The following is a 110,015-nucleotide window of genomic DNA, read 5'->3' on the forward strand; positions in this document are numbered from 1 at the left end:
GTTGGTGACCACTGATTTGGCGACTCTTAGCCTGTACAAGCCCTCTCCTAGTTGGCATGTGTCACTGTTTCAAACTACCTCAGCATCACAGTCTGGCCCCAAGAATACAGCCAGTGGGTCGGAATGGGTTCCATAAGTTTCTTTGCTCTTGGACGCCCCCTCTGGTGCAGTACCAAGCAGCTATGGAGATTTCACTACATATTCTGATTTCACCTCAGGAACTACGACCTGAATCAATACATTCATCACCAGAGCGATGGAAATCCTGTTAATAAAGCACTGACAATCTCTTTAAAAGTCACAATGCATACTATGGATACTGTGAACAACAAACATTGTTAGTAACCAAAACTAGTGAGTTATACAGTTACATTTGTTTGCAAATGTTTGGGCACCCCTGGTCCTATAACATTTTGTTGATTTTCTAAGTGAAATAAGTTAACAAAATCCTCTACAGAGAACTTCTGCACATTTTAATGCACAATTACTGTTTGCTGAATTTAACATATTGGAAGAAAATTAAAATGTACAATGTGGACTGTGCAAAAGTTATAGCACATTTTATATTATGTTTTATTTTTTCCACCATGTTAAATTCAACTAACTTATATTTACCAGACTTTCTCATACAACTCCTACTACTGACACCAAACAGATAATACAGTGGGTAACATCACAGCCTGGAATGCTGAAGATCAGGGTTAAAATGCTTGTTTGGGTGGAAGTGCTACCCTTTTCGGCTGTCTTGGGAAACTTCTGAACAGCAGATTTGCTTTCCTTTGAAACAGAGTTACACTCTCTTTGAGTGTGAACACGCTGTAAACTGAATCAGGATTAATTCACATTCAGGTTGTCCTTTTTTCCTCCTTGAGCCCCCAGAAAGTCAGTGCAGGGGCTTGCTGAAGCCCTTACTTCATTCATGCAGGTCAGCTATGAAAAGTATGTTGCACTCAAGGAATAATAATAATACCAGTTTGTAAATGCCATGATATTATAATTCATGTTAAAAAATTGGCGACAGTGTAATTTTAACATAAAAAGATTTTGGGCGTCACGCGCCGAAATAAGAACAAGACTTTTGATTTGATGGTCGATTGTTATTCATGTTTACATCACAGAGACAGCTGGAGTCAATTCATCAAACAGGAATAAACTCAATTTTTGCATCATTGCAGGCATATTACCAACTCTACACTGAACAATAAACCCATTAGTCTCGGTTTCAGTATCTAACCCTGAACCTAACCCACTGCGCCCTCCCCAATCCCAAAAAAACAAAAATAGGAAAATAAAATAAAATGTACACCCAATAAATGAAAGCCATGTTCTTCACTTGGTGAACTGGGTGCACGAGCAGCCGCAGTTAGGTTGAGGTACCACCATGGCTCAGCACAGGTTAGTATATAAATATGTACTCTTCAGCATGACGTTCAACAGACAGTCCAGCCTGAGGTTCCCCACAGCCACAGAACATGAAGGGAATGCTGAATGATAGTTCGACAGACATGAAGGACATACATTTTAATTTACTGGGCGTGGAGTTTACACAATGGGCCGAGTGAAGAGTCAGTACAGAGTAAATCAAATGAATGATGCCCGTCATCGAAACTACTTAAGACAACTTTGCAAAGACTGAAAAAAAAAAATCATCCATAATTCCTCAAAAGCAAGAAGAAATAATAACAGTAACAATAATAATATAGTCATGTTTGTTTTGGTGGGGAAGGGTAGATATAATAAAAGAATGTCATGATCTATGGGGGACTACATCAAGGGGACAGGTGAGACGTGGTCAATCCTCCGAGCTCGAGGAAGAATCAGAATTTTTAGGTGCCATGATGACGTCATCCAAAATCGCTTCCCTATCGGAGCTGTCGTAGCCACCCTGCGACAAACCGTCTCCTCCGTCCATGTCGAGAGATCCAGCCTCCATCTTTACGTCATAGGCAGGCGTCAGGAAGTGGTGAGTGGAAGTGAGGTCACCGCCGTCCAGGTCTTCATCGTCCATCATGTAAGCTCCATCAGAAACCAGCGTCTCGCTCTCGACTCCCCCGAGGAGAGGGTCGGGCTGGGCCGAAGGGGTGGAGAGGTAATGGTGGCTCTTTTTGGGGAACGAAGCATGCAGGCTCAGCAGTCTGTGGAAGAAACTTTCCGGAAGGAAGCCCTGAGGAAGCAGGATATACGTGGTTAGCAGCGGTATGCTAAAATGTTTCGGTGTATTATAAAATATACTGTGTAATGTGTATAACAAGCTAAAAGGCATTTGTGGTTTATCCTTCAGTCTCATCTATTTGACAGGTTTTACAATTTCATATCCTTTTTGTGTTTTTGTCTGTCAATGTTTCCTTACTACAAATCCCAGCATGCACTGCACAAATGTCATACATACATCCATCAGGAATCCCCTCTACCCATGGCAATGAAAGATGTAGACTGTGGTACATGTACCCCCAAAAATTCCAGCATTAATCTTCATTTAATTAAGCAATAGAACACGAGAGGGAGGGAGTTATCGCCAAATAACATCACGGCATTCGCGATAACACACAACCTCGATCTGCTTTTATACAACAGTTAAATAAATAAAGTAAGAAATTAATAAACTGGGCAGTGAACGTGGCATTTAATTTGATTTAATGTTTGCAGTTCCTTGCGCCAAATTATAGTTCCTTAACTAGCAGCTTGTTGCTACGTCAGAGCAACGAATTCCGCTCACTCGCTGCACAGCCGGCAGTTCGCTCCCCAGCTCCTTACACTGAATTCCGAAACTGTCGTTACCACTGAGCAGCTTTTCAGTCGGCAGCTGTGACAGAAGAACAGCTAAACAACCTGGAATCAGCCAGAAATGAACCGAATACCATTCGCCAAACGTGTAGTCTCATCTTCAGAGTCTGGCCAAATCGGACTGAGCCATAAAACTGCTGCAATATCAAGTTTAGCTCAGTTTTGTCAGTTTTTGCCAGATCAATATTAATGTCATTTTATTTCAGCCAGTCTGTAAAGCATTTTACAGTCCATTTAGTTTGGCGAATGGTGTTGGGTTCATTTCTGGCTGATTCCAGGTTATTTAGCTGTTCTTCTGTCACAGCTGCCGACTGAAAACTTGCTCAGTTGTAATGACAGTTTCAGAATTTAGTGTAGTCTCATCGTCAGAGTCTGACCAAATCCACTGTAGGTCAGATGTGATCTTAAAAGTATCCATTTTCTGTTTGTGCGCAAAGTAAGAAGTAAAAACGTTTAAATGGCTTTAGCGTCTCCTACAGCTGTCAAAGTCGTTGCTTAGCAACGGCGTCTCAGAGGAGTGATAGTGTTTGTGAAAAAAACGTGATGTTATGGCGAAATAACAGCGCGGTTAGAACACTTCTCGACCAATCAGCTTGCATGACCAGAACTAATTGTTGTATAATATAACAAGCTAGCTCATGATACACTTCCCTGATATGAACGACACAAAATTTTGACTCTGGTTTGAACTGAATTACCGTCAAGTTTCCAGGTAAAAGTGAATGTGTAAGTGGGGCTTAAACACTGCCATTGCTTATGAACAGAACTACTGGGACATGTTATTATATTATAAGCATGAACTCAACTATATGTAGTGCTGAACAAGTCTTTTAGTTAGACTGTCAATGGCCTAGTTGTCTTTCGTCAGTCACTCGGCTACAGTTTTTTTTTTTGTTTTGTTTTTTTTGTGTGAGGTGTGGAGCCAGCCCTGCATGCTACAATAAATGTGATGGGACTGACCGAGTTGCGAACAGCATCTGCCCATTCTGGTGCTACAGCATGGTCAGGATTCTCTTCCAGATACTCCTTCAGGTTTTGAAGTGGAGGTCCATATATTCCACCGTACTGAACAAAGGATCCACAAAACACAAAACTAAGCAAGCCAAGAGCCACAGTGCATCTTTATGACATGTGTTCAAGCATTCTTCGCCAACATTCAACAACATTATTCATATTACTTGGTATAAAAATATACCAGGAAATAATATAGATATAGTTCCTTGGTGGCCCATTTTATTGTATTATATTGGTGTATTATCTTGGAAAATGAACTAGCAAAACTTTTCAGACAAATATAACGAACAGCATAGAGTTTGACATCTCAAGGGTAAAAAGTATGGTAAGGAAGATAACCTTCTTTCCAGTTCTCATGTCTATGACTTTAATCCTCTCACTGCCGGTTAGGACTGCTTCCTTCTCTATCTTCTTCTTTCTCCTCTTCCTTTTGGTCCTGTTCACAAGCAGCTGCAATATAAAAAGTGGCCATAAATATGGATCACATGATGGGGCTTGCCAGGTACAGGTTGCCATGTTAGCATAAGCAAGAACAAATCTGAACAATTTAACTGACTGGTTCATGTACCAAACAGTTACTATGACTTGGACAACTGTGTTGCCTATGCCAGAAGACCAGGGCAGCCAAACATAATAGGGCTGCAACAACAAACTGATTAAATCTCAAACAGTTGAGAATAAGTAGTTGGTTGACTTGGCAACAGTAAAAGGAGAATGTTCTGTCAGTGGGTTAAACTAAATGGAACTGAAGTGTGCTTGAAAAATAAGTGCTACTCACCTCTAGCATGTCACCCTCCACCTCATAGTCTGGGTTTTCTTTCAGCCAGTTGGGCAGGTCCCGCTTACGAGGAGCATGAAGTACTCCGCCTGACTCCGTCAACTAAAAAACAGAACGCATGGAGTCTCCACCAGTACAAATGTGTATGTGACACTGAAATGTGAACACTTATGAGTACTGCTGGACTGTTGGTACCTCTTGGTCTTTGCGCCTTCGACGACCACTTGCTTCGCCTGCTGACCCATTAGGCAGTAAAGCCTGCTTGGAGAACGTCAGCTTCAGCCCTTCCTCCTAAAAAAGTGCAATTAGACGGAGAATTTTTGAGTAAGACTAGTGTTGTGGTACTCTTGAGACCATAAATTAATGGTCTCTGTCTCAACATCATTTGGAGTCTTGTCTCATATATCATTATTGCAAATCTAGTATAAATAATGATCATCAATGGACAATGTAACACAAAATCATTTCAGTTTTTTCCCCTTTCTTTTTTTACTTCTACGACCTGAAGGACTTCTCGGACTTGTCTCGATCTCAGCCACTCCAGGTCTTGGTCTTGACTATAACACTAGTACCTCCTTTCCAATCCTAGAAGTACCAGGTCTCATGTCCTGCAGCAGCTCCAGCTCTCTTTGAGCTTTTTTCTTACTTTCTGTACTTTTCTCCTTTTCTTTTTTAAGTATTTATCTTTTTTATTGTTTGCCAAGGGTTTCTGCACTATGGACACCAAACCTGGAGAGTTTGCCCTGGTCCTCACTCTACTTTTTTCTCTGTTTACGACTGTGTCTGGAGATCCCATACAGAGCCCTATCAATGCCTTATGTGCAATATTCCATGTGCTTATTATCTTATACTCACTTTCAAGAGTTTGACAGTGAACTCTGTATCCTGGCCATCTGTGGCCTCTCCAGTGAGGGCGCTGTTGCCTCTGCGTGATACACGAGAGTAGCCCAGGTCATCTCCAAGCCCATGTTCATCAGAGGCCAGGGTAAGCTGAGGATCTGAGGTGTACCGCCGCCCTGACTGCCAGTGTCCCGTCAGAACCAGAGTAGAGAGGTTATCTATTCGGTTGATCAACACACGATCCTGAGAAGGGAAAGTATGTTTGTAAGTAACATGATCTTCAGCAAGCCTGCTCAGCAACTCCAAAACCTTACGTTTTTCAATCATCAGTCTATTCATCTATAAGAAGGATAATTAGACTCAAGTACCTTAGGCCAATCCACTCGGTGGGAGTCACTGAGGGATTCTGGTGGAGCTCCATCTTGAGATGGTGTAAATGAGAGGGTGCTGTTCTCTTCATCCACATCACACATTTTTAAAGCTGCTGCAGAATGAACAGAGAAATCAAGCCAATATTAATAAGGCAATATTATGTTGCTCACAGGGGAACCCTTAAGGATCTTCTCAGCCTTCAAAGAGAGTACCAGAGAGAGGCTGTGAGTACTAGTAGTGGCCTGAGCAATGTGTTTCTGTGAGCTCTTTTCTGAGTAACTGTAAAATTTCTACATAGGAAAATGTATGTTAACATGTCCACTACAAAAGAACAACAAAAATCCGTATTAAAGGGCCTTCAAAAGTCCGTATTTAAGCTAGAACAGCCAAAAAAGGTTCATACACACCAGTGTTAACTTAATGCTAGCTTAACGCTGACGGACAGAGACCTCGTATCTCCAAAATGACAACTTTACAGGAGAAGGAAAAAAGATACTTTACTTTTAATGCAAGTCAATGGAACCAGAATTTTTTCCAAGTCATTTTGAGTCGTATCTTTTGATCCATTCATTATGAAATTTACACAGAATGTAAAGGGCAACAGGCATTTTTAAATTATGTCAAAAACAGAAAAACGACAAAAATGGAGATACGAGGTTTTCTTCCGACAGCAGCGAAAAGCAATTTGTACATTTAAGGCCCAAACTGAAGGCCTAGTTTAACAGTCATGGTTCACCACTGATACATACTTCTATTTTACTCCTTGTTTTTTTTCGTTCAAGCATTAGCTTCCCTATTCCTCAAGTCACTTCATCACCAATTGCAGCTAATTCAGCTACTATTCTGATGTAGACACAAATTCTTCTGTCTACACTGTGTCTTCAGTAGAAATACTACAACCTTAACTGAAGGACAAATTTGGCAGTTGATCTTTCTGAACATGTTTAACCATGTAGTCTAAAATTACGTTACCACATATGACTACTACATGCTAAGGAATGTGTTAGGGCAGTGATATAGCCTCAATAAAAAGAGACACCTGTTGTTCCTTTAAGCAGACCACAACCAAACCTGAGTCTCACATTCGGATTTAAATTCAATTTAAAGTTTAATACTTAAGATGTAAAAGTCATTCAGAGTGGTTTGATGTGAAATACTTAATTTGACATGAACTTAATGGGAAGCAGGGGTTATGATGATAAAACACAAATGTAGACATTTTATTTACTATTTTAAACAACCACATCTGAGTTTTCGTATGTAACGTTGATGATGGTAGGAAGTTTTCTTCAGGGACTATTTAGTCTTACAACTACCTGCACGTACTGCTGTACCATGAATGCGTGCATAAAAAAAAATAATGCCCCATTAAAAATATTGTTACTAATGTCTCACTCATCAGGCAGCGTGTTCATAATCATTTCATGTAATAACTTCTGTGATGTAGCTGTTTGAGGCAATAAATTCTTCAGACGTCTGGTTCCTATCACCACCACTTTGAACGATTCTGACTTGGTAAGTTTCCTCTAGAACAGAGCATTTCACACCAAACCACTCTGAATGACTCTGAATGACCATTTTAACGAAAGAAATAAAAAAAATAAATAAAAAAGCGTAATTCCTCTTAAAATTGGTTTCAACATTTAGCACATACACTACTGTTGTGCACAAAGCAAAACACTAAACTAGTTCAAATTGCAGCTGAAAACCGACATGTATCCGATATGCGGCACATGCAACTCTGAACAGCCCAATCAAAATTCACGCGACTTATATGTCAATCTAGCTCAACCTTAATCATAGTTTCGCGCTGCCGAGACCTCAAACATTTAGGCTGATATTTCTGTACAAAAACAAATTAGACGGCTCTTATCGCAGCCGCTTTTCGTTCTAAGAGATTTTGAAAGAAATGTCCGATCATGGTCGTAGGAGAACGAGGCTGCAGCATCAAAGAACAGTTAAAAGTCTGAAAGTGAAGTTTAAAGAATCAGAGGACACAAACCAAAAAAACGACTGTGGTCGAATAACGTGGCCTTTTTATGGCAAGCTCGAACACATTCTGGGTGATGAGCCCAGCTGTCAGTCAATGAAGCCTCATGATGGCTCCTGTGATGCTGGTGAAGATGAAACTGAAAGCTCCAGGAACAACTGGTGTTCGTTGGCAGTCGTGATTGTTTACCTCTGGATGAGCCACATGAAGCAACGTGGAGCAATGTTCTTTTGCGCACGCGGGTCAGTTTGGGAGGTGATCTGTTCAGACTAATGTTGCGTACAGGTCACATTTAGAAGCCAAACAAAAATTAGGCTTTAGGGTCATTCGGATTAGGGTCACTTTTACCTGCTGTGTGAACGCAGCTTTACACACCGGTTAGAAGTCAGGTACCTTACTGAATTACCTACTTAATTCTAAGTAGTTGTTAGTGTAAATGTGAGCAATGTACCTTAACAGTTAATTCATTAAAATCTAGCTGATTTTAAATGAAGTGCCTTAGTCAAGTAGCACTGCAGCGAGTTTTGTTCATCGAGTTTGTGCTGTCAGAAAAGCAATCTGTACAGCTGTAAGTAAAGACAGTAATAAGCCAACTACATACAAAAAACATCAATGGCTGTTCCAAACCTTAACCTAATTTAAATGAACTCTAACGCCTTTTATTTTTTAGATCTTTTGAATTTCCTTTAATGCAAAACTCAAAGATTTAAATTGATCATGCATTTCATTTTTGTTTTTTTAAATAAAAAACTGCAAACAATCCTGTCCCAAGTTTTCACATCACTACTGAAACACAAAGAGTTTTAGTTTGTAGCCTTATTTTAGCCACAACCCTGCATTTTAGAGCAGGATGTGAGACTGCAGCCTGTCCCTCATGGCCACATAGTGAGCAGTTAGATCTCATTGTTTTAGAGTAAATGTGTCCCAAAGTCTGAAAATCAGTGTGGAACATTAACAACTGTGACTGCTGAAACATTTTCTGCAATTAAGCAAACTTTTTTTGTGTTTTAACAAAAATATTACGATTTGATGTGAGTACAACTGGTCAAAGCTGTGTTTGGGAACCTATCACCATATTTTACGTGAAAGGTAACGGCACGTGGGCGCTTTAGACAGCCAACTGTGCAAATTAACATTTTGTTAAATGAGTTTGTGATTTGAGTTCTGGAAAACCAGGTCAGTTTTTCAGTTCTGTTTTTAATGATGTAAGTGTTAATCTGTAAAGTCAATGGCATAATAGCTCACCTTGCTCTCTCTCCGCGTCACTGTCCCCACTTTCATCTGAGCTGGCGGAACAATGAGAAGATGTCGACGAACCAGAATCAGAATCTGAATCAGAGTCTGATGGTTCTCCACCAGCTCCATCTCCTTCTTTCCTTTCTCTCCCTTTAGATCCCCTCTCTCTGCTCTTCTTCCAGTCCCAAGTAGACTGCCCTCTCCCCTTCCCATCGGAGAAGGAGATCGGAGCGGCTGGAGAGTCTGACTGACAAATGGACTCCATCCCCAGCAGCCGGGCCTCGTCTTCTAACCTCTCTTCTTTGATGCTGGTCTTCTCTGGTGGTTGGTTGTGCATCTGGATTTGGACAGCAGGTTCCTGACGGTTCTGCTGGTTCAGGAGATAGTCCTGACGGGCTTGGCTAAAGGAGAACTGTGGGTCAGAGAAGATCGACTGCTCCGTGCGGCTCACGCCGTGGTGGGCAGCGCCTAGGAGTAGCTCGTGGTCATGCTGGGGGATAGTCCACCAGGTGGGCAGGTCAGAGCTCGGCGGCGCAAGTTGAAGGCGCTCCTCCAGGGAGGGGTGGGGAAGGATGCGCTCCCGCAGCCGGCACAACAGGCTGATTCTGTAAAGTGTGCGTGAGGCTCGCTCCTCCGTAATGGGAGCTAAAGACTGGGACAAGTCTTGAGATTCTGCGAGGACAAAGAAGTAAAACAGAGGCAAGTTCCACAATTTTACATTAAGACACATTAACACAAAAGCCAAGACTGCAATTCCATTCAACCTGTTCGAACACATCATTAAAAAAAGGCTAAACAAGGAAAATTAAACAACATAACTACAAGACAATTATGTATAACCCATGTAAAGGCTTTCAAGGTTATAAAATACTTCCTTTTAAAGATGTAATTGAAACCATATTAAAAGTAGGGCTGTCAAAATAAATGCTATAAAGGGGGACTCAATCCATTTTTCATCACTTCTGCTTTATTAAATTGTCAAGATGTAAACAGTCATTCAGAGTGGTTTGCTGTGAAATGTTCTGTTCCATGGAAACCTATTGAGTCAGAATTGTTCAGTGTGGGTAACAGGAACCAGACGTTGGATTAGTTAATGCTTCTAGAAAACTACATTACAGAAAGATATTAAATGAAATCATTCTGAATACTTTTTATGATGCCTTGGGGTTTGTTTTACAGTCAGTTTGAGATTCTTTTCTTTAATCTGTTCATGGCAGAGAGGTACATGCAGGGTGTTGTGAGGCAAAACGGCACCAAAGATTTTTTTTTTTCCTTTGCTTTTCATATGTAAATCTGTAATGTTTTATTTCACAATCTCAGATTCCTATCGTCACCACTATTAAGAAATCGTCAATAAGAGTCAATAAGTTTCTCTACAATTTATCATTTCACATCAGCGCTCTGAATAACTTGGCTTAGATCTCAACCAATGAATTACACAAAAATACAGAACAACTGGTGAAATTCTGCTTTAATAACACATTAAACTATTAGTACAAGTATATTGTTTTCCGAAGTTTGACCCTTCCAACCATCAGCAGTACAGATGTAATCTAAGAACACAGCTCTCTCTTTCAAATACAGCTTTTAAATAACTTTTAAAGCATATGGTCAGAATATGCAACCACTGTTGCTCTCGCTTCATGTCAGTGATGAAAACTGGAAAATACTTAAATACAATCAGTATCTTATTTTGTCCACTCGGGTTGCTGTAACAATGCGCTGCTTTTTAAATGAAGGGAAAAAAAGAACCTTTGTTCGGGATTGAAATTTGATTAATTACATTAAATAAGATGATTAAGACTGTTTAATAGCCCTACAAAAAACACTGGAGACAAAAAAATAAAACGCATATAAATGTGTCTATCAGGCTCTATTTTTCCACACGACTTTGCACTCTAATCACTTCCAATTCATCAAGAACATAAAAGTAATCTAAAATGTAGTCATTTTACCAGATCTAAACTCTAAAAATAAATGAGTAAATAAATAAAAATCAATAACCGAAGTCACAGTACCTTCTCCACGGGCAGGTCGCAAGTGACACACCCTTCGGCACATGGCCACAAAGCAGCGGAAGTATCGGCTCAGACTCTCGTCAGTTTTCTTATCCAGCCGTGCAAATGTGCGGAAGCGGGTCCAGTCCAGTTTGGTCTCTTCCCCCTCTTGTGCTTCCCCCTCATTTTTTATTCGCTCAACACCAAAAGTGGACACCACTCGATAGAAGTCACACTCCTCTCTACGAGTCCACCTGAAACACAACAGACGGACACTATAAATATGAAGGAAACTAAAACTGTCTTATAAAGTAAGAATATGTAATAGTTTTTTTTTCCAGTCGGCATAAAATGCAATTGCCATCTGTTTTCTAATTTTTTCCTGTATGTAGTTTTCTTTAATAGTGGTGGAATACCTTTGATGGACGTGAATTTACATCAAGAAATTTCACTCGCTGATTGGATCATATTTAAAGAAAAAGATTTCTGTTTTTATTTAAATCATTCAAAGCATTCAAAAATATGTTTAAATGATTTCTACATCTAGTTTTTATATTCTGCAGACTCCACAACAACACGTACGTACTGCAGCTGAAATATTAAGCTAGCAAGGTACACCCAGGAATCGTTAGGGCTCTATTGGTTAAACTGGATTTTTTTTTACTGTAGCAATTTTTTGATATGAAGAAAGCTACAGCTGCGCTATTTTTTTCCTGTACAGCTGTCTTTGTGGAGAGGTGTGAATTGTTTTCATGGTATGGGGGTCCTCACCCCTCTCGTTTCATTCCTCATTGCTTGCTTGCAGCTTATTATATTTATATAATGATTATTTTATTTGATTATATTAATTAAAAGTCCAAGTCGCCTACTATGAGGCCTGTAGAAAGAAACTAACAGCACAGGAGAACATACCTCTGCTGTCGTTCCTGCCGTGCGATCTCCTTGAGCTTGGTGGCCTGCTCACAGCGCCGGCGTCGTCGATCCCCCTTTTCTGCAGCCTCGATCTTGAGCTGCTCTCGTCTATAGCTGCGCTGGTATGCTGTGATTAGCCGCCGTAGTCGTGCTGTGAGTGATGAGCTCGTCGGCCAGGTCGTTGAAGAGGACTGCACTTCAGCTGGGACTGGATTCATATGATCGTCCACGCAGATTTCATCCGCATTCCTCGAGTCAGCCTTGGGGGTGAGGTGAGTACATATAAGTGATGTGTGTTCGGAATACAAAGTCTTATTTTAAAATGTTAGCATTTTACAGGCTTTGAAAACTTGTTGGGTAATTGAAGCCTCATTCTCAAAATCATAATTAAGCTTACTTCAAGTATGGTCGTTTGTTCTTCTATACTGTTTATTACCCAAAATACTCCAGTTTTCAATTTGTAAAAAATCATTTTAATACATTTCTACATCTCTGTTTACGATGGATGCCCCAAAGAGGCAGAGAGACAGATGTGCTGTAATGTTATGTCAGATAAGGAAGTAAGTCTTTCCACGGCGTTTCTAGTGTAATTTGTAGACAGTCACAAAGCTCTCAGCGGTCCAGCCAGCCATTTAACGTCTTCTAGCAGCGGGCACTCGGAGGCTCGAGTGTATGGGACGCACATGAGACAAATGATTCAAGAAATTAAAAAAAGTTGGCTTCTTATTCCAATTTCCCACCTTAAATGGTGCAGCAGTAACTTTCAAGCGCCTGTACAAGTGCCAGAATTCAACTGCTGCTCCATTTAAGTTGGAACGGAAAATTCCAACCAAAAACCTGCCAAATAAAAAGCCAATTTCAGCTTTGCAGAAACTCAAGATTCAGAACTCAACATTTAGCTTAACTTTGTAGGAAAGCAATACTGACAGACTAAATATTGTTCAGGTTTTGTTTTTTGTTATACTGCACAATAAAAATATTTCAGATTTACTTGTTTTTACTGATTATTAAAAATATTTCTTATTAAAACTAAAAAGGGTCATCCCAGAATAATTAGGCATGGTTAATCCACAAAAAATAGGTTTCTTTAATCATCAAGGGTTTTAGTTAAAAATATATAGACTGTTATATACTTAAAATTGATGGAAATTTTAATACCATGACAAACATTTGGCTATTACAGATAAAACAAAGTGGTAAGTGGAAAAAAGAAATCCAAATACCTGAAAAAGAAACCAACGTCACCACTCACAGAGTTAGGAGTCGTGCTGCCAAAACATGGACTGGCTATCTATGTAAATGTAACCATGGACCTCACCTCTCCAAAAATGTCTTTACTGTGCCTCATCACAGGCTTGAACTCTGGATCCTCTGAATATTTGTCAAAGTCAGCTCTGAAAAATAAAACTCATGGTTAGTTCAGAGATCAGAGTCCACTTAGAGAAGGGGTAAACAGACAAACAATCAAAAGAAAATCAGCAGATAAAGCCGAAGTGCAGCTTACCCATCTCCCAGATCTGGATCTGCTGAGTGCTGTTCAGCCTTGATGTCCTGATCATCAGGGCGACCACATCGCTCCACGAAACACAAACAGGGATCAGCACGCATGGTAGTGTACATCTCATACCCTATGGGAGATGCAGGACAGATTACAGGTGAACTTTTAATAGATTTGTTTGTAACATCAGCTATGCTGGGCATTCCACCTCTGGGGTTGCTGTTTCAAAGTATTCCACAAGATACTAAGGCTTACACGCAAGACTGCAACAACTCATCGTCAGTATCAATAATATCAATAATTATTGGCAAGGAATCAAGTTATTGATTAGCTTGATATAGGATTTCAGCTGCTCAACAGTTCACGGGTCTCCTTTGCCGTATTTTTCCATTTCATAAAGAATGCAATGGGTGACAGGTCTGGACTGCGGGCTGGTCAGTTTAGCACTCAAACTCTTTCACTACAGAGCCATGCTGTTGTAATATGTACAGAATGTGGTTTGACACTGTCTTGCTGGAATAAGCAGGGCCTTCTCTGAAAAAGACGTTGTCTGGATGGCAGCATGTGTTGATCTAAAACCTGTATATATTGTTCAGCATTAACAATGCCTTCACAGATGTGCAAATCAGCCACACCATGTGCACTAATGCACCCCTATACCGTCATGGATGCTGGCTTTTGAACTGTGCACTGATAACAAGCTGAGTGGTCTTTAGCCCAGAGGACGCAGCATCCATGATTTTCAAAAATAATTTCAAATTTTGATTCGTCGGACCACAGCACAGCTTAAATGGGGCGGCGTTTCTGGATTCTGTTTATATATGGTTTCTTTTTTGCATGGTACAGTTTTAACTTGCATTTGTGGATGCAGCGACGAACTGTGTTCACAGACAGTAGTTTTCAGAAGTGTTTGAGCCCATGCAGTGATTTTCTCTACAGAATCTTGTCCGTTTTTAAATGCAGTGCCGCCTGAATGCCACCCGAAGATCAAGGCCAGCCAATATTGGTTTTCAGCCTTGTCCTTTGCATACAGAGATTTCTCTCGATTCTCTGAGTCTAAAAATGTAACGTTATTCTTGAATTGTTGCACTATTTGGCCGCACAGTCTTTCACAGAGTGGTGAACCCCTCCTCATCTTTACTTCTGAAAGACTCAGTTTCTCTGGGATCCTCTTTTTATACCCAATCATGTTACTGACCTGTTGCCAATTAACCACCAGGTTAACTTTCCCAGTCTTTTGTTGCCCGTCCCAACTTTTTTGAAACATCAAATTCAAAATGGGTATATATGTTTCAAAAAACAATAAAACTGCTTAAGTTCAACATCTGATATGTTGTCTTTTTTACTATTTTCAATTAAACACTGGGTTTAAATTATTGGCACCTCATTGTATTTTATTTGCATTTACATTTTGCACAGTGTCCCAACTTTTTTGGAAACAGGGTTATATAAAATAAAGTAAGTAAAGTAAAAAACAAAACACACTCACCATGTTTGAAGACCCCAATAAGCAAGCAACGGTCAGCCTCTGCATCCCACCATGCTGATGGAACGTCCTGTTGTTCCATTTCAGGTAACCAAATATCAATATCCCTGCATAACACGACAAGTTTTATAGATGTACATCTGCATGTAAAATCTGTGATGAAATGTAAACATCTTCAATAAATGTACTGCTGAGTCAGACCTGCTATCAGCTCCTCTCAGTACAGAATCCGCATGATCACCAATAACCTCCTGCTTCAGGTAATACAGCATACGTACTCGTAGCAATACTCTGAGAAAAGAGAAAGACAGAAGGGTGTTTACAAACAAAAAAACCTGAAAATGAACCAAATGTCTTGCAGAAGTATTCACTTTAATTTCTGGCTTTTAGAGTGTGGAAATACTTGCATACCTGTTACTTACAATATGTGAACAATACACATTAAGTCATCATTATTTTGTAAAAGTAAATGTGGCAGATTTGGCCAGATGTCCAATATTGATTTTAGTCCCTGGGCAACTAAACATTGCTTTTCACATATGCAACAACACAAATCACATTATAATTATAATTATACTATAATAACATAATTATAACATTAAATAACGCTTAGTTACAAAAGGCATTTAACTAGACCTATAAAACACAAAACAAACAACCAGTTTACAAAGACACAAAACATATGATATAATCAATCACTCGGTTGGCAGATTTGAGCACCTAATGGCCATTTTGTAAACTGTTAAACAGCCCAATAGTTCTCAGGCTTCTTAAGTCAGAGAGAAGAACATTACAGTAATGTGATGCACAAAACGGAAAATGCAGCTTGACCAAAAACACTTGTTGTTTTGATGATGTTGAATCAAGGACATTTTCACACACCTGAAAGTCCGGACCAACGTCCAGACCAAGGTTCATGTTTTGGTTAAATTGTATACATTTGATCCGGTTAGTTTTCTCTCCATACTGCAATTTAGTGAGCGCACTAAAGAACTTTGCATGGCACACCTACGTCCTGTAATCACCACCTACGTGGGCTACGACTCCCTAGACCGGACATTGCTTGATTGGTAGAGCAGCGTGTCTTACGTTGACTAGGCAGGTAGCATTTTCCGTTTGAATGGAGAAAAATGAATATCCTCTGTCTGTCATCCTCTCAGAAAATACGGCATAAGTTTCTGCATTTTTATGCTTATTTTCAAGTTGACTTGTGACTTTTTCAATAGACCAATTCACAATTAAATATATCGCTGCTGTCAGAAGAAAACCTTGTATCTCCATTTTTGTCGTTTTTTTCAGTTTTTGACATAATTTGAAAATGCCTGTGGCTCTGTACACTGTATTTCACATTTCATGATGAATGGACCAATTGAAACAGCCCAAAATGACTTGGAAAAAAGTCTGGTTCCACTGACTTACATTAAAGGTAAAGTAGGTTTTTTCCTTTTCCTGTAAAGGTACCATTTTGGAGATACAAGGTTTTCTTCTGACAGCAGCGATATTTTATCTCCTCCTCTCTCTGTGTGCTACTCTGGCTCGTTTTTTACTTCCTTCTAGTTCTTTTTCCTCTTCTGTTACTTAATGGATGATGATAGCCTGACTCAACTTCCTGTTATTGGACTGAAAGTCTGAACCATCAAAAAAAAGTTTTCACACTGCAAACAAACCAAACCATGGTTCAGTTTGATCTTGACCGAGACCACCTCTTTGGGTGTGACCAAATTTTGGTCTTTTAGTCCGGACCGTGAGGCACCTTACACACCTCTTATCTTGGTTCGGACCAAACTGAAAAGTAAGAAAATCCAGAATAAACACGGTAGGTGTGAAATCACTTTCTAGCCTTGTTTACAGAATGTCTAAATCAGGTAAGTAGTGTTACATGTTTGTGTCCAGCTTGTCTGACAGTGAGTAATGTAAGCAAAAACCATAGTTTTCATTAACAATTTTGCTGCCTGTGTTGTCTACCAAATCTAAAATCATAAGCAAATATAAACAAATTACTAGGAGTATTAGAAGCTTATTTCCATTCTTTACTTGATATGTTAACAATGTAACTGACTGATTTTTTCTGCATAATTAAATGGTCGAGATGTAAAACAAAGTCATTTTGATAGAGATTTCAATGCTGAACGAAATGCTTCACTATTAAATTTCATTTTAAAGTTCACTGGTCTCTTTGGACAATAAACAAAATGCCAATAGCCATCAATGTAGACATCAAAACTCCTGGTTCCTAACACCGGTAAGTGTCACTATAACGCACAATTTCACATTAAACCACGCTGACCGCCTCTACTCAACAACAGAAGCTAATGTTAGTAAACAGTGACAGATATTAATCAAGGTAGACATACTTGTTACACTGGTGTTTGAGGTGTTTTCGGTAACTGTCGTCCAGCAGAAGCGTGTCGGGGTTGTACTTGCGGATCCACTCGACCTTCTGTATGTCGAAAGAGCTCTGAGCCTTCACTCTTTTTCCTTTCCTCCCACGAGGCACAGGAATGGACAGACCTATAAAAAGAATGCAATAGTCATTTAAAAATGTTCATATTAAGGCAACTCCATACACAACCCACACACAGCTTTACTGGCAGCACCGTTCAGACTTCAAAGTTCAGTTGAGCTGCTGACAACCTGTTTATGCTGAATTCCTAAAATTGTTTATTTTTCTTCACGGGAACAGGAGGCAAGACCTTAAGCATGTACAAATCACATGTGCTTGGTCACAACACTCACTAGTGCTCCAGACTATCCATAGACGCAGTGTCAGCGTCTCCCACTGTTTGCTGGGAGTTTAACGGACTGAGTTTGTCAACAACAGCAGCTAAGCAGCTGTAGATAAGCCCAAGATCACCATGTGTATGGCCAAGCACCAGCTGGAGTGGTGTAAAGCATGCTGCCTCTGGTCTCTGGAGCAGTGGGAACGGGGATGAGTCACCCATCACTATCTGGCAATCTGATGAGCAAATTTGCACTATGTAGGTGTGGTCACGAACCGACAGCAGTAAAAAGGATGTTGTGCTATTTGAACAGTTTCAGTGATGAGTGATTCAGGAGAGCAGAGAAGATAGCATCTTTAGAACCATCTTAAAAACAGGTCAGCTATTCTTGAATGTAGAAGTCACCATATTTCCACATAATCAACCACTCAAATACTGCTTTATACTGCAACATGTGCTAAACGTAAGCACAGACTTAAAGCAAGTGCAGTTTGAGTAAGTTTCCTCATACTCTGGACAACTAGCTAACTAGAATGTTCTTTTTTATTCCATGAAAATAAATGCAAATGAAAGCATGCCAGCTAGCCATCTAGATCAGCAGAAATCGCATTTGGACTGCACCTGGTGTTATAAAAAGATATGATCTGAAATTAGAACTCAAAAACAGATAGTAACTGAGTCTCACAAGCACTTCTGTGTGTCCAGAGTCCTGTAGTTTTGTCTCACAAAATGTAGTGCCAACAGAAAAATTTGGTAGAGGAGGGATAATGGGATGGTGCTGTTTATCAGCATTTGGTCTAGATCCCTTAGTTCCAGTGAAGGGTAATATTAATGCTACAGCATACATAGCTGAAAAAAACAACCCGCTTTGAATTTGTTTAATGTCATGAAAAGTTTTAACTTAAAAGGAGTGTTTTACTCCTTTTTGAATAAGGTACAATACAGGGTAGCCAGTCAGGAGGGATGTCATTTACACATATACAGTCTAAAAGGCAAGGAAGAGGTTGGAAAATTATAATGTTAAAAATCAGGGGGGAAAAAATGCAATTTTTTAAAAAATCATGGTTCATGCTGTAACAACACAGTGTGAAAAAGTGCAAGAAGACAGGCGTGAATACATTTTATATGTACTGTTATAAACTACCTGCATTTTAAAGCCATCACAGAGTTCAGAATGAGACTGACAGCACAGTCTGGAACTTGCAGTAAAGGGTTGGATCTAGGAGTGAGGGAAAGCGTACCAGAGTGGTTTAGGAGAGTGTTTGGTTCTTGGCCATTCTCTGGTGGAGTGATGAGCTCCCAGATGAAGCTTTTGATGTTCTCATCTCCACGGTAATGCAGCAGACAGAAGACCAAGATGACCCTGCAGATGGTCTCCACATCTTTCTCCCCTAGACGGCGCTTACACCGAGCATGACAGAGGATGTCCCGCCAGCGGCCCCAACTGGAGAAACATGGCAAAAACATTAAATACTACAGGTAACAGCCTCTGAACAGAAATGCTGACTAAACTGAAAAACATCTGCCACAGACAACAGATGTGTTCCAGTTTTCATTTTAGCATTAAAAATATGAAATACCCATAAATCAGCAGGTGTTTCTCCACTCTGAAACAGTCCGTGCGACCATAGCCTCCCCCGGCCTGACGCTCGGAGCGGCGGGAAGCTCGGGCTTGTCGAGAATTATGGGGTGGATACTCTTCATCGCTGTCCAGGTCCGAAATATCACCACCTTCCCCACGCAGAGAGGAAAACTGCCGTGTCTGCTTCCGCACTCGGGGCGTGTCTATCACAAGAGTATTCTAACAGAGCAAGCAGAAGAAAAAGCAGACGAACAAAACACAAATAAGAGAAAGAGACATCTGATAAGTCAGAATAGACAAAGTAGTGCCACATAAAAAATACTCTCAGACATGATAATGATTTGTATTCAACATTTTACATATAACGCCACACTAAATCAAATTAAACAGAAATAATTATGCTCTCTTTTTATTCAAACATGAAGTTGGGAAAAGTTAGTGTTTTTTTAAGTATGGACAATATCCACAATATTAAAGATCTTGTTGGTGTCTTTTACATAGATTTTTTTAATTTAATTTTTATTATTAAAAAAAATAATAATAAAAAAAAATTAAAAACTGTCCTACAAAAAATGCTCAGACGTTTTTATTTCACCATCCTAACATCCAAAGTTTTATTCCATAGGCGGAGCCTTAATTTAGTCACACCCCTGCATTTTAGAGCAGGAAGTGAGGCTGCATGCCTGTACTCCATGGTCACATGGTGAGCAGTTAGATCCTATCATTCTAAACTAACTGTCACAACTGAAACACATTTTCTGCTTTCATGAACTTTGCTTGTTATAATAAAAACTACTGTGATTTTTTGTGTGTACAGCTGGTCAAAGCTGTGTTTGGTATTTATGTACTGGCTAGTGTTTTTGAGTTATGTTACAAATTAGCTAAGAAACTGTAAACAAAAAGTTTAAGTCTTTAAAATTTCAGTAGTGTTATGATTGTTTTGGCAGTGACAAAATGTCATGTTCAACTGTTTACACTAAAATCTTTTTGCTTTGAGTGACCCTATACCTCAATTCTGTTTACTTTATTAAATCACCTGAACAAGATATAGGGTCACTCAAAGCAATAAGATGTAGTCTAAAGTCATAACTGTCTGAAATGTCTTTTCAAATCAGAAGCAGTTTGGTAGAATAATACAACAAATCTCGTACTTTCACTGTACCATGCTGCATGTTATTTCATGTTGTTTAAACAGGAAAATTATTTTTTTTGGCTTGAATTTAAAATGCCAGTTTGAGTAATTTAAATGAATGAAATTGAACTTGAATTAATTAAAAAATGTATATCAATTTTAATAAATTTAAATCACCTCCCTCTTCATTAGACTTCTGATCACTTTTAACTGTCAGCACTGCCACTGAAAGTAAAGTAATAACTCAGCTGCTTATTATTGTAGTAGGTTAGAAGAGATGCCTGGAGCAAGTTGTCACTTGCCATCATGTTAACTACCGTTAAATTGTCCCCATTTTAACACCAGACCACATATTCCTTTCACTTGGGGGGTGGAGCAGCCCCAGAGCCCCAAAAATATCAAAGGCAAGGGGCCACTCGGTCCACAAGCTCTGCAGTTTTAATGGCCAAAATGTTGTTGCCGTGGGCACCAGGCCATAGACCACACCCCTGCCGTTACAAACCAAACTGTAAGCAAAAGCAAGTGCCTACCTTCCTGTTGATGCTGTCCAAGTCTATGTCTGCTTTCTTGGCCCACTTTTTGCCAAAACTCTGGGTCGTCTAGTGCAATATCAGTCCTGTTTTCAGAGGCCACAAAACTGGCCTTGGAGAAAGTGGATCCCTTTCCCTCACTTTCAATGGTGATGGTGGTGGCTCTCCTCTGGAGGATCTGGTCAATGTCCTCCTCACAGAACCGACTGCCTTCGTCATTCTCGTCCATGATAGCAGCATAAGCTCCTTTCCGCAGCAAATCTTCAATTTCCTTCTTGGAGAATTGCTGAATCTGGACAAAAGTTTCATTTTTTAAAGCTATTATTATCCACATGCTTTCATTAAAAAAAAATAACATGAAATATTCATTATATATAGAACATCTGCCACATCGCCTGCAGTCTTACCCCGTTGACATTACTGTCCTTACTGCCACTCATGCTCTGAAGCACAGCTCTATCCAGTCCCAGTTTCAGACTGGCTTTGTCCAACATCTCCCGTTCATAGGAGTTTCTGGTGATTAGACGATACACCTTCACTGCCTTGGACTGGCCAATACGATGACAACGTGCTTGAGCCTGGAAGTGGAACAACCATCAGAGGTGAATAAAAGGCAATGCTCAGAGGGTCAGCCAAGTGCTTTATTTATCAAATAAGAGAAGAAACCCACTTGAAGGTCGTTCTGCGGGTTCCAATCGGAGTCAAATATGACACAGGTGTCAGCAGCGGTCAGATTTATGCCCAGCCCTCCGGCACGAGTACACAGCAAGAAGACGAAGCGGTCAGAGTCTGACTTACTGAAGCGATCAATGGCTGCCTGTCGAAGGTTTCCCCTTACACGACCATCAATGCGCTCATAGAGATATCTAGGGAACAAAAAAAAAAATCAATTGAAATTAATTTCTTTGAATGACATCCTCCAATATTATCAAACCTAACTTCTGCTATTTAATCACATTTAAGATTAAAGGCAGTCTAATGTAAAGTTTTTCAGTCAGTCAGGCTTTAGTATTTCATAATTACGTTGCGTCATTTCTATGCTGGGTCTGAACAGCCAAATAAACATAGTCCACCCTCTTATATTTTAAAGGGGCTCACGGATTGGTGGTGTGGGATCTCACCGACAGGAAAGAGGGGAAAAATGGCTCTGTAGGCTGATCACTAAGCTAACGTTAAGTTAGCCGATCAGGCTACAGATCCAAACACCACAAAACAGGTTTAATTTCACCTTTCTGTCCCCTCAGCAGCAGCTGCTCAACTTCACCCCCTCAGATTTGAATCATTATCATCTAAACTTGTGTTTATGCTCAAGTTAGCCAGAATCAAACCTGTTCTTAGTTGTTAAACAGTTTAACGTTCATTGAATGATTTGAAAATCATGCACTGCATTCACATACTTGGTAAGTTTTTGATTATTTTCGATTTTAAAATAAAGCAGGATGAGCAAAACCTGAGGTAAACGTATCTAGCCAGAAAACTAATTACCTTTTTTTTGGATTTTTACCAAAATTATCTCCCCGCCCGCTAGTTAGGACTCCCCCAATCACACAATACTACCTACGCTAGGAGGGTGAAGGCTAACACAGGCTTCCTCCGAGACCTGTGAAACCAGCCACCGCTTCTTTTTGCTCACGCAATGTGATTGGACAGCTGAACGCGCTCGGAGGAAAGCGCCAACCGCCAGATCTGTTACGTCAGCTGACAGACGGCTGCGCTGACTAGCATCGCGTTGAGTGATGGGGGGAGAAGGAGGGGCCATCCTACCCACCCAGAGAGAGCGAGGCCAACTGTGCTCTCTTGGACTCCCGGCTACAGACGCCTGTAGCATCACCAAGGATCGACCTCCTGATCGTAGGGCCAACACTTAGACGGCTGCGCCACTCGGGAGCCTGCTTATTAGCTTTTGACAGATAGCTGATAGTCTGGTAGCTAAGTTAGCTAACATTAGCAACACCAAGAAGAAAGGACTATGTAGCTAGCTTCTGCTACACATTTCTAGCTTGAGTGCATGAGGTTGTGAACTGAGCACGCTAAAAAAAATAAAGGCTAGCTAGAAAACGTCAGTGAAGGACCTTTTTAAAAGTGTTAGTTATGTAGCCAAGTTCTTTAAGTCATGAAGCACAGGTAATGCCATTTTGTTGCAAGTCCTCATGTAACCGTAAGACTAAACATTAACAAATCAGTGAAAAAAACTTCACAAGAGACTGTTTCAGTTACGATCTTGGTCTGAGTGTGCCTGTTCACTGTATATTTAAAATCTACCTCTTGTGGATGAGGTAGTCCTCCAGGATGTCGAGGCAGCGCACCATCTGAGAGAAGATAAGTACTTTGTGTCCACCAGCCTTGAGACGAGGCAGCAATTTGTCAAGCAAAACCAGTTTCCCGGCTGAGCGCACCAAGGCCTGAAGGTGGAAGTCTGGAGCCATGGGGTCATACCTCTCCCTCAGCTCAGCTACTATCTTCTCTTCTGCACCTATACAAAGGATTTAAACATATGATAGGGAGGGCATAATAATAAATGGCCGCGCTGGTGACAAATGTCGCATTTTAAAATAAGCAAAAAGCTAATTTCTTAAAGGGGTGATTAGACATATGTTTCATATCTTCACAACTTCAGCTATTTTTCAGGTCAAGAGTTTGATCGGAAGCAACTGATGGTGCAAAATGATCTGGCAGTGTAAGAGGAGAAGCGAGTCACTCTTCAGCCTTTGACTTTTACGAGTCAAATGCTCATGAGTCCAGTTGTGTGAGACGGTCAGTAATGTACTCAATGAGTGATCTAGGCAACAGCCAATGAGAGAGCGCTGAGGGGGGGGGTGGTTAAGAGATGTGTATGCATGCCTCGCGTGGACAGTGGAGACAGAGGCTGCTTGATGAACAGAGGCAAATAAGAGCCTTTATTAGATTTACAGTGTATGGCAATTTCAAGTCAGCTGCCTGATTGCAGTGAAATATTCTCCATCTCTCACTGTGGTATCAGCATGTCTCACCCCCATATTCATCCCCAGTTTATGTTTTTGTTATGTATAAAAGCACGGACATGACCGGCCCGGGTTACCTTTGTTTGTGTCACATGATAACAGTGGAGCTCTGGGAGTTACTAACATGACATGAAATACACTTCCTGATGCCAGAGACACTGTTTAACGATAGTTTTGAGAAGTTTTTGCCCTAAAATGTATAATTTTTTAAAAACCATTCATAGTGGAGAGGTGTATGCAGGGTGTAGCCCCCAAAAGAAAACTCTCTCTGCTTCACCAGTATTTTACCACGTCACGTCAACTTTACAACAATAGCACTACATATGCAATCAACGTTACATTTCCAATGGCTATATTTGCCTTGAAGATGCCACAAACTTTGGTTACTATCACCACCACTGTAAGGAAATCAGAGCTGGTAAGATTCTCTACAATGCACCATTTCACTTCAAACCACTCTGAATGACTTTGTTTACATCTAAACGATTAAATTATGCAGTAATTTTGAAAAATTGGTGGTATCTCCCTTTTAAGTAAAGGCTTGTTTAGGTCAGCCCCTTATAAACTGTTTTGCCTAGGAATTACTGGAATAGTGGGTGTGTGTTACAGACCTGTTATCAGATAAGGGTGGTTACAGCATTTGCGGAGCTCCATCATGGTGTTTAGGAGATTGGGGACGTTGCTGTTTGAATTAGCTCCCAGGCTCAAAAAGCTGAAGTTGCGCTCCAAAATGGCACGGTAGTACTTCTTCTGCACATCAGTTAACTCCACCTTCAGGAAACATGAAATCAGCATTTGTATGCTCTTTTTGATTCAACGTATTCAAGTTACCGGAAACAGTAATGTATTCAGAATACTAAATTAATTCAATTTGAACTCAATTTGTCCACCACTGTAGTTATAGTTCACCATGTTACAGCAGCGCTTGTTCATTAAAGTCGCATAAAAACAAGATCTGACTGCCCTGAGAGACGTCTGAACCTCTTGCATACCTCAATGATGGTCTCCTGCTTTGGTGCCAGGTTCTTCTCCACATCCTCCTTCAACCTCCGCAGCATCATGGGTTTCAGAATAGCCTGCAGTTTCTGGACCTGAAAAATCAACAGGAAGCGTGCGGATTAGAATCTGCTAAGGCTCCATCGGATGTACACTTATGGTCAAAAGTATGTGGACACCTGGCCCTCACAACTATAAGCTTGCTGGAAAACCCTCTGCAAAAACATATGTATTAATATAGAGTTTATTCCCTCTTTGAGGCTTTAAAACCATCCACTCTTCTGGGGAAGGTTGTCCACAAGAGCACGTCTATCAGGATTTGTGGAGCATGTCTACCATTCAGTCAAAAGAGCATTTGTGAGGTCAGGCACTGATGTTGGACAAAAAGGCCCAGTCGACATTCCAATCCATCCGTCTTTATGGACCTCGCTTTGTGTACTGGGATTCAGTCATGCTTTAGTCAGTCTGGAACTCTGTATTAAGTGATACAAGTCGGGGTCAACTGCTTTGTGGCTTAGCTGTTGTTCCTAGACGACTGCATTCCATAACGATAGTACTTACAGTTGACCAGGGCAGATCTATCAGGGCAGCAGTTTCACAGATGACAGTGCCATGTTGAAGTCAATGTACTCTTCAGTACGACCCATTCTACTGCCAGTGTTTGTCTATGGAAACTGCATGTCTATGTGAGTAAGGCTAAAACACCTGAACTCAAAAATTAGGAGGGGTGCATCTATACTTTTGCCCATATAGTGTGTGTACCTGTCCATGAACACAAGGGAACGTACCTGCTCCTCTGTTTTGAGATCTCCAAATTCACGCAGAAACTCAGTTTCTGAGGGAAACTGTGCAGGTTCCAGGAAGTGCAGCAAACTGAACAACTCCTCCACTGTGTTCTGAAGAGGAGTACCTGTCAAAAGCACTTTATGCTCCTGGAGAGGGGTTGTTGAGAAAGGAAGGAAGAGGAAGATGCAAAAGATTAAAATAAGACAATTTTTTGCTGTTTGCATGAGCAGGATACAGACACAGTTCATTCTGATCTGTTTGCACAAGTGCCTTTTTATGATTTAAGCATTTATTTTGGACTTCATTTGCGATATGAAGACAACTGATTTATTTATTTATTTATTTATTTTGAGAGTTTTGTGTTGCCCTTTTTAATAACAGCAGAAATCCTGTGTGAGGTGTGAAGACTCCTACAACTGAAACAAGACTTACAAGTCTTCCCAGAAGCACTTATCAGTGCATGGTTTCTGAAACCTGTCTAATTTTGTAAATGTGACTACATGCTCACCAAGTTCAGCATCTTCAGGCTGTCAAGAAGTTTGCAGTTTCTGTTCTTCAAGCGGTGAGCCTCATCGATGATCACACAGCGCCAATAGATCTCTCTCAGCTCTGGGCAGTCAGACAGAACCATTTCAAAGGTGGTGATCAGAGCGTCAAACTTGTACGCTCCTGGAATCAGGTGCCCCTGGAGAGTGGGAAAATATCTCAAGTTAATGTGAAGCCATAATTAAGCAGCACTTCATGAATGCATTTCTGCATTGTTACTGACTGGAACGTACGGCCTTGGTCAAAGTGTGTATTTCAGTGGTACAAGAAACCTTACAAATGTTACATTATTATTATCATTATTTTAATGATTACAGTAAAAGAAATCTGCATTTTTGACAAACAAAAAAAAACTCTAAACACTGAGAAGAAAAGGGCAGGCTTGAAAACCTGAGAGACACAGACAACGGCCAAATCATTATGGCCAGAAAACTGGGTCAAACAGCAAGGCTTGTGGGGTGCTCCCGGTCAACAGTGGTGAGTAACAACCGACAGCGGACCAAGGAGGGTCAAACCACAAACCAGAGACAGGGAGATAGGCGTCCAAGGCTCGGTGATGCGTGAACGCAATGAAAGCTAAGGTCTGAACCAACAGAGGGGCTACTGTGGCACCACCGAAAGCGCCTACAACGGGTATGCGAACATTAGACCCCTTCATGGCAATAGGATTCCCAACGGCAGTGGCCTCTTTCAGCAGGAAAATGTGCCCTATTACACTGCACACATTGTTCAGGAATGGTTTGAGGAGCATGATGGAAAGTTCAAAGTGTTGCCCTGGCCATGGGACATGCTGGAATAACAAGTCTGATATGCAGCAGCTCTACCTTGAAGGCCCTACAGGAGCTAAAGGATCTGCTGCTAACATCTTGGCACCAGATACCATAGACCACCTTGCAGATCTTGTAGAGTCCGTGCCTTGGCAGGTCGGAGCTGTTTTGGCGGCACACGGAAGAACGGCAGCATACTAGGTATACTGGGCAAGTTCTAAATTCTGAATACGACAATAATACGTTTAGAGGTCAGTGCTGGGAACTGTTTATTTGAGCTTGAGCAGTTTTTGTCAGCTGCGAAGTACTAAGTGTTGACAGCTAGGAAGCAAGATAATCAGCCAAATTCCCCACCTTAGTCTTGCACTATAATACTTGCATAAAGACAATTAAATTGTTATTTATATGGCAATTAATTGTCAGCTAAACTTTCACGATTGTGACAGGTCTAGCAATAAACCTGAATAGAATTTACATTTAAATGTAGCAAGACCCAACTTGAACAACAGCACATATGCATGAGGACACACACACACACACACACACACACACACACCTTATCATCTTTGCAATACATCTCATACTGCTGGATCATTTGTCTGCTGGCCAGACTGCCATGATAGACGATAGCATTCATTTCGGTCCACGTGGAGAATTCTCGCTCCCAGTTAGTGATGGTCGAGAGAGGGGCGATTATCAGAAAGGGTCCCTGAACCCCAGCAGCGAACACTTCAGACAGCAAAGCAATTGACTGGATAGTTTTACCCAGACCCATCTCATCTGCCAGAATACAGTTCTGCCTAAAAAGGAAAGAGAACAAGACGTAAAAACAGGGAAAAGACTGGTATAACCAATCTTTGCATTTGTCCTTAATAATAACACACTTGTACAACATTCCCACACACTGCCAGAAAAAAAGATACTGTGCAGGTTCATTTTTGCGAACGATGTAATGTACCCTCAATGACACAACAATGGTTTTGAGGTCCAATTGTGTATGTTTTTACCAGGGGAAAGGTTTGTATGTGCACCTTTCCATAATTTAATGTTTTAAGACTGAACAATAAATTGAACAGCATGGTGTGCGGACAGGCTGTACGCAGTCACTGCAATTTAAAAACTGCTATGGAATATGACGAAATTATGTTCCCTGACTGAAGATAATGAAGCAGTACCCTTGAGAGCAGCACCCCAGTGACTGTTCTGTCACTTTTTTGAGAGTATAGGCATTTATAACATTATGAAACAATCCTGCTGTATGAAAGCTGCCCAAACATACATTACATTTATTTAGGACTTCAACAAGCATTATGGCTGATATCACAGTTGGCGTTTGGAAAAGCCAGACTGATCTGAATTGCCGAGTGTATTTTGTGAAGACTTCCATACCAAAATGCTGTACATTCATTTGTAACAATTTTGGATGTGCGTTTTGGGGGGAGGGGCTTAAAAAGATATGACAGATGATGTTAATGGAAAGTGTATTTTCATTTCTCTAATTATAATTAATCATAACTGAGCACCAATATATCTTGTATGTGTAAAGCCCACTCCCAACGCCACATGTAATGAATAAAAGAAAATTCAGTAAAACTTTGATAGGATACTGTTCATAAGGCTGCATGACACCTACATAAGCCTGTCATGACAACTGACATAATTCTACATAAATGTTTTTAAATGCTTATTCCAATAGGTGTTGTCTGTCATGAAGGCTACTTTAGCTAACTAAGCTTATGTAGGTGTCGTGTAGCCTTATAAACACTACCCAACATTGAAGCGTCACCAAAAATTCTTTAAAATTGGTTTTGGAATTTTTGGAACGAAACCTTTTACGTACACTCATACACTTAAACTGCCATTGCTTTTAAACCTAATTTCCACCCAATTTTGTCATGTCCAGCCCCATCGGTTAGTTAGGTCCAACCTCATCACGTAACGTTACCAAGCTGAGAGGCTGAAGGCTAGTGTGGGCTCCTTCAAAGTCACCTGAAGCACCACTGCCACTAACGCATCGTCATTGGACAGTTCAGAGCACTTGGGCAACACACAAACAACAGAAGCAAAATTTGGACTCCAAATATGTCTTGGTGGATCAACTACATCTGGGGTCAGTTAAAAAATTCTGATTTATATTTGATTGTTTGACGCAACTGTTCCTTCAAGTCAAAGGCTTTTGGAAGACAGGGGCTCAAGCATGGCTCAGGAGAGCTTACCCGCTGCTCTAAATATTAGCCATGGCTCCTAATGCTAGATTCCTACCAATCCAATTACATCACTCTTGCGCATCATTAGCAGCCCTTATGGATGTGTTCATTGTAGAAACTTACATCACGGTGACAAAAACATGATTCATCGTATGATTCGTCCTATTCTGTACATGTAATGGCGCTCCTTGATATTTTGGGTGTTATCCATATTGATGCAGGTACCTGTTATACCAGTTGAAGAGCAGCCAGTTGACTCCCTCTAGTTGGTACTCTCTGAGCGTGTTCCCGTTACGGTACTCCCGAGACTGATCCAGCTTCTTCCAGGAGCCTGCAGGTGGCCGGGGCTAATAGCAAAGAGATTTTGGTCAGAATATAAAGCTCAACTCTGATCACTGATATGATGACATGTTTTTAGTTAGAAGCCTCCTTCATCTGGCAAACTGCATTTATTTTTGGTCTTGCACTGTTGTGCCAGATAAAGAGCACAAAACATGAAAACTGCTTCGATTAACAAGGTCCAGTGATTGTCATGAACTCACAGTTCTCTTGATTCTCGGTTGTCGACTCTGGATCTTTCCTGAACTCCTCTACTTTTCCCTCATCTACATCTTCTTTCAGCTCCCAGGTGGCGTCTTCGTAGGGCAGAGAGCACCACTTCACTAGGTAGTACACCACGGCTACGGAGAGAACAGTGGAATAAAAGCTTAACTCCCTGCAATGATGCACGTTTACAAGCCTTCATAACATCTCAGGCAGCCCAGTAAATCACTCTTTTCAGCAAAAATAACTAACCTCCCCATTGTCTTTGTCTACACTGACGGATTCATCCAGGATTCGGTCCACCTCCACATAATCTGGATTGAAAGGCTCCTCATCCTTAGATAAAGACAAAATTGAAATCTGTGAAATTAGGTTTTGGATGGAAAATAAAGGAACTCGCTGCACAACAAACCACTTATATGGATTACACATGGATTCTTGCATAATATATAAAGGCGCCACCTCATGGAAGATATGTCTCATTTGAGCCTGTTTCGTCTTGAATCTCTTCAGCTTCTGATGGATCCTCTTGTCCCTTTCAAGCTGCTCCATACTGGCCCATTCACAATGCAAGTAAGAGCTGAAAAGAGCACACAAATAAAGGTTTAACAAAAAAGCACTACTTTTTATTAGAGATGCCCTGAGTGACCAGATGCATTAAATAAAATCCAACTCCACCAAAACCCATATATTAACCATTCCACTCTTTCTTTTGGATTATGGGCCATTTTGTTTTCTTGTTCTATTTTGCACAACATTTTACATTAAAAAGCCAAACTACGCTTTATTTACGTTTAGTGACCCCTTTATTTTAAATACAGGGTATCAAACAATGCCATACCATGCTTCTATGAATTTTATACACAAAAAAACTCAATAAATTACAAATACTTCAGTAACAAAATAAAGGCAATCAAGAGACTGACAGTCTTTTTGCATTGTTTGATGCACACCTATAAAACATTTCCAGTCCGTTCTGACGTGTGTGAACACTGCAACCCCACTGAAACTCACACTAAAGAAAAGAACTGTGGTCCAGCAAAAATTGGGTGTTTCAGTCCACTTCCAGATTAAACCTTCAGTTCGCTGTTAGTAGGAACACGTTTTCCCCCCAATGGACCGCAGCAAGAGAGAGTATTCCACATTACAGCATGCTTTCCTGTTCCTCCAGCAGCATGTCAGTGCTGTACTGTCCACATCATGTGTGTGTTTTATTGTCTGACTCTTGAAAGTCTCTCATGTTGCAGCATGAGCTGCTGCTATTACCAGATTAGCCATAAAATAATAGTGAAGCTGTGCGTTTGATTTTGGCAGATGGATCGCGGAATGCATTTTAGGCCAATCATCAGTAACCTGACTGGTCAAATTCAAATTGACAAACCAATCATAAAGAAGCAGATATCAGATTTTTTTTGTTGTGTTTTTGTTTTTTGTCTTTCTACTTTCATGAGGGCAAATGTGAGAGTTGCAAGTTTATATATTTGTTGTTAGTCCAGTTGTTTAGCTAGTCAGTGGGTTTTAATCAAATCCTGGAAAACTTCCTTCACTATGTTAAGAGAGTTTTTCCCCATTTTATTATTAGCTTTTCATATTGCAATTAAACAAATCAGAAGCAACCAAATACCCACATGCTGTGTACATGACAACACAACCACGACTGCATTTATCCGTGTAGTTCAGTCTCCTTGGTCCAGACAAAGCGCAAAATGATACATTGCTACATTTTCGTTATGGTTTGCTTAACATTCACACCAATGTATTTATTATTTATGTATTATTGATGTGCATATCCAGTAATTTATAATGACTTCAAATGTGCCTCAACCTCCGTTGCAAATTACTGATTCAGAGCTTATGAAGAGATTGAAAAACACGTTTGTAACGAAACAGCATCTTTTTCCATGAACCAAAGAAGTTCTGCAGAGAGGTCGGATGGCAGTGTTTTCACTTGCTCTAACAAACTGCATTAAATGAGCAATTGCAGCAGGGTTTATTTAAATCGAAGCAAACCTGAATGTCTGAACACACCCTACGTGGCACTTTAGAGCATGGTATAGATACAGTGTTCCAAGCCAAAAAAAAAAATGGATATGCTTGGCCAAAACACTTCTAAATCACAGTTGAAATATCGGTCAGAAAAATCGCAATTAATTATTTTCTCCAAATTGGTAAATTGTCTAGTTATTAGTCATAACTAATAGCTACAAAATGCACAAAAATCCACAGAAAATTTACATGAAATCACTGACTGAAACATCCCTAGTTATCATATGCCTGTTCAGAAAAAACCGTAAAACAATAAAGAAAATAAATAAAAACAGTACTTACTAGTTTTTGTATTTGACAAAAAATTCCTCAACGGTGATATACTGTCCTGGGCACACCTGTGACAGGCAGAAAACATCATTTATCAAACAATTATATTGTTTAATAATAATAATAATAATAATAATAATAAATTATTTTGGAAATATTTCTAGGTGCTAACTTGCCTCCTTTTTGGTCAGACGCATAGACAAAACTTTATCCACAATCGCAGCATCTTCCTCACTCGGATTTTCCTGAATTCCACAAAGATAAAATCTATTTATTTTCTTTAATTCAAAGCCAGCATTTACATCAAAAAGCTCCCACAAACAGCCTTATAACGGGTAGCCTTTTACAGCCTTTAACAGTGTTTTATAGAGAATACATAATTTTACACAATATTCTTATGGATACAACAGTAAAGAGAAATGTAGGTAAGCATAGTGGAAGATATTTGGCTGTTTGCACTCGTCATTTTCTGCTCTTACCACAAAAAACTGCATGCTGGGAAGGCCGTCCGCATCTTGCTCTTGAAGCTCAAGCCCGGTAGACTGAGAGTGCCCTGCAGGCAAGACTGCTGGGGTGGTCACATCCACATCCTCGTCTTGCTCATCTTCATCATCCGTGATTTTAATGTCCAAGTCCTCCGTGTACTTCTTTCTTTTCACTTGACGATTAGAACGTCTCATCTGTTAGGAGACAGATAGGTAGGAAACACAACAAAGCCACATTATAAAAAAGCCAGTTTAACAGCAACATTCACTGATTCTATTCAATTTCATCCCAAACAAGAATAAAAAACCATAATCTGTTTAAAAGGGGGAGCTTATTACATAAGAGAAGAACAGCAAACAAAAGAAACACAAACAATAAAAATGTGGGAAAACATCAAGAGACTTAGGGAAGAGTGGGGCACAACCTAACATGGGGTAAAATGTAACATGGATATTTTAAGCAGTTGAACAGGTTTTCAAGGGGAAGTCCACCGATCCTTCAAAAATTGCACATAATTAAATGTGTAAGATGTAAACAACGTCATTCAAAGTAATTTCATGTGAAAGGCTCCCTCCTAGAGTCAGAATCTTTCACAGTGGTGGTGACAGGAACCAGACGTCTGAAGAGTTTAATGCCTCAAAGCTCCCTCACAGAAAGTTATTACATGAAATGGTTAGGTATACGTTGCCTGATGTCTGACACACTGTTGTACAAATAGTGTTGTGGTAAAGTTTTGGCTTAAAACGTATTTGAATCCATGTACTTTAATCCATTCATGGTGGAGGGTGCATGCGGGGTGCTGTCGGGCAAAACAGTCCCCAAAAAGAAAACTCTTCAGATCTATTTTAGCATTATCAACATTACCAATAAAAACTCAAAAGATGTGTGTAGGTTCACTGGTGGTTTTGGATAGTAAGTAAATTTGCTTTAATGTGTGTCGTAGGCATGGTGACCCCTGGTTCCTATCAGCACCACTGTCTGTAGTTTCCCCGGGTTTCTCTACAATGAACCATTTAACATCAAACCACTCTGAATGACTGTTTACATCTCAAGGACCGAATTATTCAGAAATTTTGAACAACTGGTGGAATTGCCCTTTAAGGGCCTACATGTTTCTTTATTACACGTTTGTGTGGTTTGATGTACCAAAAATTCATTTTCAAACATCCTTTTCAGACTGCTTTTGTTTCTGTGCCTTTAACTGATGTAACTAAATGACCTCTGCTCTGATTTCGTACTGGGCCTCATTCAAAAGTCAAGGCTGAAACTCTCCTTGTAACTTCAGCGTGAATGTGGCCAAACTGCTGAACTGGTCTTCCTGACATGACAAACAATGAATTAAAAATGGGCTGTTTTTACAGTTTAATTTCCAAATACTCCCATACAACATCATACTTCAATTTGCCTTGATATGGGCTCATGCTTTTAGTCATCTTCTCACATTCCCACACTGTCATCTGCGAATTTGGACAGAAACCAAACAGATATTTTTCAAGATTCACACTGAAGACTGTTTTTGTACCATAAGTGTCACTTTTTCAGTGTTTTTCCATTGCTGAGTTGTGTATGTAACTCACAGAATTCAGTCCTATATTATTTTAATCACTCTCTGTGTCTATAATTCAGTGCTGTTTCAAAGCATGCAAACAATTCAGCATCAACCAACCTACAAGAGTGACTGGTTTCCCCTGCTCACACCATCAATCATCCACTGACCTGGACATTTGCTTTGAGTTGCGAAAATTTGTTGGAAGGGGCTTATCAACGTTAAAATCAGGCTACAAATCATGTAGTGCAGGCCAAGCTTTATACAGACGTGCCACTCAGACACCTCTAAGATTTATTTCATGCTAATTGTTGTTTTGTATAGGACTGTAAGCTGCACTGTTGCAAGTGATAGAACGGAAATGAGCAACACTGACCTAAAAGAGAAGCATCATCATGATAGCAAGCATTTTTGTGTGATTAGAACGAGTTTAAATTTGTACTCAGACAATTCACACGTGGTTTAGGTGCACAAAGTTTAATAAAAGGTATTTTTATACCTTTATTTTAGTTTTACCATGTAGAAATGACAGCACTGTTTATGCAAAGCCCCTCTCCACATTTTAAGGCACACTGTGCTCCACAGATGTGATTACTCAGGTGAGATTACTTGCTTCATTAGTGCAAGTATAAGACAGTTTTCAGCATCCAGTCTTGATTCTAGGATTTCGATCACCTTTATAACAGTATAAGACATCAACCACACCTAAGACCAAAATCAACTGTTTGGAACATAATTAAGAAGAAAGAGAAAACTGGAGAGCTTAATAACCATAAAGGGACTGGTAGGCCAAGGCGGACCTCCACATATGACAGAAGAATTCTCACCACAATGAAAAAATATGCCCATACAGCTGTCCGACAGGTCAGAAACACTCTTCAGGAGGTCGATTTGTGGTCCGCAGAGGACCTCATGAACGGAAATATTGAAGCTACGCTGCAAGACGCAAATCACTAGTTAGCCACAAAAACAGGATGGCCATGTTAAGAGTTTGCTAAAAGGTACTTAAAAGAACCTGCAGAGGTCTGGAAAAAGATCTTGTGGACAGATGAGACCAAGTATTAGTCAAGAAGTTGAGTGTTATGGCTTGAGCCTGTACGGTTACCACAAGAACTGCCTCACTCAGCCACTGATGATGTAACTGCTGCAGCAGTCTGGCAGTAGCGAAACAAGTTCTGAGGTGTACAGAAACATCTTATGAGAAAGTTCAGGAAACACATCCAAACTCATTGGTGCTTCATCCCACAGCAAGACAATGATCCCAAACACACTGGTAAAGCAACAAGAGAGGTAAAAATGTCAAATTCTGAACAATTCAGTCACCTGATCTGAATCTCACCGAGTTTGTCTTCATATGCAGAAGAAAAACTTAAGGGGACTGGCCCTAGAAACAATTAGGAGCTGATGGCTGTAGCACAATCCTGGCAGAGCATTAGCAGACCAGAGAAGATGCTCAGCATCTGCATATGCAGAGGATATGCAGCAAAGTACTAAACACGACTGCCTGAAGAGCGAAGTGTTGCTGATTGTGATCTACAGTGTGATTCACCAAAGAACAAGATTTCTAAAATCGCTCAGTTCATGTCTGGCTTAAAAAGGACAATCAACTACAGCTCAACCAGCCAACAAAAGACTCCAACAAGTGGCAAATAGACTATAGATAGATCAAAACTATGAAATGTACTTTACTTACAGCTACACAGAAGTGCTTTTCTGACATAGAACAAAACCCACTCTTCTCCACTGCAATGCTACTTGATTGAGGGTAACTAATGTAGCAGAGCTAGCTAATTCACAAAATTTTATATCAGATAGATTTTAATGATTTAACTGTTAAGGTACATTGCACTCATTTATACTAACAAATGCTTAATTGTAAATAGGTTATACAGCACAGTATCACTTAAAAACCATGGATTTGTAATTGGTCTGTAAAGACTGGTCTTGATGCATCACTAACATGAATTGTTTGAGTGCAAATTTAAGTGGAGTGCAGAAGCAAAAAATTAAATAAACAGAAATAAGCCTTTGTCTCAAACATTATACAGGGCACTATACAATCTGACGGCTGTGATGACAGGCAAGGGGTGTCAAATTTTGAAACGAAATCAAAAATTGATCCAAACAAACATTCGATTTTGATTCTCAAACAAAGAAATCGGAGGTTTTTACTCCATGTTTTTTCCTTTATCATACACAGGGCACTTCATAGGGTTTAAACACAAAGGTTGCATGTGTGCGCCTGCGTACCGCACATAGTTTGCCCACCTTATTTCTTTTTAAAAGACAGTGGCAGAGTGTAGTGTCTTGCTTTCATTTTTGCAAATTATCAATCGCATCATCTGGAGCTATACAGAACAACAAAGACTTCTGCATTGCCACAACAGCAAGATGCAATCAGTGCTGTGCCTTTGTGTTCCTCATTGTTGTGTATAAAAGACAGAAAACTGAAGGAGCTCTGTATGTTTGTTCCTCACCTCCTTTTCCAGTCATTTTCAGACATATTCACCTAATGCAGCCACTTAATGAGCATCGTTACAATTTTGATCTAATTCCAAGAAAAAAAAAATACAGTGCAAAATAAATACTATGCATTACCTGGGAGAGATCCTCCTCTTGTGTGCGAGGTGAGGCAGGTGGGCTGAGTTCCCCATCTGAATGGTCAGAAGACGCATTCCTCTTCCTTTTCTTTAAACCCACCAGAGTAATGGTGCTAGAGAAAGGGAAGAACAGTGAAGCGAAAGAAAGTGAAAGAGACCATAATTACAAACAATTGTCACAATTCCTCATGAAATCTGATGACAAGCTGTAGGGTTGGAAGGTATAACGGTTATTATAAATACCACGGTATTTGAAAATCATGATGGTATTTCAAAATAATAACGTCAATTTATTTTTTCACGTCTAAATGGCCAAATAAACACACTGCACTCATTTATATTTCAGAAGGACTCACTGACTGGTGGTGTCAAAATTCACTGATAGAAAAAACATAAAAATAAGTGGGGGGAAAAAAAAAAACACTCCCAAAATCTACGCTTGGTAGCGGTTCAGGGACAGCTAATAGCTAAATGACAAAAGCGAAAAATAAGAGCCAAATTGAAAGAAAAAAAAAAAACCCTCACAAAAACCAACAACAGAAAATCTAATAGAGGTTCAGTGACAACCAAAAGCTCTACACACTCCAGAACATGTTTAATTAATTTCAGCTTTCACTCTAACAAGTGACTTGACTTTTGATGGCTTGAACATCGTTCACTTCTTTGGCAACTATGCAGGCGAAATCGACTTCTTGATTTTTTTTCTGATTTTGAAAGAAAACAGGGCAAAATGGTACAAAAGCACACCAATACCTTTATGTCACTTAGGGCGCATTTACGCCCACCTCCCTGTGATGCCATATAAGGCAGTAATATTTGGAGGCAGTTTGAAGGTATGAAACAAGCGGCTACTGCCATACCCTAACAAACAGTGCCTAAAGACCCGTTCAAAACCCATGGAAACACTTCAGGCAAACAGCTTTGCTTACAATCAGATCACTCAAGATGGATGTTAAAGTCAGGGCCTACGCTAGGGTGGGGTCAATAGACGATGCCATCGATGGCCGATGGACATCACGAAGTGAAGCCAGCATTGTTATGCCACCTGCTACCTGTCCAGCCCACCACTGAGGGCAAAATATGTCCAGTTATAAGGAAAATAAAATGCGTAAAAAAGTTAACATGAGTCTGTTAGACACAAACTGTGATGGAGTTTATCATCTAGGTGCATTTAATAGACACAGATTTCAACGCTAACAACTAGGCTTTTTTAAGGGTATGAATCCACATGCACAAGTCTGCTGCAGCTCTGTGCTGTTCATGCTTGTAACGCTGCTGTTCTTGCCATAATTTCATCTTTACTCGGCTGTACTGACAGTACAATAACACCCTGCTAATAGCATTCCCAACTAATAATGTCCTGGAACAGGTCGGAGACATTTAATTAGACAAAAACAATAACAACAAGCTCACTTTTTTGACTTAGCCAAAAATGGTAACAAACAACACTTCTGTTCCAACCAAATATTTCAGTCACGATCACTAAATGCAGAGGTCACATAAAAAATAAGGAGTTTACAGAAGAAAGATGGAAGAAAAGTAAGGAAACAGCGGGTGAGTGGGGAGGATGGGCTCTAATTTTAATGGACCACCCACCCCCGATATCATCCATCCATCGCGATATTTCCCAGTAAATGTCACCCAAACCTAGCCTATGCCATATTAAATATACAGGGTGATTCAAGAAGATTCATCCGATTGCAAAGCGCCATATTTTTACAACCGTGAGGCGCCTAGGAACCAATCACAAACCAATTGAAAAAGGGGATTCATAGAGTTTCTGTTCTCTCCCTTCAGTCTGTGAGGAGATGGCGACCCCTGAGCAGAAAGCGTTTCGTGTTCTCCACTTCAATAAGAGTGAATCCATCATAACTGCCCTGCCGGCAGTGAACCTACAACAGCTCAGAGCGTTTGTCGTTGGTTCCACAAATCTCCGAAATTGCTTTGAAAGAGTCGTGAGTGCAGTGACACCCGACATGCTCAATGCAGTATGGGATTAATCTGACTACGGCATTGATGTTGTCCTTACAGCTGGAGGAGCTGGTCATACTGAGCACTTGTAAAATTACATAATAAACTTTATGGTCAGTTAAACCATTTACAATTTACTGCATTGTTCTGTAATGATGTACAGTGAAATAAATAATTTTGAAATCAGATGAATCTTTTCAATCACCCTGTATGATATTGCAGCTCCTACATCAGTCCAAATGTAGGTTGTTGGCGTTTCAAAGGTAGATTTATGCATTCCAAACTTTATGCGTAATTTGATCCTTAAGAAGTAAAAGTCAGAGAGTCACTAAGTTTCTCTACAATTTACAAACCACCCTGAATGACTTTGTTTAGATATCAGCAACTGAATTATGCAGAAGGTCCACTGAATTCCCTTAAATGTCCATCCTAAAGCTAACTCTAAAAGGAAATCTGATACTTTATGCAGCCACTGACGTCTAATATTGTATGTGTACACATGCAGACACTTACTTCGGCTTCGCTTTGCTTTTACTCTTACTGCCACTGCCTCCGCCTCCTGCTCCTCCAGCCACCACAGCCCCAGCCGGTTTCACCTTAACCTTCTTTTCTCCACTGGCCGCGACTTTCCCAGTGGCACTTGAGGTAGGGCTTTTCTTCTTGCTCCCTCCTCCGCTTTTCTTCTTGGCCCCAACGGGAGTCGCAGCACCCTCTAGGTCAGCGGAGGTCTGCCCAGTAGGCAGTTCGTCCTGGTTGAGCACGCGCGGGATGTTCCTCTCACCTCTGGCCTTGGCCCTAGCAATGGCCTCAGCCACAATGCGATTGGCTTTCTCTTGCTTGCACAGGGTCTCCACTTTCCGTAGGGGCTCCTGGGCCTTTACCACACGTACACCGGTCGAGGCAGCTGTGGTGCCAGAGCTAGCAGCAGAGCCAGCTGAGGTATTGATGACTTTGACCACAGAAACAGCACCCCCAGCACCGGAAGCTGAGCTTGTCTTTAGGAGAAACAAAGTAGAAAGAAGGAAAATGTCAGTGTAATTCAAACAGGGCTGTCCCAATCCGATCCAGGCATATTTTAATGGATAAGGTATCGGCTATATTAAGTCTTACCCAGTTCCAACTTTGTGTTGTACTTACACCACCACTGTAGACGTGACGTAAATGAACATCATCCACAACCAGCAGAATTAAAGCATGTGCTCAGAAGGTAACCAAGAGATGCAAATGTCTGCAGTGTGGAACTATTTTACAGAGGAATATATGAACTTAATATCTGCTGGGCAAGTGTTTTGACTGTCTTTGAGCAAGCTACGTTTTGTCCAAACCAGGGGTGCCCAAACTGTTTTATCTTGGGGGGGAAAGGTGCAATGTTTGCAGTGGGCTTGTATTTCATGGTTGTACTGTCTATAAATTAAATAAATGAAAAAATGGTCCCTGGTAGGCAGGTTTTCATGTATTTTAGAATGTTCAATTGTATTTTAACACTCATTAAATGGCGTATTTATAAAGCTATAAAATGGTTATTACATATAATAACTTAAAAACTCACAATCACACAAATGTGATTCAAAAGTGGTTTCACTGCAGAATATTAAAGTACCTGACAGTCAAATCATCAGGTAGGATCAAATTAAATTGACCTAAGTCATAAAATGGTAGTTTTAAAAATAGTAGTGCATAAAAACACAACATATCTGTCCAGCATGTCACATTGCGCACATAAATAAAAATGAAAGAATGAAGGAAACTACGGCATCAATTTGCCCTCTGGCTGCCAATTTATATGGCTGTATCATCTGAGAACATTTAGGTACTTGGATCAGATCGGGGGAGAGGAATAAATAAAATCAATGCTTTAATATTTTATGTGTCTTTTCAGAGTTTAAACAAGGACAGAGACATGTTACCTTTTAATAAAGACAGTTCAATAATATCCCTTTTTTTTTTAATAAGGACAAGTCCACCCATAATGATTCCCAACATAAACTTTACTCCTGACCTGTGGCTGCAGCAGTAGTTTAAGAGGCACCGCCACTCTCTGTCCTCCTTGGCCTTGAGAGATCTGAACCACCTGGGGGCTACCACTCGCATTAGGTGTTCCAGAAACCAGTTGAAACTGCACAAAAAAGAAAAACAATTAGTGGAGGGAGAAACAAATCAATACAGCATACTATTGCAATATGTCAGGGTTTAAAAACAGTACAGGCACACAGTGGTCCATGTCTCCATATTTTGTTTAATTAGGAATATATCAACATATTTGAATCCCACTGTTTGACTAAGATTACCAAACTCTTTTCTGTCTTATTCCAAGAGATGGCACAGTTTCTTTCTGCTGAGACTAAGGCTACATTTACACAGTAGGTAAAAGTGGCCCAAATCCGATCTTTTTCCTCAAATGTGACACAGAAGTGTGTCTGTGTGGCAGTGTGAACAGCAAAAAACGCACTGAATCTGAGTTTGAATTTGAGACGCTTTCATATGTGGTACTGAAATCCGACACGTATCCGATTTGCGGCAATGCGACTCTGTCTGAACAGCCAGATCGGAATTCACGCCACTTTCACGTCAATCCAACACGACATTCGTCATAATTTCGCGCTGCTGAGACTCAAACATTTAGGCTGATGTTTCTGTACCGAAAAACTAGGAGACGTATCGCAACCACCCCCCCCGCTCGAAGAGGTTTCGAACGGAACGGCCGAAAGGCGGCCGTGGCCGGATAACGTGCCCTTTTTGCAGTGAACTCAAACACATTGTGGGTGATGAGTCCAGCTGTCAACCACTGGAACTTTATACTCGCTCCTGTGATGCTGGCGAAGACGAAACTGAAAGCTGCGGGAGTGACTGGCGTTTGCTGGTCGTCATGACTGTTTACCTCTGGATGAGCCGCCATGTGAAGCACTGTTCTTTTGCGCATGCGGGTCGGTTTAGGAGCTGATCTGTTCAGACTGATGTGGCATACAGATCACATTTAAAAGATAAATTAAAAAAAAAAAATCTGATTTGGTAAGAAAATCTGATTTGGGCCACTTTTACCTGCTGTGTAAACGTAGCCTAAGATGTCTAGTGTTGGGTTTTCTGATCTGGTCTGTTAGTGTAGCAATACAATATAGCAATAAGAGTTTACTGATCAGAATAACCTGTCTTGTAAATTGCTGTGGATCGAAATATTTATGAAATATTTAAGGATAAAGGCTGTTCTGTAAGTTGTTACTTCACAATGGGGTTTTGCTTCGATAAAAAGACAAGTGGGATAAACAAAGGTTATTTTCTTGAACAAAATATAAATTTTCTGACAAAACGAATCCGTTCTTACAAGGTGAGCGTCTTCTTTTCCACATATTCAATGAGTTTGATTCATATTTAAATGTTATCCCCCTGGATAAAATGTAAACTCGCCCCAATTCATCATTTTACTGTACAGTTTAGTGCACTGACTGCGTCATTCTGGCTTAAATCTGAAGAAGTTCAAGCGCATCTCAAACTACTCAGAAACAAAAAGGTTGGCTTTTAGACCTGCTTCATGTGATTTTTTGCCAGGCTCTAAAGAGAACCGCACAGCATTGCACAGCAGACGTACAGCAGTACAAAGCACAATGAATGCATTGCAGAGAGAGCCAATAAACACCAAGTTCAAGTTCATGTTTACACTATTTTGGTATTTAGCAGAATACATAAAATAATGTAGCACTTCTATTACACTTAGTATCAGTGTTAGTATTAGTACTTCACAAACGAGTTGAAAAATGTGAGGTGAACAGAAAATGTTTAGATGTAAAGGTTTGATTACAAAGAGAAATAATGAACACTTAAATTGGATTTAGCAAAACAGAGTGACTGTGTGTGATGTGACTTTTTTTTTTTTTTTGGTAATATGACAGTACCTTGTTTCCTCTACCTTATCAAATGTCCAAAAATAAATAGCGAGACATATCGTGTCTTCTTTAAAAACTTCTTTAAATATCATGACACTACTTTTGTGCCATACAGCCCAGCTCTACAGCTACGTTTGTTTCTTTATTGGGTTTTACGAGTAGCTAGTAAATAATAGTAAATAACAGCTAATTATTTCTCTGCATTTAATATTTATTTTTTAATAATTTAAATTTGTCTTATCAAGTTCTCCTTTCCATTCTTACATTTACTCAAAAGCACATTAAAAACAACAAAATATAATTAATTGTATGCAAATGTTTGGGTGCCCCTGGTTAAATTACATGTGATGTTGATTTTTCTCTACAAAGAACATGCTTCTGCACATTTTTATGTACAGTTACTGTTTGTTTGCTGTGTTTAACATATTGGGGAAAAATATAAATCAAAGTACATGGCTTGTGCACAAGTTATGGCACATTTTATATTTTATGCTTTATTTTTTCCCTAAAATGTTCAATCTGGCAAATAAATAAAAATTTGCAGAAAAAAAAATGCCACATTCAAGTCCCTGTACAGGAAGTATTAACTTATTTTCAGTTAGAAAATCATCAAAACATGTTCAACTTTTGCAGATGATTATCTATAAAAACTCATTTCTTTCAGGCTTCAGTTTCAGTTTTCAACCAAGTGAATTCTGAATTTCAGTTTCAGGTACACGTTTAATTCAGTAACTTCGTTACAGAAAACCAAGTTTTGGTTTGGAGCAGTAATATGCAGACAGTAATCAATCACAATATACGCCAGCTGGCCACTTTATTGAGTTTACCTTTTTGTATCTACATTAATTGTCCATTTTATCAGCTCCACTTTTCATACAGGTGCACTTCGTAGTTCTACAATTATAGACTGCAGTTCACCTGCTTCTCTGTACACCTTGTTAGGCCCATTTTACTCTCTTGTCCAGTGGTCAGCACCTTCACAGCACCACCGCAGAGCAGGTATTATTTGGGTGGTGGATCAGTGTGTCTCTCAACATATCGCAAATCTTTAAATATCACTGTAGATATGGCTCAACTGACATACAGTGAGGCCTGCACTGATTCCCTTTCAACAGTGCAGGAATCTTTACAAACCACAGCAGAAGCATCAGGTCTTTTCACTCACCTTGGCTCCCTGTTGGTTGGGCTGTTGCTGCACTTGCAGCTGGATGGTGAGCACTTTTGGCTGTGCCCCTGTTTGACCTGCTCTAGCCTGGGTGAGAGCTGCCAGCTGGCCCCCCTGAAGGACCAGCTTCCCCGGCAGAGAGCCCAACACCAGCCTGGGCTGCTGGCCCTGCTGCCCAGGCCCTGAAGCTGGAGTGGTGCCAAGAGTCACTGCTCCTGCTTGAGCAGTCCCACCTTGAGATGGCTGCTGCAGCACCAGCGTGATTCTCTTCGCTTCGCCCTGAGAGTTGGGAAAGAAATAAAACACAATGACTTTACATGTAAAGATCTGTTCATTGAACTGAATCTTTCTAAACAGAAGGTTTGTTTCATTTATTGAAGAGGAATTCCACTTTTTAATTAATAATGTAAACAAAGGCAGTCAGAATGGTTTGATGTGAAAAGTTTTATTCAAGAGAAACTAACAGTCAGAATTGTTAACAGTGGTGGTGATAGGAACCAGACAACGGCTATATTTGTGTTGTAGACATCACAACGGCTGGTTCCTACCACACCACTGTAAGAAATCTGATTCTGTAAGTTTCTCTAAAGTTAACCATTTCACACCAAACCGCTCTGAATGACTTTTACGTTTTAACGACTTATATATACACATTTTGAAAAATTGGTGGAACTCCTCTTTAATAAACCTGCTCAACTGAACCACTACACCATGAGAATTATAGACCATATATTACTTAAGCTTGTGCAATCAGTCTTGCAAAAATATTCTTTAAAAATAATGAACAATTTCATTATTAAAACAATACACAATATACAACTACATAATATAATTCTGCAACTGCAGACCTGACAGTAGATGCTCATAGAAACTTAGAAATTGTTTTATTAGTGTCATGACACATTTTCACATACATAATCGTTGCTTAGTGTTAGAAGAAAATGTCATTTTTAAAGCATATTTAGGGTCAAAATGCCAGTTTTATTCACGTCCCACAACTGTGAATTTCAGTCTTCAAAGGCATAAAAATAAGTCATTAAATCACGATTGCAAATTACCTCTTCAATTGAAACTACATTGTATAAACATAAAATCAAAATGTTTCAATATATCTCACTGCTGTTGGAACAAAACCTCTCCAAAATGGTAATTTTACAGGAGAAGGAAAAAACATAATTTACTTTTAATGTAAGTCAATAGAACCAGAATGTTTTCCATGTCATTTTGGGACGTTTCTTTTGGTCCATTCTTCATGAAATTATAAACAATGTAAAAGGACAACAGGCTTTTTCAAATTATGTCAAAAATTGAAAAATGACAAAAATGGAGATACGAGGTTTTGTTCCAAACAGCAGCGATATACTCGCTGACCAGTCGTTTCTTATCTACAAATATATGTTCCTACCACAACACTGACCAAAATAAGTCAAAAAAAGTTTGCAAACCCAAACAAACCAAATCTCATGTTGATTTTATCACCCAACATGAGCTGCAGATGAATCATACCAGCATTTACAACAGCCGATAATTGACAATAAAAAAAAACAAAATCATGTTATGAATGCTGTGGTTTTGTAGTTTGTCCATCAAACGGTGCTCTGCAACTTCCCTGTCGGCAACACACGTGTTAGGAATGCCACAAATCACAACAATCAGCTGACCCAAGCAGAGTCGAACACAGTACCCGACGATGGACGACAACTGCCCAAGTGCTCTGTAATCAAAGCTTAGAGAGCTTAAAGTTATGAATTAAAAAACCGCCACTTAAAACTAAAGACCTTCGTTAATCGTTGTTAACAGCTCACTGAAGACCTTTTATTAGGCTCAGACCTAATTAAAAGAGGAAGCCCATTCTGTGTTCCTTAGCAACAACTAGGCCCTGCCACAGTTTTGTTTCTGTTTTAAATACAAAACGTCTTTCAGGTTCACACTATAAACACTGGAAAGTTCATGCTTTAGCACACATTCTAAAACCCTTAGAAAACAATTTCAGATATGGATCAAATCATTCAAAAATGTCCAGCTGCACTTTAAAATCTGTGCCAATGCAGGAATGTCAGACTGCAATTAGCCATTAGCACAATTAATGTTTACAAAGCTCCCTCATCTGCATTCTTGACTTGATGCATTTAAGCTGGCAAGTGAAGCTAAGATGTGAATAAGGTTGAGATGCTCAAAAATAAAAAGGCAGATTTATTTTCTGCATTTTTGGAAAAAAAAAAGATTCATAACCAATCACACACTTCTGACAGAGTCCACTGGCACTTTTTGGTAACACTATTTGGGGTGGTCCTTTGTAGGTAATCAAACTCTTAACAGATTATCAGTAACACATTTATAACATATCAGTGAAGTAGCAGTAGTGAAGCATCTGAATACACTGAAGTAAATATCTTGATGTACTGTTGATACATTAATTACATTTAGTAGATGTGTTGTTAATATGTTTCTTATGCAAAACCTAACCTTACTTGACCTCAAACAAGGACCTAATACTAACCCTGACCCTAATCCTAACCCTAACCTTAATCTAACCCCAGTGGTGGACAGTAACTAAGTAAATGTAGTTTGTTACTGTACTTAAGTAGTTTTTTTGTGTATCTGTACTTTAAAAAGTCACCAAAAATGGAAATACTTCAGTACTTTCACTCCACCACATTTCAAAGTCAAATATCTTACATTCACTCCGCTACATTTAGCGAAATCTGTCGTTCCTTTTGGTTTATGTGTGTATAAAAACATAACATGTCAAAATGAATGAAGCGCGAAGCAGCACACCAATCAGGAAACAGCGCGCACTTTGTTTTGAGCTTGTTTTGACCTGTTGGACATACCGACCCAGTGCAGCACACGGTTCAACGTCAGTGCAGCAGCGTAAAATTTTGGGAGAGTCTATTCAACAGAAATTGTGGAACTATGCTAATTTTGTGTAAATAGACCACAATATAGAAATATGTACACATATGCAGTTGTGACTGACATGTCTTTTTTCTGAATTTATATAAACATTCAATTTAAAATTAATTTCTTTTAGCTAGTTTATGTTTCTGAACAGAGACCTACAGATGTAATATAGTAAAGGAAAACTCATTTGTGAACCTGTGATTAAAGCAAGTTTTTATTAAACTTAAACTTGTAACTAATCTGCAAATAAATCTTAAACTGAAACTTTGCTTTACAAAAATGTTAATAGGACACAGTCATAATCTTTTAGTACCTTTACTTTCGATACTTAAGTACATTTGAAGGTAAATACTTCTGTACTTTTACTCAAGTGGAGGTCTAAAGGGAGGAACTTCTACTTTTACTGAAGTAATATTTTACCTTGTGTGTCTCTACTTTAACTCAAGTACATGATTTTTGTACTTTGTCCACCACTGTCTAACCCTAACCTTAACCTCAACCCAAAACCTAACCCTTACCCTGGGCCTAATCCTAACCCTAACCTTACCCAAAACCTAATCCTAACCCTCACATGTTTGACATGTTACTTAGAATCTGTTGTGTACTTGTTTCATCTAAAAGGACCACTCAAAATAAAGTGTCACCCACTTTTTGCCACCGCATTTCAGGTTCTTAATGAACCATTCACTCTTGTCTGATTGGCTAAAGGTAAAGCAGCTGCTGGACTCCTTTGCATAAAGTAGAAATCTGCTACACCTTTTTGCTGCATGTCGAGAACGATTTCACCACACCGTAAGCGGCATACACAACCCGGCAGAGCGCTCCGTAGAAATGAACAGAATGCAGCGCAGCGAAGTGGACATGTACCTACATTAGACGGACAACTAGATCCAGTATGCATTAGTTGCTTTTGAGATAGAAGACTAGCTAGTTATGACTCCGTGGCAACACCTACAGCTTGTGATACAGGATGGAAGCTCTTTACAAAATGATTATGACAGTGTCATAATAAAGAAATCTGAACAAATTAGACGCAACTTTTTGGGCATGAGCCATGTGTAAGACTATGGGGTATCAACTAGTTAATCAACATGTTTCCATCTACTTTTTACAGAAATTGCAAGTGATAAAATGAAAAATGCGTAAAATAAATACATAAATAAAACATTTTTAAAACTTGCAATCAGCTGGCTTCCATCAGTCGAGTTTTTGTGTTTTCAGCAAAATGCTACAGCTGTACGCTTTTTCTGGACATTCTGGGTTCTGCTAAAGTTGGTGGCATTAAAAATGCAGGATTAGCAGTATTAGAAGCACTAGAACCAGAGTCCATGATAAGCTTCCGAGATCCCTCATTTCACCAGTGCACTGAAAAAGGACAATCTTACATTTATTTCAGTAACACCCATGTTATTAACCCGTATTACTAACCCTACTACTAACTCTTATTAACTCAATTACTAACCCTATTATTATCCCTGCTATTAACCCTATTATTAACCCTGACGATTCATCAAGAAATCTAAATTTTACCACGATTCAAGTTGATCAGGATTGTTAGTATCTTTTACTGAGTAGTGTTGGTCTCAGTAGTAGTACTGTTTAATTTTTGCCTTTTAGAATAGCCCACGGGGGGTGGGGGGGCGGGATGTATTAGGGCTGGTCTGAACAAGCAATTTACAGGCTTTGAATACTAGAATACCCGTTCTTAAAATCACCATTATAAACAATAATATATTGGTTTAAGAATTTACCTATATATTAATATATATATGGATAATTTATATTTAATATAAGCTTTATATATTTAATTTAAGCTATACCCAGTAGGCATAAATAATTCTATCTAAAGGCATTTGCTAATGAAAGTTATTGCAGTTTAGCCTACAATTTCTGTGATTGATGAATACAAAGTGCTGAATAAGAAAAGAACTTCTAAATATTACATAGAGAAATGAATATCAATATAATGAACAAATAACCAAATAAAACAGTACAGCCCTAACGTGTACTTCATTGAATACTATTAGAGCTGAAGTGGTGCCGTTCAGTCATCACTAGTTCATTTTTTACATGCTTACTTACCACCCAATGAGGGCATAGCCAGTTCTCTTAGGCCAAGGATGGCTATGACATCCCTGAGAATATACCCTTTGGCAGCCCTAACAATGAAGAATCACTGGTTCAGAGAAGGAATCATGCAGACTGCAGCCATAAACGACTGATTTATATTTAACACTGACAGGCTTGTCACACCAGTATCTACTCAGAAAAGTTGTGTCTGATGATTAAGACCGCTGGTTCTTGGGATTCAGAACCTCTGACCAAGATATTCAAGCTCTACCTATAAAACCATATAAACTATATGGACAAAAGTATTGGGACACCAACACATTACTCCTACAGGAGCTTTTATGACATCCCATTCTAAATCCATAGGCATTAATATGGAGCTGGTCCCCCCTTTGCAGCTAAAACAGCTTCCACTCTTCTGGGAAGCTTTTACGAGATTTTGGAGAGTGACTGTGGGAATCTTTGAATCCATTCATCCAGTAGAGAGTTTCTGAGGTCAGACACTGATGCTAGATGAGAGGGTCTGGCTCGCAATCACTATTCTAGTTCATCCCAAAGATGTCAGATGAGGTTGAGGTCAGGGCTCTGTATGGGTCAGTCAAGTCCTTCCACAGCAAACTTGCTTTGTGCACTGGGTCTCAGTCATGCTGGAACAGAAGAGGGTCCTCCCCAAACTGTTCCCACAAAGTTGGCAGCAAACAAACTAAGGGGCCTAGGCCAACCCCTGAAAAACAACCCCATAGCATTATCCCTCCTGCACCAAACTGTACAGTTGGCACAATGCAGTCAGGCAGGAAATGTTTTCCTGGCATTCGCCAAACCCAGACTCGTCTATCAGACCGCCAGATAGAGAAGCGTGATCCGTCACTTCACAGAATACATTTCCACTGCTCCAGAGACAGTGGTGGTGCTTTACACCACTCCATCTGACGCTTGGCATTGTGTGCTCGGTGATGTAAGGCTTGCATACAGCTGTTCAGCTACGGAAACTCATGCCATGAAGGTCCCAATGCACAGTTTTTGTGCTGATGTTAAAGCCAGAGGAGGTTTAGAGCCCTGCAGTTACTGAGTCAGCAGAGCGCTGGTAACTTCTACGCACTAAGCACCTCAGCACTCGGCGTCCCGCTCTGTAACTTTACGTGGTCTGACACTTCAGGGCTGAGTGGCTGTGGTTCGTAAATGCTTCCACTTTTCAATACCACTCACAGCTGATAGTAGAATATCTAGGCGGGAAGAAATTTCACGAACTGACTTGTTGCAAGGGTGGCATCCCGTTCACAAATGTTTGTAAAGGCAGACTGCATGGCTAGGTGCTTGATTTTATACACCTGTGGCAATGAGACTGAATGAAACACCTGAATTCAAAGAATAGGAGGTTTGTCCCAATGCTGTGTCCATATAGTGTAACTGCCTAAACCTGTTCCAAATCTCACACACCAGTGGTCTTGCAGTTGTATTCTTCCTCCACCTTCACATAACTGTCATGTCCATTTCAATTTAAAGTTCTGCTGAACATTTGCTGAAAATAAAAGCTTCCCTAATGATGCAACACCCACGCTTAAACATGATTTTACCAGCTTTGCACAACCTGCTTATAAACATCCCGGTGTGGGCTGTGGATTAATGCTGTTATTAATAAAATGCCCATTCTCCACGATGCACACCATCACGTTTTTGCATTGCAATATTACACCATAATGATGCATTGTTACTCCTGTAGCAGTGACATTTGATAATATGGAAAATAGGGGTGGGTAATATGACGATACTGAACACCATAACATTAGGTCACATTCCAAGCATATCACGGATGTCATCAGTACTTAAATGGGAATTTCACCAATTTTTCCAAACTTTTGACATAGTTACCTACCAGCTCAGATTTCTTGGAAATCCTTTAATGGTGATGTTGGGAACCAGGGGTCCCAGTGTCTAATACAGTCTTTTTTAGGGCTGGCCCAAACAGCATTTGACTTTGAACACTCATTGGTATGTCCGAACGAGTTTTTGAATATTTGTTCTCAAAATAAACCTTAAAAACATAATTATCCGTTATTTCAAAAATGTTTGTTATTGCAGTCCAAAATATATCCAGTATAGTGTATTCACTGTTAGGCTGAAGCCGAGCAGCTGGCATGCCTTGCGTGTCTGTTGCTATAATAGAATCTGCAATTTATTAAAATACAGCTTTAACGAGCCAAATCTTTTGGAGTTTATGAGTGGTTGATTAATTTTTCATCATCAAAAAACATACTGAGGGCGACACGCAGACCAGGTTGAGCTCAGTCAAGCAGCTCTCAGGTCGGGACCTAAAGAGTCGCTGGATAGAGTCGCTAAACTCCACACCTGCGACAGACTCCTCTGCCTGAGAGAGTCCATAACAACACACTTTTAGAAATAAAGGTTCTGTGCAGGTACATTTTTCATTCATCAAGGTACAAACAATGTGAATGTTCCCTCAAAGGTACAACAGTGGTTTTAAGGTCCAATTGTGAACCTTAAATAAGTTTTTCCAGGTGAAAAGTAGATATTTGTACCTCTTCATAACTGAATGTTTTAAAACAGAACAGTAAAATAAAAAGTCTGGAGACGAGACGGGGGGTGTGGAGACAATACAACTTAGAAAATATTATTTCAATGGATTATGGTACAATTATGTTCCCTGACTAAAGGTACTGAGATGTACCCTTTTGGGTCCCACCCCAGTGACAGTTTACTACCTTTATTTCTGAGAGTGCAGCATTGCCTGTGTTGCCTTCCCCAGAGCCTTAATACTTGTAACACTCATGGCATCAAACTTGTCATGCCTCCATGGTATACATCTTATTGTACACTCACACTGAGCAACTTTCCTATTGTCCGATAATTTAAAGTGATCTTGGGCATCTGCGCTCCTTCAGCTTAAAAAGCCAGTGGAAAGTATGACTAAAGACAAACCTTCTGAATACTAAATTGAGAATCAAGTATTAACGTGATGTATGAATGAATGAATGAATACTCAAGTACTGAAATTACTCAGGCCAGCCTTAAGCCATTATATTTGCTATCCGAAATGACAAGAACCTACATGACAAAAAAGATTTTAGGCCAAAAACTTCTCAGAACTAAACACTTCACATAATAACTCGCTGTGAGGGAGCTTTTAGAGTCATTCAACTCATTCATTCATTTAGACGTCTGGTTCCTATCACTACCACTGTGAACTATTCTGACATTCAGTTTCTCTTGAACAGCGCATTTAGCATCAAACCACTCTGAATAGGCCATTCACGTTTACATATTAACCATTTAAATAAAAAAAAAGAAAAATCCGTAGAATTACTCTTTAAAGAGCGCTGAACAACTGTACACCTCAAAACAAAGAGAACCCTGTTTAACTAGATGTAGTGAATCTACTATGCGAAATACTGAATAAAGCCAATGTATTCATAGTTTTCATTGCACTTTTGAAATATGCCACTACTGATGTCTTATTGCTCCAACTTACCAAAGCTCAGATAAACTAAATATTGTGAAAAGGTCTTCAAGCATCACGACATTCTATTTTTGCCATATTATACCTGAAAAGTCCTTTTGTACAAAAGACAATGTTTGCAATTTTGGGTTCCATCACACCTCAATGAAAGAGCACAGACACTAAAAATCCCTGCCCATGTGAGTGACTACAGTAAAGGAGAAATAAAAGTCAAACTGACCTGTTGAGGGACCGTGGACAGGGTGACTCCTTGTGGTCGAACTGCTGCTGTACTTCCAGCTGTAGAGAGCGACCTGTGCTTGGGCTTGTGCCTGCACTGAGGCCTGCGTCTGGGGTTGCACATGGACCTGTGTCTGCACCTGTGCTGGCTGTGCTTGGGTCTGAAGCTGTAGCTGTGGCACCTGCGTCACCTGCGTCTGAGCAAGCCGCGCCTGTGTAGGTATCTGTACCTGTGACTGCGTCTGGGGCAAGGAGGCCATCAGCACCTGCTTGACGGGTCCGTTTGGAGACTGCACCAGCTCCTGGACACCCGTCCCAACCTTCACCTGTCCCTGTGCAGACTGGGCAGTATTTAATACCGTCCCCCCCGAGACGATGGACATTCCAGGCCTGAGAGGGGTCCCTGTCAGAACTCGAGCAATGGTGAGCTTCCCTGGTGAGCCCGCATTTCCCGTAACGCTCTGTAGCACCTGGGCCTGACCCTGAGGGCCCTTCAGAATCACTATTTTAGGAGCTGCCTGCCCTGCAGTCTGTTGCGTTACTGCAGTAAGCTGCTGGGGCTGTAACTGCTGTGTGGTCACTTGAGCCCCCGACACAGGCACAGCCAAGGGGGAGCTCAGCAGAACCGCAGTCGAAGCACCACTGCTACTGGCCATGGGGAGAGACGTCTGAGGCACTGCCTGAACGGAAACCGGAGCGGAAGCAACAGACACCGCCTGGGTGAGGGAGACCTGGGTTGTCTGCTGTGTCTGGATCAGTACAGAAGGAACAGCAGGTGCTGGAGCTGGGGTAGGGTCAGGGGTAGGGTCACTAAGGACAGAGACATTGGTGTCCGGGGCTGGATCTACAGGGGGATCCACCTGACCCAGCGCCAATTTTAGAGCTTCCTCAACTGGGTCTGAAGAACCCTGAGAGAAGGCATCCTCCGGCAGGGAGTCCAGGTTAAACAGTGGCGTGTCATCGAACAGGTCCATAATTGGATCCGCCATCTTGTCAAAGAGTTTATGAAAAACAGGAATGCAAATAAAAGGCCCAGCCTGCGATGCTACGGAAGCTGTCCACCAGATACAGAGAGCGAAAGGTTGTTTTAGAAACTGTGTGGCAAAATCATTTGAAAGTATTTCGGTACAGCCTAAAAGGACAAAACCTTGTATATCAAACCATAGAATGGGACAAATATATTCCCACTTCGAATGGAAGTTAAACACAATTAAATTCATTCAGAGTGATTTGATGTGCAATAGTTAACTGTAGAGAAACCTCAGAGACCCCGTTACATTGGTGATGACAGGAACCAAGGTGTCAATAGAACCATAGACATTTTATGTATATCAAAAAGGCCAGTGAACCGAAAAGTGTCTTTTGAGATTTAATATGTGATGGTAAAATAGTGATAGTTCGGGGAAAAAAAGGTTTTCTATGGGAACTATTTTGCCTTATAACACCCTGCAGATATCTCTCCACCATTAATGAATTTAAAACACATTTTAGGCCAAAATCTTATCAAAACTAATGTTAAACAATGTCTCAGGCATTAGGCAGCACATTCATAACTATTCTGTGTAATACCTATCTGTGAAGGAGCTTTCGGTGGCATTACACGTTCCAGCAGTCTGGTTCCTATCAGCACCCTTATAATAACAATTCTGTTATTGTCTTCATCCTAACCATTTAATATTGGAAATGAGTGGAGCTGTTCCTTTTGGTCCATTCACTGTGAAATTTGAATACATTCTAAAGGGCAACTACCATGTCTGTAAAAAAAAATCTGCAAAAAATAAAGAAATTGAAAAAATGAGATACAAGGTTTTGTCCCGGCGGTGGTGATTCGTAAGTACAGACTGTAAGGCACTTACATTCAAGTTGGCAAATCAAGCTCTCCAGTCATTTACCCTCCAGTTTTCCAAGCAGAAGTGGATGGCAGGTGGACAACGTGGTGGGGAGGGAGGCAAAGGAAAAGAGGGTCCTCCTGTTCACCCCACCCTCCTTCCTCTCCTTTACTCTCGGAAACTGCCCTTCACCAAGAAAGTCCTTCGATGCCCTGATAGAGGCAAGTGAGATCCTAGTGTGAAGTGGGGAAACAAAGGCAAGCGGACGTTTCAACTGCACATTTCAAATGGTCCACTCATGCTAAACGGATGACCGATCGCAGGATGCGCTCAAGCGGATCACTTACAGGAATAACACCGCACATTTCAAATGATCCACTTGTGCTAAAACGTTGGCCAATCTCGGGATGAGCCAAAGCGGATCACTTACGTGAACAATACTGTACATTTCAAATGAGCCACATGAGCTAAATGGCCGGCAAATCGCAGGTTGAGCACACCAACATGTCAACCATGAGGTGCATCAATACGAAATCAATAACAGTCCAATGAGCTGCAGGTAGAAACTCTTAAAAGTAAGCGAAATTGCGATGTTTGTGGTTCAGAATAGGAAAACTATTGAGATAACTGGCTGAAAGTTCTGAGACGGGGCTGCTGCTGAACGGACTCTGCACCAACCTATTAATGTTAGCAACAGCTAACGTTACATTCAACAGCCATTCATACTGCTGTGTGTACAAGAAAAGTGTGACTGGGAAGACTGCAGGCTTTTTTTACTGCTCGCCGGAGTAAAACTGAACCCTCCGTCGTTTACTTTCATCACTCTCGCTCGGACTCCCTTTCAATCCCCCTCTCATCAACAAACCGGACCAAACCAAAGGCAACGTGCTACAAAACCCATAGCCTGAGTAAGGTACGCTACGTATAGACACGGACAAGGCCGCAAAGCTGTTTCGACTCGGCAAGGTCGGTTTTTCGGGTACAATAACCACTAAAACGCTACCGTTCACTCGTCTAACTTTCTCCGTTATAATTTCGGGGTACTAAATTTACCTTAGCGTCGACACACATGGCTTTCTCCGTCTCACAACACTGTACGATTACAGGAAACGGCCAGCGTAGAGCAGGAACTATCTTTCTTGCCAGCAGCAACGTCGAAGGCGCGTCCCCGATTCCCATCCGCCTCGCTGTGATTGGACAGCACTGCAAGGGGCCGGCGGTGTTCAGCGTTTCCATTGGTCCGTGTATACGCCCGTCAAATTGGCGTGCGGAATTACTGGGCGGGCTCCATTAATCGAGATCGGTCAGAGAGCGAGTTCGGTTGGCGAGGTAGTCAATGCGGCCTACTTGTTATCAGTGGGGCTTTCCCGAGACGGCTCGTTTCAATTTACGGCGATAGATGTCAAATACTATGAGTGACCGGCGAGACCCCTATTTTATCCGAGTTTATATGAAGAAAAACGCGGGTGCATCCTAACTTACAGCAGCTTTTGGCTCAGCGTCTGATAAAGCCTATTCTGTTAAATGATATCAGCAATATTAAGATGAACCCTGTGTTGAGGCAATTAAATAAAATAATATTTCTACATTATTCCATCAATAAGATAAACAAAGTCAAACTGGGGGGTTTGATGCGAAATGCTCCATTCAAGAGAAACTGACCATGTCAGAATTGTTCGTAGTGATGGTGATGGGAACCAGACGTCTGAAGAGCGTGATGCCTCGGAAGGCTAGCTCTCTGGAAGTTAAAATGGTTATGAAAACGCGGCCTGGTGCCTGAAACGTTGTTTAAAGATAGAAGTTTTGGTCTAAAATGTCGTGTTAATGCATTTATTTTAATCTTTTCACGGTGGAGGGGTACATGCAGGGTGTTGTGAGGCAAAATAGTCCCTAAAGAAAACTTATTTTTACTGATTTTCTGCTATTTTACCATCATTAACGTCACATATAAAAACAGAGAAGACGTGTAGGTTCACTGGTGGTTGTGGAGAGTAAATAAAATGACTATATTAGTGTTGTAGATATTAGGACCCCTGGTTCCTATCACCACCACTGTAAAGAAATCAGAGTCGGTAAGTTTCTCTACAAATGAACCATTTCACACCAGACCGCTCTGAATGACTGTTTACATCTCAACAATGAAATTATGCAAACATTTTAAAAAGTCAGTGGAGTTCCCCTTTAAGGGGAATATTAGAAGGGGCTTATTAAAAGGAAATTCCACCATTTTTTATTTCCACATTACTCCGTTGTTAAGATGTAAACAAAGTCATTCAGAGTGGTTTGGTGTAAAATGCTCTGTTCTTATCAAGTAAGCGTTGTTCACAGCGATGATTATGGGATCCAGACGTCTGAAGAGCATAATGCCTCTAAAGGCTAGCTCTCACAAAGTTGTTACACAAAATAGTTATGAATACGCAACCTGATGCCTGAAACATTGTTTTTATAATAGTTTTGAGTTTAGCTTTTGGCTAATAATGTTTTTTAAAAGGCAAAATAGACCCCAGGAGAATTTTTATTTTTATTTTTCATATATATCACTATTTTACCATCATCGACAACTAAGAAGCAAGATGTAGGTTCACTGGTCATTATACATAAAAATGGCAATATTTACATGGTAGATATTGCTGTAATCATTTGTCATTAATACACATAAAACACCATGAAAACTTTAGATGTGGGCTTGAAAAGAAAAATTTTTCAGAATTCTTTTGGACATTTAAGTTAAATAATAAGAACATATACAACTTTTATGTTCACATAATAACTCTATAATATAATAATAAGCATAATATATTATTTATAAATTTTGTATTTGCATTTCATTTTTGTACAATGTGTTAAAAAAGACATAAAAATATGCACTAAAGTTTGCAGAAAATAAATGATTTTATAAAATAAATATATTATCATGCAGTTCTCACTGCCCACAATGCAGATGTAACAAAACATCTAGTAGCTAGCAGTTCCAAGATACTACAGCATAACAGGTGGTGAAACATGGACAAGAGGAGATTTACAGACCATCGATGTAAAAAAACGTCTATTCACTGAATTGAAAGCCAGTCCTTCTTATATAAGGAAATCATTAATTTAACCTCTTACATGGCCCGAAGTTTATTTACACACTTCTATAACCTAAGAATAGCTCAACCAGTTTGCATTGAAATCCATGTAGTTACTGAATAATAAGCCTTAGTATGAAATAAGCCTGGGATTGTAAGGGGTTAAAGGGTCCATATCATTGCTAAAAGCTGTGCAGTCTCCATAGACAAACACTGGCAGTAGAATGGGTCGTACTGAAGAGCTCATTGACTTCAAATCAAATCACGTTTATTTTCACATCACATTTACACAGGTGCGAAGGTGAGTGATAAAAATAAATAAAATAAATAAAAATATAAGAAAAGAAACAAAAAATAACTTTATATGTGTGTATACATTTATATACATATATATATATATACACCAGTGTTGCACCTTTCCAATATACAATTTTGTACAGTAATATAAGTTATGAAATAAAAGCTATGATATGTACAGTTGTACACTTTCGATATGTGCAATATGTGAGTCTGAGGTAGATAAATAAATAAGATGCAGGTACACAGGGGATAGAATATTGATATATAGATATTACAGATTACAAGATATGTATAGAAGATGTACAAGATGTCAATCTATATGTGCAGGTTGGTAGGTTGGCTAGATACAGTAGTTACAGTAATATCAGAGTGAGTCTGTTTGTGGTGTGGTTGCAGTGTAGATTATTCATGTAGATCATCATGATGATGACTCAGAGGTGTAGTGATGGGCTCCTAGACCGATACACTAGCACTGCTGGCTGTTCAGCAGCCTAATGGCCCAGGGGAAGAAACTGTCTCGGAACCGGCTGATTCTGGACTTTATGCTTCTGTACCTCCTCCCGCTCGGCAGCTGTGAGAACAAACAGTGGCTTGGGTGGGCGGAGTCCTTTAGAATCCTCCTGGTCTTCTTCAGGCAGCGGCTCGTGTATAAATCCAGGAGGTTTGGGAGCTGGACCCTGGTGATGTGCTGGAGCTGGACCCCGGTGATGTTACACATGACATTGTTATAAAATACCATCTTTGCCACAAGTCAGTTCATAAAATTTCTGCTCAGCTAGATCTGCCCCGGACAACTGTAAGTACAACAGCCCAGCTATGAAGAGTAGACCATGCAAACTCACAGAGTGGAGCTGCCAAATGCTGCAGTGTATAAGGCCCAAAAATCACCTCTCCTTTGTGGCACCACTCACTACAGAGTTCCAGACTGTCTCTGGAAGCAACATCAGCACAAGAACCGTGTGTTGGGAGCTTAAGTGGGTGGCCAAGCAGATGCACACAAGCCTAAGATCACCATGCACAATGCCAAGTAAAGCATGCCACCACTGGACTCTGGAGACTTGCTTTCGGAACTGAAGAATCATGGTTCTCTATCTGGCAATCTGATGGATTAATCTGGGTTTGGCAGATGTCAGGAGAACGCTAGCTACCAGAATACATAGAGCCTACTGTAAAGTTTGGTGGAGGAGGGATAATCATCTGGGCCTGTTTTTCAGGGTTGGACCAGGCCAGATATATCATGAATGAGGAGACCAGTCACTGGTTGAAATATGAATAAGGAAGCTCATAACTTTCAACATGGTTTCTGTTTACAGAGAAAATTCCTCCCTTCAGTAGAAAGAGTCAATCAACTTGCTGTTTAAGCCGCAAGTGGGAAAACCTCTCCCTCGTTGTGGAGATCTGCAGAAAATCTGAGAAAACTGAGAAATCTCTTTTTTTGTGCATTATTTGAGTCAAACAGAACAAACTATTTATGCTGGTTTTGTCAAATTTGATCAGTGATTTCAAATAATTGTTTGAAATGTTAATATATATATATATATATATATATGTATATATATATATATAAATTTTTTTTTAAATTTTGTCCAGACCTCTTAGTTCCAGTGAAGGGTAATGTTAATGCTACAGCATACAAAGACATTTTAGATGAATACATGCTCCCAACTTTGTGGTAACAGTTTTACAAAGGCCCTTTCCTGTTCAAGCATGACTGAGCCCCTGTGCACAAAGTGAGCACCATAAAGACATGGTTTGATGAGTTTGATGTGGTGGACCACGAGTGGCCTGCCCAGAGCCCTGACCTCAACCCCACTGAACACCTTTGGAATTAACTGGAGCATCCAATTCAAGCCAGGCCTTTTCGTCCAACATCAGTGCCTGACCTCACAAATGCTCTTTTGACTGAATGGGCGCAAATTCCCACAGACGCGCTCCAAAATCTTGTGTAAAGCTTTTCCAGAAGAGTGGGGGCTGTAATAGCCGCAAAGAGGAGCACATGGTTTTGGAGTGGGATGTCTAAGAAGATGTCCAGTTTGTACAGGGTAGCCAATCAGAACAGAGATTATTTGCATATATTATTCTAAAAAAGACTGAGGCTGATATAAGTAAAAAAAACACCTCTTGTTTTATGCTAAGTGATAAACAGTGGTTGGAAAGTGGTTGTGCAAAAATGAATTATGATATGGGCCCTTTAAATAAAGGCAACGTGTGAAGTGTTAATAAATAAGGCTAATAAATTGCCTGGTAGCCGTTTTGTCGTTTTGGCCTTTGGCCCACAATAAATACTATGCTTTGGCCCCTAAGAACAAGTTTGGCCACCCGTGCTCTAGGACCAGGAATGACAAAGAGTGATCTAATGTATTGTATACCTGAGAGAGCAAGAGAGAGAGAGAGAGAGACAGAGAGAGAGAGAGAGGGAGAGAGAGAGAGAGGGAGAGAGAGGGAGAGGGAGAGAGAGACAGAGAGAGAGAGAAAGATAGAGAGAGAGAGGGAGAGAGAGAGGGAGAGAGAGAGAGAGAGAGGAGAGAGAGAGAGAGAGAGAGAGAGAGAGAGAGAGAGAGAGAGAGAGAGAGAGAGGAGAGAGGGGAGAGAGAGAGAGAGGGAGAGAGAGAGAGAGAGAGAGAGAGAGAGAGGGAGAGAGAGGGAGAGAGAGAGAGTGCACATGCACATGGTTTATTTATAAGTGTGTCTTTGAACTCATTTCAGCGTAAAAGACTGATTGTGACAGGATACCCTGGTACATCCATAGGAGTCCAGCATAGGCGTGAGTGCCTGCTTGCCAAAAGCTCCATCTGTCTTCTTATGACCGGTGCCTCTGTAAGTTGTATGTGTTTTCTACTGTGCTTCTACGGCTCCCGTTACCAATTTCTGTCTGACCAGAAATCTGGTTTGCAAACAGTCTGTTTACAAATAGTTACTCTGCTATTTATAATATGTCTCTTTTTGAAAGTCAACAAATTTTCATGTAATGGAAGGAAGAAAAGCAGAAAATGTCAAATGGAATTTTACACCACTGTGCAAACGTCAGAGACCACCTTTCATTTGTTTAACTTACAGTCGCTGACTCACAGTCAAAACGGCTTTTGAGCACAAATAATTCATTTTTCAGTGTCAGGAAAAAGTCAGAAATCATATAATTAACAGAAAATAACTATCAATTAAATATAATATTCAAATTCTCACTATTGGTGTGTCCTCTCTTCTTTTCTGGAGACTTGCCTCCACACCTTCAAAGTTCAGTCTTAGAAGTTGGTTGCATTTTCTGCTTTTCACAACCCAAATAATCCCAAACACATTCAGTGATGTTGAGGTCTGGACTCTGGGGTGGTCAGTCCATTGTTCTGAGATCACCAGCAGCTTCTTTTTCATTTGCAAATCACTGTTGTCGGAAAAAAAACCTCATCTCTCCAAAATGGCAACTTTACAGGAGAAGGAAAAAGCCTACTTTACTTTTAATGTAAGTCAATGGAACCAGAATTTTTCCAAGTAATTTTGTGCCGTTTCTTTTGGTCCATTCATCATGAAATTTACACACAATTTAAAGGGCAACAGGCATTTTTTAAAATTATATCAAAAACTGAAAAAAGTCAAAAATGCAAATACGAGGTTTTCTTCCGACAACAGCGAAATTTTCATCTATTTTATTTTCTCAGTAAAGGCTTCTTGACAGCTACACATCCTTTCAGACCCATAGCGCTGAGTTGTCTTCTCACAGTGGAAGGATGGACAGAAACACCTGTTTTTTTTTCAGATCTGATGCAGCTTGATTTTCTCCTCTCTCTCAAAGATGAAAGCTTTAAGTGCTGTTTATCTGATGGGGACAGTTTTGGTTGTCCAGGTCTTGCGGGTGGTTGTTAGGAGTCCCATGTCCTCTGTAACTCAAGTTTGGGAAACTCTTTTTTTTCAGTTATTTTCTTTCACTTCCTTATACAAGTGGATTATCTTATATCTTTGCGTGGTATAACTTCTCATCAGAACAAATGGGCGAGCAAAATAATGTTTAAATAAGCAGTTAAATTTATTATTTTGCTTTACAAACTTCATATATATGTCTCAAAAACAGGTGATGGTAGAATGAAATAAGAAGAAGAGAAGTGCAACCCTGTAAGTGGAAAGAAAGCTTTAACCGAACACCAGGTTTTGTAGGTAACTGTGAAAGGGAAAAGAATATGCATTATAGATGTTTTATAACAGTGCTATCAGAAAAAAAGTCACATTCAAATGAATTATCTGTTTAATTTTAGCCAATTTTTCTATTCAACTACAAAAGTTTCTGTAGTTTTTATTCATCTCTCAAGAACTCTTACTCGAAAAAGATAGAATTCAAATAAAAATTAAAACTATAATTAGAATTAGGACAAAATCTATATTTTGCATCACAAATGTCCTCTTCTCTGATACAGACTCACTGGCCACTTTATTAGGAACACCTACCTTGCATCTACAGTCATGGGCCAATGCAGGTCCATGTTCCATATATAGGCCTTGCTCTGTTGAAGCCTGTCCAGACCACTTGCCTCAACCGAGTCAGGCTTACTGCAAACTCCTAGGATCACTTACAGCTCAGTTGGTTGAAGATCACTCTCAAACATACAGTAGATCCTAATCTCTGGAATAGCATTCTCAGAGGATTTTAGGAACGCAAACGTGATAGATGCTTCAAATCTAGATTAAAAAGATATTTGTTTAACCAGGCATATGCCAAGAATGCCTAGAAACAGTGCTGAGAATGATCCACTGCCCAAATATTACCTGCTCAGTGGTGGGCCAGACCACTGATAAGCAGGGTAAGGCTAAGAAATTAGAGAAACAGATGGACTACAAGTAACCTTAGAACTACACAGTGTACCTATATGGTACATGGAAAAAAGTATAGTAGATTCAAAGTTGGTGTATGTAATAAAGGGGCCAGTGAGTGCATTCATTGGGCTGGTTTTCCAGACAAATACATAGATTAAGCTTGAAAAAATGACATGTCAGTAGGCATGTCGCATTGAAAATACTGTTGGTCCAGGCCTAAAACTCTGGGCCTGGAAAACCAGCCACTGCTTCCACCTTCCCTCGCCTCAACGCAGCTTCTCTGCCCAGCCCTTTTGTATTTACAAGGGGAAGACCAGGAAGCCAGAGAAGGTGGAGTACTTCCAGCCTCCCCATCAGGTTGCCCCGCTCCAGTTTCAGGTAGGCCTTGTCGCCCCTCTCCATGATCACTAAACCAGCATTGGTGGCTGCCTCTCGGGTTACATCCTGGTCCCCAGCGAAGGCAGAAATCATTGGCCATCCATTGAGCATCAAGCTCACCTACAAGAGACGGAGAGAAAACAGTCATAATCCATATTTTTATTCACCAACATAAAATGTATTCATCTAGAATGGAACACTACAGTCTTAAAAACAGATGATGCTTCAAGGGTTCTTTAGGAAAGAAAATGGTACTATATAGAACCATGAACACTCAAAGAACAATCTCCATGATTGAAGGGTTCTTTGCATCATGAAAGCGTTCTTCAGACTGATGGAAAATGTGCATGAATTTGCTATAAACAGTTCTATATAGAACCTTTTTGAAAATGGTTCCATACAGCACCCAAAAGGGTTCTTCTATTTTTACAAGCTTGACACAGTGACAATAGAAGAACTCTTTTGGGTTCTATACAGAACCATCTATAGCACATTCTACATCAATCCAAAAAACCCTTCCATGAACCCTTTAATCATGCAGAAGGCTCTTTGAGTGTTCATGGGTCTATACAGAACCATTTTCTTTACTAAAGAACCATTGAAGCACCATCTTTTTTAAGAGTGTGGGATTCAAGGTGAGTTTTTAAAAATGTAAATTATAACATTACACTATATTTTCTTTGCTTAAATACTTTAAAATACACTGAATTATAAGGAAAAAAAGAATTTAAGAAGCTATATATACACACTTAAAAATGGTTCTTTAGTAAAGGCAATAGTTCTATTTAGAGCCATGATTGCTATATAGAACTATTTCATGCCTAAGTGATTATTTGCATGGTGAAATGTATCAACATCATAACAATAGCAGATAGAACCATATTGGTGCCATATAGAACCATATACAACACATTCTCCATCAATCTAAGGAACCATTTTACCATGCAAAGAACCACTTATGCATGAAATAGTTCTATATAGAACTCATGGCCTTAAATAGAACCTTTACTAAAGAACCCTTGAAGAACCATTTTTTAAGTATGTAGTACAAAAATATGTTTGTTCTGTTTTTGGGTGAGAGGGTGGGTTTAGGGTAACTTTTGGGACAAATCTGTTGTTCTAATGAGCCAGCTGTGGTACACAGGCCCACTTTGGGCAGGGCTGTTCTAAACCAATTAAAGGTTTTTCCTAGAACCATAAATCCAAGCCAAGACACATTTAGGAATTGAAGTGTGAATTACATTAGTTTGCCATTAAAATGTACCTGTATGGTTTGTCTGTTGTAAGCTTTTACTACGTGGAAGTTGAAACTGTACACCCCTCTTCTCGGAGCTAAGAAGATGCTGCTCTCCTGGTCAAAATGACCACCAACATTCACCAAAATCTGTGGACAAGATTAGGCAACAGTACACATACTGTCCACATAAAAGGACTGTCCAATAAGCTTTGCAGTCAGGCTGATCTAGTGACTTTCTTGCTTACCTGGTCAAAGTAGATGATCATGGTGCGATTGCTCATGTCTGTGGGTTCGTGGTTGGTTTGGCGTGTTGCAGAGAAAGCCACCCGGCCGGTTCCTGAGCGCACCGACATGCCCAGTGCATTATTTGCTGGTTCTGAAGATGGTGTGGAATCACAGACCACGAGACATTTCCCCTCCAGCACAATGGGCTCAGTGTCATTCTGACCCCTGGCCACCAGGGGGTCCCACAGCAGCAATAAGCCAAGGAGCAGAGTGGGCACTCCAACAGGTAATTCTGGCGGCATGCTCTTAATTGGTGAAGATATCTTGCTCTGAGATGACTATGCCAAATTATTTCTTATAACCTTATTATAGATCTTAATAATTAAGTGGGATGGATTAAGAATAAAGATGAAAGTCACGACTAATTGCTTTCGTGTCTTTTCTTCTCTGTGTCCGTTTCAATGGCTTTTGAAAAATGTCACCACTGTGACTTTCTTTGTGGGTTGTCACATTAACTGTGGGAGGCCAAGGACGTTCACAGGTTCCCTGAAACCGGAATAAAATCCATCATCAGATGATCTGTGAGGAGAGAAAAGCACAAGGAGAGAGATGTGACAAAAGTGGTGCCCGCTTACAATAATAAAGGTGGCAAAAAAGGGTCCTTTGAAGTAATTCCTCAGAAGAACCACTTTTGGTTCTCTAAAGAACATTTCAAAGGACAGTTCTCTAGAAAGCTGAACTGAAACCAGTCAGTTGGAGAGCTGGTAAAGGAACGGCTTGTTGAGACACAATTTTCCACTTGCTTCTTTAGCACTGGAGCTACGAGGCTAACGTTGCTAACACTAGAAGTCAATAGTCACCCACATCTTTTCAGTATACACATCCACAAATCCTCTCTGAAACCTCATCCAGGTCTTCATTAAGACCACACAGACTTGTCATTGTGGTTGAGGACACAGTATGAGTCACTGTGAGCTATGAAAATGAACTTCAACGAGTGGCTGAGCACTGTGGGCCTGCTATTCTAGACGCAGGTGTTGTGAAACATCTTTATAAATGGAAACTACAGAAACTGCGAATGTAATCTTTGTTTCATGTGCCTTTAACTCTGTGCATGCGACTGTTGTCTGAAGTGGCTGCGTGCTTTCAGCTACACGGTGATTTTTTTTCCCCTTTTTTATAGTTCACAGTAAAGAAACGAAATTCTCAAGGGTTGCGCGAGGCCGAAAATGCCTTCGCAAGCTTACAAACTCGCATACTTTCTGTGGTTTCGCGTTGCCTGTCGCAGATGCTCCACTAATGCAGTAGTTTCATGATTACTGGAAAACGATCCTATCACAGTTCTCACAATGGCGACGTGTGAGTCCAGAATACTGGCACCATTTAAAGTGGAATGAGAAAATTCGAACAAGAAGCCGGCAAATACAAAGCCAACGTCAGCCTCGTGCTCGTGTGACCCCAAAAATAAGATAACCTATTTGATGCTTATTACTAGTTAGTACTATGGAAAAATAGACTTAACATCTCACATTTACACTGTAAGCCCAGATAAGTTGAATTTAGTTAAAAAAATTTGAGGAAACCGGTTGCCTTAAAAAAAATTAAGTAATGTGTAATGAAAACGAGTTAGAATAACTATAATTTTTGAGTTAGGCTAACATAAACATACGTTTGCACAATTCATAAATTCTAATTATTTTAATGTCTTGAAATTGTGATTTGACTATATGTTTCATTACACAGACAAAAACTCTATTTGGGTGCCAGCTTGCTCACCACCGACAGATTACACTTTACTGTGAACCTGGTCACTGACCATAACAAACGTCCACTTATTAGCAAAGAAAACGATAATTTTCACTCTTAGGCAACAACACATGTCAGACAGCTGAGTAAAGCATATATAAAAAACATTTGTCTGAAGAAAGACAGCCTGGGTGGAATGAAAGCACACTGACGCTGAGTCAAACAAAGGGAAAGAAACACTCAATATGCAAATAGATGGAGCCAAGAGCCAATGGGAAGAAATATACGTTTTATCTAATAAAATCGTGTTTTAACAAAACAAACATGTAACTGTATTTCACAGCTTACATAGTTTCACCCAGTTTCACACATTTGTTCAGCAACTTTATTGAAGAAAGAAACAATTAAAACCAACAGAAATGTCATCATGTTTTGAATGTGGGGTTTCTGTTGCCATAGCAACAGACTAAACTAAATAGCAATAAGTTAATTCAACTCAAAAATGCCAATTGGGTGTACAAAGTCATCAAAAACGTTGCCTTAACTTAAAATTTTTGAGCGATGTGTGGGATACACTGAGTTTTATGTACAACAGACTTAATTTATTTGAGTTAAAACAAAATGCGGGATTACAGTGTAGGAGGTATTTAATAGATGCACATTTCACAGTGAAACATTGGTGTGTCTGCCAAAGTGTTCAGCACACTTCTTGCAAAACGAAGCTCCTCAAAGTCGTCCATCTTTGTTTCATGGTACGCCTCTTTTTTACCAACCAATCACAGCCTTTGTCGCGTAGCGTATTTGTCCACGGAGTCCACCCAGCTGCCATGTGTGCGACATGGCGAACGAAGCCTCCACATGACGTCTGCGGTTGTTTATTTTCTCCTCAATTACATCATATGGTTCGCTGAGGCCAGGTGAACGTCGCCTCCGCACAAAGTATGCTGAGGCCTTTAGTCACACTGTGTCTTAAACCACATTATCAAGTCTAAGGAACCTTATTGAAGACCTGGATGTGGTTTGAGAGAAGTTTTAGGGATGTATTTACAGAAAAAGATTTGGGTGACTATAGACTCTAGTGTTTACTTGCATCTTAGTGTTTGAACCAAAGATTTGAACACAAGCATGTCTTGGCTGATCAACTTCATCTGGGTTAAGTGGAAAACTGCATACATTCGATTTTTCACTGAATTATTCCTTTAAAGCAAAGTGCTGGACTGCAACAATGCCACAGTGAGCAAATAGTATATGGTATCTTACTGCTTTATTATTGTTATTATTAATGCAACAAATATCATAGTAATAGTATTTAAGACTCAAATCTTGCCACTGAAATTTTCATAAATGAACGTAATTATGAACGTAATGGCGTAAGTGAAGAAGTCAAGAAACAAACTTTTTATTGGGGCTGCAAAAATTAGATAAAAATAAAAATGATGCCAAGAAGAAAAAGCATAATGCAATCAAAACTAGGATGGCAGCTACATAATATATCATATAAGTATCAACTGTACTATCTTTTAAACAAAACTATTAGCATCAGACAAGGGTTTAGATTTGATAGTTCAAACCAATATTTAACATATTTATTGTATTCCAGATGAACAGAACCTTTAGCAGCCCTATAGAAATATATGTAAAATTCTTCTGTAATGCTAACCTAACACATGTAGTTGCAATTTATACGTTTTATAAATATGTATGTAGCAGCATTGGCAGATATGTACATGAAAAATATTGTATATCAGTATCTATCCACCATTTAGGCCCAGTGCCAGAGGAAAAACAAAACTGGGGGAGTACAGCGGGAAAGAAAAAAGGTAATGAAAACACAGGCTGAGAAACACGCCATAGATCTGTTCAAAGGAGCTACACATTCTGGTAAGAATCAATAGGAGAGCTACATTTACAGCAAATCACCAAAAGTCCACCCATTTAACATACAGTGCATCCCTAAAGTGCAGCTAACAGCCTGCAAGGTGCTCCTATTTTAATTAGTGTAGCCTTTTATAAGCTTTCATAAAGCTTAGTTGCTTGATTTTTGCTGCTTTCCATTATAGAACCATATACAAAATATTGGTGGGGCATTGCCCCACAAAATAGCTGGACCTGTCACAGTTCCTATATCAGTGCATTCCTAAGTGTTAATGCTCCAAAGTCATTGTATGCAGGGAGACGCTAGCGAATGAGGCTATAAAGCCGTCCAATTACCATTTGGAGATAAAACATTCCTCCAAAATAGAAAAACATTGACTAAAAACAGACCTAAGGCAGGAAACCCCTTCCATAACCCCTTAACAGCCCATGGGCCTGTCAACACGCCCAGAGTTTTACTATACACTTCAATAACCTAAGAACAGCTCTCCCAGTTAGCACTGAAGTCACTGTAGCTACTGAATAATAAGCCTCTGTAAGTATTAAGCCTGAGATGTTAAGGAACCAAGAGTAGGTCTTCTACAGCATCGCTCCAGAGAAGCCTTTTGGCACCTTCTCAGGCAGCAGGTTATGAGAGGGAGGAGGAAGAGGAGAAAAGGAGGGGGGAACGAGGCCGTGTTGGATCATTGTCAGCAGAGGGAAGCGGCATGCAAGGACCGGGGAGAGAAAAAGGAACAACTCCACTGAGAGACCATCTGTCTTTCACACGCGCCCTTTCCCTCCTGACGTTCCACAACATGCAGCCCACTCTGTCCTACCACCCACCCACATACAGCTTCCACTCTCTTCGCCGTTCCTCCAGCATGCTGCTTCAACTGTGTCTCTCCAGTTTCTTGGCATGCTGCTTACAGGCAACTCTAATATGCAAAAGCTTCAACTATGACATATGTCTCCAAAAGGTGTCTTACATCAACAATCGCACTTTCAGCAGACCGCTAACGCTGTCCGAATACAAACGACAAATACGACGTCATACTTTAATATAGTTCTTTCTTTTCTGTGATGCTCGAATATCTAGTGTTAGAGAAGCCTTTCACAATCCTACATTAATAGAATTAGCACTCATATTACCTTTAAAATAGACTTAATTCCAGCGTTTATCTAAATTTCAGGAGAACAGTGTAACTTAATATGCTGCAAATTGAATATTGCAATAGTTGTGCACTTAAAATTATTTCAATGTATCAAACTCTCATTGAATCAAACTAAATAACTCAGAATCTCAATAAAATAGAATATTTCCTGAGGCATTTCTAAGTGAGAAAGAGAATAGATCACCTGTTTGATGTAGCGGTATGTCCTCTGGACTGGAGATAAGGCAAGAGACTGGAGAAGCAGTGCAGCTCAGCGGTACTTATCCTGTCTGCCAAAGACCCTCCCCACAGCACCAACTACATCTCTCTCTCTCTCTCTCTCTCTCTCTCTCTCTCTCTCCCCACCTTCCGCTCTATGTCCCTCTATTTCTGCCTCAAACCTAAATGTACGCCTGGAAAATAAGGTGAAAATATCTTTAAAACTACAGGCAACCAGACCTGGTCAAACAGTCCTGTCAAGTGAGCCTGTTAACTAAACCACATTAAATGCTAGTTTAGCTGATGGAACGCTCCCTGACTTGGTGGTGGCGTGTTAGTGTGTGTTGCACTGGTATGAGTGGATCAGACACAGCAGTGCTGTTGGAGTTTTTAAACATTGTGTCCACTCACTGTCCACTCTATTAGACACTCCTACCTTGTTGGTCCACCTTGTAGATGTAAAGTCAGAGATGATAGCTCATCTGCTGCTGCACAGTTTGTGTTGGCCATCCTCTAGTCCTTCATCAGTGGTCACGGGAAGCTGCCCCTGAAAGCTGGATGTTTTTGGTTGGTGGACTATTCTCAGTCCAGCAGTGACACTGAGGTGTTTAAAAACTCCAGCAGCACTGCTGTGTCTGATCCACTCAGACCAGCACAACACAGACTAACACACCACCACCACGTCAGTGTTACTGCAGTGCTGAGAATGATCCATCACCCAAATAGTACCTGCTCTGTGAGGGTCCATGGGGGTCCTGACCACTGAAGAACAGGGTAAAAGGGGGCTAGCACAGTATGCAGAGAAACAGATGGACTACAGTCTGTAACTGTAGAACTACAAAGTGCACCTATACAGTAAGTGGAGCCGATAAAATGGACAATGAGTGCAGAAACAAGGAGGTGTAATTAATCTGTCTGCTTGGTGCATTTTGGCAAACAGAATTTGGTGAGCAAAAAAAATGTTTATAAAAGTATATTTAAAGTGTTTAAATGTTATTTTTTTGCAATAAGCCCTAGTTAATCTGATCAGGGATTTGCAGGAAAAAATATTTATTTGATTATATAAATTCAAAATATCTGAATCGATCTCCATCCCACCAGCAGAAAGGCCAGTATGGGGCCTAAAGAAAGAGGTTAACCACTGTTCCACCTACATTATTTCAAGAAACTCTGATTACTTTTCTCACAATAATTTATTTGTGATGGTCACTGTAAAAAGATAAATTGATTTGTGTTGTATTGAAAAGTTAATTGAAAAGTGTATCTTAGCTTATATTAAATATTGCAAAAGACAAATTGCAATTAAGTTATGGTTATGTCGGCCAGCATTTCATGTTCGCTGCATACTCCAAGCCTTTTACATTTTGTGAAATCTGCTTGCTATCTCATGTCAGAGTGGGTAATCAGGAGAGTCGGGAGAATTCTTAGTGGGCCAATAGCGTTTGGCCTAGTTATTTTGACAAGCACAAGAATAACAACTTCAGTTGTTCATTGACAACACTGATTATTTTAATTGTTTACATCTAATGTTGACATCTAAATAGCTGTTAAATGAATAGCAAACAAGTCATGCAAACTAGCACCAAAGCAGTAATGCAGCAGTTAACACTGCACTGATTTTGAAGGAACAGTTGCTGTAATGTAACATAATATCTAGAAATTCAACATCAGTCGGTCTACTCTTCGCCCACATGCTCATGTAAATCATATGAAGAGGGATTCTACTAATTTTTCAAAACTTCTCAATAATTAAATCATTAAGAAGTAAATAAAGTCAACCAGATTAGGTTGTGAAATTTGTTGTTTCTAAAACTTACCCAGTCAGAATTGTTCATAATGATGATGATGGGAACCAGAGGTCTGCAATGTTAAGTGCTTCTAAAAGCTACATCATAGAAAACTTTTAAAGAAATAATAATAAGTACACTGCATGGTGGGGTGGCACGGTGGCGCAGTGGGTAGCGCTGTCGCCTCACAGCAAGAATGGCCTGGGTTCGATTCCCGGCCGGGCGACCAGGGTCATTTCTGTGTGGAGTTTGCCTTTTCTCCCCGTGTCTGCGTGGGTTTCCTCCCCCAGTCCAAAAACATGCAGTCAGGCTGATTGGACATGCTGAATTGCCCCTAGGTGTGAGTGAGTGTGTGACTGACTGACTGTGTATGTCTGTCTGTCTGTCTGCCCTGCGATAGACTGGCGACCCGTCCAGGGTGTATCCTGACTTCCGCCCAATGACAGCTGGGATAGGCTCCAGCACCCCACCGTGACCCAGGAGGATAAGTGGTTTAGATGATGTATGTATGTATATACATTGCATGGTGCCAGAAAAAATGTTTCATTATAGTTCTAAAGAAAGGTTTTGGCCTAAAATGTATTGTGACAAATACATTAATGTACACACGAGGAAACTCTTTTTGATTCACCCCTACTTTACAATTATCAACCTTTCATGTAAAGCTCATAAGTCACATAGGTTCACTGGTCATGTTGGATAGTAAATGAAATGGCTATTTTCCTTTGCAGACATTGTGATGCCTGGTTCCTATCACCACCACTGTAAAGAAGTCTGAGTTTGAACGTTTCTCCACAATGAATCACTTCACACCAAACCACTCTGAATGACTTTGTTTACATTTCAATAATTAAATTATGCAAAACTTTTGAAAAACCAGGTGGAATTCCCCTTCAATTATATCACATTTCAAGTCAGCATAGGGTGGAATAGCAGTTATAGATTATAATAATTAATTGCAATAGCAATGAATGCCAGGAGTGAAAAAAAAAAACGTTATAGTTTATGACTGAAAGGCCAGGTCATGTTTTTCTGAGGATGGAAATCCTGCTGTTGAGCTCTGGTTTATAGAGGCCGAAGCCCAGGCACACAGGCTGGGAGAAGCTGGTGCTGAAGTTGTACAGAGGACGCAGGGCGGATGACGGCCCCACCTCAGAGAAGGTGATAGAACCAGAGGTATAGTCCAGAGAGACTGCCAAACGGTTTCCAGACATTTTAGCCGAGAGCCGAGTTTTCTTTCGGTTGTGCCAGGCTGCAAGCTTTCTGTCATGCTGCTGAGTCAGGCTCCATGATACCTGCATCAGTCAGGAAAATAATCAAGTAAAAAATCAAACAATCATCCAAACAATCAGTATTCCTTCTGCTGAGAAAGCTACAGTACGGCAGTCATAACTGTCCGATTATACTCGATTACTTAAAGTAGACATATTTTACATCTATTCTTTTCTCTGTTTAATGTACTTCCTCATGCTCTTTGTGATGAGTGCGGGCAAAATGCTTTAATTTGGCTTAGAATGTGCTTGAAGCTGGAATTTTCCTGATTTGTGAAGAAAGGGTTGTTTTCTGGGCGTTGATTCGATATTCAAACAAGAAGACTCTCAGTGGGCAAGTCCATGTGGAGGTGGGGGGGGGGTGTATGACTGGGCAGAATATATGCGGGGGCTGTAGGCGACCACAGCACTGTGAGACTGTATAGTGCAGGGGTGTCCAAATTTTTTCAAAGAGGGCCAGATTGGACCATGTCAAAATAACCATGGACCGAAATATCACTGACAAATGATTAAAAATCTTAAGTTTTTCCAAAATCTGAAAATTGTAGACTAATGAATCAAACTTAGCATCTTGCTGGCAATCCATTTCGAGAATTTGGTGATGACCCCTCAAACACAGATAAATCTGCCGCCAGAGGAGTTATAGCGAGTGCGTGTTCACGCTAGTCCGAGTGGTCTGTGAGCTACTGTATAAAAGATGCACAAGGATCCATTTATTGCTGGATTGCTCAATCGGAGTAATTTGGATTGGTAAGTTTGTGGGAGAAGAAAGACTCCCAAACTATAGCCAACCAGTGTTGTGCATTACAATGTAATTCAATGGTAATGTTATAGTATTGGTTGGTGGGCCCCTTATAACACACTCTAAAACATATGTCTGCAGGCTGTTTTTGGCCCTGGGGCAGGACTTTGGACACCCCTGGTAATCTGGTATAGCGTCACATAGCAGAGGGGTGCTATAGAACTCATTTAAAGAGGTTCAAGCTCATTTTTACACTCTGTTCATGTTAATTAAATAAAACTTTCAACAGAATTTATAACACTTGGAATCAGTTAACTGCCTCTTCAGAAAGTCACTGTTTTCAAGCTGAAAAATATAAGCTAATGATGTTAGCTGACAGACAGTAACATAACAGACAGTTAGCATTTGCCTGTTTATATTAAAGACTGACTGCCTTCCTCTGTGTGAATTTCAAGCCACATGTGATCTTCTGTGGTCTCGAAATGACTTTAATTTAATATAGTAATGGCAAAATGCTGAGTAGGGCACTGAGAAAGTGAACAGTGCTCAGAGTCAGTCACACAGTGTGGAGTCAGAGAGACCGAGGGGGCCAACCACCGACCAGGCAGCAGCAGGATGTTTACAAAGGGTAAAGGTGTGTGTTCACATTCATAGCCTGGTTTCGCTTTGTGAGTGTATGGTGGTTTATTGACAGTGCTATCTTGCTGACTAAGCAAATTCTCATTCTCTTACAGTAAGAAAAAGTCTGGTGGACACACCCATGCAGTTTTTATGTTGTTATGCTTTAAAAAGCTAGGCATGATTTGTATTTTATTTATGCCCTTCTTTTGAACCCTGATTACTTCATTAATCAAGTAATTAGTGGGTTACTTAAATAATATAAAGAGTAGTGAAAGCCCCACATAACAGTATGAATTACATAATATCTTTCCGGCTACATGCTGGATTGTCGTGAAAATGTTCAAAAACTACTATATAATTTATGCAACCGTGCAATATTTCAAAGCTGTGCTCTGAATAGTTTCTTAGTTTGAATTTTTAAACAGTTCCCCATTTGGTTCTCAAATACAAGATATCTAAGAGATTCTGTGTGTGACAGAATTCCTCAATAACAAAAAGTACAAGAAAATATTAGCTCTTAAAATGAGAGAATAGACTTCATAATAAAGGTTTTTGTGGAAATACAATATCTTTCTATTTATATTTTTAGTATTTCTTTATATTGTGGCTTTATATCAAGCACATAATGTTCATGTTTAATCATGAAAGAGTCCTAGCACATTTGTATTTTTTATACATGAATCAGACATAACTATTCTCATAAAAAAAGGTTTTGAAGAAATAGAAATAGCACCAGCTTTAGACACTGTATGCATAAATTAATATTTCATAAAGTAATACATAAAAACTATGATTTGCAAAAATAATTTTCAAGCTGACTGAAATATTATGTTTTGAAAATAAAATATTGAGCAATTTGACAAAAAATTACATCCTCCATTAAATTCACCTGTTATGGGAATTTATTTACATGAAACCTGTTTGAAGTGAAATGTTGTTGTTTGTGTTGTATTGATTTCCCAGGTAATATTTTAACTTAATTCAGTCATTTTGCATGTTAAGGGCAATATTTAACATGCATTTTTACAACCAGATGGGACAAATTTGAGAAAATCATAACTAAAAATCTATTTGGAGCACAGCTTTGAAATTCTGCAGAGTTTTATGAATTAAATTGTATTTTTTCTTGATTTTTTCATGGAAATCCCTAACAAGCACTAGGTGAATTTGCATGGAATGACCCTAATAGAGCTTAATCTGAAACCGTTCGACTTTTCAAAGACAAGACTGGAAGATGAAAGGAATGCTGTACCTTATTGCACCCAAAGGCCGTCCCCTCCTTGCCTTTTCTCTCAATGCTGTGGTAGGTTATAGCTATATCCCAGAAACCTTCTGCTTCTAGTTCCCAGTAGTGAGTTCCAGAGGAGAAGGTTTGGTTGGTGACAACCTGAGACCAGTGGTCAAAGCGGTCAGGATGATCAGAGTTTGGTAATCGATGTTTGACCCTCATTACTGATCGTAGGTCATCAGAAACATTCAGCAGTGGATGGGCAGAGTTGGTGTCCAAGGTTAAAGGACTACTCACTGCAAAAGAGATAAACATGAATAGGATGAATGTAACCACTAGGGGGCGAATCAAAGCTGACTTTCTGCTCTTTATAGTCATAATTTTATTTCATATCCAAGAGAGGAGAGCCAAAATAACAGAACTTGTCTAACTATCACATTATGATAACATGCAGTAAACCCTCTCTATACAGGATGCTAAGAAGCTGGTCTATGCCTTTGTCTATCTTTGACTATCTATGGAAATAATTTTGTGCCAAAAGTTTCAAATAAAATAATTAAATTCCACAAACAAACTGTAAAGTATAAAAATGCTCAAAATATGTTGCAAATATAAATAATGGGAGCTCAATCCAACTTAATTTTTCAAAAATAGTAAGATTTTCACTCATTTTGATATAAATTTCTAATTAATTTTGCTAGTCTTCGCTCCAGTTTTTTTTATTTGCTGATTTTACTGATACATTTCTTCTTTTTCTTTTTTTTTTGCTTTTAGCACCTTTTCACAGGGGACGGGTCTTAGAAGAGGGTGTTTATCTGTTGGTCATGGGGATAGCCCTAGCCGTTTGGGACTCCTACCAGCATGGTAGCTGATTTAGAGTAAAATTAGAGGCTAACTAATAACAGTAACTACCATAAGCTGTCTAAACTGTATACACTTGTAACGGGCTACATTGTGTATTGCTGATGCTCATTTTGGGTTCTAATAAGTTATAGTTTTAACTACAAGAGTAAAGTTCACAAACTTTTAAACTCCTTGAGACCACCGGTGGTTCCAAAACGCACTTCGTCATATTCTTAATCACTTTCATATTGCATAAGCTACATTCAAAAGGTGGGTGTCGTATGAGAGCTGTAACTGTCTTCTGTCCAGTCAAATAGATGGGTGATGTAATTTGAAACTTTATAATAAAAGAAGCTGAGCTCACAATTTTTTGTCTACTGAAAGTCGACCCATTTTTCCACAAATCTGGGTTATAAACTATAAACAGATGGCGTCTCTTCAGTGATCTGCTCTGTAAAAATTATTTTTATAAAATAATACAAAGAGCGTCTAAGATTTTTGGCTTTCAGCAGTAGCTGTAAGCATATAGCAATATGTATATGATCATAAAACACATGTTCTGTTAATTTGAGGGGAACTTTTACAATAAATAAATAAATAAATAACATAAAAATTTACATTTATTTCATGCAGTTACTGAATAATTTGCCTCACGATTTGGTCCTGTAAATTCAGATGGAAAAACTAAAATATACCCTCGAGCATAAGAGGATAAACAAGCTTCAAGTTAAACTTTAATGTAAAAACGTTAAAGCCGTTGTAGACTGTTTTTAACTTACATAAGTTTATTTAGCACATCAACACATTTAAGTTAACATAATTTGAAATATTATCTGCTTAAACACAGCATAAACAACTCACTATCTTCAACCATTCAATACTATGCAAACCTCATTAAGTTAATAACAGTTAAATGTGCTTTTTCACTGTTTGGTTGTTCAAACATGGTGTTCCAGGTTGTTGGGTAGGGTATTGTTAGGTGGTTATTAGGGTGTTGCTAGGCCATTGCTATGGTATCTTAAGTGGTTGCTAAGGTGATGAGCCATTACAGTGTTATCCTAGGCAGTTGCTAAGGTGTAGCTAGGCCATTGCTCTGGTGTCCCAGGTAGTTGCTAAGGTTTTGCTAGGTCATTGCTATGTTATCCCAGGTAGTAGCTAAGGTTGCAAGGCTTTTGCTATGGTATCCCAGGTGGTTGTTAAGGTATTGCTAGGTCATTATTATATCTTAGGTAGTCGTTAAGGTATTGCTAGGCCATTGCTTACCCCAGGTCGTACCTAAGTTTGCTAGGCTGTTGCTATAGTATCCCACATTGTTGTTAAGGTGTTGCTAGGCCATTGCTATGTTATCCCAGGAGGTTGCTAAGGTGTTTCTAGGCCATTGCTATATTATCCTTAGTGGTTGCTAAGGTGTAGCTAGCCCATTGCTATGTTATCTTAAGTAGTTGCTATGGTATTGTTAGGACATTGTTATCTGTTAACAATGTTATGTGAAGTGGTTGCTAAGCCTTTTCCCTCTGCTTCCCTTTTTCTTTTCCATTTTTCAGCTCCAGATGCGTCTGTTCTTTTATCTGAAATGTGATCAACTAGGTTCTCTTTTGCTCTCACTCGAGCATCTTAGACAACAGAGTAGCACACTGTTAATCTAGAAGTTGTTAAGGGGCTTATTATTATTATTGTTATTACTATTATTTATATGTTGTGAGGTAAGTTTGGGCACTCACAGAGATCTCTCTTGAGCTCAATAAGGCATCGCAGTGTTTCAGATATGAATTCCCTGTATTTCTGCTCCACGTGCTCTAGAGTGCGTTTCTTATCGAAGCTTGGCAGTACTGGTGTAAACAGAGGCGAGTTGAGGTCATCCACAAGCCTGCAATATATAACACATTTTACACATTTACATCATGAATCCCTCTTTCTGAAAAAGCAGTCAGGCCTGAAATTAGACACACATATACATGCGTGTGTGGTATAAAGGCTTATTACAGAACAAAGCTGTCATTATTATTCACAATGAATAGAGATAAGTAAAAACTTACTTTGAATTCTCTGTTTGAAATGCCTGCAAAGAAAAAAAAGGATCATTGAAACGTCTAATATTCTTTTGAAAAGCCCTGTTTTCTGAGTGTGGGTGCACACACAGCATAAGCCTTGCCCCCCTCCCCACACACATTGCTCTGACAGGATGCATCCAGATGCCTAGTTGACAGAAGAGACAAATTTTGATACAATTAAATTCACACAATAATGATGTCAGTACATGTCCAGAAACTGGGCGTCTTAAACTGTGTTCTCTGTGAAGCAGGCAGATCAGTCACAATGCTTGTAATTGCTAAATTAGATCAGTGCAGATCAGATCCAGATTAGATCATGTTTAGTGTAATTTCAGCACCACAAAATCCACTTCTGGGAAATTAAGTAAAAGCAATTTTGTCATAAAAGGTGATCAACTAGTGTACAGTGCTTTCTAGAAGTACTGGATCATTGCAGTAAATTTATTGTGATTATTATGATTATTATGATATATTATTAGCATTTATTCATGGACCTCTCTTTGTGCACAGTGGTGCTGGCTGAAACAGAAAAGGTCTTTCCCTAACCTAATCTACAAACTTTGAAGCATGCAATTCTCTACAATGTTATTAGGTGCCATAGCATTGAGATTTCCCTTCACTGAACCTATGTTCCAATGTAAAATAGCCAAAGACAATTATTCCTCCTCCACCAGACTTTACAACTGGCATTATGCATTTGGGCATTTTCCTGGCATCCACCCAACCAGATTCAGCTGACAAAATTCTAGATGGTGAAGCCTGATTCATCACTACTAAGAGTCTAATGGTGATTTTAGGCTGATATGTGGCAGCTCAGCCATGGAAACTCAATTCATGAAGTTCTCAACAAACAGTACTTGTGCTGATGTTGCTTCTAGAGGCAGTTTGGAACTCAGTAAGTGTTGCAACCAAGGACAGACAATTTTTATGTACTACTTCAGTATTCATGGTCCCACATTTGTGGCCTTTCACTCTGCAGCTGAGCTGTTGTTACCATTTCACAATTTTGCTCAAATGTATCAAATGATTCTGTGTCAGCATAATACATGAAAAAATATATATACTTTGACCTGTATTAAAAACAAAAACAGTACAAAGACAAGATATGTAATGTTTTACTCCATCAACTTCGTTGTTTTTTGTAAATATGTACGTTCATTTTGAAATTCATGCCTGCAACACATTCCAAAAAAATTGGGACAGGGACAATTTAAGACTAGAAACATCGTGAAATGTTCCAAAAACATCCTAAACAGGTGATGCAATCGTTTTTGGACATAAAAAGAGCATCCAGGAAAGGCCTACTCCTTAATGAGCAAGGATGGGTCGAAGCTCGCCAAGCTTTGCCAAAAATGCATCGGCAAAAATCCAACAGTTTAAAACTAATATACCTCTGCCAGGAATTGAAAGAACGTTTGGTTTTTCACTGTCTTCAATACATAATATCATCAAAAGTTTCAGGGAATCTGGAGAAATCTCTCCAGATGCGTAAAAAGCAAAGCCTGTTACCTTTGACCACTCAAACAACATTGAAAACCAGCATTCTGATTCTGATGGGATCAGGAATACATTGACATATCATGGTCAATAAACCCCATCAGTCAGTGAATCGACCAATGTAAGTTAATACTGTACTATGCGCAGAAGCCATTTGTCAACATTGCCCAGAAATGCTGCCGACTTCTCTGGGCTCAAGCTCATCTGAAATGGACTGATACACAGTGAAAACATGTATTGTGGCCTGACGAGCCCATCTTTCAGACAGTTTATGGAAATAATGGACATTGTGTAAAGAACCATCAGATTGTTATCAGCGTGAAGTTCAAAAGCCAGCATCATATGCTGCCTTTTAGATGCCGTCTTTTTCAGGGATATCCATGCTTATTTCAAAAAGACAACACCAAACCACATTCTATACATGTTACAACAGCATAGCTGCATATCAGAGAATGTAGGTGCTAGACTGGCCTGCCTGCAGTCCAGAACTGTCAGTTTAAGACAGTTCAAACAGGATGTACTAGTCACTGTTTTGCATACTTCCCAGACTATCTTGGAATTCGTTTGATAACACAATTAAATGCTTCATCTTAACAAGGCTAGATGTGTTAAAAAGCAAACTATTTATGTTATAATTTACGGCCTGGAACTTCACAAGGGACATCATAAACTGACAGAAGAGTGGTGACCCTAGTGGTATGTTGACCCGGTTAATTGCCCTGCCCATGTGCCAGCCCTGTAAAACAACATGTAATTTTATAACAAGATATCTCACCCAGATGAGCAGGAAGGGGTCGGTCTCCCGGAGCAAGCTACCCAGATAGTGGTAGATGCTTTCTGTCTTCTCCAGGCCTCCTTTCACTCTGCTGAAGTCCTCCTGCAGTTGGTCAATAGCCTGCTGCCTTTCCTGCTCATTTGCATTCCTCAGGGCCGCAACCAGTCTGTCAACCTGGTTCTGTAGAGCTGAGCCCAGCCAAACTACCTGAGAGTCATCTGCCATAGAGGAGCTCTGAGATGGAAGCCACATTCACACATTCCAGAAAGTACAATGAAGCCAGTTAAATTATGGGAAAAGCCCCTTAGTAAGCCCAAACTAATCCAAGACAACATATTTCTATTATGACGTTTTCAGTTTTTAGTGATATATCTTAGAATGAAATGATAAATCTGTCTTTTAAGATGGTAAAAAATCTAAATGAAAAGTCTGGACTGTGCTTAAAGGGTCCCTGTTATGTGTTCCCAATAAGCCCAGCCAAGCTTCAATTTAAAAGAATATATAAAATTTGATAGTTATCAGGCTTATGTTGACACATAAACAACAACTCTCTTTTATGAGATGACTAAGTGTGGGCAATATGGCAACTATATGATATCACAATACTTTGACATTTTCACGATACACAATGTGTATCACGATATTTCATTTTTCTGAGGTTTGATAATTTGATATACTGATATTTGTTCAATGTTTGCCAGTTAATCAGGACTAATTATGCTCTCTTTGTAATAATACAATGTTCTTTAAACGCTAATGATATCTATGATATGTGTAGAAAAACACATTGTGACATAATTTAGCAATAAAATATCACCACATTGCACACTTCTAATTTAACCCTCTGTTGCACAATGTTGCCTCAGGGCAACAAACTCATTTTCCTCTCTTTGCAATAGCATTAAACATAATTAAAGATAATGACCAGGTTAACAATAAAGAAAAAAGATTGAGGAAGTCAATAAAAAGCATGTAATTGGTCATACTATCTTTACTATCTCAGCACCTTTAAACCTCTTTTTTAACATTCAGTATCACTTTTTATTTGTTATGAGAATTTGCAGAAATATGTTTGTTGCCCACAAGCAGCACTGCGCAACAGTGGAATGGATTTAGCCAGTCACTTCAGGGAACATGAGTCTGTATCATTTCTTCTCATTGTCTCACAATGTTGCCTCAAGGCAACACACTTCAAAAGGACCCCCTGCACACTTTTTTGTTTGTTTGTTTTTATATTTAACAATCAAGCCCATTTTATGCAAGAAAAGTGAATGGAATATATTTTTTTAAAAATTGCTCTCATAATGTGTGCAGCAGAGGGTTAAACTGGAAACCATCGTTAATAAAAAAAAATCCAGCATTTTATGCATGCAAGCTCGAGCTGTTCCCAGATTATTTGACTAGTTGTCTAATTAGTCCTGGTGAACTAAAAGTCAGCTTCTCTCAGTCTGCTTATTAAATTTACTGACTTATTCATGTATTTATTTATTAATTTTATTTTACAAAATTGCAGAGATTTCTGCAAATGGAAGTTTGTACCATGTAGCTCTGTTTAAGTGCAAAAGAAAGTGCAATAAAAATGTTCTCAATAACATACATAGCAAAATAAAGGGTTCCATTTAGGTTGCAAACCAGTTTTACCAATACAATGTTATTTATTTATTAGTGTTTTACCAGAAATTGGAGAGATTAAGGCACTTGAAGCTGAAAATCAGGCGCAGCAGCATGTATAGCTAGCCAACACTGCTCACTGATGCTTTCTATTTCACACCATGTCACGTTTATTTAACTTATTTCTAGACATTTTTTGCTTGTTTCAAGTGATTTTAGTAAGGCAAATGATGTCACTATATTGGCAGATAATATAGTGGCAATATGGTGAGATCATTTTATAGAAATAAGTTAAATGATCTCATAATAAGATGACAACAATCTCAAAATGAGAAGTGTTAACCGGATTTAAGTACATCACTTAACAAGATGCCATTTTTTGCAGTGCATTATTTTTTAACTATTTCAATTTTTTTAAATATTTTACATTATGTCTGAATGTGGGCTTACAGGGTATGTGGTAGAGCTGGGCAATATGACAATATTTATCGCTATCGTGATGAATTACATCACAATATGTCAGAATATGCTTTTCTGAACACATTGTGGATATTGTCAGTACTTAGAAACACTTACCAACTTAATGTTTGATTACCAAGACAGTGTAATTAGTCCTGTTTAATTGGATTTAGTGCAGCACAGTGTGTAAAATGTTGAATACAAATAATTGAATTGTTGAATTGAATACTTTTTGATAGTATTTTTAAAATGTGGGCTTATTTTGTCTGTTCTAACTTATCAGACATCAGGAAAAGTAAAGTACTTGTTGTATCGTGTATCATGAAATGATATTTTGCCATATCGCCCACCTCTAGTACGTAGGCTTTCCCTACTTGTTTACTCAGAGTGTGAAACTAAAGATTCTTTGTAGGATGAGAAACAGAGGATGGATTTACTCACTATTATGGTGCTGCTCGATTTCTCATGTTCCTGAAGGATCTTCTCACCACACTTTATCTTTTCCTCTGCTTGCTGAAGAAGAGCCTGTAATGTGTCCTGTGAAAAGACCGTATTTAAAGATTATGTCTAAAACTTATAAGAACAGCGATTTGGTGTGATGCTGTCAAAGGGGAATTTGTTTTAAAAAGTCTGCATAATTCAATCATTGAGACTTAATCAAAGTAATTCAGAGTGGTTTTATGTGAATTTGTGCATGGCAGAGAAACTTACAGACTGGAAATCTGGAAAAAAATATGTTTTCTTCAGGTACTATTTCTCAAAACTATCCTAAAACAATGTCTCAGGCAGCATCTTTGTACCCACTTCACATAACTTTCTGTGAAGTAGGTTTTAGAGACTTTGGATGTCTGGTTCCTATCACCACCACTGTGAACAGTTGTTACTTGGTAAGTTTTTCTAGAACACAGCATTTCACATCAACCCACTCTGAATGACTTTGTTTGCATCTTAACCATTTAATCATACAGAAATGTAGTAAAATTTCAAGAATTCCTCTTTAATACAAAATACACTTGAAATACTGTGTTTTCTGATGAACTGACCATTCTAAATACCCAGATATCAAGAAGAGAGAGGGCCACTGTTGGCACACTGATGGCAAAGCTGGCGGCCCACTGGCTTTTTGCTCAGCATTTTTTGGGTGGCCCACCAGTGGTCATGGAGAGTATTACACAAAATGTCACATTTCATCATTCATTTTCCACTCACAGTCCAATTAACCTACTTTTATTTAATTTGTTATCCTTTGTGAATTAGTTTAGTAAATAATTTTAACAGTAATATCATGAGTAAAGCCAGTTATAAAGCTGAAACCAATCCAGCACAGTATCAGCAATATTATCCACAAAATTATTTTATATTAGACCTAGTCTTTAATTTTTTTCTCTCAATTGTTTTTGATATTTGTCTTGGTTTATTTTCCGAAATAAAAGATGGTGCGCATTTAAAATCTGTTTGAGGAGATTAAAAAATAGTTAGATCTAGTTAGATATGCGGGACACTAATCTGGGTGGTCCCCCTTCTGACCAGCAGTGGAGCACAGCCAGTGGGGCGCCGGCGTTTACAAGCCATCGGACTGATATAGAGGTTTGCTATCTGGGCAGATGCATTAAAGTTACAAACTTTTTCCCTCTTTTGTAAATTTTTGGGAGTGCTATTTTATTATAACAGTGACAATGGCCCTTATATATCAAACTTGGGTACAGTCAAATCTGATTGTGAAATGAGTGCACACAAATTTTGACTGTTTTATTATTTATCAATTTCACATTGGTTATATCTGTATGATCAAACTAAGTTAAATATGTAATTTCCGGAAAAAATAACACTACACATCAGTGCCGGCTCTACATAATCTGCGATACAAGCAGCTGCTTTAGGGCCCAGAGGCTGCCAATAGTAGCACCACCTTAACAGCCACCTGGCATACCATAGGAACAGCCTTAGCAACTACCTGGGACACCATAGCAATGGCCTAGCAAACACCTAGGATAACATAGCAACTGCCTAGCAGCACCTTAGCAACCATCAAGGATAACATAGCAGATTAACCACTTACAAATGTATATAATTTACATAGCATGTAGACAGCAATGAGACGTAGAGTATTTCATTTGTCATTAAAGGCACTCAAATCTCTATTTTATTACACAATGTTATTATATATTACTATATTATATATATTATTATTATATTACTATATTATAAATATTATTATATTTGACATTTGTGGTTCCCACCTTGTAATCCTCCTCCAGTTTTCTCAGGCCCTTGACCTGGTGCTGAGCATGGCTGCCCTCCAAGATGCAGTCTGCGCAGATATACTCCCTATCGTCCAAGCAGTAATAGCGAAACACCTCCTGATGGGCAGGACACCTGCGGCGGGACATGTCAATCAACGGCTCCACCAGCAGGTGGGTGCTGTACGCAGGGAACTGCAGGTGTGGCTGCAGGTGCTGCTCACACAGCGAAACCTCACAGCGCATACAGCTCTTCACAGCAGGACACGCGAGTCCTCCCTCCCCCTCCTCCGGACAGCAGTCGCACACCACCACACCATGATCCTCCTGACACTGCGGGCAAGCAAAGCGCCCCCTGCTGGAGCTGGAGCCCTGAGTCTGCCCCCACATCTCCCACACGCAATTGGGACAGAAGCTGTGGCCGCAGGGTAAGGGGTAAGCTGGACCAAACAGGTCACGACACATGGGGCACGTCAGCTCCTCATCCATGGAACCCATAGCAGTAGATGTTCTATCTGAGAATTATTTTAAAAATGGAAAATTAACAGGGCAGTTGGGAATGTTTTCATAACTATAAAATGAATTAATTTTGTTATTCAGTTGTTCTGAGTAAGTTTTAGAGAAGAAGGGACAGAGATTATCCTTGTCATTATTTGCTTCCAAAGGTTACAATGTGTTGTTGGACTAAGATTATAATGTAATATAATAATAATTAGTAATGTTTTAGGCTATATATTATTGAGTGCTATATATGATAAACTATATTAAGGTATATAACATTATTGATAAATACATATAACGTATTAGGAATGATAATAAATTTACAATGAACCGCAAACTAATGTCATTTTCCCCCCCTTTCCTTCTTTTTATTTAATATCTGGTTTTGGTGTTGTCTCGGTCTCTGCCTTGACTTGGGTTCAACTACTACAAAATCTCAGTCTTGACTTGTACTTGATGACTACAAAGTCTTGGTCTTGACTCTGGCTTGACTACTACATAATCTCAGTCTTAACTCGGCCTTGGCCACTATAAAGTCTTGGCCTTGAGTCTGACTTGACTACGATAAAGTCTGGGTCTTAACTCAGAATCGACCACTATTACGTCTTGGTCTTAACTTAGACTCAACGACCACAAAGTCTCAGTCTTGACTCGGACTTAACAACTACAAAGTCTCGGCCTTGAATCTGACTTGACTACTATAAATTCTTGGCTTTTAACTCAGACTCGATCTTGACTCAAACTCAACAAGTAAAAAGTCTCGGGTTTGACTCAAACTCGATGATTACAAAGTCTCTGTCTTAACTCTGACTCAAATACTAAGGAGCCTTAGCCTTGACTTGGACTCGACTGCTATAAAATCTCAGTCTTGACTCAAACTTGACGACTACAAAGTCTTGGTCTTCACTCTGACTCAAATACTATAAAGTAGGTCTTCATTTGAACTTAACTCGTACTGTAAAGTAGGTCTTGACTCGGACTCAAATACTACAAAGTCTTAGTCTTAACTCTGACTCGATTACTACAAAGTCTCGGTCTTGACTCGGGCTCAATATGTCCAGGTCTTGGTCTTTACTCAGACTCACTTCTAGGGGTCTTGACACAACCCTACCCTGGAGATCATGATATCTACACAAGCACATATGTAGCCCTTTACTTTGCAATAAATAATAAACCTATATGTGTCTTCTGAGTTTGTATATATAATATTGATGAAAAAATTAGACGTCTGGTTCCTATCACCACCACTGTGAACAACTCTGACTTGGTAAGGTTCTCCAGAATGCAGAATTTCACATCAAATCACTCTGAACAACTTTACTAACATATTAATTATTTAATTATGAAGAATTTGAGAAGAAAAAGCTGTAAAGTAAGTTGCCTTATACTTTTAAGTTGACTTATCTTGTCATTTTTTATAGTGCCATTGTGTTAAATCTTTTTGTGCTAACCTAATATTTAGAACAAAATAAATGTTTTTCAGCACCACATGTTCTAAAGTAGAAATAATGGAATAATAGCAAAACTAAGGACACGCCTGCTTAGAATAAGTACAACTGATGAGATAACCCCAGATCCAACTACTAGTTTAATCTGTTTCCTAAATAAACTACTTATAGGATTTTCCGTTTGATTGCTCCGTGATTAAGAGAATCTTTGAGTTCTTGTATCATCTGCTAGGAGTAGGAGCACTTCCAATGGTATTACATCAGTACCAAAACATTTCATATTTGACTACCCAAATACCATATTTGAATACCTACATCTCACATCTTCCTCTGTTACAAAAAGAAGGCCATACAATCCGCTTTGAAGCATCCTATCCTCCTCTTTCGGGCCTACTCTGGACCTCTCTAGACTATTCAAAGGATACTAAGAAAGAAAGAAAGCTACTAACCTGTTCATGTCGTGATGCAGTGCATTAAAATGCGATCATTGTGAAAGCAGAACTGTTTCAGACTGGAGCTCCACTGTGTGAGCACAGCCGCCGGCTTATCCCACTATAGTACCTTCTTAATCTGAAAGACTGACCTCTTGGCATGGAGTGCTGTTAAGCTTTGAGTCAGTCACATGACCCACTTAGTAAAGGGTGTGGGGCTTATGTGTTATTTGTTGGTGTTTGTTTTGGTTCACTATGTACAATGTTGTGATTAACTATGTAAATTACACTCTTAGAAATAAAAGGTACTAAACTGTCACCCTCTTGTCACTAGGGTGGCACCCTAAAGGGTACATCTCAGTACCTTTAGTCAGGGAACATAATTGTATCATAATCCATTGAAATTATATTTTCTAAGTTGTATTGACTCCACACCCCCCGTCTCGTCTCCAGGCTTTTTATTTTACTGTTCTGTTTAAAAAACATTACGTTATGAAAAGGTACAAATATCTACTTTTCACCTGGAAAAACCTCTTTAAGGTTCACAATTGGACCTCAAAACCACTGCTGTTCCTTTGATGGTACATTTACATTGTTTGTACCTTAATGAATGAAAAATGTACCTGAATCTTTATTTCTAACAGTGTAGGATAGAGCATGGTTTCTCTACCATTGGGCCGCAGACCACAAGTGGGCTACGAAGCACCCTCTGGTGGTCTTTGGACCAATACTGAGAAAGAGCCAGTGGTCTATAGTGGGCTCAAAATGTTTTCAAATGGGAAACAATATTAATACAAGCCATGTAACAACGATGCACAAAGGCAGCTTTGTCTATTTCTAGAAACTAAATACACTGCCCCGAAGTTTCAATCATCCAGTCGCATTCAGTCTGATTTCAGGTATAAAACAAGCCTACGTCAATATTTTACATGCAGTGATACACGTTGCATTTTGTGGCAACCAAACAGCTGATTTTGAATGTTGAACATTTCCCCAAAATTTTTTTTGGTGGGCCTTCATCCTTTTTAGCAATTACTATGTGGACCTTGGTGGTTTTGAGTTAATAAAATAATACTAATAATAATAATAAATAATATCTCTATTTATAGAGCATTTTAATACCACTGGCAGCTAAAAGTGCTTTACGGACAGGTGATAAAGGTTAACAGTAATAGACTAAACTATGAGTATCAACTATGAACATTGGCGGCCCGGTCTTTAAAAGGCACGTTGAGCAAGTGTGGATGGTTGGAGGCTGCCATGAACATCCAGCACAACAGTGCATGATGTCCTGTTCTTTTGAACAGTTAAGTGTTCGCAGATTTGATCAATTGAGTAAGAACAAGGGGCAAGCCATGAGAGGGCAGCAGGTGTCCACGCACTGCACTGTCACACTGGATTATTAAGGTCATCTGGCAGCCAGATACTCTGAATGCACAGCCACTGTGTGTCGAGCATCAGTTTGGGGCCTTTTCACATTGCCTGCATCTTACTGTTAATTGGAAGGGTTCTATACTGTAAATAATGGAACAGGGCAGAAGCTGATTTAACCTATTTCTGCAGCCCCCCTAGTGGCAGAATGGAAGTCAATGCAAATGTTTTAATTAACCCTCTATTTTATAATGTTGCCTCAGGGCAACAAACTCATTTTCCTCACTTTACAATAACATTATACATACTGGACTTGGCCGTACTATATTTTAGTGGACACTTTTAAACCTCTTTTTATTCAGAATCATTTGTTTTTTGTTATGAGACTTTACAGAAATATGGTTGTTGCCTAGAAGCAACATTGTGTGACAGTGGAATGGATTTAGCTAGTCACAAGCCAGGTCTCACCACTTCAGAGAACATGGCACTATGTCATTTCTTCCCATTGTCACGCAATGTTGCCTCAAGGCAACATACAACAAAAGGGCCACAGCACACGTTTGAATTTAATAATCAGGTGCTTACGGTTTTGTAAATTATACTCATCCCCATCATACAAAAACACTACACAGCCAAAAGTATGTGGGAGTTCAGGTGTTTCAGACACACCCATTGCTAACAGATGTATAAAATCAAGCACATAGCCATGCAGTCTCCATAGACAAACACTGGCATTAGAATGAAGAGCTCAGTGACTTTAAATGTGGCACTGGCATAGGTTACCACCTTAACCACAAAGTCAGTTTGTGAAATTTCTGCCCGGCTAGATCTGCAGTAAGTGCTTGTAGATGACTTTGCTAGTTTGTAGCATACTTCTTAAAACAAGCAAAATTATCTGCCTATACAGTGAGATAATTTTACTTAATAATATGACTTAAAACAAGTACAAATGTCTAGAAATAAGAGAAATTTTAGATATATGGACAAGATAAAAGACCATTTCAATTGCCAGGATAACATTTTTTTGCAGTGCAGCTGCATTTTAGACACGCTGCAGTCCAAAAAGTGGTTTGGCAGTACCAATAAACAAGATGTGACAAAGGCATGAATGAACACTGTCAATGTCAATTTTGAAACTAAACAGACAAGATATGACAGATCTGCAACCAATTAACATGACCTAGGTCTTCTCAGAGTCAAAATTAGGAAAATTGTCATTAAATCATCATTTTATATCATGCAAGCTGTCAATGAAGGTGGAGGTATGGCTGATTTAGAGTGGGCACTAACATAGAACGTGACAGTAAAAACAATTGCGGCAATGAAAACAGATTATATGACCAATTGGATACATGTAAATAATAAAAAGAACGGGTCCAAGAACCGAGCCCTGCAGGACACCTTGAGTAACAGGAACAGAGGAGGATTTGTGGTTCTGGAAAGAGATGAACTACTGTCTGTTAGAAAGATATGAAATGAACCAGGATAAAGCTGAACCAGTAACACCAGTATTGGAAAGACTGGTGAGAAAAATAATCATGGGAGATTGTGTCAAAAGGAGTTTAAATCCAGGAGTAGCAAAATACTTAGCACCCCAGCGCATTGTCCTTATAGTTTCCAGTGTTTGACAGGAGTATGTGCCTCAGAAGTCATTTCTGATGGCTTGATACCAAGCTGAATGACTTTGTTTTGAATGGTAAAGAACAATCTTGGCAACCCACCTATATAAACAATGCAGGTGATAAAAGAAAGACTTTTATAAATGAGTGCAGCAACATGAGTGCAGATGCTTCCAGACTGATTTAGTGTATGATATAATTAAGCAATTAACATCCTACCATGCTGTGCAGCTGAGCAGGCCCAGTTGGCCTCGATTTTGGATCAAGATGGCAATAGGTAAAGGTCTAAGTCAGGGGTGCCTAATTCTGGTCTAAGGTACAAATATCTACTTTTCCACTGGGAAAAACTTATTTTAGGTACGCATTTGGGCTTAAAACCACTGTTGTGCCTTTGAGGTACATTTACATTGTTTGTACCTTGATGAACAAAAATGTACCTGCACAGAACCTTTATTTCTAACAGTGTAGGTCCAGGACCAGGATTGAGCACCCCTGATTTAAGTGACTCTGAAAGCAGATGGCAGGAGCTTCAGTCAGAAAAACTGTTCAACTAGCAAGCATTTCAATAGGCACAGTGGCTAAAGTGACATCTGCATTTAGATCTATGGGACAGACTTCAGTAAAAAGGGTTGGATGTAAGAAAAAGCAGAAGAGTGGGTGAGTGCATGTGCAGCGAACACCAAGAGAACATTACGGTGACTGTCTTATGCTGGGGGAGGCATTTTGCTGGCTCGCTTTAGGGCCACTTACCCCTTAGAAGGAAGGGTCACTATGATGATAATATGAATATGAAGCTGGTCATGATGTCACTAACAATGGTGCACATGCAGACACAGGCTCTCCTTGTCAGTCAAGAGTCACTTCCACACAAAAATCACTTTGGACAGAATGATCCTTGGCCTAGTGTTAAAATCTCACTAGCAGCAGTTGCTTATGATCAAGTACCACCAAAGTTTAGACTGTTTTATCATTTCCTCTTAAAACAAGCACTAAAAAGTTCCTTCCTGACGTCGCATCCACAGTGTTTGATTGACAGGAAGCCTCGTTGACCGTGCAAATAGGGTTGCAAATACATTTTAATTTTGGCACGACAATGAGGAAATGCATGCGCAAATGGGTGACTGTTTTTCTGTTTTTGATATGACAGAGTCACAACATTAAGACAATAAAAATAAAATGTTGAAAACACTTTGCTTTTCCATATTAACTTTTTTCCAGCCATTATACACAGAAATGCAAATGCACATTTTGTATTTGATTTATGTCTCAAATAATGCACACTTACATGGGAAATGCACGATTTAATTAGCATCTTCACATTTGCATTTGAATTTGAAAACAGTTTGGAATATGCTGCCATTTGTATCAGGTAATGTGTTGCACAGAGGCAAACCATTTCTTTTCATTTAAGTTTTCTGGATAAAAAAGGAGGCAGCTGCTCCAAGTATACAGGCCAGGAAGTGCTCTTGATGTCAGATGGATAGCATCATCGTTTTTCTTTTCTTTTTCCCCTTTTTTATTTTTATCCAATTTTCTCCACAGTTATGGCCAGTTCCACCCACCACCCACTGGGTAGGTGTCCTCCATCACACAGTGTTATCAAGCTGGGAGGGTGAATGCATACGCTTCCTTTGGGTCACATCAAGCACCACCACCCCATGTTGGCTATCATCACACTGATTGATGGGGAGAGGGAGCCTCCCAGAAAGAGCGAGGCCAATTATGCTGTGATGGACTCCCCAGGGTTGAACTCACTATCACCCAAGCCCAGACTGTTTTTCAAATGAGGCACAATACAGGGCAGCCAATACAAACAGAGGTCTTAAATGTACAGTAAGAAACACACAAACATCGTATGTAGACGTCAGGGAAAAAAATAAAATAGTAGAAAAATGTAGGATTTGGCCCTTTAATGTACCCATTTGTTGTGGTTTTCCTCCTTTAAAGGGATACTCCACCAATTTCTCAGAATTTCTACACAATTAAATGCATAACATGTGAACAAAGCCATTCAGAGTGGTTTGGTGTGAAATGACACATTTAGAGAGGTTTACTGAGTCAGAATCGTTCACAGTGGTGGTGATGGGAACCAGATGTCGGAAGAGTTTAATGCCTCTAAAATTTCCCTCACAAAGAGATTATGAATACGGCGTCTGATGCCTGATACATTGTTTTTCGATAGCTTTGTGATAAAGTTTGGGCACAAAACTATGAAGCCCTGCTGGCGACATCCCGTAAATATAAATAATAAAAATAATGTGTGGCCATGACTTAGTAAGGCATGGGAACGAGACAATTAAGCCTTGATCGCAGCTTAATAAGGTATGATCTCATTCTCACACCTTACTAAGTTGTGGCCAAGGCTTAATTATCTCGTTCCCAGGCCTTACTAAGTTGTGGCTACAACTTAATTATCTCATTCCCACACCTTACTAAGTTGTGGCCATGCATTAGGATCTCTTTCCCACATGTTAATATGGCCTGGCCATGCATTATTTTTATTTATACAGGATGCCACCAGCACAAACCGTACAAAACGCCTTGTTAATCCATGTATTTTAATCCATTCATGGTGGTGCAAGGGGTACATGCAGGGTGTTGTTAGGCAAAATAGTCCCGTCAAAAAACTGTTTCACTCTTTTACCATCATAACCATTGCACATAACAACTCGTAAAACACGTGTAGCTTCACTGGCAGTTTTGGATAGTAAATAAAATGACTATATTTGTGTTGTAGACATCACAGCCCCGGGTTCCCATCACCACCACTGTAAAGAAACCAGTCTGTAACTTTCTCTACGACCATTTTACTTCAAACCACCCTGAATGACTGTTTATATCTCAAACACTGCATTATCCAAAAAAAAAAAAAGTGAAATTTTGAAAAATCGGTGGAATTCCCCTTTAAGCGAACAGACAGGATAAACACATCAAAATCAGTTGCCAAACAGTGTGTGACACAGTTGAATGTGAGCAGTTCTTTTTGTCTACGTGTGGTCAAATCCAGGCGCCAGTCTCTGTTACTTGTCATGAGAGGACAGAGGGACCCGTGGACAGACCCCCACCGATGCTGCAGAGTAGAATAGTCAACAAAGGCTCCCACCACGGAAAGGGCCTTTTTTTTCCAAGTACAAAGGGAGCTGGTCGCCGACGGGAGTGAAAGACCGAAGGAAAGACAGGAAGACGGAGATTTTCTTCTTTTTTCGCCATCGCTATACGTTGTTCAGCTAAACAAAGACGAAATCGGAGGAAGACGACGTTGTAATAACGACGACGCTGAAAACAGTTCACATGTCTGGCAGGCAGCTTCGGGCTAGACACGACTGCGCATCCGAGCGCCTCAGTGGCGGATGTTGATGTGCTGCTGCGCGGCCGCTCGTCTCTCCTATGATTTCATATTCAGCTATGAAATAACTGTCATCCGGTAAGTAGTTCACTAGTCCGATTCCGAACCACAGCACGAGCACTGAACCAATGGATGGACCGGCTTAGCGCGTTTTGCGCGGTCATACGAAAATATGAATCATAACTGTTTATGATCATAAAGTATAGTGGGCGGGGACGCAACAGGTCGTCTGTACAGTAAGCCGAAGACGAGGCTGAAATTGGCTTCTTATTCGCCAGCTTCTTATTCGAACTCCCCGTTCCACCTTAAGAGCTGCAGCGGTTATATAGTAGCGCCTCAGGCGTTAGAATGGAACTGCTGCACCATTTAAGGTGGAACGTGGAATTCGAATGAGAAGCTCGATGCTAAAGTTCTAGCAAGACAAAATTCTGCAATGTGTAAAACACTGGGTAGCTAGCGAATGCATCATGAAATAAAGGGTTTAGATTGACTGATAGGACTGTTTACATTATGTTTTCCTCTTATAACCGGTGTTTCAGTATGGAATTTGTGCTTTTTGAGCCTTTTTTTGCTGCTAAATGAGGCAATGTCGTCAGCTCTGAGATGATAAACGACGAAGCTAACTAAACTAGCTGTTGTCTTCACTCAGTCAGGTTTCACCGTTTATTTAGGTGTGTGTGAACAGAGGGCCAGGCTGGAACAGGAACTGGGGGCTATTGGTGATGTTAGATATTTTTCATGTACATATCTGCTGATACTGATACATAAAACATTTTTTAAAAATGTAGAAATTGGAAATATAGAGCTATTTAGATTGGCATAACAGAGATATCTAACATTAATCTCTTATGGAGCCCTGCTGGTAACATCCCTTGTTAAAGGCGAATTCCATCTATTTCTCAAAATTTCTGTTAGATTTAGTCATTAAGATGTAAACAAAGTCGTTCAGAGTGTTTTGATGTGAAATTATTAATTGTGGAGAAACTTACCAACTTAAATTTCTTTACAGTGGTGATGGGAACCAGGGGTCTCGATGTGTACAACACAAAAATTGCTGTTCCGTTTACTATCCAAAACCACAGTTGAACCTATACTTGTGTTCTTATATTTTAATATGTTGTTGATAATGATAAAATAGTGGTAAATCTGGAAAATATATTTAGCTTTGGGGACTGTTTTGCCTCACAATGGCGTACGTGTACCCCTCCACCATGAACGGCTTTTAAAAATATATGTTTTAGGCCAAAACCTTACAGCAGAACTTTCATAGAACAGCGTCTCAGGCATCAAAAAGCATCTTTTTAACCATATAATATGATAACGTTCTGTAATGCAGCTTTTCAGAGGCATTAAACTCTTCAGATGTCTGGTTCCCATCACCACCACTGTGAAAGATTTGAGTAAGACTTGGTACGTTTCTCTAGAATGGAGCATTTCACACCAAACCACTCTGAATGACTTTGTTTATTTCTTAACCGTATAATAATTATACAGACATTTTGAGAAATTGTTGACAGGAGCTTTAATAAATATAATGCGTGGCCTTTTCTAATTGACTTCTTTGAAGGAATGGACAAACTTTAGTCAACACAGAATTAACCTTTATCCCATTTTACACTGCTGTTCGTTAGGGTTATAACTGTACACATGTTTTCAGGTTAAATACAATTTGAGATTCAGTTTATAATTACAAATAACAGAAATAGTGTGTCATCCATGTTGTACTGTTGTTCAATTGCTCAACGATAAACCTTTCAGCCATTCTGTGGCCCCTCTTCAGCCAGTTTACTACATATGTAGTGAATAGTGGATGAGTTCATGAGTAAATCATTCTAGATACAGTGCAAATTGTTTTTTGATAACAAAATAAGACCCAAAAATTGCAACCCGTTACAATTATTCAGCAACCTTACTTTGATAGGATGTACTTGGATATCTGGTTTTGATCAGTGGTGGTTTCCACAGTGAACACACAGTGGTTTCCACAAAAAATGGCAAATGAAAGACTCAGACTCGGAAAGACTGGCCTCTGGCTGAATTTTCGGCCATTTTTAACAGCCTTTTTTTTGATTAACGCTTACTAAATGTTGGTTAAATGAACACATAAAATTACATTTTTAGTACTTTTTATTAGCCAAACTTGCAATATAAGCAACATTATTTGCTCTTTAACAGACCAAACATTTTGGTAATGGTGTAGCAACAGCATTTAATACAATGCACTTAACTGCCTGAAGTTATTTGCATCATTTAATTGCAGTACAGATCCATCAGAATAAAAATAATACATTAACCATAATGTGTTTGGACAATAATGTAATATAATGTAATTTAGAGTTATTTTCTGTGGAATTAGTGCGGTAAATTATATTATCATGATCCAAATTCAGTCACAAGGAACCAGACGTGTGCATTACACAGCCTATGGCTTGCATTTTTCCTAATGATAATATAATTACCACATAATTTTCACCTTTGCTGATTTCTAATATTACTTAATAATTTATAATGATGCCTATTTTCTTACACAGATGGCATGTAACACCGTTAACATCTCTGTGTTTAGTCCGCATGGACAAATGATCATTTTGAATGACTATTTAAGTGTATTAAATGTGAATTAACCCTGTAAATGGCCAAGAGACTTCTATAACCTAAGAATAGCTCAACCAGTTTGCTTTGAGGTCCCTGTAGTTACTGAATAATAAGCCTTAGTATGTAAGAAGCCCAAGATTTTAAGGGGTTAAAAAGTCACCTCTACAAATCCCACCAAAATGTACAGACAGAGCTACAAAGCAGACTTTCGCATTTTGAGCTGATATTATTTTTTGTGGACCTTTAACTTTGTCTTTAGTTTGGTTCCTTTAGACAGGTGTGAACACTCCACCTGTACTCAGGTGCACACCAAAACAACTTAACCGTGGACCACAGGTCTTGGTTCGCTTCCAAGTAAACTGGTTCAGTTTGCTGCTGGTGAGAACACATTTTTACAATACACATTAAACATTTGAAGATTTTAAAAGACATTCCAGGAGTCTTAAATCAAGCTTGTAACAGATATTGACATATATTTTACATCATAATTTGCAGTTTTACAGTGACATTTTAGGTGAACATTCCAGCGGACTCAAACCTATTTAGGCTCCTGCTTGTATTCACAGTCAGTGACTTATCTAGAACTTCCTGAAACCCTAGAGTGCGTGTCGGATTCCAGTCTTTATGTGCCAAAGCTCTGCAGACTTCAGCGGCCCTCTTCATTTAACTCACGTGAGTCCACTCATCACATAGCAAGGCCTTCATGAGTTTACCCATTGTTTTCCCGTTGAAAATCAAAATGTAATTGGTTAATTTTATTGGTAACATGTAAGACCTTCAGCTTATCTCCTGAAGGCCTAACTAACAGGAGAACTTACTTGGCTTGAACCTAGATTCCACAGGAAAAAAAATTATGATTGCATAATTTTTTCATTGGGCGTTTCAATCAAAATTCAACAATGTAATAAGAGTATTATACTGATGTTCACAGACACCTAATTGACAAATAAAATGGAAGCAGGCAGACGCCAGGTTATTATAGTTCACCATAACTATTATTAGAAAAGAAAGTTTGTAGTGAAACGGTGTGCTTGTTAACTGCACTATGAATAAAAATGGCAGTTTCAAAAACATGGAAACTAAATCAAAACTATAATCTACACTTTAAAGCTGACTAAAATAAAATGGAATTATTATTCAGTCATGCTTGGGTATAAAAGGAGTATCCAGCTGTTTAAGAGCAATGCTCCTCAGTGAGCGTTTACAGGTATTTCTCCTCAACAGTGCATAATATTATCAAAAGATTAAGGGAATCCAGAAAAATCTCTGTGTAAAAAGCAAGGCCAAAAACCAACACTGAATGCCTGTAATGTTCGATCGCTCAGATGACAGAGCATTAAAAAACAGCATGCTTCTGTGATATATATCACCTTATAGGCTCAGGAATACTTTGACAAAGCGTTGTCAATAAACACTGTTCATTGCTGCATCCAGAAATGTAAGTTCAGACTGTGCCATGCGCAGTGGAAGCCATATGTCAACAATATCCAGAAACACTGCTGACTTCTCTGGGCACTAGCTCATCTGAAATGGACTGATGTGCAGTAGAATTGTGTATTGTAGTCTGATGAGCCACCTTTTCAAATTATTTATGTTGTGTTCTCTTGGTCAAAGAAGTAAAGGACCATCCAGATTGTTACCAGCGTAAAGTTTAAAAGCCAGTGTCTGGGGAGGTATGGGGTCATAGTATGGGGAGGGTTTAAAAGCACAACTGATGCTAAAAGATATGTACACATTTTGGAGCAACATATGCTGTCTTTTAGACACCATCTTCTTCAGGGACATCACTGTTTACTGCATAGCACTGTTTCTAGCCTGTCTCCTATAAAAAATTTGTGGTGCATTATGAAGTGCAAAATACAGCAACAAGACCCTGTACATTTGCGCAGCTAAGACTTGTGTAACTGGAGAGCGGCAAAAAATCTGCTTCCAAAACTGGATCAGTTGGTTTAGTCCCCAAACGATTATTGAGTGATTATTAAGAAGAGGGAACGCTGTGGTAGACATGCTCCTGTCATCTGGGATGTTTACTATGATAAATTCGAACTATCTAGTGTTTTTTTAATCGTGACTGCCTACAGCACTGCACAGTTTCAAGTTTTCCTTGACTTAACACACCTAATGCAGCTCATCAACAGATTATCAAGCCTGTCTTATCATGAGCTGGATAAGGTCTGTTGAGTCAGGGAAAACTTAAACTGGCTTGTGGGTGGCCTGCAACAGGATTATGAAACACTGAGTTACAGGCTGTACATGGATTTATTATCATTCAAAAATCTGCTCAGAAAACTGCATTAATCAGGACGTGACAAGCATTTTTAAGGACTTGACCTATAAATAAATGAATCTACATTTTACTTGTCCAAAGGCCAAAATACACTATATGGCCAAAAGTATGTTGACACCCCTCTTAATTATTGAGTTCAGGTGTCACAGACACACTCATTGCTAACAGGTGTATAAAATCAAGCACATAGCCGTGCAGTCTTCATACTGGGTCATACTGAAGATCTCAGTGACTTTTTAATGTGGAACTGTCATAAGATGCCACCTTTGCCACAAGTAGGTTTGTGAAATTTTTGTCCCTCCAGATCAGCCCACGTCAACTGTAAGTGCTATTATTGTGAAATGGACATGTCTAGGAGAAACAGCAGCTCAGCCACAAAGTGGTAGACCCTGCGAACTCACAGAGTGGCTTTGATAGTGGCTCATGCTTCACTATCTGGCAGTCTAGTAGAATGCATAGTGCCAACAGTAAAGTTTGGTGGAGGAGGGATAATGGTCTGGGGCTGTTTTTCAGTGTTTGGGCCCCTTAGTTCCGGAGAAGAGTAATGTTAATGCTAGAGCATACAAAGACATTTTAAACAATTATATGCTTCCAACTTTGCGGTAACAATTTGAGGATCATGACGGTGGCCCTGTGAAAGTGAGGTCTATAAAGACATGGCCTGTCCTTACCTCAACTAAAACAAGTCATTCAGAGTGGTTTCATGTGCAAATGTTCATTGTAGAGCAACTGACTTGCTGAGATTTCTGGTGGTGACACTGGTGGTGAAAGAAACCAGGGGTCGCAGACTGAAATCTATTTAGTATGTAATCCCACCACTGAACCTAACCATGTCTGAGTTTTTATGTGTAAAGTTGTTGGTAAAATAGTAGTAAATCTGATTTTTTTTTTCCTTTGGTACCATTTCGTACCATTTTTCCTTACAAAGCCCTGAATGTACCTCTCCACCAACATATTCTATTTATGAAAATTCAATTTATGATAAATCTATCATAAACCAATGTCTGAGGAATCAGGTTACCATGTCATGTAATAACTTTATGTGAGGGAGCTTTTAGAGGCACGAACAGCATTAAACGTCTGGTTCCTATCACCACCACTGTGAACAATTCACACTTTCTCTAGAACAGAGCATTTCAAACCACTCTGAATGAGTTTGTTTAAAGCGTAACGATTGACTTGTGCATAAATTTAGAAAAATCGGTTTAACCTAACCAAGCTGCAAGCTAGCTGACTCTGCTGTGAATAAACTAGCCAATAAACTCAAGAAAATGTTTTCAATGAATCAAGAATCTTCATTATGTTTCTGCATTTTGGCCAGGTCTGTGTTCCTCTCTATCTCTTTTGTCGTTCAGTCTCTTTATCCCCTCCTTCCTTCTGATCTGAAATCCCATCCCTCCTCTGGCTTACAATGCTCCCTGCACAGTTAAGAGCCAACCCTGTTGCCACAGCAACACATGACCAGGGACAATGAACCCTGCCACTGAATCCTTAAACCCTTTCACCCATCTTTCCAGCTTCCCGGTACACGCTTAGACAAATAGTCATACATATGCACACCCAACACAACACAATCAGGGAATGTAGTTTTGTAGAGACTATTATGTCTCTCAACACACCGACCATCCTTACCTAGTTGTTATTCTTTGTGCGTAAACTTGCTCTGACTGCCTAAAAGATTTGAGCTCATTAGCATTGGGGCCACATTCCTCAGTATGGCATGACAAGGTGGTGTTTGGATGATTTAGAGGAAGGAATAGAGAGCAAACAAAATAATCCAATTCTCACTATTCTTAACACAAACTCAGTGGGCATGGCAAGAGCTTCCTCTAACTCCAGAGCCTCTAAACTTTAAGGGAAAGTGTATGCACATTCCTACATTCCCCCATTTATGCCTCACTGCACGACCACAAAGCCCCATGGAGACAATGAATTTGCACTTCAGTTACCTTCTTCTCTTTTAAACCAGCCCCTTTACAACCTGTACGGTGAATTCACTCTGTTTCTGAAGCGTTTTTTTAGCCCCCCATCTGACGGCTTCCTTAGTAATCATTGCTTTGATGCACAGGGACTGCAGTGGACACGTGTCTTATGTTCGTCAACACACTCGCCCTTCCAAAATGTAGTGTTTTTTAATTTGAATTTTGTTTTGAGCGAAGAGTTGTCTCTATAAACAAAAATCAGAATTGTCCAGGCTGTGGTCTTGACTTTGTTTCGTTATGGGTATGAAAGCTGGACAGTAAAAAAGCAGGACAGGAAAAATATCGATACTTGTGAATTTGGGTGTTGGCAAAGACTTTTGAGAGTACCTTGGATGGCAAAGAAAACAAACAAATGAATACTCAACCAAGTCAAGCCTCACATCTCACTCAAAGCCCAGATGACCAAAGTGATGAGAAGAATCAATTAATTGGAAAAGACAATTATGCTTGGAACAGTGGAATCTAAAAGAGGAAAAAGACAAGCAGCAACAAAGATGGATGAACACCATCAGAGATATGAATAAGGCATTAAGAAGCCCAAACACTATGGCGTCAAATCCATTTCAAAATTCGCAAGCGAGGAAAACCGCTCTTGCGCGTGCGAAGAGAACTACTTGCTCAAGGAAAACCACCCATGAGGAAAATTAGCCCAACACTTGAATATTTTTTCTGCTCACTATTAAGCTTCTGCTCATGCAAGACTTTCATTCATTTTTGACAGCTTTGGCGGGTCCCAACATATGATTGGTTACTACTGATTTCTGGAACTGAATTGTGATTGGCTGGCTGTCAGTGGTTGTCAGAGCTTTTGCTCCATGTAAAAACCTAGACACAAGACTTTGTGTCAACAAGACTTTCAGTCAAGAAGACGACCTTCATAGTCCGCCAGTACAGTGACGTTAGCCGAAACGCTGCCTGCAATTACTGAATTCTATCTTTGTGAATGTTCAGTAATCATGACGCAACATTAGTTTTCTTTGCGTTTTGCTTACTTGCAAATTTTGAATTGGATTTGATGCCATAAAGACCCAACAGAAGACAGGACAGTCTGGAAAAACACTATCCATGTGGTCATCATATGAATTTGAACCAACTTGATGGCACTTAACAATAATAAAATCAAGATCTTGTTGGCCTAGTAGTTGCAGAGCAGGTCTTGCGCTGTACTAATGGTTTGTGGAGGCTACTGCTATAATGAGGCTTTTATTTGACAAGATCAGTGGTAAACATGGTAAAAACGATTGTGATTTTCTTGTAAAAAACATATGGTGTTTGTCGAGGTACACAACTGCTATAAAACTGTTCGAAAAAGAAAAGGAGAAAAAAAAGCTGATATTAAATCATTCACTTCACTGTTTTTAGTATTCCTTGTTTATCAGTTTTGGCATCAAAACTACATCAAAGTATCTTTTCTGACAAAGATGAAAGTCACATTCCTCCTGAGTGGCGCAACCATCTAAGCCAAGGATATCAGCCTGATGTCAAGGACCAAAAAAAAATCAGCTAGGTAGGGCAGTAACATGTCAATTCCTCCTCATCATTGTGTTTATTTCATGGTCATTCATCCAAAAGTTACATTGGAAATGAGCAAACTGATCACCTACAAAACAGATTAGACGGTCAGACCAAAGTTAGTCACCGTTAGATGCTGAGGATAGGTTGTCTTTTACATAAGGACTTTTCGTGTTGACTATTGCATTCTACAGTCTAGCCCCAGTACCCTGTTTCTTGAAAAACAAAATATGGTTGTCATGCTAAATTAAAATGGGTCTTAGCAAATACAGTAATCTGGACTGAGTTTAGCTAACCTGGTGGTTAATAGTTTTGAAATCCAAGATTTTTTCAGCTTCGGGAATGAAATGAAAACATCACTACCGTCTGGACAATTAGAATGGCATGTATCTGAATTACACATTTTTACATTGCTCAGCCTAATAATTTGGACTAGTTTTCTGCAAGCACTAAATTCATCTGGCAGGCTGGACGCATAATAATTTTCATAATAAGTTTCAGGCTATACGACGCTAGATATGATAGAACTTTAGATAGAACTACTGAAACAGCAACAGGAAACATTCAATACATATATGATTGTGAAAATACAAGGCAAGAATGCACAACTGTTTAACCCCTGACCACAGGACAGTGTCTGGTCACAGACAGGAATTCCAAGTGTTCTACAGCTTCCAAAATGCTTCAGATATGCTTGCCATTCTGTTATTGTTCTTCAGAGTGAAGAGAACCCCAAAGAACCATTGGGAAGCGAAAAGGTTTTTCATGATGCATTCAGAACCCTGACAAACAATTTTATTAAAAGTGAAAACTATCAGTAACTGATCTTGCAAATTTGCCACCTGTTTACACAACTAATGAGTCTCTGCATAAAGGACAGATATTAATGATCTATTTGTTATTGCTATTCATTGGATGCTATCTGTAAAACTTTTTTGATGTAGTTATTTGTTGGTACTGTAACAGCCTAATGAGTGTAAGTGATGCCATACATTGTATAAAAAGATCTCTTTTTGATTTCATAGAAGTTGGCAGTGAGGTTCTTCACGTCTACTCTTACAAAGAACTTTTCTTCTTCTGCCTAATCCTCAACAATCCAAAGTTTTCAACCTCCCTTCACTCCAAGCCCACCTATAGGAGGTCTCCTCTACCTTTACATGCCCACTGCAAGCTCCCCACTTACCACATTCCCTGCCAGCCCATGACTTTGTATCACTCACAGAATCTCAGTACTCAGTCACCAGTTATTCCACAACCCTGCCTTTCAGTCCATTCTGCGTGTTAGTGGTACAGTACTCCACAGTCTCTCATGGCTTCTCCAAAGTTAGCTGTGCCTGCCACAAGTACAACCTTGTCTTCATCCTCCCGCTCTGCTGCTTCCTTCTGTGCTTCACAACACATTAGTAGCCTTAACTCACTGCCTGAGGCCCCCACCAGCCCAATGACAACTTCCCTGTGCCCAAGTACAATTCCTGCAGCTCTGGTCAGTGCCCCTGTCAACATTGCTGTAATTCTGGAGGAGCTTCGTATTTTGCAGCAAAGGCAGATCCACCAGATGCAGATGACTGAAGAGATCTGCCGGCAGGTATTAAGGCTGGGAGAAGCATCTTGCAACCTTGATTCAGCTCCACTCATTCTGTCTCCACTGCCATTCTGTTTGGAAGGTTCGGATCGCACATCAAGAACTTCTCGACTTGATCAAACACCTCCCCCCACCTCTGTGACCCCTCTGTTGGCGTGCTTCTCCACCCTGCTTCCTTCACAGTCTTCAACTAAACCCTCCAAACCTTCCCAATCCCTGTCAAATGACCTGCATCCCCATAAGCCCCTGCACGATGAAACAGCAACCCCAGAGAAGCAGGCTAATGCTACAAGTACTCACTCTTTTGTCTCATCTTCATCATCTGCTGCTATAAGCTATCCACTTAGCCTCTCCTTTGGCTTACCTACCCACTACTCATATGATAAGTCTTCTAATACCATAACATCCGATGCTCCTTCTGCTACTGCTGACTCAGAGGAGCCACAGCACTCAGCTCAAGGAAGTAGTGCAGCTTTGTCCTCAGGGCGTTTGCAGCATGCTTGTCGGTTTTGCGGAAAACTGTTTAGTAGTGACTCCTCCCTGCAGATACACCTTCGCTCTCACACAGGTGAAAGGCCCTACCAGTGCCCTGTGTGTCTTAGCCGCTTCACTACACGAGGAAACCTCAAGGTGCACTTCCTGAGACACCGTGAGCAAAACCCAGAGCTGTCATTCTCCCTGTTGTCTCCCTCACTGTTTGTGTCTGGATCAGGGGGAACGACTGGAGGATCAGCACAAACTCAACTAGTTAGTTCTGCTAACACCAGTATTCAGGACAGGCAGCAGAAACGCAGAGCAGAAGATGATCTGTGTAGTGTAAGTCTAGATGTTTCTACTGCAAGGGGTGCACTGTCCACAGCCTTGCAACGCTCACCACCCTCATCTCTGCCCCTGCCTCCCAGTATAGATTTGGCTCTGTTGACCACCGCTCGCTCCCTCTTGCAGCTCAATTGTGTTGCTGCTGCTGCTGCTGCTGCTGCAGCAGCTGGTACCTCGATATCTTCTACTTCCTCAAACACCCCTTCCTTGTCTTCTTCCTCCCTCCTCTCCTCTCCCTCTTCAGCCTCTACACTTACTGGACTGTTTAAAGGAGCAAAGCAACAGCGCTTTGATGAGAATACTCCTCCAGTCCCTGACTTGCTCCCTCGTCACTTACCCAAAATCCTCTTCCCAGCTGCATCCTCCCACCACCATCCTGCTTTTGGGCTCCTAAGATCTTCAGCTTCAACAGTATCCAACCCATCATCCGGCCAGCAACAAATTACTTTCTCTTGTGCACCTTACCCCAAAGATTCAGCCTCTTCTGCCTCTTCTCTGCCTACATCCACCCCAACCTCAGACACCTCTAAGCTGCAGAAACTGGTGGAAAAGTTAGAAAAAGAGCCTCAAACATATTGCCAGTGGCTTCCCTCTTGCAGCGGGAGCTCTTCCAGCAGTTACAGTACAGTTGGAGCACTGAAAACTGCCAGTACATCCACTACTTATGTGGTAACTTCACCTCCATTCTCCACAACAAACACTCCACCATCCTCATTCAGCAGGGAGATGATGGCAGCCCTTGGGATGAATGCTAAAGGAGAAAATGATTTTGTGGGGACTGTGATGCCTAATCTACACTTCATGACTTCTGCTGGGTCACTCACCCCAAATCAGTGCAGTGTATGCCTCCGAGTGCTTAGTTGTCCCAGAGCACTTCGCCTTCATCAGGCCACTCACCTAGGTGAACGTCCTTTCTCCTGCAAGTTGTGTGGTCGCTCCTTCTCAACCAAGGGCAGCTTGCGGGCACATCTGGCTACACACCGAGCACGCCCACCAAACAATCGCACACAGAATTCCTGCCCTCTGTGTCAGAGAAAGTTCACCAATGCTGTGGTGCTGCAGCACCACATTCGGATGCACCTGGGAGGACATCTGCCTGCAGAGGGTATTGGAGATCATCAGGCCTCATCAGAGCTATCTAAAACTCAGGTGCCTGACAACCCCAGTACTATTTCAGCTAGGACACCCGGGACGGATAATTCCCAGGAGTGTAGTTCTTCTGTGAGTGCCCCAGAACCCCTTACTCTCATTAATTCATCCTCAGGAAGTACCAAAAACAAATTCAGTTCGGAAATGAATCTACCCTCTGACCTAAGCTCTGACCAGTCTCCAAACCACACTCTTCAATCAACCTCAGCAGACACTGCTGATCCTCCTGTCCTCTGTGCTAGTGTGTCCCCTCTAGCAGTCTCTGGTACCCCTAGCTCTCCACTAGCTCTTCAGTCAGTAGGATCTTCAGTCAAAGTGGGATCTCCTGCTAATAATGAATATTTGTTTGAACATCCCATTAAAACTGCTACTACAGAGGATAAAACCATCTCCCCTTGTTTGGCACAAGTTAGCCAAGTTGACCATGCAGTCCATGACAGAGAAACTCATCTGGACATCACTTCATGTGAATCAAATTCAAACCTGGAGAATTTGCTGAGTATGCCCACTCACAACTCGTTAGCATTTTCTCACCCTCTAATAACCACACCACCCTCTTTGGTGGCAATGAGCCCTGAAAACTGTTCTACTCACCCAAGATCCCTGTCAGAGTCTGACCACGATATTGTCTGTGAGCCCAAATCATTTAACCCAGACCCAAACAAAGAAGGTGATAGCCTACAAGACACAACAAGGACTGCCTCAAGGACAGTTTCTGAGGACAACAATGCAGCAACAGTGGCATATACAGTGGAAAAGACAAGTGAGGGACCTGAAAAGAGTGCAGCAGATTCAAATCGTATGCATACAGTGGAGGCAAGGAAGGATGCTCATAGTAATTTAACAGTTGATGCGGTTGGTGTTAAAGATGCTTCAGGTGCCGAAAAAGAGCAACCAGAACCAGTGGTATCTACCTCTTTGGCTCCTTCTCTCCTTCTGTCTCGTCCAGACAAAAAAACCTACTGTTGCTCTGAATGTGGCAAAGAGTATGCAAGTCGCAGTGGCCTGAAGGTGAGGGACCTAAATAAAACTGCATACACAATGTACAAATAATATTTCCGCTTGTCTCTGTTAAGTGTGAGGGTCTATATTTGAGTGATAGTGTGGTCAGCTAGTATCAGCACACTACATATTACATACACTCACTGGCCACTTTATTAGGTATAACTACCATGGACCTACACTCATTGTCCGTTTTATCAGGTCCACTTACCATATATGAGCACTTTATAGTTCTACAATCGCAGATTGTTTCTGTCTTTGGACCTCCACTGGACCACCAATGAACAGGTATTATTTGGGTGGTAGACCATTCTCAGCACAGCAATGTAGACCTACCAAAAAATGTGTATGGTTAGTGGACCAGATAAAATGGACAGTGAGTGTGGATACTACATAGATGGCGTAATTTTATCCATTTGGTCTAAAAAAGCAAACAATTATGAGAAATAAATATTATATAGATACACATGGGTATATGTATGTACTGAATGTGAATGAAACTTCATGATGATATATTGCAAAAAATCTCTCCTTTTATAATCTACAGGGACACATGAAGCATCATGGAGTTACCACTCATGCCCCTGCAAGATCAAGGGTTTCTGAAAGACATCAGCCTGTGTCTTCACAAAATCTGCCCATCACTTCTTCTACACCTCCAGCAACTAGAGCATCAGTCAGTTTCTTGAACCAGTATCAAGCCCGCCACAGTATCAGCCATGTAAATCCAAAAGAGAGCTCTTCTCCAGATCGTACTGTGAGTAATAAAGGAAAAGGGTCTGAGACATCCTTGTCAGAGGAAAACTGAAACAGCCTAAAGCATGAAGAACAGTGTAAACCTTGGCTGTGTGAAGAAACGGAATGGAATTTTGCATTGTAGTAACATGTAACCTGTGTATGTAACCTTTTCACTTCGCTCTTCTGCTAGTGACTGAATTCGTTTTTTAGTTTGTGTAGTGCCGAGTCTATCTGGGACCTGACAAAGTGAATGTCAAATTTTACATGTTAAACTAGTAATGAAGATGGGATATAATTTTTTTAATCAGTTTTAAAATTCAGTCATTTCCAGTTCCACCCGCTAGCCAGGTCTTCCACATCACAGGGGACGAACCCTATTTAGTAAAAAGTGAACCTATTTGAACAGATAGATTGCCATCTGTGCCGAGCTAAAACAGTGTAATCTGAAACATGTTAAGTAAACTTAAAAAAACTTTTTTTTTTGTCCAATTCTGATTTCTCTACAACCGAATTGGACAATTTTTTTGGCTGTTTTTCAAAATATATTATTTATTTATCTATTTACCCAAAGCTCTTACTGTACTAAATGAACGCTTAACTAAATGAACATATAAAACAAACTAGCACATTTCTAGTACTTTCTATTGGCCACATTTCCTGTATAAATAACATTATTGCTCTTTAACCAAACCAACATTTGAAATTCTTAAATGAAAGATTATTCCAGATATAAATCAAACCAAAATAATCAGATTGATTTTGTTAAACTTGAAAGTAGGAGTATTACTGAGTCAGAAATATATGGGGATATGCTAAAATATGGTGTCCATGCACTGCTGTGACTCACCATGTAAATTATCATTTAAAAGTCAAAGCTGACTGTTTGGATTTTTGTTGAAATTTTTTTTGGACCACATCATACATTTTTATGTATTGATGTCACATGAACAGTCTCAAAAAGAAGGTCCGGCTCTACGTTTAGGTCTCAAATGCATAATTAACATTATACTGATGAAGATAGGATGGCAATAGGAGATAGTTTACTTGGAAGTTTTAACTGAGTGTTTGAGTTTTCTCTCTGAACACTCAACTCACAATTGCATGTGATTGCACATTGCCACCAGAGAGGTCTCCAAATCCCCAAATCTTACATAGTGTAGCTTTAATTAACACAAATCAAATGCATTTTTGAAAAGCAAGAGTCAACAGGCTATGTAGCACAGTAAAAGATGCATAATTATGCTACGACTTTTTGGCATAGGTGTAGCAGCAGCATCCAAAACGGTGCGAGAGTCTGACCTTGGCCATTTCCGATCCCTAGCGCAAAGCCAGTGTTCAATCTCTTCAGGTCCATGGTTAAACAATTGGTATGTAACAATATTCTGGGGCGGCATGTCTAAACTAAAGCTTTTAGTTTCTGCATACGATTTATTTGAAATCTCTTTGCAACCCCAGTGCTCTGGTCATTTTCTTTCTTAAAAAAAAACTAAAAAGCATGGGGCTGGAGTTACGCTATGGTGCACTATCACTGTAAACATTTCCATGAAAAAAGAGCTACTGAGCCTCCAAAATGGAGCTACTTTAAGACTAAACATGTTCATACCATGTAAACACTCCTGTAAACAAAATGGCTTTAAGAATCTGAGGATCACACTCAGCTGTAAATACAACTTGGCCTAAGCTCAGTCTTTGTTAATGTTTTTCCTTTTCACACTATGCTATAACAAATAATGTAATCTGTTATGTATTTACACTGGAACTAGCCAGTGATTTGTCAACCATTAATAGTGTTTAGATCACGTAAATGTCAGTCAGTGATAAGTCTTGGTGATCAGTTCTGATGTGTCGCTGCAATAGTTGCAGTATCTGCTGTATTTCTTGTCAGTGTATCAAATCCAGGTGGAAAAGTAACCATTTTTGTGATTTTATGGCGACTCTGTGACTCTGTTTCGATCTGCATCGGTGTTCTGTATTTGGATGTTTTTTTCTGAACTGATATAAATTCACCGGTCACTTTATTAGAAACACCTACCTTGTTAGCGAGACTGTAGTCCATTTGTTGCCATGCACAGTTTGTGTTAGCCATCCTTCGGCCCTTAATCAGTGCTCATTTGCTGACTACAGAGCTGCTCTTGGCTGGATATATTTGGGTGGAGGAACACGCTTAAAAGGAGACAACCATTTTTACATGCGTCACGTGTTGTGCTGTATTCACTAAAGGCTAGGCCAGGGTTCAGCAACCCAAATGTGAAGAAGGACCATTTTGTCCGTTCAAAAATTCAATCCACAACAGTTTATGTCCATTTATTTGAGTACTGTTTTACCATCTTGGCTGTGAATATGTCTCAGTATGTGCTAATGTCAAGGATAGGCTAAAAAATATAATATAAACAAAAACACAGATTTACTTTGCACTGCTTTAAGCTTCAGCTCAGCTATAGCTGCTTTTCTCGCACCTCCAGCAGGAAACTTTTCCTCAAAAGTAGAGTAGTTTCTTGTAAAATGTCTCTCAACGTTCGACTTTCTACGAGGCCGAAGTAACTTTTTATTCGGCAACATCTTGTTTGAATTTTCCTCTTCCACCTTAAATGGTGCCTGAGGCGCCAGAATGGAACTGTTGCACCATTCAAGGTGGAACGGTAAAAAAACAAGAAGCTGACTTCCGCTTTGCCACTTTGTTGCAGTTTCTTGTTGCAGATTAAAACGTATCAGGAAACCTGCTGGAGTGCTTATAAATGCAAATGAGTCAGTTTGCCTTCAAATTAGCGATGGTCGTCTTAAATATCTCTCTGCCTTTTTGTTAGTTGCTAGCTAGGCAAGATTGTTGTCTGCATTACTACGGTGATCAGAAGTCTCCGCGGCAGTCTTCAGGGTTAAAGGGTGAATTACCAGTTCTACATTAACTCCAGTGTTTAAGACCATTTATTGTTAAAACTGTGTTGAACGATCAGCAGAGCTTTATTTTACTGCAAAGGAGGATTATTTTATTTTTACCTACAAATCTAATTCTGCTGTGCAGCCACAACGGGACAGTAAAAGACTCGCATGTGTCTCCAGAACATGTTGCCGACCGCTGGGCTAGACTAACTCTCTTCTGATGTTATCTAGAAGGTGGAAGGAACTCCAGAAACCTAATATAGGGAAAGTGGCTGATTTCTGTGGGTTGGCTGTTGTGAAATGTTTTGTAGTTACTGCTTAGAATATGAATATTTGAATGTTACTGTAGTAACTGTTTTCAAATCATTATTACAATGAAGATGATTAGTCCCAACAACAGAAATGGCTCGTCAGATGAGGAGAACAGTAAGCTAAAAGCTAAAGTTAGTAAGATAGCTGGTTTGCTAGATAACTTATCTCAATTTGGCTTCCTT

The 110,015-nt window shown here is 39.8% G+C and overlaps 4 protein-coding genes across 4 annotated transcripts; 1 reads left to right on the forward strand and 3 right to left on the reverse strand.

Annotated features, from left to right (window-relative positions):
• Positions 1–544: 544 nt before the first annotated feature.
• chd8 (chromodomain helicase DNA binding protein 8) lies at positions 545–55,321 on the reverse strand. Its single transcript, XM_036596335.1, is given in 43 exon segments — positions 545–2,164; positions 3,745–3,849; positions 4,138–4,248; positions 4,577–4,678; positions 4,772–4,867; positions 5,432–5,659; positions 5,785–5,900; positions 9,024–9,686; positions 11,033–11,265; positions 11,924–12,183; positions 13,242–13,317; positions 13,428–13,551; positions 14,911–15,014; positions 15,109–15,198; positions 17,262–17,418; positions 18,869–19,071; positions 19,208–19,428; positions 20,872–20,919; positions 20,921–21,163; positions 21,279–21,449; positions 21,542–21,737; positions 23,134–23,344; positions 24,464–24,623; positions 24,845–24,943; positions 25,637–25,780; positions 26,143–26,319; positions 27,504–27,747; positions 29,380–29,501; positions 29,697–29,732; positions 29,734–29,834; positions 29,946–30,033; positions 30,160–30,277; positions 32,026–32,081; positions 32,190–32,258; positions 32,493–32,693; positions 36,644–36,758; positions 39,130–39,611; positions 40,616–40,732; positions 43,660–43,938; positions 52,329–52,394; positions 52,396–53,381; positions 54,184–54,368; positions 55,210–55,321. Coding segments are annotated over 41 exon segments (7,725 nt in total). The 5' UTR covers positions 53,317–53,381; positions 54,184–54,368; positions 55,210–55,321; the 3' UTR covers positions 545–1,792.
• A 6,197-nt stretch (positions 55,322–61,518) lies between these two features.
• On the reverse strand, positions 61,519–69,265 carry cbln12 (cerebellin 12). The gene is given in 5 exon segments (XM_036597512.1): positions 61,519–62,674; positions 62,676–62,822; positions 63,967–64,086; positions 64,185–64,743; positions 69,124–69,265. Coding segments are annotated over 4 exon segments (600 nt in total). The 5' UTR covers positions 64,467–64,743; positions 69,124–69,265; the 3' UTR covers positions 61,519–62,623.
• Positions 69,266–71,946: 2,681 nt separating this feature from the next.
• Positions 71,947–84,766, reverse strand: trim110 (tripartite motif containing 110). Its single transcript, XM_036597644.1, has 7 exons — positions 84,263–84,766; positions 82,464–82,559; positions 79,953–80,186; positions 77,666–77,688; positions 77,351–77,496; positions 74,811–75,082; positions 71,947–72,219 (listed from the first exon to the last, which is right to left on the reverse strand). Exons 1-7 carry the CDS (start codon positions 84,758–84,760, stop codon positions 71,947–71,949), a joined length of 1,542 nt encoding a protein of 513 aa, XP_036453537.1. The 5' UTR covers positions 84,761–84,766.
• Positions 84,767–92,768: 8,002 nt separating this feature from the next.
• sall2 (spalt-like transcription factor 2) lies at positions 92,769–107,565 on the forward strand. Its single transcript, XM_036597524.1, has 3 exons — positions 92,769–93,056; positions 102,380–105,915; positions 106,454–107,565. Exons 2-3 carry the CDS (start codon positions 102,664–102,666, stop codon positions 106,712–106,714), a joined length of 3,513 nt encoding a protein of 1,170 aa, XP_036453417.1. The 5' UTR covers positions 92,769–93,056; positions 102,380–102,663; the 3' UTR covers positions 106,715–107,565.
• The last annotated feature ends 2,450 nt before the right edge of the window (positions 107,566–110,015 follow it).

The sequence above is a fragment of the Colossoma macropomum genome, unplaced genomic scaffold, assembly GCF_904425465.1.
Source record: "Colossoma macropomum unplaced genomic scaffold, Colossoma_macropomum, whole genome shotgun sequence".
Taxonomy (NCBI): Eukaryota; Metazoa; Chordata; class Actinopteri; order Characiformes; family Serrasalmidae; genus Colossoma; species Colossoma macropomum.

Coding starts and splice junctions, on each gene's coding strand:
- trim110 (XM_036597644.1), bottom strand. CDS start 84,760: ATGGGTTCCATGGATGAGGAGCTGACGTGCCCCATGTGTCGTGACCTG. Junction 77,689..79,952: donor ACCCCTTCCTGCTCATCTGG/GTGAGATATCTT, acceptor TTTTCTTTGCAG/GCATTTCAAACAGAGAATTC. Junction 72,220..74,810: donor CGGCCTTTGGGTGCAATAAG/GTACAGCATTCC, acceptor TGACTGATGCAG/GTATCATGGAGCCTGACTCA.
- sall2 (XM_036597524.1), top strand. CDS start 102,664: ATGGCTTCTCCAAAGTTAGCTGTGCCTGCCACAAGTACAACCTTGTCT. Junction 105,916..106,453: donor CAAGTCGCAGTGGCCTGAAG/GTGAGGGACCTA, acceptor TATAATCTACAG/GGACACATGAAGCATCATGG.